Here is a 141,158-nt window from a genome sequence, read left to right on the forward strand (position 1 = left end):
GGAGAGTCGCTAGGGGGTTCCAACAAGTCTGGTATGAGCGGAAGAAATGGCTATGTGGCTGTGCAGAGACCAATCGCCTCTTTTGCTACTCCTGTACACTGTTTTCTACAGGTTATAGTGTGTGGATTCAGAAAGGCTACGAGGACCTTAACAATCTTACCAACGCGCTCAATAAACACGAGAAGACGGCAACACACATCAGAAGCCAAGTAGCCCTGAAAACCTTTGGCACCACGACGCGCATCGACTCAGCTCTGGATGAGCAGACGAGACTGGCCACAGAAATTCACAACCAAAAGGTAAAAGAGAATAGAGATATTCTAAACAAATGAATAGATGCCACCTGCTTCCTAGCTAAGCAAGAGGTATCATTTCGGGGAAATGAGGAAGGCAAGGAATCTCTGAACCGTGGGAACTACGTGGAACTGCTACATCTCATTGCCAATTATGATTCGAATTTAGCCACCCATTTAAGATCATCCACTGTTTTCTCTGGTCTTTCAAATAAGATCCAGAATGATCTGATTGAGGCAATCGGAGACGTTATCATCGACAACATCAAAAATGAGATTTCTGAAGCCCCATTTGTTGCTGTCGAGGTCGATGAATCGACTGATGTAACCAACAGAGCCCAGATCTCAGTCATTCTGCGCTACGTGCTCAATCAAGAGGTGAAAGAAGCCTTTTTAGGTTTCGATGATGTGAGTAATGATAGAACTGCCGGGGCTGTCGCTGATTATGTTTTGAGCGCTTTGGATAAATTTAACTGCTTTGGAAAATTAGTTGCCCAAACATACGACGGAGCAGCCGTTATGGCGTCTAGTTTAAATGGGGTTCAGGCCAAGATTAGAGAAAAGATCCCAGAGGCTATTTTTACGCACTGTTATGCTCATAAATTGAATCTCGTATTATCGCAATCGGCGAGGTCTATTCCAGAATGCCAGGTATTTTTCAAAACAGTGGAAGGCCTTTCATCATTTTTCAACAAATCGACAAAGCGCACAAAACTCCTGGATGAGGTCGTCAAACGCCGGTTACCAAGAGCAGCACCGACACGGTGGTCTTCACACTCACGCCTCGTTCAGACAATCAACCATCAATATTTGGATTTGCGGACCATGTTTCAGTCGATAATCGATAATCCTACAAACTGGGATAATGAAACCCTAGTGATGGCTACAGGCTATGATGCATGGCTGGCAAAGGCCTCGACGTGCTTTCTCCTAGACATTTATGAGGAGATTTTCAACATCACTGATGTGCTGTTTAATGTGCTGCAAAAGAAGGGAATGGACATTGGTTATTGTTGTTCTAGGATCCAAGATACAATGACCGCTTTGGAAAACAAACTTCAGGACTTCGATGCGCGCTACGCTCAATTTGACCAGAAACGCAGCCAGCTAAATCTCACTGAGGGGCGAGCGAAACCCAACCAACCCATCAAAGACCAGAGGAAGATACTTTATAACAGGATTTTTTTTGACACGCTCACACAGATGAAGGCTAGATTTAGCAACTTCGAATGTTTGAATTTCATTGGCCTTATTGACTGCAAGCAATTTAACCAAATGTCAAAAGAATTTGACAAAGCCAAATTTGAGAGCCTGGCTTTGTATCATAAATATTTCGATTTCGTTAGACTTAAGGCAGATTTAGTTGGACTTTACCAAATCCAAGAGGTGAGGGAGAAAACACCTGAGGAGATGCTTGGATGGATCATTCAGCATGACTTGGCTGAAACAGTTCCAGAGGCAACAAATTTGATTAAACTAGTTGTTGTGTCCTGGTTATACCGCCAGTGGGCGCTAGTATGCAAGTGATGTATGCAGTGACGGAAGTGATGTATGCACTTCCGGAGGTGAAGAACGGGAGTTGAATAAATGGCGAATTGAACAGCAGCTGCGTGGATCCCGGTCTCATTCTTTTACGAACTACTTTCTTACTACAGAATACCACATTTTTGGCGACGAGGATGGCTATTTCCGTACCCTTACCTACACCGTTCATGCCTGTGCCAGGCGAACCTGCTATTTCTTTTCCTACTTGGTTGAGAATGTTTGAAAATTACATGCTAGTAATTGATGCTACCGGAGAAAAATGGCCGGAGGAAAGAAAGCGCGCGATTCTTCTACATGCACTTGGGACCGAAGGACAAAGACTGTTCTACACTCTAAAGGATACGGGTGTTACCTACACTTCTGCCGTGGATGGACTGAAAAAGTACTTTGTTCCTAAGGTGAATGTGATTGCTGAACGTCACAAATTTCGACAGAGAGCTCAGGGTCCTGACGAGACGGTTAATCAGTTCCTTGCTTCATTACGCGAGCTAGCTGCAGCTTGTGAATTTGGTGCCATGGAGGAACAAATGATTCGTGATCAACTGATTGAGCGTGTTGCTAATACACGCATACGAGACAGACTTTTGCTTGAATCGGACTTGTCTCTGGACAAAGCTACTTCAATGGCCTTACAAATCGAGGCTGGACTACGGAACTCCAACGTTCTCTCTGGAGCTACAGCTTCGGTGAGAGCCATCGAGAAACAGCCGACGAGGAGGAGGTTCGACAAGGGCAAGAAGAAAGCTCCGATGACGACTGCACCTGCCACGGTCTACAGCCAGCCAGCTACAACTGGGAATCAGCGCGCCTGCTTCCGATGCGGATCCACAGGACACTTAGCTAACAAGCCTACATGCCCGGCGGTTAAGGTGACTTGCAATACATGCGGAAAAGTTGGACATTTTTCCAAGGTGTGTAGATCGGCTCAAAAAGAGGTGCGTGAGGTAATGGTGAATGACGTTACTGTGCTTTACATGCAGGGGGCCGTCGTGAATGATAAAATTATGTGTACTGTACGAATTGATGCAAATTATCATTCCCATGATGTTGAGCTGATAGTGGATACAGGCTCATCTGTTTCTATTATTCCAGAGAGTACTTACCAGACACTTTTCCATACATGTGTCCTTGCTGAGCCTACAGTGAATCTGCTTACTTACTCCAGAGAGAAAATTCCTGTTAAAGGTTGCATGCATGCTACAGTTGTTCATAATGGACATTCAGTTACAGGTTCATTGATAGTGGTTGAATCAGGAAATGCATTGCTGGGACTAGATTTATTTGTAGCATTGCAGATGTGCATTGAGGGTAACAAAATTATTACTGTTAGCTCTGCTAGCTCTCCTACTGTGCTCCGAGCACCTACTGTACAGAGTACCACTCCACAGACCGAACCAGAGGTTTTAGTACAGGAGTTAGGGTGTGCAAAAGGTTTTATGCACAAAATACAGGTTAAACCAGATGCTGTGCCAGTGCAGCAGAAACTGAGGAGGCTTCCGTTCTCAGTGAGGCAGGCTGTGACCGATGAGCTCGCAGATCTACAGGAAAAAGGCGTTATAGAACGTATAGACGCATCTCCATGGGTTTCCCCTATAGTTGTGACCCAGAGAAAGGGGGGAGGAAAGCCTCGCCTGTGTGTTGACCTCAGAGAACCTAATAAGGCAATCATCAGTGACTGTCATCCCTTACCGCACATGGATGAACTGTTCGCTGAGCTCCGTGGAGCCACAGTCTTTTCTACTATAGACTTAGCCTCTGCTTATCACCAGTTGCCATTGCATCCAGATAGCCGTGATTTAACTGCGTTTATCACGCATGAGGGTCTCTTTCATTTCTGCCGAGTGCCATTTGGCCTCGCTTCTGCTCCTTCAGCTTTTCAGAAAATGATGTCGACTGTACTGACAGGCCTGCCAGGCGTACAGGCCTACCTGGATGATGTGATTTGCTACGGCATCACACAGCAGGATCACGATGTCAGCCTACGGAGAGTGCTACATGCTCTAAATGAAGTGGGACTTAAACTGAACATGCACAAGTGTAAGTTCAACCAGAAAGCTCTGCGCTTCCTGGGCCACACTGTGTCCAAAGATGGTCTTCATCCTGACCAAGACGGGGTCAGTGCTGTGGCGAACGCGCCTGCCCCGCACGACACATCCTCCCTGCGGTCCTTCCTAGGACTTGCATCGTGGTATAGTAAATTCATACCTGACTTCTCTACTGTGGTGGAACCGCTACGTGCTACACTCAGGGAATCTACTGACACTAAGTTTGAATGGACAGCGGATGCAGAGTCCAGTTTTACTGAGGTTAAGAGACTGATTACTGAGAGTCCTACCTTAGCATTATATGATCCTGAGTTACCTACTTATGTCACTACCGATGCTTCTAACTATGGATTGGGGGCTGTAATGAGCCAGATTCACCCAGACAATACAGAGAGAACCATAGCTTTTGCGTCCAGGACACTTTCTCCTGCAGAGAGAAAGTACTCTACCGTCGAGCGTGAGGCGCTGGCATGCGTTTGGGCGGTGGAAAGGTGGAGAACCTACCTGTGGGGACATCGTTTTGTCCTACGCACAGATCACCAAGCGTTGACAACCCTACTCACTTCCAGGGGTACGGGTCGCGCAGGTCTGAGAATAGCGAGATCGTCTGCACGTCTACTATGCTTTACTTATGATGTCACTTACCATCCAGGGAAACGTAATGTGACTGCTGACTGCTTGTCCAGACTCCCTCTGCCTTCGACAGGAGAGGTGGAGGAGGAGCCAGACATGGTGGCTACTGTGTTCACAGGTTCCTCACATGCCATATCTGTGACCGAGTTCACTGCTGCCTGTGAGGCCTGTCCTGAACTGACTCAACTGAGACAGCAGATACAGAAAGGTTGGCCAAAATGCAGTAAGAATGTGACAAAGGAACTTGCTCCATATTTTAGAGTGAGAGATGAACTGGCTGTGGATGAACTACTTGTCATGAGAGGCCCCGACCGTGTGGTGGTTCCTACTACACTACGGTCTAAAGTTGTAAATTTAGCTCATGAAGCGCATCAGGGAATAGTGCGTACTAAACAGAGACTACGAGAGCTATATTGGTGGCCGCAAATGGACAGATGTGTCCAGACATTAGTAGGCTCATGTGTACCTTGTCAATACAATGACAAAACAGCCAAAACTGCGCCTGCACCACTTACCCCAGTGGAACTGCCAGGTGGACCATGGGAGAAGGTGGCCATTGACATTGTTGGTCCCTTTGACTGTGCGACATGGGACTGCCGTTATGCTATTACACTCACAGACTATTACAGTAAGTGGCCAGAGGTGGCGTTTGTCTCTACTGTAACTACAGAGGCGGTTATTAGCTTCTTGACTACAGTGTTTAGTCGTGAAGGTAACCCTTCCTTCCTGGTCTCTGACAACGGATGTCAGTTTACTTCCCATGCTTTTGCAAGCTTTCTGGGAGAGAGAGAGATAAAGCACCTGCGTTCCAGTGTTTATTATCCAAGAGCCAACGGGGCTATTGAGAGATTTAATCGAGTTCTCAAAGAGTGTATTCAGACGGCTGAGAGAATGCACAAGCCATGGAAACATGCAGTAACAGAGTTCTTACTGAACTATCGCGCTACGCCGCATGCTACTACAGGAGCTACTCCCTTTGAGTTGCTGAGGAACAGAAAGATGCGTACAAAACTAAATGTCCTCCCTGTCTCACACCAAATTAAGTCACATGAGAAAGTGCAGGAGACAGTGAGACGCAAGCAACAGGAGAGTAAGGAGTACACAGACAGAATGAGGGGAGCGAAAGTGCCCATGTTCCAAGTGAATGACACCGTACGTGTCCGCAGACCGGAGCATGTAAAAAAGGGATCATCAAGATTCACAGAACCGCTGACAGTAGTTAGTAAAGCAGGACAGAATACATACCTGCTCAGTGATGGTCGAAAATGGAATGCATCCAAGCTTACACGCTTCCCCAAGGATGCTCTGTCTGGCACCAGTGGTGAAAAGGAGATTGAGCTAGAGGAGTTCACGGTGCCCGACAGAGAATGTGTTTAATGAACCAGGTCCAAGAAGGAACCTGAGAGTCAGAAACCCACCTAGGTGGCTGGTAGACTTTGTGCCGTAGAGAACGTACTAAAAGGGTAGGATAGAACACGGTTCTAACTTAGTACAAAAAGGTCCTACAATGCAATGACAAAAGTGAATGTTCATTTCATGTTTCACTGTCATAAACTGTTTATTGTTGTTATTCATTATGCTGATTCATTCATTTTCATTTCCTTCGTTTTCATTTTATTTCAATTGTACTGACACCAGTCTACAGAATATTGCATTCGTTGAGGACTGTAATCCCTTTAAGAAAGGGGGAAATGTTGTGTCCTGGTTATACCGCCAGTGGGCGCTAGTATGCAAGTGATGTATGCAGTGACGGAAGTGATGTATGCACTTCCGGAGGTGAAGAACGGGAGTTGAATAAATGGCGAATTGAACAGCAGCTGCGTGGATCCCGGTCTCATTCTTTTACGAACTACTTTCTTACTACAGAATACCACACTAGTCCTAACCATACCAGCAACAACGGCATCTGTTGAGAGGTCATTTTCAACTTTGAAGAGAGTGAAGACCCTCACTCGAAATCGCACTGGACAAGGACGCCTTTCATCACTGGCCCTGATCTCAATTGAAAAAGAGAGACTTTCAAAACTGCAACAGGCGAGTGACTTCTACACTAAAGTGACAGAGGTGTTCCTTCGCAAGGAGAGGCGAATGGACCTCGTTTTCAAGTAAAGGTAAGATATCATTTTTAAATTTACTTTGCTGGTTTATATGATTTATATGATTCGCGAGGCTGGTGGCGATCTTTAGCAGGCTGGCTACTTGAAAATATCTTGGTTCAAAAAAGATTGAACAATGAGCACCCCTGATATAGTCGAAACTGGCAACTGTTTTTTTTGTTTTTGGTAATCTGATCACAAAGTGACACTACCGTTTATTAGCGGGTTCTAGGGCATCAAAATTGCATTTCCTTGAAACTGCGTTCACTGTATGTGTAATTACGTGTATTTCTATATTTTATGCTTACCCAATCTAAAAGCTCACGGCACGTGCCTGCAACACACTCGTTCGCTGTGTATGAGACCGATACGAGCGAGTGCAAGGTAAACTCGCTTTTCGATCACTAAGAATGTGTCACTAAAGTCACTAGTTGTAACAATTAGCTGTAGGCAATAATAATAATAATAAATTATATTTATATAACGCTTTATTAATGCAAGTGCAATCGGGCTAACGTTACTCATTCTCGCAGTTCCAAATGAATGAACGTTGAAGCGCTTGTATCTCAAAATGTGGCGAAACTAATTAATGCAAGTGCAGCCCAGCCCGGCCCGAGCACATAACAGGCGCACCCCTGCGCTTTCAGAGCTCGTTTTCTCGTCGGAATTCGACGTTTGGAGACGAACGACAGACGTCGAATACTGACGGCTTCCGTGTGAGACCAGGTTGGTATGTGAGCAGGTGTTCTCCAACATGAACTTTATTAAAAGCAAACATCGCGCACGCCTCACAGATGACAGCTTACGATCCAAGATGAAGGTGACGGCCTACAGCCCTGATGTGCAGACGCTGTGCGCTGAGGTTCAGGAGCAGAAATCACATTAACCACGTAAGATACATATTTTAATTGCCTATTATTTTGCATATATTTATATTTTTTCATTGTTCAGTGAAAGCGGACTGCACGCAAAAGGATGACGGCACACAGAGAGAGGACGGCGTTTTTGGTTTGCTGCCGGTGGATAATTTAAGTTCATAAATACAAGAAGGACTCAAATAGACATTGAGTATTTTACTTGAAAGTAACCGTCAACCCAACGTCTTTTTTTCGGAGTTCAAAATGTTTTTGTTGCATGCAGAAATGTAATTTCGTTTTCTCTGCAGTCGTTCATTGATTTCATAAATGCAACACGTTATAGTTTGTTTACATAGCATAAAGGCAAAAAGAGCGAATTTTAGAACCCAGCCATTGTGATTGTCATGAATCATCTATTACGTCACAGTAGAATTCTATTCTATAAAAACCAAGAACGACGAGTCATGCGTTCATAAAGGGCTCTGCACACAGCGTGCGATTTCTGTTGCGCGTCAACGTTCCATTTTGAAGTTTGAATGGAAGTCTATGAGAACATCGCATCGCAATGCACAGGCCCTGCACGGCGAAAATTCGATTCCATTCATAACAACAATGGAAATTATGGAATGTTGACGCGCAACAGAAATCGCACGCTGTGTGCAGAGCCCTTAAGACACATGTTGCTGATCAAGAACAGACTGTGACAATTAACCTTGCCAAGCTGTTCAATAGCAAGCTTAGCGTAGAAATAGGTAAGGGTCTATTTATTTACTCCAACTGCATACTGTTTGTGGTCTATAGCGTTTGTAATTCCCTCGATTGATTCAATTAATGCCAGTGATGTTGAACTGTTTGATCTGAATCCGTATTGACTGTCAGAAAGTAATTTATGTTTATCTATGAATTTGTCTAATCTGTTATTTAATAGTTTTTCTAGAATTTTGGAGAATTGTGGAAGTAAAGAAACAGCGGTACAACTTTAGCTATTTTCATTTTGTTAGGAAATGTACTCTTTTGGAACGATAAGTTACAGATATATGTCAGTGGTTCTGAAATCCCCTCAATTACCTTTTTCACAATTTTCATATCAATTTCATTGCAATCACTAGATGTGTTGTATTTACATTTATTAACAATATCTATTATTTCCTTTTCTTCTACTGGTGTAAGGAACATTGAGCTAGGATTCCTATCTATAAGGTTGTCATCCCTATCCTCAGATGACAATGGATCAGGATTTTTTTCTGCCAGGTTTGGTCCAACACTTACAAAAAAATTATTAAAGCTATTAACCACATCATGCATATTATCCTTTATAATGTTGTTATCAATATGTAGGATACTATAACTAGATACTTCATACTATAACTGTACTATAACTGCTATAAATGTACTATGTACTATAACTGTACTATAACTGCAAATGAAATTATCTTATTTGAAGTATTGAGTTGGGAGTGAACCATTTTGGTCGTCTCTTGGTGCAAAATTCTGCTTGACTACATGGAAGGGGCAAGCCATGCGATAACAACAATCTCTCTCCCTCTCTCAATCATGTTACGCCGTAGTTCTCGCTTGAACGACCAGACGGACGAGGACGGTAACGTCAGCAGGATCTCGTACAAAGAGAGCCCTTGGAGGTGTGTGTGTGTGTGTGTGTGTGTGTGTGTGTGTCAGTGTCACACTTGATGTAGAGGCATTAGCAAGGTATGCAAATCCTTGTGTACTAATGTTCTCTGTCCCCCCATCCACTCTCTCTCTCTCTCTCTCTCTCTCTCTCTCTCTCTCTCTCTCTCTCTCTCTCTCTCTCTCTCTCTCTCTCTCTCTCTCTCTCTCTCTCTCTCTCTCTCTCTCTCTCTCTCTCTCTCTCTCTCTCTCTCTCTCTCTCTCTCTCTCTCTCTCTCTCTCTCTCTCTCTCTCTCTCTCTCTCTCTCTCTCTCTCTCTCTCTCTCTCTCTCTCTCTCTCTCTCTCTCTCTCTCTCTAGATACAATAAGAGGAGAACAGGTGCGCATAAGGCAGCTTCCCCAGCACCTGCTACTGTTCTGGCCCCAGCCCCGGCCGTGCCCCCCAGGGTGAGTATGGCCCCAGCCGTGCCCCCCAGGGTGAGTATTCCTCCCCCAAGCCTGCACACGTCCAGTGAGGGCCTCTCCAGTCAGGTAAGCCACCGAGCCCAAAGCCAGAGTAGCACTGACACCTCTGGGGACTCTTCCTCTGATGGCTCCCAGAGTGCCAGGACTACCACTGCCAGCTGTGGTAAGTACAGTGACACATTGAATTTAGTTTAAATTAGTTTAGACTGAATTTTGCATACTTTCAGAACTTTCTTATTCCTGTATACACAAAATGCCTACTTAATGGTAGGCAGTATGAGTATTCGTACACAGGACATTGGCCCACAGTTTTTTGTACTTCCTTGGCCAGGCTTGGCCTCATCTCAGGCAGCAACACAGAGGGGCACAATGGATGTGATCTGCTCTTGTGGTAAATGATGGATGGATGGATGGATGGATGGATAGATGGATGGATCTTTTTTCATTTGTATGCCTCTTTCAGACCTGAACATGCCATTGCTGAATACACCCAAAATATATTTTAAACAATTATAATAATTAAACAAATGTACAATGTCTGTTTTTACCAACAATCTTACAATTAGCACAAAATCTTGCTTCCGCAAACCATTTCACAAACACTTCCGCAAACGTTGATCCCATTGTTTGTGTGTGCGTGTGTGTGTGTGTGTACGTGTGTGTGTGTGTGTACGTGCGTGTTTATTGCAGTGTGCATGTGCATGTTGTGGTGTGTATGCAGATGTGTTGCGTTGCAGTGTGTATGCGCACGTTGGTCGTGTGTGTGTATGTGTGTTTGTGCATGTGTGTGTGTGTGTTTGCGTGCGTGCGTGCATGTGTTTAATCAAGTAATGTATACTTAACAATTCGCATTATCTCTCTCCTGTAGATCATTTGTTAGCATTACTTGTTTGTTTGTTGACATTAGCCTTTTTCTCTCTCCCTGTAGCTGGTGCATTGTTCAACATTGATGTGAGGAAGGCCATCCAGCTTCTTCTCCTCTTGACTTTCGGTGAGTGTCACTTCACATCCATTTCATTCTAGATTCATAAGTCCTACTTGTGTGGTGTTACTAGCCCACCAGCAAGCTATTCACAGTGATATATATGATGTGACCTCTTTGGCCCTATTAGTACATTTTCCACAAAAGATTTTTAGTGCCTTTTGAAGTACATATGTTCTGACCACCTGACCTACCACATCATTAACATGTAGGGTTAGGTTATCCTAAAGACATTTCCAAGACATAAATAGACTTGACAAACAAATGAATAAAAAATGTGTTTAAACTACAGACCCGCGATTGTGCTGCTAGCAACAGATTTCCACGTTGTTTAATTTCAATTTGCATATCTGATTGCCCTCTTTCCATGGACGTTATTAAAAGAGAAGTTTCTATAAATCACGGTTATAGTATTGTGATTATTACAGAGTTTGACGTCATGACTCATTAGTTTTTGCAACGCAAAACTGTAAGAAAAATATGGCAGCATCAATAAAAGGAATCGATATCCTTGGAGGCGTACGATTCCGATTGATCGAACAATTTGAAACCGGTTCTCAACTGGAACCAGTTCTCGATTCCCATCCCTACCAATAATTAATTTCACCAGTTAACATGGCAAGCTAATATCATGAATTTCAGAGACAGACATTGTAGCTTTGTCACTAGCAACTTGGGTGTTGTTTCAATCAACCGACAGCATGGAGCATGTTGCAGATTTGTTGAGGATAGTGGAGCATACCACTTGATAACGTATTCAGTCCTATTTTCGATTTCTGATTCTCCCTTCTCCCTCTGGCTCTCAGGCGTTTGGTACTTGTACCCCAGCACGTTTGTCATCACCCTGCCTTCCAAGGAAACGGTAAGGCAAACTTCATTCATTGTTTAACAGATTTAATTGTCAGAAAAGTGAGGCGAGCGAGGGAAGAAAAAAATAAAGAAAAAACTATCAGAATGTAGAGTGTACGAAGATCCAGCTTAGATGGAAAAGTATGAGAAATATTATGCTACACGATTATTAAACACATTAACATTAATGAATTTGGTGTCTGTAGGCTTGATCTTATCTTAAGTTATTGGTGTTTTGGTTATAGAAAGGTGAAACAGTTGTAATTAAGTCAAGTAATATTTATCCAAATCCAGGGGGAGGGGTATACAGTATACATTATTTGTAATGTTTGAGCTTTATTGACAATGTTGTGATTATTGGCCATGTTTGACCTAAAACCTATAAAGCATATTCAATTGTAGCCTAATGAATGAATGATGAAATAACAGCTGTTTTAAGACCTCAGTCAGACCTCAGCCAGCCAGTGTGTCTATCTTGCATTGAATAGCACTAAACACAGCTGTAATATGAAATCTGTAGTAGAAATCTTCTCGTTTTGTTAATCAGGTCTTGCCTAAAGCCTGGTACCCACATAAAGATTTTCAGATTTTTTATCTGAGAGAGACCCCACACATGAAGATAAAAAATCATGGATTGAACAGTTTTGATCGTATTGTGTGTGGTGTGTTCCGATATTCTCAATACAGCACACAACATACATAAAGATCTGTCCTACGGCAGTCTAGAGTCTAGTCACTCAAGCCAGAAATCTCGAAAATCTCGAAAGAAGTCAGCTCGCTTCTTGATTGGCTACATTCCATCAACGTCACAATCGGACTCGGGAGCAGGGTTGCCAGATGGGATTGACACTTTCCAGCCTAACCACAGTCTAAAAACCGCTAATTCCACCAAAAAAACTGCCCATCTGGCAACCCTGCTCGAGAGTTGTTGGGACTCGGGAGTTGCCCACACACAAGAGGACTTTTGATCGTAAATATTGAACACGTTTAATATTTAAGATCGTCGGCCCGACCATTTTCCGAGCAGATTGTCAGGAGAAATTGACTCTTAACACACCTCACACAACAGGATAATCTTGTAGGATAATCTTTAGAGCCATCCGATAATCAGGCGTTTGCTGTCCTTGGTCAGAAGGGGAGAAATCGGGCCAAAATCGTCCAGATTACCTTTATGTGTGTACCAGGCTTTATATACAAATCTGAAGTAACTGAGAATCCTAACTTGGAGTTCTCTCTCTTGCTCCGCTGTCAGCTTTAATGTTTCAGCTGCTGTGCTGCTAATTGCACCTACTGCTTGCGCTGAACCTAGAAAATACATAATTTAATTTGGGGGCCATATGCTATCGCCTACTTCATCCCATGCTTTGTGCCATTTTTCTAAGTGATGCAGGGCATCTGTTAAACCATTACTGAAGTTTGTACAGCATAAGGCATAATTGTAGTGTATCGCTGGGCCCTCCAGGTTTTCCTGGTTCATGTGGTAGAGAAAATAGATGAGGGTAGAACATTCCTCCCTTTGCCATCTACCTCTTAACTTTTTGTCTTAATTTGTGTGATATATTGGTTCTCTGCCATAAAGGTGTGTCAAAAGAGCTACACATAAAATGTTCATTGTATGTTACATACAACATATAAAGGTACGGCCACTTTGTTGTCAAATCGTAACTCTTTACAGAAAGTAGGCAAATAAAAACTATTGTTGTGTCCAAGCAAATATTTATTATGACCTGTTCACTTGACATGTCGGGATCTTATCTCAGTGGTCTGGGTACTTGCAGGAGATGGCAGACCTCAGAGCAGACCTCAGAGCAGAACTCACTGTGGAACAAGCCGGGATCCGCTCCGTCACTACCGTGCTGAGCCAGGAGATGAGGGACCTCAAAAGAGTCACCACTTTCCTCAGACAGAGGGTAGCGTCCCAGGAGGGCCAGACTGCCATGGTAATGCCCGTTTCTCATTCCTGTTTGTCTCTTACCATTTAATTTTCTCCAAAATACAGCTATTTCAACAACTGCTTAATAGGTCAGGTCATGCTCAGTGAATACAGTGCTGACATTTTTATGACTGCCAGAGTTGCAAGATTGGCAGTTTGCTGCTGCATGTCTACAAGCATCTTAACTCTTTGTGTGTGTGTGTGTGCCCTCATTCTGACCCAGGAAAAACCCTGGTATGTACTGTATAACATGATAGCCATCTATGAGCAATGCACTGTATATAAGATGATGACCACGGGTCTTTCTGCTGCTGACCAAGGGGCTGAGTCCTGTTGATGGGGCCAATTTTTCTTTTAGAGTCTGTAGGCTACTGTATTTGTGTATTAAGATTTCATAAATATGATATATTGTCTGAATTTTTTTCTTGTTTTATAAATTGTTATTATTTATTATTTATTATTTTCAATAAAATTATTTTCAAGCAAATATTTATTATGACCTGTTCACTTGACATGTCGGGATCTTATCTCAGTGGTCTGGGTACTTGATTTCGAGATGCAAGTTAGCTATTAGTAGTAGTAGTACTCGAAGACTTGTACACAAACCACTCATGTGTCGTCTCAAAACCACACAAACCACTCCTTTAAATCTCCAATCTCTTTCTACAGGATGTTACTGCTGTCATAAATGCAGCTCTGGAAGACAACACCAATAACATACTGAGAGAGATTGACATTCTGAAGGATAAGCAGATACCTGTCTCAGAGGTGAGAAGTCTGACCCGACAACAGCTCCTCGGTCTGCTACAACAGCTCCTCGGTCTGCTACAACAGCTCCTAGGTCTGCTACAACAGCTCCTCGGTCTGCTACAACAGCTCCTCGGTCTGCTACAACAACTCCTAGGTCTGCTACAACAACTCCTAGGTCGGTTACAACAGCTCCTAGGTCTGCTACAACAGCTCCTAATAGGTCTGCTACAACAACTCCTAGGTCTGCTACAACAACTCCTAGGTCTGCTACAACAGCTCCTAGGTCTGCTACAACAACTCCTAGGTCTGCTACAACAACTCCTAGGTCTGCTACAACAGCTCCTATGTCTGCTAAAACAGCTCCTAGGTCTGCTACAACAGCTCCTAGGTCTGCTACAACAACTCCTAGGTCTGTTACAACAGCACCTAGGTCTGCTACAACAGCTCCTAGGTCTGCTACAACAACTCCTAGGTCTGTTACAACAGCTCCTAGGTCTGCTACAACAACTCCTAGGTCTGTTACAACAGCTCCTAGGTCCGTTACAACAACTCCTAGGTCTGCTACAACCGACCTACGTATGAAGGTACAACAGACCTACGTATGCACCTCACTCAAAGCAATAAATGGTTTTCTTTCAAAGAAGTAGCTGTGTGACAGTGTGATTGATTCTATCACTTCCACCCAGGATACTGTGACACATGAACATCAGATAGATAGATTTGATTAACCCCGGTAAGAGTCACACTACGGCAGTGGTGTGCCGTCAGGGCCAGCAAGGCCTTCTCTGCTGGCCTAAACATCATCAGAATATACATTTTATTTTAATATATTTTTTCCACAAATATGTATTAATGATTCCCCATAGTCTATTCTCTTCATTTCATAGCTTTCCTCTTGGTTGCGCTGCTTCCAGTCTCCGATTGAGATTTGGAGGGCTGGCCTTTATGTTAGAGCTTTTATCCAATCAAAATGTGTTGCCAGGGGGCTCCGAAATCTGCCCGCCTGCACAAAAAACCGTGCCGCGGATACGACCTGTAACTTAACGTTGAACGAGTAAACCTCTGGCGTTCCTAGTGGAAACCTACGTAGATTTCGAGTCGGCGAGCAATAGCAACAACGGCGCCTGCTGTAAGGCTCAATGATGTCAGCACCCAGCACGTCTTTTGATTGGATACGCACTATTGATACTAGTGTTGTTCCGATACTATTTTTTGATCCCGATACCGATACCGATACCTGACCGTGCAGTACTTGCCGATACCGAGTACCGATCCGATACCACGGCGTTTGAAAAAACAAAACAAAAAAACATGTTTTTTGAGCCGCATACTCACCTCGATGTAAAATTATTGCTAACACTTAGTCTGGCACTGCTCAAAACCTTTGTAAAACAGGAAAAAATGCTATAGAACTTTTTTTTATTGTCTACCTGGTATGGTGACAAGAAAATCAACCCCTTATAAAACCTGAAATGTGGCTCTCACAGATGCCAATCAGTGCAATATCCATTTAAGATATAAAACAGTCGTAGTAGTAGTGCAACTGCAAGTGAACATTTACAAACAAAATAACTTTAGTACTTAAAAAAAAAATAAAAAAAATAATAATGTGTTAGTACTCGCCGATACCGATACCAGCATTTTTGTGCGTATCGGTGGCCATGCCACCTGTCCACAAACAAAGTGTTTACTGGGACGTCAGGCAAAATACAAAACAACCAGATTTTTGCTATTGCTGAAGTGATGGGAGAAGAAATCAAAATGGAGATTAAAAAGGCACCCTTTGTCGCTATTATGGTGGACGAGACGACAGACGTGGGTAATGTAGCGATGTTAAAGATGTTAGTTTAACACTCTTCATTGTAAATGCGGATTTATTGATTAAAAATGCTTCGGAAATATTAATATAACTCTGTTGTACTTGTCTGACTATGTTAAGGTGATGCAACGCCCGGTTATACTGTGTTTCTGTCTAGTTTCTAGAGCCATGGCGTCATAACGATGGTATTAAGAGGTAGAATAATTCAGGTAGGAAGGTGTCGGACATCACTGAAGGCCTAGGTGTGAAATGCACCGCCCGCCTCTGCACTACGGGAAGTATAACACTGGCTATGAAGGGAGTAGAAACACAAGACTATGCTGAATAAGTTCATTAGGTCTACACGGTAACAGAAGAGAGAGAGAACAGAAGAGAGAGAGAGAGAACAGGAGAGAGAGAGAGAGAGAGAACAGGAGAGAGAGAACAGGAGAGAGAGAGAGAGAGAGAGAGAGAGAGAGAGAGAGAGAGAGAGAGAGAGAGAGAGAGAGAGAGAGAGAGAGAGAGAGAGAGAGAGAGAGAGAGAGAGAGAGAGAGAGAGAGAGAGAGAGAGAGAGAGAGCTGTGGGCAAGATTAGTGCCTGCTTTATACCGGGTGGTAAAATAACTTATACCGACTTTTGAGATTCAGCCATCAGTCTCAGACCAATCGGGAATAAGGCTGTGATTTCCTCCTGAGACATCTACTACCCCCCTGTACTGTCCCTCCTGAGACATCTACTACCCCCCTGTACTGTTTCTCCTGAGACATCTACTACCCCCCCGTACTGTCCCTCCTGAGACATCTACTACCCCCCTGTACTGTCCCTCCTGAGACATCTACTACCCCCCTGTACTGTCCCTCCTGAGACATCTACTACCGCCCTGTACTGTCCCTCCTGAGACATCTACTACCCCCCTGTACTGTTTCTCCTGAGACATCTACTACCCCCCTGTACTGTTTCTCCTGAGACATCTACTACCCCCCTGTACTGTTTCTCCTGTGACATCTACTACCCCCTTGTACTGTTTCTCCTGAGACATCTACTACCCCCCTGTACTGTTCCTCGTGAGACATCTACTACCCCCAACTGTTTCTCCTGAGACATCTACTACCCCCTACTGTTTCCCCTATGTCTAGCACAGTGGTTCTCAACCTTTTTTGGGCCAGCGCCCCCCTGTCCATTATCCAGGTCTCTCCATCAAAAAAAGTAGGCTTATTTTCTTCCCTGAATATTAATGTTGACTAATATTCTGTGTTATATCACAGAACAACAATAACACAGCAGCGATTTCACACATGTCCGGTGCAGAACAAACAGTAGGCTACAAAACTGTATATTACAACTAACATTGTTTGTTTTTTAAGTGTGCTGGTGTTGCATTTCGCCAAATTGCTGTTTTATGATGCTAATATTTATTCATTTTTGATTGGACTTTGGGGGGTGGGGGGGTGGTGTCACAATATGGCGGCAAACGCTAGGGGGCTATTATTTAAATATTTTATTTAGTATTCTATGGTATTATTTTCATAAACTGACCACTTAGTTCGAATTTCTCATATCAAAACATAACAAAGTTCCAAAGTTCAGAGCTCTGCGCTCTGGGAGCGCTCAGAGATGGGTGCTCTGACTGAAAACACGGTTTTGCCCGAGCGAACTGACCGTTCGTGCATTTACGAACGTACCCGTAATAACACTGCTGACAGCTGATCAATCGCAAGCAGAGTAGTGGTTTCCTATAGCAACAAAAGACGCTGACAGCTGTTCGGAGTGCTTATGTGTTCGTTTCCAGGACATCAGAGGAGCAACATATCACAAAAAAGCGATCGTATATTTTAGTTTGTAAACGTTAAGACGAACACATCGCAATGCTAACCTCAGAATGGCACTAGGGATAACATCCACAACAACACTTAACAGTAATACATTTATGCAATATACTGTAATGAACCTGCGAGGGGAGGGGACATTCGTAGCTGATTTCTCTAGGTTCGATTATTGGTAAGCGACAGAGAGCTTTCCGGACTGGTTACAATACGATCGCTTTTTTGAGATAGGTTGTTCCTGCTGTGATGTTCTGGTATGGTGGTATGGTATAAGGCAGGGGTGCCCACACTTTTTTGAACCAAGATCTACTTTTTAAGTAGCCAGTATAGCGAAAACAAAAGATGAGCAAACAAGGCTCCGTTTACTAAAAGCAAACTTCACTTAAACACAAACAAATCAAAACACACATATAGTCAATAATACCTGGAAGTAGCGACAGGTAAGGTAAAGTCCTCCAGGACCGAAAGGACAGGGACAAGTATCATGCACAATATTCTTAAGGGAAAGACGAGGGTTCACAAGACGCTAACAAGTACGAACAACTGACAAGGGAACAGGGAAATGGGACACACCTAAATACACATACAAACACTCACAGGTGACAATAATCACGTAATTAGTCCAGGGCTGGAGTGATGCTGCTCTTCAACCAGCAGAGGCATCGGGGAGTCATCCTCGCTGACCCCCCTCGTAACAAACGTGCTCTAAAAACCATTCTAAAAACGTTTGCTTATAACCTTCTTAAAATGTTTACTGAAAACCCTGTTAAAACATTATGCCCAAACATTCTTAAAATGTTTTTAGCTAAACACATGTCAAAGTTTGATAACATCAATATTCAAGTCTTTCAACATAATGTATCATTATTTATTAACATTAACAACAGAGGTGAGACAGGGAGAGGCAGCCACAGCTTCATTTGAGAACATAAAAAAAAAAAAAAAAAACATCATATACTGTACATACTGAAAACATGGAAGTCAGAACCTATCATCACTGCAACAGTACATATCTCTGACAGTACATATCCTCATGACAGACAGGCATTCCCAAAGTGTTGATTGCTTGATTTAGTCCTCGAACAGTGTGGGGCTTCTTCTCCCCTCAAGTGCTGCTGCTGCACCTGGACACATTCTTAAACATCATCCCTGGACACATCCTTAAGGGCTCTGCACACAGCGTGCGATTTCTGTTGCGCGTCAACGTTCCATTTTGAAGTTTGAATGGAAGTCTATGAGAACATCGCATCGCAATGCACACAGCCCCGCACGGCGAAAATTCGATTCCATTCATAACAACAATGGAAATTATGGAACGTTGACGCGCAACAGAAATCGCACGCTGTGTGCAGAGCCCTTTACTCTGAACTCTGTCCTCCGTCACAGATGGTCCACCTGTATCACTGTCCTCAGTCATGGATGGTCCACCTGTATTATCCACCTGCATTATAACAAAAATTGTATTTAAAATCAGAATAGTGTCTGATTCATCAGAAGTCTTTTTGGTAGCCCTTTAAATTACAGGCCGTTAATTATGCAGTAATTACTGTAAATAACCAAGTAATATCCATGTAAAATAGACATGTAGAATGCTAGTAATTGTGCTAGCTAGATTGCTAGCTAGCTAGCTCCCAAACCTGGCCCAAACTTTTGGGCTGGTAGATTTGCTTCACTCACCAGCCAAAAAACCAACAACAATGACGTTAATCTATTGAGTGGCTGGTAAAATCTGAACGTTCACCAATTTGTCGATTTGGACGGTGGATAAAAGTTAATTTTGCGCCCAGCTTCCTAGCAATTTCTGACAACACACGCTCGACGTTATTCGCATTAACGGTTAGTTTGTGGTCAAGAAAGTAAATGTATCCATACAAAGTAACGTTAATCAATTAAAAACAGTTATTGTAACCTTACCGTTTAATCCACAGTGTCCCGTTCCCTTGTGCTGTCTTCAACTAAAACTGTCTACCTGTGCCCGACCACTGAACATCTCAGTCAGGCGTGAAATCTAATCAGAGTCGTTTGATTGGTCTGCCACGTCCTCAGCCTCCTCGGTTATTGGTGCAAGTCTGAAACTTTTTTGTTTTTGTTTTTTTGATTTAGATACACAATACATATAACACTACATTGAATCAACAAAACAAACCTCCACAATACCCACATACAAGAGACAAACAAACATAAATTACACATTATATATATACTCATACACATACATACATACGCGTACACATATATACACTATATATGCATATTAATGCACTTACTGTAACGCCAAAGCAAATTCCTATATGTGTATGCATAATGGCAATAAACGTTATCTGAATCTGAATATATACATACATATACACAAAATAAAAAAAAAGATAAAAGAAAAAAAAGAAATGGGGGTCAATATGCACCTTTCGCAAGCTCATCAGTCAGCACAACACACTAATCTATACACAGACTCGCAACGTCACGTGGCAGGTGGTCAAATAAGGGTTTCCATATTCTAATAAAGAGCTGTTCGTTGCCCTTTACTCTAGCACTCAGTCTTTCCATCGGTAAGATTTTGAAGATCTCACGATACCATTGAGTGATTGTTGGGGGCTTTTCCATAATCCAGTTGAATAGAATACATCTCCTAGCCAGAACTAGCAATTTCTGGAGAAGCAGAACATTAGACTGATTCAATGGCATATTTCGTTCAGGGAGACTCAGTAGGAAGAGGCCTGGTTTCATTTCAATGCTGCATTTAAAGATGTTATTCAATTCTTTGGCGACCAGTGACCAGAATTTTGAAATGGTAGAACATCGCCAGAAGCAGTGGATATAAGTGCCATTTTTCTCCTTACACTTGGAGCAAAGTGGTGATCTGGACGGGTCAAATTTATTAAGGATATATGGAGTTCTATGTTGTCTATGCAAAATTTTGTACTGAGTCTCCTTAAATTTATTACAGCAAAAAGTGCTACTGCAAGAAGTAATACATGTAGTCCAGTCTGCCCCTTCATACTTAGATTCCAAGTCCCTCTCCCAAGTAGCTATTACATGGTCTATATTATGTTTGTTGCAAGTGTCTAAAAAGTTATAAAAATAAGAAATAAACCCTCTAGGTTGTGAGAACCGGGTAAGACATTCATCTAAAGAGCTCCTTACTGGCCCCCCTAGAGACAGTTTAATATTGGTATCTATGAAATGGCGTACTTGTAAATAAGCAAATAAATGTTTATTAGGTATAGCAAACTGAGACTGAACTTGGGTAAATGACATGAGAACCTCGTCCGTGAATAAATCACCTATGACCCTAACTCCCTTCCTATACCATTCATTGAAAACACTACTATTAATACCTGGAGGGAAGGTCTTATTACCAATTATTGGAGTCAGGGAAGAGAAACATCCCTTCGTACCAGTATGGCTTGTAATTTCTCCCCACGCTCTTACTGTGCTATAGATAATGGAATTCTTAATGCTTGATGGTATTTGTTTTCTGTCACCAGTTAGCAAACTTAACAGAGTTACAGGTGAACAACAACATTCATCAATGTGTTTACCCACTCCATTAAGGTAATCTTTTAACCATTCCAACATGATCCCAGCATGACAGGCCAAATTGTAATTGAAAATATTGGGGAGTGCTAAGCCCCCTCTTTCTACAGGTAGCTGGAGTGTTTTCATCTTTAGTCTGGGTTTCTTCCCCTGCCAAATGAACTTGGAGAGGTCCCTTTCAAAGTTCTTGACTGTCTTTTTTGTTATCCATAGTGGAAGCATTTGCATAGGGTACAGCAGGCGTGGGAGGATATTCATTTTAATTAGATTAACTCTACCAATCCATGATATAGGGAGATGTAGCCATCTCTGCATGTCCAATTTTACTTTTTTCAGTACTGTACTTAGATTGTTTTTAAATAGATCCTGTGGATTTGGAGACACTGTAATGCCTAGATAAGTAAATCCTTGAGTGGACCACTGAAAAGGAAAATTTGGAATAGTAGGTTGATCAGTAGCTCCCCCTAGTGGCATTGCTACAGATTTATTTAAATTGACCTTGTACCCTGACTCAGGACTGAAAGAATCAATTACTGACAGGATGGCAGGAACTGATATTTCCGGACTAGAGACATAAAGCAGGATGTCATCAGCAAATAGATTAATCTTGAGTACATGCTTTCCCAGCTGAGTACCAGATATGTCACAATGATTTCTTATTGCCTCTGCAAGAGGTTCTATAGCAATAGCAAACAGAAGGGGTGAAAGTGGGTCTCCCTGGCGGGTAGACCTACCTAACTTAAAGGATGATGAACGCATGCCATTTACTACCACACTAGCACTTGGTGAGTGATAGAGAAGCCTCACCCATTTTATAAAGATCTCCCCTATTCCAAACTTCTCCAGGGTTTTAAACAAGTAAGGCCACTCTATCCTGTCAAATGCCTTTTCAGCATCAAGTGAAATAACCATACCACTGTTTTGTGTCTCTCTTGTATGTTGAATAACATTTAACAGTTTACGCATGTTGGTGTAGCCATGCCTGTTTTTTATAAATCCACATTGATCTGTATTAATTATCTTAGGTAGTAGTCCCTCAAGTCTCCTCGCAAGAAGCTTGGAGAGTAATTTACAATCTACATTAATTAAACTAATTGGTCTATAGGACTCACAACGGTCAGGTGGTTTATTTATCTTTAGAATTAAAGATATATTTGCATCATAAAGAGTAGGGGGAAGGAACCCTTTTTCAAATGATTCATTATACATATTTACAAGTGGATCTGCTACCAGTTCGGAGAATGTTTTATAGAATTCCGGGCCGAAGCCGTCAGGTCCTGGTGCTTTACCACACTGAAGGGTTTGTATTGTTTCACGTATTTCTATTTTGGTAATAGGTCTGCACAACATGTCTTTATATTCCTCTGTCAGGGATGGAAGACTAATCTGTTCGATAAAGCTACCATGATCTTCTGGGGAGTTTAACTCGGAACTATATAGCTTTTGATAGAATTCCTTCATAATTGTAGTCAGTTTCTTTGTTTCGTGTTGTTTCTCTCCAAAACTGTCAATCAGGGAGGAGATGGTATTAGATTCACGTCTCCCAGCAGCCAAACGTGCCAATAGTCGACCTGGTTTATCTCCCATCTCATAAAGCCTATGTCTAGCATAAAGTAGAGCTGATTCTGCCTTCCGTGTTAGTAATTCGTCTAAGGCTGATTTAGCAGCCGCTACTTTGTTAGACAGGTTTCTAGAGGGGTGGTTCTTATATTCTGTCTCTAGTTCACCTAGTTCCTTCTCCAACCTTAACTGTTCCTTAATAGAGTCTCTTTTCTTAGCTGCACAATATGAGATAACTACCCCTCTAAGGTAGGCTTTTGCAGCCTCCCATAAGGTTGATGGATTCACCTCTTCTGTATTGTTGATTGACATGTATAAATTAAACTGCTCCTTCATAAACGTTACAAAATCAGGGTTACTGAGAAGGGTAGGGTTAAGGCGCCACTGATATGAATATGAATCACGGTGAGGTGGGGCCAGGGACAGGGCTGGACTGGCCATCTGGCATACCGGGCATTTGCCCGGTGGGCCGCGGTAGTTTTGGGCCGAGCCGACCGGCAAAATAAAAAATAAAAAATAAATTTTTTTTATTTTTTTTTTTTTATTTTACCAGCCGGCCCGGCCGAAAGCTACCATCGAACGGCCCATAAATTGAAAGCTACCATTGAACGGCCCATAAATCAGGGACAGCGGCCCATTGTTCAATGACACTGGGCTGGCCCAATCAACAGAGAGAAGGGGGGGGGGGGGTCAGGGGTCACGCACGCACGCAGCACAAGACCTCCGTCTCAGTTTCGCGGTAGTTTTGGGCCGAGCCGGCCGGCAAAATAAATGTAGTTAGCCTGGATAGTTACTAGATAGATACTGAGAGAGATGGAGCGCAAAAGCACACTAAAACGGAAGGGAGGCTGGGAAAAACTCGAGGCAGATGCTGCCAAATGTGTAAACATTAGGGACATGTTTGCTGCAGGGGCTGCTGCACCCTCAAGTTTACCACAGCAGCAACAGGTTGAAGAGGAGGCTAGCAGGGAGGAGCGGGAGCAGGGTACAGATACAGAGGATAGAGAGGATACAGAAGAAGCGGGGCCGAGTCAGCCTGTAACCGTTGACCCGGTAAGGAAAATAATAGGTAGCTGTAACGGATCGCCCCCCACGGTTCGGCACGCATGTGTACCGCGGATCAATTGCAAAATGTAACCAAGTAATAATATTACTTAATATTAGTTAATATCCCTTGTAAATCACAATGTAGAGTTGCCATGAAAAGATAGACGCGACAGTTGCGTGCTTTGTTTTACTCTAAAGCGCAATGATAGGTTGATAATGGGGGAAAAAAATCTAGAACAACAAGGCTGCGTTCGTAAATTCGCTCTGGAATCTGATCACTGAGTACACTGGTCTACTTGCACTGGTACCATTGCTTACTGTATGTAGTCGTCTTTGTAGTGGTTTGGGGGAATACTACAGTTTGTCATATGACTGTACAGCACAGTATATAAGACGAGTATATAAGGCAAGTATTTTTGTGCTGGTGGGTGTGGTCCGACCGATTGGGGTGGGCCTGTCTGGGCCAAAAATACCAGGGCCTAATTTTTGTCCCAGTCCAGCCCTGGCCAGGGATATGTGTACGGGGGAGTGGTCAGAGAGGGTCTGAATCCCAATAGCACTATCTTTTATTCTATCTAAGGCCTGTCTAGAAACAAAAAAATAATCAATACGAGACAGACTCTGGTGGGGATTTGAAAAAAAAGTAAAATCTCTCTGTTCTGGATGTAACACTCTCCATGCATCAAATAGATTAAGATCTGTACAGATCTCTATGGTTGTCAGAGCTTTCTTAGAGGGGGATTCCTTTAGTGGTGGATTATGATCCGCCTCTGGATCCAACACACAATTAAAGTCACCACCTAAAATGGTGAGTGGAGTTAGTATAGACTAATCATTGTCGTCAGAGGATCACAGACCTGCATTGTAGGGTCCCCAACTTGAATTTTTAATAACATCCCAAAAACATTTTAAGAATGTTTGGGCATAATGTTTTAACAGGGTTTTCAGTAAAAAATTTAAGAAGGTTATAAGCAAACGTTTTTAGAATGGTTTTTAGAGCATGTTATCCTAAAACATTCTGGGAACAAACAAAAAACTTATGTTTGAGAACATAAGGTGTAATGTTCTAGCAATATTGTCAACTCACATTTTAAGAAGGTTATTACCAAACATTTGTAGAATGTTTTTTGAGAACATTATCCTAAAACATTCTGGGAACTTAAAGAAAACTTCCTGCTGAAAACATTTTCAAGAACATTAGGGCATAATGTTCTAGCAATGTTGTCACTTAACATTTTAAGAAGGTTATCACACAACATTTTAAAAATGTTTTTAGAGAACATTATCCTAGAACATTCTGGGAACTTAAAGAAAACTTCCCGCTGAAAACATTACAAGAACATTCTAGGTAACATTCTTTGAACATTTTTAGAACAAAAAATTGCTAGCTGGGAATGTTCTTCCTTTGTTATCGTGTAACATTGTGGGAACATTTTATAAAAGAACATTCTATAATCTGTTACCTAAACAATGTCCCCAAAACATCCTTGGAATGTTGCAGGTAAAACGTTCTTCCTTTGTTTACATATCACATTACAGGAACATTCTAGAAAAAACGTTTTGTGATCTGAGGCATCAATAACATCCTGAAAACATTATCGAATGTTGCTTTGAAAATGTCCTTCCTTTGTTATCATGTAACATTGTGGGAACATTTTATAAAAGAACATTCTATAATCTGTTACCTAAACAATGTCCCCAAAACATCCTTGGAATGTTGCAGGTAAAACGTTCTTCCTTTGTTTACATATCACATTACAGGAACATTCTAGAAAAAACGTTTTGTGATCTGAGGCATCAATAACATCCTGAAAACATTATCTGAATGTTGCTTTGAAAATGTCCCTTCTTTGTTATCATGTAACATTGTGGGAACATTGTATAAAAGAACATTCTATAATCTGTTACCTAAACAATGTCCCCAAAACATCCTCAGAATGTTGCACCTAAAACGTTCTTACTTTGTTAACATTTAACGTTATAGGAACATTATTTGAAATGGTAAACATCCTTAAAATGCTCTTTGAACATTAGATGAAAACGTTTTCTTTAAAACATTAGCAGAACTTGTAGGGAATGTTAGCCAATGTTGTGGGAACATTCCCTGCTAGCTGGGTCCTCAGTTTGAGGAATCTGTCACGTGTCATCTTGTCGCTAATGGCAGGGATTCGTAAGGCATTGGACCAAAACATCCTGGTTTGAGGGTAATGCATGAAAGACATCAAGATTGCTGCTCCAAAATAATGATACATCTCATCAACTGAAGTGTTAAGAGATATACCACTGTTTGCTAGTGACATGGCATTTGTGCAGTCAGCAAGGAGTTTCATCAGCTCTGTGTCAATGTACTGCTCCACATAATCTAGTGGCTGCCAATCTGCTCTCACATCTTGCCTTTCATTATCTTCACCCTCAAACTGTAGTACAACAAGTAAATGGACCAGACTTCCAGCGCTCTCCATGTCCATCTTTACTAGGTCCTGGCCTGGGCTCTCCACGTCCTAACTCATCATTGTCAGGTTCTGGCTCACCATCGTTGTCAGCACGCGGTTACGACGGTTACGTGGACGTTGTGACTCACTCTTATTCTCGCTTTCACTACCATCACTGCTGTGGTGATCATCATCTGGTGAATTAGGTGGAATATAATCTTAATCGGAATCATCAGATTGTTCTTCCACAGGTGGAATATCATCCTCCACACCAGGATCGTCACCATCGCCGTCTGACAAATCCTCCACCTCAGAGTTGTCTGCTACTATTGCATTGAACAATTGTTCTGCCCTTGACAGAGATACTTTTCCTATAAATGGTCAAATAATGATCAATTATCAAAATCAAGGTAGACAAATGTGTACCACATGCAATAACTATTTGTGTTCTTGAAAACTGTTGGATTCCTCCCAAATCTTCCCAAGTTTACTTAATTTTTTTATGGTCTGTCCTCAGCAGGAACTCAATTCCATACAGGTAGGGTTTGAAGTGCTTGGTGGCCTGCACCACTGCCAGGAGTTCTCTCCGAGTCACACAGTAGTTCCTCTCCTCCCGGCTCCTCACTTGACCGTAGAAGGCCACCACTCTTTCTCCCTCCTCACTGGGCTGTGACAGGACAGCTGCTACCCATTTGTTACTGGCGTCAGTGTCCAAGATGAATGGCCGCTGCATGTCTGGGAGGGCTAGCACCGGTGTTTGCGTCAAAGCCCTTCATCAGGGATGCAAACAACTTGCTTTTCGCTTTTTTCACGTCAATTTGGGTGAAAATCGTGGAGAATCGTGGAGATCCATGACAGACGAATATCCTTAACTATTCCTACAGTATACTGTATTCCTGGGTCATCCCTATGTTCCCATAACCCAATGGTCCCACAGCCCAATGGTCCCACATTTCTAATATTTCATAGGTGGGCTAGGAATAGAGTTAGGGTTAGGGTCAGTGTTAGGATTAGGACTAGGGTTAGGGTTAGGGCTAGGGTTAGGATTAGGGTTGGGGTTAGGGTCAGTGTTAGGGTTAGAGTCAGTGTTAGGGTTAGGGTTAGGGTTAGTTAGATTAATGAGTGGTACTCAAATTAGTAGGTAAGGCTGGAAGATCCCTCCTTGTTAGTATATAAAGGGCCACAAATTATCTATATCATGATTATAGGTTATTTTGTAGGATTAGGAAGGTAAGACCAAACATTTTATTTTCATTAAATCTGTTCTACTCATTACTGTATACTTGTGTTAGGCAAATAACATTGTGCTGGGGCCTAAATAGATGTTAGCTATAGAGGTGTTGAACGTATTATGACCATTGCTTATCATTTGCTTGTGTATGTGATATATTGAAATAACTGGGACTACTCTGCCTGTTTCAGTGGTGGAGTGGTGTCAAATGGGTTTTACTTTTGCACTCTTAAAGTGTCAGATATAAAAGAACATACAGTATGCCTGAAATAGTTAATGTTATTGTTTTAAACTGGATGATTCCCCAGATGCCACCACTGGAGCTGGGTATCGATCCCGTTCCCATCCCGAAGAACCCCATCAAAGCTAAAGCCGGTGTCGTGCACTGCAGCCAGCAGCCAGGACTGAGCAGGTAGAGAGGAAAGGGTTGGGGTGAGGGTTGGGGTGAGGCAATGGAGAGGCTATTCTTTTTAAATTATTATTATTTTTAAAAAAATCTCATTGTTGTTAATATTTTCTTTCTTTCTATTCAATCTTTGCAGATTTAAAATGTTCCCCCTCTGCTTTTATTTCCTTTAAATAATATTTGATTGTGTCTGTCTGTTTATTGTTTACGTTATCCCCATGTACCGTACAGGGCTCTTCTGTGAAAGAGACTCAGGTTATTTTAGCTCATTTTACTACACTTGAGCCACTTTTATCTTTCGCCTTGCATTAATACTTATGTATTCCATCCATGTACAAAAGGTGTTATACAGTGGCTTCGGTATGTATTCAGACCCCTTCACCTTTTCCACATTGTATTGTGTTATAGACTCAATTGAAAATTTATGAAAAAATCCACACACAATGCTCCATAATGACATAATAAGATTTTGGTGCAAATGTGATGAATAGAATAGTCTCAATTTAAAATAGATTTTAAAACTGTACACAGAATACCCCATAATGACAAAGCGAAAACAGGTTTTTAGAAATGTTTGCAAATTTATTAAAATTATAATACAGAAATACCTCATGTACATAAGTATTCAGACCCTGTATACTCTTAAAATTAGCTCAAATGCAAAAATGTCAACAACAAGTCAATCAATCAATAAGTTGAATTCAGTCCATCATTTTTGCATTTGAGCTAATTTTAAGAATATCATAGCAAAGGGTCTGAATACTTAAGTACATGAGTTATTTATGTATTTAGATTGTAATAAATGTGCAAACATGACTAAAACATTACTTAAATTAAGTCTATAACGCAACAAAATGTGGAGAAAGTGAAGGAGTCTGAAAAGTGAAGAAGTCTGGGGCAGAGGGAACAACTATTTAGAATGGGAATACAGCCCTTCTGGTCAGAGTGCATGGAGTTGGAGTTGATGCAGTCTATATACTCTGTATAGAGGTGAAATGTAAAGTGTGACCTATTTTCATAAATCTGCCATTTGAAATGTGTTAGAGCCCATCATTATATAAAACAAATAAGAGTGTTAATTACATACAGGCCTATAAAGTTATGTGCCTACTGTTATGCCACGGTGGTGAGGGGGCTCAAGGACACGACAACGGAGGCAGAATACTGTGAAGCCCCGTAGGGTATTTATTTACAGTGGAAAAACTGAAAGGATGAGTCCGGGGGTTTCAACCTGGCGGGCTGGCGGTAGTGGTTGGCGTGGGCTGTGGAGGAACAGAAAAACAGGGTAAGTCTCCACGGTAGGCCAGTACATAAGATATAAACGAATCACAAAATTAGGCACGAGAGCAAAGTTCACGACTAGTCACAGAGGATACTTGCCAGGTCATTCTTAGGGAAGAACTGACGATGAATGAAGGGAGTCCAGGGTAGATGTAGCCAGAGGGTTGATTGGGAGTGGAGACAGGTGTGCTGGTTTGGCTGTGGCTGGATAACCATCCAATTACCGGGAACGAGCTTCACCTGCGGCGGAGAGCACGCTGTGCTCGAGTTGTGGGGGCGGGTGCTCGAGCTGTGGGGGCGGGGGAGGGCGTGTGTGAAGGCCCAGCCGTAACACCTACTTGATGAATAAAATCTGTAAACACTGTGATGAAGGTTTTACATTAATTCTTGACTTTTTCAGTTCAATACTAAATTCAGTTCTGAAAAACATCACACAAAAAATATCCATGACCTGAAAAGGGATGTGAAGGATTTAGCAAATAAAACTAAACCCATGTTTAAGGGAGACAGTCATGTGATTGATGAGTGCAGCACAAAATGCACAAGCTCCTATCAGACAGGTCTTATTCTGCTGGATTATATTCAGATGGAAGAGATGGAAGGATGAGGTTACAGATAGGGTACTCAGAACTATTGAACATTAATGTACTGCCATCCCATGGATCCCTAAGGTGGAGCAAACCATGCCCCATATCCCTGCTAAGGATTGTACTGTACTGTGTGGAGTAGAAAACATGTCCTCAAACCAAAACTGAGCCCAAAGTTCCCAAAATATAAGCTTGTTTTACTCCATTGTTTGTATACAATGCACATGCACACACACGCACACACACACACACACACACACACACACACACACACACACACGCACAGACAAACAGAGTAAGTAAAGTGTAAGTAACAAGTAAACAAGTGTAAACAAAGCATGGTTAAAACTATAATTGTAATCTCATAGATGGTCAGTCCTTGCATCCATAGCTCTGTCTACGAAATTGAGAGCTGCCATTTCTCCAACCTTATCCCTCAGCTGTTTACCTAACAAAACGGTTTGAATAACCTTTGTCTATTTGTGGAAACACATTTGGTAATATTTGCAATGAAACATGACTTATTGTGTTACTAAAGCCTTCACCAGTAATCATAAACGCTATAGGTAACCTGACTTTTATCGTGTGAAAAAGTGGAAACTAGCTAATTTACATATGAAAAGAGACCAAACTCATTGAAATTCTGTACATGTTTTAAGAGAATGCAATTCACTCATACCTTCTGTTTTTCTTCTATTTTTTCATAATATATCTTCAGCCAATTTTTTTGTATATTGAAATGTTTCTATTTTGTCAAGCATTACAGTTTATGGCAAATATTTGGTCCCTTTAAGAAGTTTCTAGTGTGCCCATGGTGCCTCTTGTCCCGACGCCTCCCGGAGGGGCTATTCGTTTTCTTCAACGCATTGTGCCAAGTTTTGGAGGGTATTTCTTTTAAGCAGATGCACTCCACAGCCAGCATGATCTGCAACAAGGAGACAAGTAGATCTACAAACAACGAAAAGCAAAGTGATCAAAGTGATGCTGATGAGAAGTTTGGGAATAGGTAAGGTATTGGAGTTAAGAACGGAGATGAAGGTGATTGGTGTAGCGCATGACCGGTAAAGCAAACTTCCCCTCTATTTAAAGTTATTCTGCGTTATTAATCGCTATAAATTTCTAGGGCATGCCGCATGCCGCAAACATTGTAGATTTAGGCATTATTGTAAATTAAAATTACAATATTGTCCTATGAAGTAACTTACTTACTTACTGTCATACTGTTGAAACTAAATTAATGAAAGATAAAAGAAAAAAGAAAACTGTAAAGTAAAACAAATCTGACTTTGCGACCAGGAATGTATTGACTCGGCATAGAATTGAAACACTTAAACAAATAATACATTATTGCAATACCAACATTTTGGGGTGTGTTGGGTAATATCTGAAAGGTAATAATGATCTTATGTTCCATAAACGTTTACATTGTGTGTATTGTTTCATCAACATTATGACATTTAACCCAACACCGCTGAAACCGGTAGTGTATGTACGTCTCAGTGTCAAACATTTTTGTGTGTGTGTGTGTGTGTGTGTGTGTGTGTGTGTGTGTGTGTGTGTCTGCACCTGCATCACCTGCATCTATTACAATAAGGAACTGTAAAACATAGATAGAGGTGTAATTCTGAAGCTACTGAAGCTCTAATAAAACTTGGCTCCTCCTGAGTGGATATTTATTCTGACTTTGAGGCTGTGAGAAAGCACTGGCACTTTGCATCATCAGCCTGAAATGCAAAGGACCAGCTGTTTGAACAGTGTGTTCAGCTTCTTTATGTGGAATGAAAGAACCTGTCCTCTTGGTGTTTCATTAGCCTGCCTCCACACTTTGAATTTAAAAGAGAAACGGAAGCACAAGTCAATCGAGATGCCAGGTTTGGCAGTCCTGCCAAGTTAAAGGATGGATTTGGGTCAAAGTAAATTCAGAATTTCTATGAGTAGATATAAACAGTGCAGCATTAAAAAAAAAAGTTTCCACGACTGGTGGGAACGAAATGCTTTTTTCTTTAGAGAACTCCTCTCTCTAACAAAGCCAGTGGGCTTTAGCAGTGACTAACTAAAGCCTGACATTGTGTTGGGTAAACAAAGCCGCTGAAAATCAGTGCCATGTGATCCAGTGAGAGCAGCAGCTCGCTCTGCAGGCTAAATGATAGGTGGAGCACATTGTCCTCTCAGGAACCTGTTTCTTCTCTCTGTGTTTCAGCCTGGAGTCCTCAGATCAGGGGTCCATGGCAGACCAGCAGGAGGAGGGTGGGGAGCAGGCGTCTGTGGGTGAGTCACATGAGTAGGCATCCTGGGAGAGATTATGCACCCTAGCATCGGACCCAAGCATGTCCCTTCATCAAAAGGGCATTGTTTACAATGTAACAACCTAACATTTCAAAGAAAATGTGAGAGAAAGTGAGAGATTCTGGTGTTGTGCAGTGAAACAGGTGGTTTTCAATTTGGCAATGTATTGTTTAAAGCCGTCTCCCCCCCCCCCCCCCCCTTGTGCAGAAGTAGAGAGGAAAACCATTGAGGAGGTTCTTGCCAGTGCGTCCCTCGCTCCAGCACAATCTCTGTGGATAACTGAAGCCAGTGGTTCAGTAACACTGAGGATAGATGAAACATGTCCAGAGGAGCCTATCACCGTTCATCAGATGTTCATGGCCTCTGTTGAGAGGTATGGAGACATGTATGCCCTTGCCAGCAAGAAACAAGACCAATGGGAAATGATCACCTTCACTGAGTACTATCAGTGCTGTCGGAAAGCAGCCAAGAGTTTTTTAAAGGTACTGACCCATTAAATACACTCTAATATTTCCCAAAATGTAAAGTGGCATGTATGGGACAATAAATGATGTAAAGTCATTTTGGGGAGGGCATTTATTGTATCTGTCAATGTTTGCAGCTTGGTTTAGAGCGTTTCCATGGAGTGGCAATCCTAGGATTCAATTCAGCTGAATGGTTCTTCTCTGCCATCGGCGCCATCATTGCAGGGTAAGATGGTGACAACATACAGTAGCAGCTCGAATGACATTAAGTGGGTTTCATCAGCTTGACCTTTTTACAAACTATGCTTTCTTTCTTTCTGACTCTCCCCTCCAGAGGAATAATGACAGGGATCTATGCCACCAACTCTCCAGAAGCCTGCTACTATGTGGCCAGTGATTCCAAAGCAAATGTCATAGTGGTGGAAAACCAAAAGCAGTTGGACAAGATTTTGCAGGTAATGTTTTTTTTCTATTTTCTGAAATATAAACCATTGGTCCTCTAACAAGTCTGTGGTCATTTTGACTCTTCTTTTTCTTTCCATAGATAAGAGACAATCTGCCCCATTTGAAAGCCATAGTGCAGTACAGCGGACCTCTCCAACAGAAGCTTCCCAATCTATATTCGGTAAGACCCCCTGACACACAACAGATATTATTGATGGTGACCAAAGGTCACTGGTGATCTCAAAGTATGACACAGATGGTCCTGTTTTTGGATAGTGGGACGAGTTCATGGAGCTGGGTCTGGAAGTTTCTGAGAATGAACTGGAGGACATCATCAGCAGTCAGCGAGCCAATCAATGCTGTGCTTTGATTTACACTTCTGGTACCACCGGCAAACCAAAAGGAGTCATGCTGAGCCATGACAATGTAATTTCCGTTTAGGATGAACATTACAAATGGCTGATTAATCCTCAGTGTTAAGATTGTGGCATATTTGGGTAACACTTAACAAGCTACCACTATACCATTGTAGTAACAGTTTAATTACTGCAGTAACAACATTATATTATAGGTTGTTGCAGTACATAGTCATTAGGTAACTCCATGGGATATGGAGTTGAGCAATTTGATGATAGTCCTTGTTCCACGTGTCTAATATACCTACTGTAGATAACTATAATATCTTTTAGATCACATGGACTGCCCATCACGCCAGCAGGGCTGGGGACTTGCAACCTGCCGACACCAAGCAGGAGTCTCTGGTGAGCTACCTGCCTCTCAGTCACATCGCCGCTCAGATCTATGACCTCTGGACAGGCATCCAGTGGGGAGAGCTGGTGTATTTCGCGCAGCCAGATGCTTTAAAGGTACAGAGTTGAAATAAGTAAAAATAAATAAATTATAATAATAATAATTATGCAAAAGGGAAATAATTGTATTGTCGAAATAAAGGTTCTAAGTCTGTGTGTGTGCGTGTGTGTGTGTGTGTGTGTGTGTGTGTGTGTGTGTGTGTGGCCGTGTATGCATGCATGCATTTAGGGGAGTTTGATAACGACCCTAAGAGAGGTCCACCCTTCATCCCACATGGGGGTCCCTCGGGTGTGGGAGAAGATGATGGAGAAAATCAAAGAAGGGATCAGTCAGTGTGGATATATGAAGAAGAAACTGGTGACATGGGCTATGTCTGTCAGCCTCGTGGCCAATCAAAAATGGGACAAGTACGCTGTTTAATGAGGGCTCTGATTAATTAACTTTCTTGGAATGACATAGAATGTATTGCCATTACATTCACATAAATACCTAAAGTAGATCCTTTTGGGTGTTTTTTCTAGAAATGAGGAGAGGCCATTTCTCTTCACCATAGCAGACAGCCTTGTGTTGGAGAAGCTTCGTGCTGAGCTGGGTTTCTCTTGCTGTCAAAAGTTCTTCTCTGGGGCAGCACCCATTGGCAATGAAACTGTGCAGTTCTTCCTTGGCCTAAATATCCGACTGTATGAGGCCTATGGCATGAGTGAGAGCACAGGACCTCACTTTATGTCAGGCCCGAATGCCTACAAACTACCAAGGTAGGCCTAAAGTTGGCCTGTTGGTGTCAAAACAAGTCAAATTTCAACAATGACAGTCCTTGATTTTCTCTCACTCTCCTTACTTTTCTGATTACCTATCCCTTTAATACAATCTACATTCATTTAAAATGGATAAAGAAAGAGTTTGGTCAACTATAATGCTGATTTCTATTTGTCTGTATGTTATAGCTGTGGCAAAGTGGTCCCTGGCTGCAGGTTCAAACTAGCCAACATGGACTCTGAGGGGACTGGTGAGATGTGCTTCTGGGGCCGCAACGTTTTCATGGGTTTCCTCAATATGGAGGACAAAACAAGGGAGGCATTGGACGAAGAAGGCTGGCTACGCTCAGGGGACTTGGGAAAAATAGATGAGGATGGTTTTCTGTTCATCACAGGAAGGATAAAAGGTACAACACACGTACTACTCATTAGTATTACCCATTTAAGGTCATCAAGTTTCATTCACGTCACAGAACATTCACATTGCCTTTGTACTGTTCATGACAAGTTGTTCTGACTCTAGAGTAACAAGTTTCAAGGAGTGTGCTACAGTTCTGCATTATGTTCTGAGGTGCGGCAGAGATGTCATCATGTTCTCTCTCCATTCAGAGTTGATAATCACTGCAGGGGGAGAGAATATTCCTCCTGTTCCCATAGAGGATGCTGTTAAAAAGGAGCTGCCCATTGTCAGCAGTGCCATGTTGATAGGGGACAAGAGGAAGTTCCTATCAATGCTGCTCACTTTGAAGGTCATCTTGCTTTAAATGTGGCAGACTCATTTGATTGCACAGTCCTCACTGTATTTGTTTAATAATGTGATGTTCCTGATGAATACAATATGAATGGTATCATTTTGGTGTCTGTTAGTGCACTAGTAATGTGGAGACTATGGAGCCCTCGGACGAGCTGACCCTGGAGGCTGTGGAGTACTGCCAACAGCTTGGGAGCCAGGCAACGAAGGTCTCAGAAATTATAGGAGGAAGAGACAAGGAGATATACCAGTCCATTCAGGAAGGAATCAATAGAGTGAACGCCATGGCCACCTCCAATGCCCAGTGCATACAGAAGTGGACTATATTGACAAGGGACTTCTCAATCTCTGGAGGGGAGCTGGGTATGCATGAAAATACACAATGCATAGTGTTTATAGAGTATTTACTGTGAGAAGGATATGTGAATCATGATCCAATGTTACACTTATCTGAATAAGCTAGCTAGTTGGTAAAATAATCTTCTGATCAAGTTTTGCATAGTGTCTTCATTTTATGAATACTTTTTATAAGTTGTCAAGTGGGGGTGGGGAATCTTTTGGATCAGAAATTAATTCTTATGATTTGCAACAAAATGATATCACCAATACTATTAGAGACACTTTGTGGGCCCCTTAATTCATCAATAGCCTACTACATTATGACAACTTTTCTCATTCCAGGTCCAACAATGAAACTTCGTCGTCCAGTCGTCCTGGAGATGTACGACAGTGAAATAGAGACCTTCTACCAAGAATAGGTGGGATTGAGAGCTCTGTTCACAATGTTGTCCATGGGGTTCTGTCCTGTTTGTATATGAACAGTGGTATATTTCTAAACATGCTCTAAAACTTTATACTATATAGTATTTCTTTTAATAGCATACTGATACTCTACTTGGTGCATTCCAAATCCCCTGTTGATCTTTCTAGTTGTGATATAGTCATACCATTCTTGTTACTAATCATGAGTAACTGCCTTTGTATGACACTATTCTATATATAACTAATACTGATTTAGGGGGGCATTCATAATACATATGTGATGTTACTTAACTCTTGTGTGAGTGTTGTTTCTATCCTAAAATGATAGCAAGTGGCACACTACTTTTATATGGAAGGTTGTCATCTGATCACTCAGCTCAATACTAAAAATGGAGTCCTCCCAAGAGAGCAGGGGTTACCAGCATGTTCCCCATTCAAGTGGTTCATCTCTCAATATAGGCAGTGCCTCTGCCTTTAGAACGGAGGAACAGCGAACCTTTGTGGGAGTGTCAGATGACAAATAACATCTGATGTACGAGGACTGATGTGCAATTCTGATATTCCCAGCGGTGAGTCATACAATCAGAAACAAAAAAGAGACTTCACTCAAAATAAATGTAACTTTTATGTGATTGAACTCTGAATCCGGACAAGGTTACAGTACGTCTGCCAAGGATCAAATGGCAAATTAACACAGTATGATAAATTGTGGCCAGAGCCCAGTACCAGTCAATAAATAGATAGCATCTTAGCTAAAGCAGTTCTTTGAGAACACATCTCACAAATACAATAACCATTTGACAATAATTTAAGACAGTGCCTTGACTTTTGCAGGAAGAAAAAAAAACATTCTGGAGGTTAAACTCCAGAGGTATGTGTTTTCATTGGTACATATATATTTATAGTTTAATTGTGCGCATATACTGCATGAGAATGATGCAAAGTTGGGTTCGATTTTGTGTTCACTGGAACACTTCCAAACACAGATGATGTCACAAGAAAGTAGTATCCCCCATTACATGTCTTGTACTCTTCTGCATATCTCAGCTGTAAACTCAGAACATTTGGAGTTTCCACCCAGGTCTCCAGTCAGAACCTGAAAAAAGGGGATATAAACACATGACACAGGGAACTTTATTACATAGATGGTATCCATATACATTTCAGAGTAAGAGTGGAGTAGCAGGAACAAAGGAAGTTACCTTCTTATCTCTGATGGTGTCGAAGCAGGCTGCCTCTATGTTTTTGGCATAGCCGTGCAGACCCATGTGCCTTAGCATCATCACAGCACTGAGGAGCAGTGCGGTAGGGTTGGCCAAGTCCAGTCCTGCGATGTCTGGAGCAGTCCCATGAACCTGACGTGACAAAAGGGACCACAGTCATTATACATTATGTCCATGATGTCGTAAAACTTCCATTACCAGCATCTCGAGAAGTAACTCAAACCAGGTTTAACTTCAGATGATAGACTTAATTATGAGGGGATAACAGAAGGTATTGAGAGGTCAGTATCTCTTAACTTACCGATTCAAAAATGGCAACACCATTGGCGCCAATGTTCCCACTGGGAGTCACACCAAGACCTCCAATCAATCCAGCACACAGGTCACTGAAAGAATCACACGCACACCACACACACATTGTAGCCTACCATGTTACAAAACACATAGCTATGGCCCTGCTTGAATACTTTCAAATGCATTGTTCCTTTTGTGTCTGTGCTTTTGGGTGATGCGATTATCTCAAAGCATCACTCACCTTTACCTCTGTTGGTCAATGACCTGTGCAGCCCTGTCTTTTTAATGACAAAGACGATTTTGTGACTGTTTAGGGTTTGTTAAAGGGGGTGCCAGGTAGGTGCCTTTCATGACCTTTCACCTCTTGTCACAACTGCTCATTGATTACCATGTATTTATAAGCGAGTATCCATAAGACTTTTTAAGGGCCTACAATTACCTGGTTTGGTATAGGCAGTAAGGAAGGACCTGCTGCTAGTTTGGGTCAAGGCACCAAGGGTTGCATGACTACTATATCATATCTGTCAGGGCTCAACATTATGCCTTGTCCGCTTGTCCAGGACAAGTACATTTTATGTTTGGACAAGTGGACTTCCTCCTGCACTTCAAAACAAAGAGAAAAATAAATAATATGTATTAATATCCACAAAAAAATAATTCCTCCTTCAGTTGTCCGATCGGAAAAGTAATAAATGTATTAACAAGCTATGCCGCACCTTATTCTCGCTGCCTATGAGGTAGCTTGTCTCAGACATTCTAATACTATTGCGTGCGTGTGACCGCTATTAACCCCACTTCCCGCGAAAGTATGGAGCTGTAGACCGTTAAATAGACAGCATTTGTGACAATTTGTCCCATCAGCGGATAAATTGTTACACTACGTCAGGAAAGGTGTCACATTGGATTATCAACAAATAAGAACACAACTAAATAATTGTTAATATTGATTAGAATTTCAAATTCCAAAACCAAATTCAACTTATTATTTCATTAAATAACTAAAAATTAAAACAATCATGCATAGAGAATCTGGCAAATCATGCCTTTGAATCAAAACATTAATGCTGGGAAAGCACAATTAATTAAGTGGCATGACCTACTCTGCACAGTAATTGTTGGAATTGGAATGGAATGTATTACTGGCTTGTAGTGTTTTAGTAGACAGACAGACACACACGCGCTGTCATGTTTGGACAAGTAACTTGAGCTCTCAGACAAGTAAAAGATAAGTTCACTTGTCTGAAGGACAAGTACCTGAAAAATCTTAATGTGAAGCCCTGTCTGTACTTGAACTCACCTCAAAATGTCACCATACAAGTTGGGCATCACCAGCACATCAAACTGAGTAGGATCCTGAACCATCTGCAAAAAAGTATATGTTTTTGCATGCGATATACACATCTCTCACAGTAATATAACCCTGAGGTGCAAGAGATTAATCAAATCAGTCTAATTTGGTATGTTAAATTAGATGGAGAATGTTAAACAAAACATACATTCCTAATAACACCGTGGTGATAAAAGGCCTGTAACAATTCCACATTTTGCTGTACAATTAATTGTCTCAGAAATAATTGCGCTTAAAAATATAATTGTTCACTGTTCACTGTTCACTGTTATGTGACCCAGATAATATAATAACAAAACAACCTATGAAGTAAACCATGCCTCTTTATTATCATAAAACATATTTTTGAACATTTCAACATGTACAATTCAACATGTATCCTCATCAATAAAAAAGGGACTGCTTGTCATGTAGTTATGTGTAGTTATAAGCATGTTGTGATGTAGTTAACATGCAGAGCAGCTATCTTGTTAAGGCCATGTTCTTTGTTGTTAGCCAGCTAGCTAGCTAGCGTGTTGGAGCACAGTCAAGATTGCCATTAGATAATTTAATTGCCATTAGACAATTAAATTGCCATAAGACAATTATTTCATAATTGTTACAGGCCTACTTGAGACATGTTTATACATACATTCAGGCATACTGTGTCCAGGTACATCTCTGTGAATTTTATATCCTTGAAGTTCTCAGCCACCTCTCTGCATTTTCGGAGGAACAGTCCATCAGACATACGCCTAAAGGGAAAAGTGGAAAAAGGGAGACATTTATCAGCCACAACCAAGAGCTCTACACTGGCACATACTGACACATACAGACACACATGGACAAAAAACAACACTTAAAACTTGATCAATGGTTAAACAAACACATACAATTATTAAGTTTTTTGTTTTTGAATACTTCCCTTTACAGACGAAGAAAATCAAACTTACATGATATTGGCTTTATGAACAGCAGTGACACTGGTCCTTTGATTATTTCTGGCATATTCAAAAGCATACTCAGCGATCCGTCTGCTGGCGTCCTCTGTGATGAGCTTAATACTCTGTACTACTCCATCCACAATCTGAAACACACAAGTCAGGGCCATATATATTACTCTGAAACATACCCTTTGAGCCTATTTCGGACAAATTACCAAACGTCAAGAGATTTTGGCAAAAAACAACAGAGGGAAAGTGACTGAAGGACAACAACCAAAACAAGTCCACTCCCTATAACGATAGACCATAGACGGGAGACATTTTATTCACTTTATGGGAAAATAAAATGGGTGCAGTAGATGCAAAAATAAAAACGGAAAGGGGCCCACATGGTAAAGGGCTAAAGAATGTGTACTGACGTTACATGAGAAGGAAGAAAAAAAGACAGCTTACATGGAGGAATGTCATGACCATGGGTACATTACATGACTTTGGATACAATGGATAGGACATCAAAATCTGTTTAGGAATGCAGCATTATGTCTACCTACCTAGAGAAAATCAATCAGCACTGATAAACAAGTTGTGTGCCCCCTCAAAGCCTGCTAGCACTGTGTGAGAAACTGTTCAAGAGAGAATGAGATGGACAGGTGCAAGGAGAGCCCCTCATACAGTACAGGGGTATGGTGACAGAGCTGACTGTTGCGGGAAATGGGGCCTTGGGGTCAGGGTCACCAACTGTAAATCTGAGAACCTATCACTGCTAGTAGGCAAGGGTGCTTACATAACATGGTCTGGGGCCTACTTCTTAAGACTTCTGAGTAAGAATCAAAAGTGTTAAGAGAGCTTAATGTGTGGGAGTGTAATGTGAAACTAAAGATGGTATCAAGACATTTGTCATAGCTTTCTTCGGGCTTAAAATACTATATATAAAATAATAAAAACACCTCTTCATCCAACATTCATCTAATGAGGGATATTTAGACACTTTTGAATATAAATGATTTCACAACTTTGGATGCTGATGAAAAAATGATGTAAAAGAACAGCGAAGAAAACACATGTCTACTTACCAAATGCTCAATGCCACTGTACTCTCCTTCAGTGTTCTCGCGAATGGTGACCAGATTCACATCAGTGTAGGGGGTCTTGTAGCCCTCAATGGACACACAGGGTCGTACGTTGGCATAAAGGTCAAAGGTCTTTCTCAGCAGCAGGTTCATGGAGGGGTGGCCAGCAGCTATGGGCGTCTTCAGAGGTCCTGCACATTGAGTGTTTGTTAAGGAGCAGCTTACTAGATATGGCAGATAACAGTATGATGCCTTTTGAAGTAAAGATGCATGCTGGTACCTTTCAGGCCAATTTTGCTCTTATCCATGGATTCTTTTGCTTCAAGTGGAATCATCCATCTTCCTCCTGGTCCCTTAATGGCTGTGACGTTTCTCTCTTCCCACTGAATAGGTGCCTAGAAAGAAAAAGAAAAAAGGACAAACAAAAGGGTAGGCCGAGACATAACCTCACACTGCATCCACTCAGAGCATATTGAATATAAGTAAAGTATAAGTCATGATGAGACTGATATGAAGAATGCAAGAATTAGCCTACTTGAATAAAATGATGGCATAATCACATTCATGCCAAAATGTAATAGGTCTAATCATAAAGGCAGGGTTTGACATTAAGGCGTGTCCGCTTGTCCGGGACAAGTACATTTTATGTTCGGAAAAGTGGACTTCCTCCTGCAGTTGTCCGACGGACAAGTAAAAACAAAAAAAGAAATCAATATGTATTAATATCCACAAAAAAAAAAGATTCCTCTGTCAGTTCGGAAAAGTAAAAAATGTATTAGCTTATCAAGCAATGCCGCGCCTCATTCTCACTGCCTACTGCAGGCATCAGATATTCTAAAATGCTATTGCATGCGGCGTGGCCGTTATTAAACCCACTGCCTGCGAAAGTGCCAACCTCCTTGACTCCGAAGTCTGTGGTGAGAGAAACCGACAACGTTACTCAAACCAGCAAGCAAGACGTTCCTTCAAGCACTTAAAACTGGCCAGGTGCCAGGAAAAGCAGTGGGGAAAAAAAACAAGAAAAAAACCTGTTGTATTTGGACAAGTAACTTGAGCTCTCAGACTCAGAAGTAAAAGATAAGTTCACTTGTCCGAAGGACAAGTCCCTGAAAAAGCTTAATGTCAAGCCCTGATAAAGGTGTACCTTTTCCCTATGCATTTCAAAATCAACCTGTGGCTGACGTTGGTTAATTTAAAACTGAGTCAATGGTTCCTCCAGCATAGTACCAGTCTAGGCAGTACTAGGTAAATATTAGCTTACTTTAGCTGCTTCAAAAATCTTCACAATAGCACTGGAGATCTCTGGACCAATTCCATCTCCAGGGATTAAAGTAACAGTCTGCATCTATGGGGCAAAACAAATAAACATTAGATCAGAGGATATCAGAAGCCAGTACCATTGTACCATTGGCCATTATTTAAAAACACAGGCCTTCACCATAACTTTGGCAAGGCAAATATAGAACAAGAGCTGTGTGGAAAAGAGACTTACTCCCCTACTGAACATCTTGGGTTGCGGGGTCTGGGTCTTCATTGCCCCCATGACCCTGGACACCTAGAAGGGGAGACTCAGGGTTAAATGGGTTCCATCTCAGATAGTACAGTTGCTTGATGGGCTGAATCAATCCTTCATATTTCCAAAAGCATGGAATAAATGTAAATGTATAAATGTATAGAAAATCTAACCTCTGCTTGTGTATTACAGTAAGCCTGCCCTGCATACAGGTAGCCTAATATTGACCTTATAGCCTAATAGGCATATCAATCTATAAATGTGGGTCTATATGAAGAAGGCTTTGTAACTCAAATATCAAAATAACTTTTTATGAGTCAACTAACTGGAAGCTATGAAACTACCTAGGCAAAACACACATTCAAAACAAACAAACAAACCAAAACAAGCTTGTGTGACAAATTGGGCTAATTGCATAGTTTACTTACAATACAACTAATCTGATAAAGGATATGTCATCTAAGGAATGTACACATTTTAATTGATTATACTGTGTACATTGACTGTCATTGTAATTAATAATTTAATAATAATTTTGCCATTTAGCAGACGCTTTTATCCAAAGCGACTTACAATTACGAATTACAGGGACATTCCCCCTGGAGTAACTGAGGGCTAAGTGCCTTACCCAAGGGCACACTAGTAGTGGTGTGGCTTCAGGCGGGATTTGAACTCACAACCTTCCGATCCCAAGTCCAACTCACTATCCACTACTAGACCACCACTAACCCCCCACTACTAATTAATTAACCATAGTATGCTTGTCATTTTGAATGTACTTTTATGAATGTTTTATGTTATGTAAACAGGGCAAAAGGCAAAAGAGACCTCTGTCACAACCACACACAACTTCCTACATAAAGGGAACATGCAGATAGGGGGTGAGGCAAGGATTAATCTGCAAAATCTCTGCGCAATCTTCAAGTCTTGTACACTCATTGTACACATTATAGGTTATACGCTCATCGTAAACATGAAGATACCACAAATGATTGTTTGGGGGTTCTAAATTAAGTGTTGCTGTTTTAGCCTAATTGATTTCCTACTTGTTTAATATGGCTACTGCCACTATCAATCAGACACTGACATTGAGGATTAATCCTTGCTCAGTCTCTACATAGGAGGGAGTGTGTAAGTAGGTAACACCACTGCATGCCAAATGCCACAATTTTGATTTAGCTGAGACAAAAGCAACATGAGAAAATAAACCAATTTCAAAAGAGGAGAATGGAGGCTCTGTGAAACTTCCATATATCGATCAGGATCTATGGAAGCTCCTTGGAGTAAAAAGGCAGACAATCTGTGAAGGACATTTTGAGGTTAAGAAAAAAAGAGGGGCCCAAAGAGTCATGTACAAGAAGGGTACACATTTTCCCGAAATACATATACATAATTTGTAATTAAACGGTTCTTAGGGGGAAGATCAGATTTTGCCCTTACAAATGAGCTTTTCACATCTCAGACCTTACTACATAGTCGACTCCAGTTAGTTCGTTGACTAAAACATCTCTACAGAGGGGCTGGTAGACATAAGTTGACAGGTCACCTTGTGGCCGGGTTTGGCGTGGGACCAAGCATCCCCCTACCCTTGCTCAAGTACTTCTAGCAGCAGTTCTCCTACAGCAAAATGTCGAATTTGTAGGTTACAAATACAAAAATGTCCATTGCAGATTCGCCCTAACTTGCCAGTACATTGCAGGGGATATAGCAGCTTTGGTGTTGTCAAAATGTAGCGAGCCAGCTAGCTAGAAAAATATCAAGCTTACTTCCTGTGTCTTGATTTTATTCTTCTCACTGATCCGTAAACCATATTTTTCCAGAAGGTTTAGAATCTGCAAATGTTGCAAGTAAATATGAATATTAAATCGAAAATGTTCTTTACGTAGAGGTCTAATTGGCACAAATAGCGACATTGGCACATTCAGCTGGCAGGTTCGCTTGACACCGACGACTGTCACTGTTGTGTGTTGGCTAGCTACATGTACTACTTGATTACCCAACATATCTGTTGTTTTTATCTGTTTGTTAGCAACATTACTGTTAGTTCTTCAGTCCAGAAAGCAAGCAGTTAGCTTTACAACAGGAGTCAAGACATTCCTCAATGTGTAGTAGAACAGGTAGCTAACTAGCCAGCTAGCCAGCCAGTTACTGATGGAGGCTAACAGCGTTAGCTGGCACTGGGTGTGAAGGGCATTTCATCCATAGCGAGCTATTTAAGGCCGCTACCTTCAGCCAAGCATTCATTCATTGCTTTCAACACCACCACTAAAATCTGTTTTATGTCTAGTTGATCCATCAATGAGCGCTGTGGTTGGCACGACTCCCTGCTTCTCATTGACCACCCTTACCGTTGACCTCCAAGCGTTCCCAGCCATCCTGCTTAGATCCGTGCGACTCTTGACTACAGGGGAAACACAGAGGCGCATCAGTTGTCAGAGCAGCGCTTGTCGACAAGGTTGCCAGATTACTGCATTCGTTTGCGATTGGCACAGTGGATTTGCGTTACACCTTGAGACAAAACAAAACAATTTGAATATGTGTACACAAATCTATATTAAAGACAGAATGGTGAAGTAAGTGTTAATTGGTCGCGTAGACAATTGATAAATTAATTACCAAAAACGACGCTTTTAGTGAGAAGTTATGGCTCGTCAAATTAAGTATACCTCAGCCCAAAAATATTTTTTTCCAATCGTGTAGGTTCGTCTTCTCCGGGCTTTGATAAAAACTGGCTACCAATCTGGCAACCTCGTTCACCGTGCTGTTTTTTTTAACAACCTCATTCATCAGAGCAATTGCGCGTCATCTCCCTGTCATCAAAACGAACACGCCCCTTTTTGGGTGATAGAAGAGTAGAAGTTTGACTGGCGGTCAATGGGAATTTCTGGTCTTTGCTACTTTAATCCGATACAATAAAAAAACCGTATTGCTTTTTAGATATTAGATGCACAAATCCTCTTAAATTTTCCCGGAAGTAATTGCTCGCATACTCAAATCTCGCATACTGTAGTGTGAACGCACTACTCAAAATCTACGTCATATCTAGTATGAGTAGTATGCTAGTATGCTATGCCGAACACAGTTGATCTCCTTTCCTTCATCTGCGTAATCTGAAAGAACCGGATGGTAACAGTTTAACAATATGTATGTTAGTCCACAACATCACTTTCAACAATGTTGCGTTCTCAAATCAGGGCAGCTGAATGAGGAAGGAGAGGAAGCCACAATAGATGCATTCCATTTCAGGAGTGCCTTAATATTGTTAAATTGCTTCATTTTCTGGTCTCCCCATTACCATTATTTAATGGTATGCACCCGATATATAATTAGCAAAGTGAGAACAGTATGCCTATGTATCCTAGGCGAGCAAGTTCTACTACAGAATCAATACCTTTTCTGAAGACCGAGCAGCAAATGGAAAAATAATCAGATATGTTTTGTAAATTAAGTATTCTCAAAAAAGGAGTGCGGTTTACAGTATTGAGCAACACATGATGGAACTACACCATTTATGCCACAAGAGGGCCCCCTTTAAGAACAAAACTGACGATAGATGAAAAGGGAGGAACATATGGAATGCACCTGCAATAAGAAACAAAAACTAAGTAGGTTGAATTGCTCAATACTGATACTAAGAATATACGTGAGAAAGTACCTATTCATTTAGTTAATGAAAGTTAATGTAATCTTTGGCTAGTGTGTCTATGTTCACATTTGACTCTGAAATGGTTTGCAAAAGTTTAGACAGAAAAAAGTTTTATTCGACTATAAATTAAACATTCAGTTCCTGACAGCTAACTGATTAGTAGAAGACATTAATGGTCTGCAACAAAAACAGCAAATGAGCCTCTATGTTTTATTTGCCATTTCAATATCACATTGTATTTTCCACATTCTGCAGTTGCTGACCACATCAATGATAAATTACTGTATCAAAACAAGTAGAAACAATTCAAACAAACCCTTCAAAGCCATCCATGGTGCATACAATGTTAAATAGGTAGCACTCAGTGCAGGCATACAACACAGGATAAAAACATTTCCTGATAAATATTCAAGCAGTACAATATGGAAAAGCTTTGATAATGTTGGTAAATAAATACAAATATTACCAAAAAAAGCTATACTAACTCCAAATGATAATTGTATAGCAGCATAGCTCTCAGCATCACACATGTACAGCACTGTGTACAATGTGCAAAGTAAACACCTTTTTGCATCCTGAGGTGGTGTCAGTTTGAATCAACCACAGCAAATGAATCTTTCCTAAAGCCTGTTACACAGGAGTTAGCTGGTCTCACACTGCAGGCAACACTGAGCATGTAAGGATTATGGTACTGGGTCAAGCATTCGGATATAAAATGTAATTCAAAAGAACGACATTAAGCCATGACATCCTGTAGTTTCATACAGAGGAGTAACAAATATCACAAATGCGCGTCACAATCGTGGGTAAATTGCCCTTTTTATACGGCATACTGCTTTGGTTGGTTTTTGAGGCTCAGAGATCTCTCCGTTTGTGAGATCACATGCGTTGCTCTATTATTGAGGAGTCTGCATTCATGAAGAACATCTGTTGAAAGAATTTGATCAGGGTAGTGATTAAGTTTTCCCGACAATGAGAAGCAACAGAAAACACTCAAAATTAATCAACCCTAGTTATGCATTAGGCAGTTTGTAAGCTTTCAAACCTTAGTAACCCGAGTATCTGTCATATTTAATGAAGATAACATATGAATTCTTACCATTAAACTGTTTGTAGGCTTCCTCAATAATAGCATTATTTGATCTTTTAATCTCCCAAAAACCATCTTCCACCCATGGCTTGCAATCGGGCAGCTCTGGCAGTTGTCCATTTTTGTATAAACCAGCTGCATATTGTAAGGATAACATATAGAGATGAATCAAAATCATTTCCATACTTTTGGCTTCTCAATCAATTAAACTTCAAGATGAAATATAATGGAAATTAGAACATATTCATAGGGATATCTTACATTATTCTGTTGCACAAATTGTTGTTACAAAACAGCAAGTTGCTTGAAAGAAATACCTTTAATAGTATCATCAATGTCTTTGCATAATTGATATAAGTCACTCCCACGTCCAACTACTCTCTCCCCTACAAGTGAGTGAACAGAGAACAAAAAAGACCATGTTGGGATTGTCTAACAAGTCTTTGGTAGATTATGCACATGTTTTTCTTTATTATTATTTATAATGATATTTATTATTATAATGTAGTTATTATGGATGTTACCCAATAAGCATGTATGAATGAATGGTCTTTATTGTAATATTATGTAATAAACATATGCACAATAAAATATATTTCACAAATATATCTCACCATCCAACACCCTGATGTTCGGGAACATCTCAAGTAGTATGTTCCTGTATGACATATTCTTACAAACTGAAAAAGAAACAACAATTTAATTGTTTACAGTTCAACTATGAATACTGTAAAAGCAACTTAAATGTTGTGAAATTATTCACCTGGATTGGTGTAATTATAGGTGTTGTCTTTCAGCCGGATATTCTCAAGTTTTCTCAAAGACTGAAGGCAGTGGAGGTTCTCAATACTGTAATAAAAAACAACGCCTATTATACAGAGTATCTGTACCAAGAAGTGACTATATTCCTATTACAGAAAATCTACAGAAGAGTGTTGTCTGTGACTTGGAAGCATTAAGGATACACTTTATCAAGAAGGGCTTGATAAGGGCTGCCTGATACACTACAATTTAAAATCCAGACCATTTCATATCATTAAAGAACCAGGTCAAATACTAGACAATACCTGGCTAAGAGATTACCAGACACATTTAGGCTCTGTAAACTGTCACAGCTGGATATGGCTTCTGAAAGAAGAAAAACATGGAACAGGTTTGATATTCAATCAGCAGAGTTGAATGCTAAACGCAATCATTGAAAAACCTCAGTATGTAAATACAAAACATAATTTTGACTAGGTGGAAACCAAAAATGACCTAAATCAACACGATCAGATTTAGCAAATGATAAGTGCTAACTTAGCATAAATATAAATACTTACCTAAATTAGAAATCCTGTTGGCAGACACATTGAGAACAATAAGAAGCCGAAGGGATGAGAGAGGCGCTAAATTTGTGATGTTATTACCAGAAAGGTCAAGTCTCTCCAAGTTCATGCATTCTCCAACACATCCAAGATCATATATTCCTGTAAAACAGATGTAGCCTTGTCACCCCAAATAAAAGACATGGCAAGCATCAAGGCAAACATCAAGTATTTATGACAATGATTTAATCTTACCATGACCTCTAAGCTTAAGAAACAAAATTGACTCCAAATCAAATTCTCCTGTCCGAGACTTAAGCAGTGAAGCAGTTATCTTGGCAAAGTCTTGTTCTGAGGGAGAATAAGAGTGTAAGACAGCAGGGGAACAAAGCACAACTTCACCTCTATTCTTATTCAAAGTCATGAGTCATTATTGCAGCTAAGGCAGGGAACACTCCTGTCTCCTCTGCTTAACTGAGGGATGGGGAGATAAGCCACATCCATCTATAAATAGTATACTTATACTGATTTAAATAACATTTCACAGCACTCCACTTCTGTGCTGACTCCTCGAATTAAAGGGGTGTTTTTAGACTGGGTCACAACCAGCCAATGCACTCTTTCTCCAGAGGTCTGTGCCTGTTTTTGAGATGCCTTCCCTGTCACAGTATATTGTCTTTAGTGAATCAACTCGGGAGAGACATAGGGTTGAGGGATTCTAGCTCTCCTGGGAGTCATAGAGACAGTGGCATCTGCATTCATTAATCCTCAGAGGGGTATTTCATTTCATCTATTGACATAATGTGATACATATTTACTTTTATATGAATGGATAATAGTGTTAAAGTTATGCCTTTCATACATAGACCTACGTAGCTAAGTGTCTACATGTATGGCTGGTCTTGTTGTTGATATTCTTCGATTCATACATCAACAAGTGAGCAAGTAGCTGTCTAGCTAGCTGACTGGGAAGCACATCTCTTAAAAAGTGAGTGGATGACTGTCTCGGTGGTCATATATTGTTACTGTAAACTAACACTACACCTTGTATAAGTTAGCTAGATGTGACATTTAGCTGACAAGCTGACAAGCACTGACTAGACAAAGTGCAACAATGCCAAATGATGTGCCTACTAGTGCAATGATTGAGGGATTTAAATGGATGCTTTTTGCTTTGTGCATTAGCTAACGGTTAGCATTAATAAATGCATGGAAATAGTGTTGACCAAGCTGCAAACACAGCGTATTTGATCTTCGTGATCGGTTAAACAAATTCAGAGTCGAATGAAGACAAAAGCAATGAATAGCCAATCATACTGGATGGCCATACTGGTCTGGATGATTCTAGCTAGCCTAGTTCGCTAACTAATGCTAGCTTCTTGGCGACTGGATGGACAGCAGCTTGCTACTGTTGCTGCTAACACATCCATGTAAACTTACCCTGGTCTTTGTCTCGCTTAGAATCCATCCTTATATCGGTTATTAAAGCTAGCTACAATGTACTGAACATAGGACTGGATCGTGATACTTGGGTAATTTGTGTGAAATGGTCATCTGTCCTGGTTGTACGGGACAGACTGGAGAGGAGAGTGCTGTCAGCGCAGTGCTGCACACAGGTAATGTTGATGATGGCTTGTGCTGCTACGCCACGTTACTGCCGTCCTGTGGCCGTGGCTCGTGTGGTATTGGTGGTGGCGTGGACAATTCAATCCATTTGAGCCCAGTGGTGGACACACTTCGTGACGTTAGAATTATATGGTTCTATCTCCATTTTTGGTCAACATTGTTTTGTTTTTTACATAATCTGATCCATTAGGTGTTTATTAATGCCTGTGTGGTGTTATTGTTTAAAATGTTGACACTTTTGAGTTAGTAATTCATAAAATACAAAGGTTCCATCTCACAAAACATAATGGAATGTAAACACTTTGACGCTCAATATCTCTGAGAGATAGAACCTTATAATTCTAATCTCACGACTTGTTTGTCATTTCGTTGTCCTCTGCAATTACTGTAGTATAGTCGGATACAGCTTCAAAGAAAATAAGTTAGGAAAAAAAAATCATGTCATTCCTGAATTCCTAGAGTCAGCGTGACGCCGCCTGGTGGCAGCAGGCTGCTGCAGCAGGTATGCCAGCAGTGGACAGCAGCCCGGTGCTGAAACACGACCTCAAGCGACAGCAGCTCAACTGCTCAACCCTTGCCTTGGACCCCTTAAAAACAATTAAGCATACTTTTCTCCTTTTCTTTTGCGATTTCAGTTGAGATATTTATGGAGAACATCACACTTGAACGAACCAACTGTTTGAGGGCTTGCAAATCAGTCGACACTGAAATTCTATGCGGAGTCGTAATTTTCTTGCCTGACCACGTCGTATACATGCCCTAAATGCCGACAATTGAGAAAACGCATCGAACTTCCAATGTGATGAATCTGTACAAAAGGAAAATTACTCGACTAAGATGGGTAATAAGCAAACGATATTTACTGATGAACAGCTAGATGCTTACCAGGTAAGAGCCGCACATTTATGATTTATTTTCTTAGTTGTATGATTGCATCTTTGGTATCCAAAAGTGTTGTTCCGATTGTTTGTGTGAACGAGCAAACTGAAGTAATAATCCTTAGCAATTATTGTTAAATAATAAATAAATATCTAAAATAACACAATTTAGGAAATTCTCTACACAGAGATGCAAGGGTTAATGTATCTTAGTTGTTGTAGTTCTTTTTAGAATACACATTTCGAATAGTATTAATAATAAAAGGGTAGGAAACTAGTTCAGTCTCAACATTAGGCTATACAATATCATTAATAATTTCCTTGAAAAGCTATGTTTTACATTAGCTGTTTTACCATGCATGAGAAAACATCAGGTCACCCACCAGTATTCTGATCCAGAGCTGGAGCATTATGAGTCATTGTTTGGTGAGTTTTAGATCTATATTGGGCCCACCACCGCATCGATTAGATAACTCTGTACCCCTGAAGTGTTTGCAGGGAACAGAACAAGGATACCATTTTACAGGAATAATTACAGACTGGTCTGATTTACTGAAACCATCTCAAGTTATTCTTTAATGGGTGTTAAGCTTTTTCTACTTTCTTTCAAAAGGGAATATATACAAACACTTTACAAAAATGTTTTTTTCTGCTGGAGGGTGATAGTTCCCCTTCTGAATTGTGGAATATGAAGTCTGCGTGAGGTGAATATTACTGTACCACTAGCAATTTTTATTTCTTAACCAGAAATCTTTGTTGTGGTAACTTAGTAGTAGTAGGCTAAGTCTTAATCACTGACCATACTATGGCCATGAGAATATCAAGTTATGCATTTATACCCATGGACAGGGGCCAGCTCTGTGTTTGCCTTTTGACATAATAAACTCAAGGATCATGTCCTCTTTGTGTGAACATTTAAGAAGAATGTTGTGCTGCATAGAAAATCCATATTATTTGTCACAGGTTTACCATTAGGTGTAAGTTAATAATTGATGTCAAGCCAGTCTGATAGCATGCCTTGAAACGTTATCCTCAGGAGATAATTCAGCACTCAAGAGCTTCTCTAGTTACATCTGCAGGTCTCACCAGTCTTTTCTTATGTTCAGCTAACCTGCTCCCCAGGTGAATGTGATGCCCAATCTTATAATCATTAGAAGCAGCAAGTTTCAGTAGTGTAATTGAGAAAAAGAAGGCATATATCTTGCAGTGATAATGATCAGTGCAGTGATCATATATTTTGATCACCATTTTAAGAATTCAACCAGCAATTATTCAGACACATTTAACACCATGTAATGTATGGTGTCAAATGTGTCTGAATAATTGCTGGTTGAATTCTGCAAATGTTGATCAAAGTATATGCTATAAGACTGCAAATAGACAAGGATTGACATCATAAATAACTTGTCTTAGTGTAGGGTGCAATGTGGAATGTTGTACTGTGCAGTGATCATCTAATAAAGAAGTATCCGACCATGTAGTGTATAGATGTGGTTCCAGTACAGTCATCTCTTTTGTTCAACTCAACAGTTAGTTGAGCCAACAATGTTTACAACAACAAGAACTTTGTTGAATACACAGTAATCAAAAGGCATCAGATTCTGGACCAATGAAGCTTGACTGTTTGGCTGGTTGATGCAGTTTCCAGTTCACAGTAGACCTAGGACTGTGTTGTTAATCAGATAGCCTAGAATCAACATCTCTCTCTTAATCATTTTTTAACAAAATGATCGAAGGAAATATCGTAACTGAATTCAGTGCTCTCTATCTACAAATAACTCTTAGCTTAGTAGCTTGGCTATCACACAGAATAATAATGGCCTAATATTTCAAATTAAGGAGAAATTAACAATACTCTTAAGATAATACCCATAAATACTAAAGCTGTTTCATGGGCCTCACCAGAGATCCCTATGTCGGTTTTACATAAGCTGGCATGCGACAGTGAAGAGGGTAAACAGGGGAACTAAATCTCAGGCTAATAAAGCTGTCACCAGAGGCTGGCTTGGCTGTTCCCCTCACTGTGTGTGTGTGTTGTGTGTTGTGTGTGTGTGTGTGTGGGGGGGGGGGGTGTACTCATACTGCATGGCTCATACTGGACTCACATGTACCCTGTGGGAGAGTGTGTGCTGAACAAGTAGGCAATGGTGCAGACAGCCACAGACAATGACTGATTATGTTCCCTGGCCTCAACATTTCGTCTGGTGAGTGACCGATGACAACACTCATACACAGCACCATCGCTTCAGGGAAACAGGAGTCTTGGATTGAGGTCACTGTGAGGGGGGTATAGCATGTACTGGATAATAACTTAATAGCTGACATTCTTTCAAGAGTAAACAACATCCCTCTCAATAACCACACTGGGTTGCAACTGGTCAAATATACAGGTATGTATGCTTTAACAGCCAGAAACGTGAGAGTATATGCAATTGTAGTAAATTGACAATAGTGCACCTCAATGTGAGTATGAAGTAAAGTGATATGATCACCCATTTTCCCTTGCCAGCTTCTTTTTGTATTGACCAATATTATACACATTTATTTGACACATTCTGTTTTCTTTTTCTCACAGGACTGCACGTTCTTCACGCGCAAAGAAATTCTTCGGTAAGTGGCGCCTGTCTTTTGACTGAATTTTGCACATCAATCCTATCACACATAGTGTATCAAGGAAATAGGTCAATGATTTGGCATAGGTTTAGGTCCCTTAATTACTGATGTTTTGATGGTGTACAGCAAACTAATGAAGCACAGCATGGCAGATTGTTTATGAATCACTTTGTGTCTCACCAGCTCTCTGCTCACCTCTCTCTCCTACTCCACATAGTCCCACATCGCCCACATGTCCACATATAATCATTATTTCTCTCTCCTACAGTATGCCTCAATTCACTTCCCTATGCAGTTCTATTCCAATGGTGTTCCTCACTGCTTATTCAGACAGACATTGTCTTCATGATTGTGTTTTTAGAGGGTGCTGTGAGCATTTCCAGTACCAGTTACCACCAAGCCATATATCATTAATACTTTTCATCATGTCATATTTTCATTTTCAATATCTTCTTACTTACTCCATGAGTAAATGCACTAAAGGAATACCAAGTGTTCAGATGATGACTGCCTCTCTCAGTTTACCACATAGCCATCAGAGTATTGATAATCAACCTGGTAAATTGTCCTTTCGATCATGTCGTTGGTCCATCAGCAACCAACTTCTTGTTTGAAGGTGGGCAGAGCAAACAGAAGGACCATCACACTTTTGGTTTCCAGGCCCTGGAAATGTGAGCTTAGGCAAACAAAGAGATTTCATCCTAGGCAGAAGCAATTTATAGCCACACGCTTTCTGCAAGAGGCAGATTTTTCATGTGGCTCTATCAAAATCTCCCCGTAGAGAGGACCGACAGCAGGCAGCAAAGCGTGTAATTGGCTGAACTGCCAACATGACATTGCCTCTGTTACAAGGGACTGTGTCATTGAGGAAGCACAAACATACCTCCACAGTCTTTATACAGCACAGCACACATTCCTGTTTTTCGGATCTTATTCGGAAGGACACACTGTATTGTATTGCACCTCCTATTCAGGAATGTTCAGAAAGAACAATGAAATCCAGAGATAAAACTAGATGCAGTAAGTCAGTTTTACTGACAGCATCAGTTGTGCTATGTACTCTAGATGCCCTCCAAAAGGGTTTTACTGCATATGGGGATCTTTTAATGTAGGACTTTTTCAGTTTTGTAGTATTATGAATTAAACTTATTTTCGGTAACTAAAAGTAACATATCCACATAATATTTCATAACATTCTTCATGAACTGTATTGATATTTCATTAGGGCCATTTTTACTGTGGTTAGCAATACTTGATATAACAGCCAGGACAAACTGAACAGCTGCACGGTATGTGGTTGTGTCGTACACAAGAGATTGAGATAGAATGCTATCTGTTACAGCACAGTGAGACACAGGGACAGTTGTGATTGAATTAGAAATGGAAGCAGATCAAATATGATAATGAAATTCACCACTACTGAGAAAATAATTAATAATAATAATAATTCATTGAATTTATATAGCGCTTTTCCGAGGCTCAAAGACGCTGACAATATAGGGGATACGGAAAACACAAAAACAACAATTAACATGGAACACAGAGTCAGCGAACGGGGAGGGGGGGGGGGGAACAACTTCAACAAATGAGAAACCAATGTCCATGAAAACATTTAGATTCAAGTTGACATAATTACTGTAGCTAGTGGAAATATGCCTTTTCCAATATATCTTTTTTACAATACTAATAGAGCGTAATCACACTTTTTATGAGCTTCTGTTTCATTTAATCAGCTCATGCATGAGGTTCCATTTGATCTAATGTTGTCTCTAATGGAATTATTGGTCATAAAATGTGGCAAGCGTTTACACACGTCATCAGCATTTCAGTCAGGAGGTCAAAACAATAAAGATGTGTTTATTGTGTTTTATGTGTTTATTGTGCTCAATCTTTTTTCAATGACAGCCTGAATTACTTCAATGTGCTGAACTGTCAAATATTACAAAGGCTATGCATCTTAGACTGAGGTTAAAATGACTTCTATATAATCAGCCATGATTATATGATGAATTACACATGAATCCTGAACTAGGCCTACTTCATTAATATTCTTAAATTGTTTACCCTTATGAAGAAAATGTAAGATTTAGAATAATACAAGATGTACCTATACAGTTGACAGCAGTTTAAGCTGAAGTCTTCCTTACTACTGTTCTCTTCTACCGCCCATTATCGACCTTGAGGCCCTCCCCTCTTCTTTCCCCTATCAGTCCAGTAAATACAAATAGGCTCTGTCAGTGATATTGATTCAGACATATTTTATGGGCTTGACTTAAACAAGGCAGCCATTAGTTATAGCTATCCTATGGAACAGCAGAAGAGACTGGTATTTATTTCCCATTTCTGGTCATAATGAGTATGTGTTATTGCTTTTCGGTGGGATTGCTCTATAATATTTAATGTTGCTAACAAGGCTTGAAATGTTGAAGATCTGGAATTCTATTGTATCTTGTTCTGGGCAGGACATCTCACCCAGGTTATTCTAGAACACATCATATCCCACTCTGACCTTCTGACCTCATGGTTGCTCTCATTGTCTCCTGGTGAGGGATCACATTCCAAACCTCCCTGAAGATGTGTAACCCTGTGTAATGGATCCAGGCACAGAGGGAGTCGGCACAACGCTTGGTGAGGGTTTTGGGCACAGCCCGTTTATTCAGCACCTCAACGAAAACAGTCCTCAGCCGCACCACTCTGGGTGTGCTGGCAAGAAGGGTCCGTATAAATAATAATAATAATAATAATAACACTCGGCAGTCGCTCACTCCACAGCCCACCCTTTCGCCGCGCTGGCTCTGCTGCTGCTCCTACTGCCCCTGGGGGCTATTCCACGAAGCTCGATAAAGTTCTAAGCCTCGATAAAGTTCTAAGCCTCGATAATGTTAGCTTGCGTTCGGTTCCATCAATGTGGCTCAAATAATTCGCTGCTTGGTTGAGCTCCTTCTGAGTCAGATATAATTAGCCTGGTCGCGACCAGGCTAAAACACTGGCTATAGTAATACGTGCGTCAAAAAAGGCTCACAGGCGGAAACTAAACCCCGAACGACAGTTCCTCATGTGTCTTTTAGGAAATATTAGTTCCCACTTCACACGAGATAGATAGATTAGATAGTTTGACTGTGTGATAGATAGATAATTTGATAATTTGAAAGTGTGATCGATCGATAGATAGTTTGATTGTGTGATAGAGTACTAGATATTTTGAAAGTGTGATAGATAGATAGATCGATGGATACATAAATTAAAAAGTGTAAAAAATTAAATAAAATGAATAGGTATGTCTATCAACTTGCATTGCTGTTATCACAGCGGTCTGGTTGGCGCAGTGGTTAAGGCAGCCAGCTGGAGTTCCAAAGGTTGCGAGTTCGAGACTTGACTAAGTGATTTTTTAAATTTATTTTTTACATTTAACCGAAGATTTCATGCAAAGGCTTCAAACACCATTGTAATCGTGTCAGTTCTTGTAAATTAGCCTGCACCATAATTGTATAGCCTACATACTTTTTTAGATGAGATTTTAGATTAGATTCAGACAACGAAATGCAGTAAAAAGTGTGTCCGAAGAGGGATTCGAACCACGTCTAAAAATTATGAATAAATCCTGTGGCAGCGGTCGATACCACTAGGCCATTGTGGCGATATGACGGTTTGTAGCCTGCTGCTGATATCACCACAGTAGTAATATTCATTTATTAAAATATGAACTTATAACAATAACTGGGGCTAGTATGACCTACGCATTTAATCGGTCAGCAATTTCTTGCCAAACCATTTCCCTCGCCTTGTTAATTGCGGCAGTATTGCACTATTTTACATCTTATTTTTCCGTCTTCATAAAGATCAATAATTCGGGAATGCTGCGCAAATGTAGTACCCCTGCAGAGTGGAGTATCTTCATTTCGACAGATCGACTCTTCTGGGCTCTTTATGTCTGCGTGCACGCGCCCATATCGAAGATTTGTAAGCCTGTCTTCTGTGAACACTGATGACACAAGGCTGATCCTCGTTCGAGGAATCACCTGAGGCTTGAATTCCAATCCCGAGTTGCCTGATCGCCTGATTTCTTTCAATCGCCGATATACTAAGCCACCTTTAGTGGAATGGCCCCCTGGTCACCAACTCTCACACCCGGTTTCACTTCAAACAAACACACAGGTTAAAGCCAACTGATGAGGTCCTAATTGGCATCAGCCGATATCAATCAGGACCCCATCCACACTCCACCAACAGTCCCACAGCCCCCTCTGCAGGCTGGACGCGGCATGCTCCCCACACCCTGACTAATTAATTGAAACCCATAGGTATACTAGATGGTCTTTAGGCACATGAAATTCTAACTTCATACCATCAATGTAGATGAATTCACGCTACAGTAACATGGCGCAGAGAGGTAACCTCAGCTATGAGGAGCTCATGGTTTCTCTCTACCTGGCTGTCATCCATCTCCATAGATGTACTGGAGACGTATAAATAAAACAAATTGCTTGGCTTCTTTTCTAATGAGATTGACAGATCACTCTCAGGTTTCAGGATCTGCTGTTAATCGCTGTTGTTTGAAGATTGAATGACTACTTTAAGAAATTAAAAGTAGATACAGGAGAACAGAGCGGAGGATTGTGTTACAGTCAAATGACCTAATTATCGGGTATCGCCACCAGCTCTGGGCTCTGATTTGCTGACCTGTGCTGTGCGTCCTCTCATCTGAGTCGTTGGCAGGAAGTTTCCAGTTTCATCGTTAGGTCATTTTACATAGCACCCTCTCTGGCACTATGACTTGACTATGAGTGTGAGGAATGTCACCCTGTTACCGGTTGTGTCGTCTCGTATATTCCACAGTAGCACATTTTTGTAATTTTTGTTGAAAATCTCAATTTCTGCAGATCTGTTGATGAACCTCCTCCAAATGTAATCTTTCAGTGTCAGAGGAGGGAAATGCACTAGTCTTGTTTTGTCAGGGTGTCAGAGTTAGCTTTGTCGCTCTGGATCTTTCTCATTCATCTACCAAAGCGTCTTATTGCCCTGCTTTTTCAAGTTTCAACCTCCATTTATCACTTTCAACTCGGCTACACCTTTGGGGAGTTGTTCAAAGGCATATGAAACCTAAGGCATCCATGACAGATTGGCATTGCTGCCCCCTTGTTGGCACCTGTGTTACACAATAGTGATCTTGAGTTTTAAGCTTGGTGTTGTGCAGTAACCGGCAAATTGAGGGTTTATCTTTGTATAGAAGCACTATATCAACAAGCGGTCAAGGACTTGCAGAGGTCTGCTTTGGTTTCTAATGGGAATGTGGCTGTAGCATGATATGGCCATGGTATTCTCAGAGCTGGCCACAACCCCAGCTCCTGCCCCTGCCAGTAGAGACTGCAGCATTTGTAGCATAAACATGGGGTTAATGAGATGTCTAATATATTGGTTTCTAATGGCCACTGAAGCCTCAGCTTATTCGTCAGCAATGACCCATTACAGGCTTTTATCTCCTGTCCTCAGAGCGCTGCGTCACCCACTGGCTTCAGGATTTGTCAAATGGACCCACATGTATTTGTGGAGCACTGTCATGCACCAGGGCACTCTAGGTGAGCGTCATCTATCAGCCCTGCTGTGCTCGCGTTTTACACCCAGCTCTGCTCTGGGAGATACTAGATGGTTTTGAAGATACAGGAAAGAAGTGTACTGTATATATGGGGTTTATGACACGTCTCTATCTTTTTTACCCTTTGCTTTAGCTTCAAGTGCATTAACTGCATTTGTTGAAATAGGACCAAATTCACGTTGTCCAGTGCACATGGTTGAATTGAAATGTTTTGTTTGCTTCATTGTCTATGCCCTGTGAGAAAGCTAAGCCCCTGCATGCAGTGCTGTGTTTACATTGTTTCTATTCAATAGCTGAAGCCTATAGAGGAGGACATGATGACTTTAGCTACCGTGAGCCATTTTTACCTCTCCGTTAATTCAATGGTTATTTCCCGGGGAAGAGGTGACTTGAATCATAATATGATCCTGCTCAATGATTTACATGTGGCCATCAGAAAAAGTAATGATGCGCTCTTTTTCTACTTTGTGATGCTTAGCAATCATTTAGTATTCTCCCTGTACAGTGTTATGTAACAAATAGGTAACACTTATAGAGCCATGTGGATGAATCGTTCCTCCACAATGACATTGAGATTGGCTTTGATAACAAGGCCAGCAGTGCACTGGAAACAAAATGGACAATCACTAATGGAGTCTTACATTTTATGACCTTCATAAAACAATCCAAGCTTATGTCCCGAGCTGCACAAGCATACTTTGTGAAACTGTTATGCAAGGTTAGAGGAGCAATGATTATGAGGTAACTGATATAAGTACATAGTTTGTCCATTTCTTTTACAATTTGATACCAGTTCTAAATAATGGCGATATAATTAGAAATTGTATTAATGTATTACAATATATCAAATACATTTCACTAATTGAGTTGACCAATTGTACCCCTTTACTTATGGGAATACTTATGACATAGAATAGTCATATAGTATATATATATAATAGTCAATAGCTTGTTGAAGTATTCAACAAGCCATTACAGTATATGCATGACATAAAAAAGTAATAATGCCCAACATAGGTTTATATTCTCTTTCATAGGTGCTTTTATGTAGTCTTATGCAGCGTTGACAATAATTGTTATTATAACAACCTCTCGATAAAAACTGTCAGAAACAAAATGTCTTTGTTTCATTATGGAAGATGAAAAATAAGAGAAAAGCCTTTGTCAAGCTCATCCTTCACGTAAATTAGAGCAAGTTTGAAATGAAGGGGTCAAAAAACAGTAAGTCTATAATTTGTTTCTGTATTTGACAGGAGCTCAATAACACTGCTTCATTTTGACAGTTTTATTTGGTGCTATGGTACTTTAGTGGGGTCATCCTCAAAGACCAATGTCCTTGTAGACGAATAATGCTTAATAATAGCACATTATATGGTTTTTACAGGGTCATGGGGTAACAAGGTTATAGGATAGTTCTGACCTCCCTGACAGTGTGCAGGAGAACAGTACTTACACTACTGCTCACACGCCATCTGCCTGCTAACAACTCCAGATACATTAGAGTGTAATGGTCTCCATGCTTTATAAAGGATAGCCATGTTACTCCTTAATGCATTTCTTGGAGGAGAGAGAGAGAGAGAGAGAGAGAGAGAGAGAGAGAGAGAGAGAGAGAGAGAGAGAGAGAGATAGAAAGAGAGATAGAAAGACATCCATGTGCTCATAATAGTTTCCTTGCAGTGATTCTAATTCTAATGTAGCATCTGGTGTCTCATCCCTGTACTGGTGTGTTCCTGGATTGCCAGACTACAGAGTGTGGGGCCAGGTAGTTGCCATGCTCAGAGTGAGTCATCATCCTACAGTACATTGTCCTGGCATAGCTCCAGGTCTCTCTGAGGAGATAGACACACAGCACAATATCAGAGAGCACGGATCAGTAGATTTTCTGGCAATATCTAATCCATCAACGATATCAATCAGAACCATTTTTGCACCGACATGAATTGGAATCTCAGTTGGTGTCGGGGTTTCTTCCCTCATGTTGGTTCTGTCTCTATGAATCTATGGCCTGATGTGTGATGTGAAGTTGAAGAGTGATTGCTCAATTATAATTAGCACAATAAATGTTAGGGGTTGGCGTCTTTTTCTCTCCGAATTCTGCCTATTCTAAAACGTGTTTATACCCTGGCGACTCCGTGTTGTCTGTAAACATTCTGTCATGAATGTTGTCGGTATACCTCTCATAAATCTCTACGTTATTGCCAACATGCGTAGGCCATGCACCGCTCGGGATTCCTCCATATCTCAGGGTTTATGGTCATTTTAGTTACTCCTGCACAGAGAGATAAGGAGGCCAAGTGAATGTAGCAGTCTCTGGTAACTGAGGTCGGCAGTTCATATTACACTGTATTATGACTGGCCAATATAAAGAGGTCCTGTTTGCTCGTCTTAACACGGCTATCTCCTAACATTCTCACCATAGATGGAATCTTATCATACATTGACAGATGGCTTGTGTTTGATATCATTCAGTATCTTGTGAAGTATTTCTTTTCTGACAGGCATTGAATTAAAAGAATGATAGTAGATGTGTTGATACAAAATGTAATAATCTGTTGTTTTCTCTCTTTCCAGGTTACATGGAAGATACCATGAACTGGCACCACATCTAGTACCAATGGACTACACCAATGAGCCTGACTGTAAAATCCCTTTAGCGCTGATAGTCGCCATGCCGGAGTTAAATGTAATGCATGCATATTCATCTTTCAGCAACTAAAAACAGGACTCAAACTATTTACTATATTCTACCCTCACCTACATATTTTGCAAATGCATAATCTCAGATGCCATTCAAGATACTTGTGTTTTTTTGGCTTGTACTTGTAGTTTTTAAGGCTACAATCAAATTCCTGAGTGATCACTCTTGTTAGTGACAAATAAACAACAATACTATGGCAGTGCTGTTACCGTCATTACAGACATGGAGGTGGCTAATACTCCAAACCGATTATAACAATAAATGGAACACTATCCTATAGGATGAAATTGGTTTTTAATGGCTAACATCACTGTTGTGTTTATATGACATGCACCTGTGGGGTAGTGGATTACACTACTAAACCCCATTTGGTTTCACAATTATAGTTTAGTAATCGAGAGGTATACAATTATATCCTCTCTAGAGAAGTGTTGGAATTTAGGAAGAGAGAATATTTGTATCATATGGCTCAAGAGCAGGCTCTGGTAGACAGCATATTAGGCAGTTATGTCTGTATCCTGAATCCTAGCTGCACGCATTTGTGCCATGCTTTATGAAAGCTACATTGAAGCTGAGGCCAATACTGACTTGATTTTCTACTTTTTCATTATTAGTGAAATGGCTCAGTGCAAACTCCAGAGGGACACATCAGGTCAAGTTGACCATTCTCAACATGGAAACATACAAACAGCTATTCTCATGCAGCTGTTTATATTCAAATAAATTTCACAAGATCACCAAGCCGTCTGTCACGACAGTGCCCTCCTTTATGGGTGGTGGCTTTTGCACAGGGTCTAATGTGATAATGTGCCCTTGGGGATGGTGGTGGGGGGGAAGATTATTGCCTGTAAAATGTCACATGGATCCAGGGCCTATAAAGGCTGTGTGAGGAGGATAGAGGAAGATGGAGACCGCTCAGAGCAGGATTGATGAGGCTCTGACAGCACACCGTATTCCAAAGTCGTGATGGGCTTCATAACCATAAATCCGCTCCTCTCCTGCCCGGGCATCTGTGTTAATTAGCTTCCTTGAGCAGGCTGGAGTGATTTACAGCACACTGAAGTGTCACAGGCTGTTTACCTGACTTTGGCCTGGATTCTGTAACGTCCAGCCCAGGAGGGGTTGGTGGAGGTAGAAATCAGAGGACGGGCCCATTCTAATGCATGGAATGGAATGAGGAATGGTGTCATTGTCTTTGATACTATTCCTCATTCCATTCTGTGCATTACAATGGGCCCATCCTCTGATTTCTACCTCCACCAGCCTCCCCTGGTCCATGTGGCCATTTATGTAGATGACTATATATGGCTGCTCCTTCTTGTTGTGCTGTATTGGAAGGGAAAGCATGCTGCAATCATAGTCACTGGATAGATTCCACGATTCAACCCTCTTGTCTGGAGTCCTCTCTGTGTATCTCCTTTTTTTGCATTGGCATTGAGATGAGTCTTATGAGTATCAGAGTGAGCTGTTTGGAGGTTTGCTCACGAACAGGCTTCAGTACTGTAGGCTCCATTTGTAGAGAGCAGTCACATAGAAGAATTATACCTGAGGACTCATTACTGTTGACCCCCTCTCTGTACTCTGGCCATTATGGGCTGTGTTGACTCAGCTGATTTCCTGGGGATATAAAACCCCAGCAGCTATATGGGTGAGTGTACCACAGGGAGAAATATTGGCACCAGCATACCAGCATAGAGACAAGAGTCAGCCTTTCTCTGTTTACTACTGCAATGCAAGCAGAACACATTCATATTTAAACACACCCACATACTTCCAGCTGTAACCACATCTTGCAGCATATTGTACTGGCTGAGACTATGCATGTACAGAATATGCAGGCTATATGTAGGTGTTAATGTATGTAGGCTATATGTAGAATTCAGGGAGGCTGGTAGAGGATAGGCTCATTGTAATGCATGAAGTGAGGAATGCTACAGTATCAAACATGTCTGTTTTATACCATTCCTCATTCCATTCCATGCATGACAATGAGCCCGTCCTCCGATGTCTACCTCCACCAGCCTCAGTGATTCTCTTTTGTTTGAGATCATTAACAAGTGTACTGTTCCAGCCATGGTAAATCTATCATTCTGTGACTCAAGAAATGTTAAGTCTAAATTGCCCCTGTCCCATGTCCGTGTCCTGCAGGAAAACCCCTTCCGAGTCAGGATTGTGGAGGCGTTCTCAGAGGACGGCGCGGGGAATCTCAGCTTCAACGACTTTGTGGATATGTTTTCTGTCCTCAGTGAAACGGCCCCAAGAGAGCTAAAGGCCATATATGCTTTTAAAATATATGGTAAGGAATAATGAAAAATAATGCAATAATTGCAATGCAGGTGCAAACAGAGTATAAAAAACATCTGTAAAGTGTAAAGAAAATCTCCATGCAACACTGTTGTACTTGCAAAAGCCACCATGTTTAATGATCACTGAAAGAGACCAAGAGACCTCTGAAGAAGCTCACAAACGTCAGTGATCCTTAAACGCAGTGACTATTGCAAGTAAGCAATATCGCATTTAGTTTTTCTTAAACATTTTGACATTTTTTGCAATAAAAAACAATTCTCAATGAATCCCTGCTATAGCTCTGAGCTAATGGAACTGAAAGTTAACTAACTTGATTCGTGATCCTTATTCGTCCTCATTGCTTGCAGATTTCAATGTGGACAATTTCCTGTGTAAGGAGGATTTGGAGAAGACGCTGAACAGGCTGACGAAGGAGGAGCTGACCCCTGAGGAGGTCAACCTGGTGTGTGAGAAGACCATCGAGGAGGCTGATCTGGATGGGGACAACAAGCTCTCCTTCGCTGACTTTGAGAACATGATCACCAGGGCTCCAGACTTTTTAAGGTATTCATATAGTGGAAACCAAATGTCAGCTAATTATAGAGATTGCATGAATATCGTACACTCTAAAGTGCCTAGTCAAAGTACTGTACTTCGTTTTTTGGCATTACTGAATTGTATATAAATCAATATCGATACATATCGATATAAATCAAATAGCAACACGGCTGTATACAGTTCTTATTCAGCATCTATCCCTACTGCTGTGGGATGGATAGTAGGGTGTGTTACCCTGGTTACTACAGTAATTCAGCCCAGACTGCTGTTCATAATTTTAGTGGCTCTGCCCTCATCATTGTCATCCTGAGCCCCTTATTTGTATGCTAACAGGTTGCTCTGCATCTCTGGCGAGCCTTTATTCATCCCCAGTGTTGGTGAAATCCTGGACTCATAATATATTCACACAATTACCACTGCCCAACGTTCAAGGACCCCAATTGAAATAAGCCAGTGGCTTTCTTGGGTTTTTATCCTGTTAGTTGACCTTGTATGTAATATGTACTTTCATGTACCTACTTCTGCAAATCTTCTAATAAAGTTTTCAATCAATCAATCAATCAATCAAAAAACGTTATGATGTGGTACTGGTACGCTATGATGCCGTGATAACTCAATCGGTGAATACTGTTCCGAATCATGTTTCTAAAAGTCCGATTTTTGTTCTTTGTTGTTATTGCAGTACCTTCCATATACGAATCTGAGTTGGCTCCATGGAGAGGTTCAGAGGGCGGTATCGTGGTGGATATTTTGAATTCAACCTGGCCCGCGTTCTGACCACACCCTGACCAAGTCCTGACCACAGCATAGTGCCTGTCTCCCACACGTCTCATCACCCTCCTTAGGACCTTTCTCATGGTCCTTAGTGATGTCGGTTCAACTAGGAAAAGACCAGCTGGGTTCTCAGGATCCCGTCTCTCTTTGTATTGTCTTGACTCTTTTGTTTTCCCCTTCTATGAAGCACAGGTTGTTTCATATTTTTAATCGACGGATCACAAAGGAAACGAGCCTGACATGGGTAACTTCACAACGGCTGATGGGACGAAAAGGCTTTTTACGTTTTCTAAAAAGAACGAGAAACAGGATGGTGAACTGGGACCTTTTAGATACTGTACCTCCCTCGCCAAGACACTGTCTTTGAGGATTACTGAAGTATTGGTAGATCAGAGACTGCACATAAATGGCCCACCTTCTCTCCTCTTTATCTCAAGGGAGTCTGTTGCACATTGGAAACCTACATAATGAACTCTCTCTCCGCTGATAGATTTCCAGCCCTTAAGAGGGGAGAGGACAAGACGTGAAACATGCCTAGGGTGTATTAAGATGAGGCTAGAGGACGCAGAGAGGAGAGAAAGCACATCGAGGGCATCAAGGTCACACAGACAGTGTTTTTTAACAGCTATGCAATATTTCTTCATCAAATGCATGAACTGTATTCTGTTTCTCTTGCGATTAATTCCTTTGGTTTCTTTAGGTTGTGTTATTGCTTAAAGAACTGGAGCATGGCGACAATCATATCTTACTGTTCTCCAGTTGAATGAAGGGCTCTGTCATCTCTACTGCATTCTTATAGCCTCAGCCGTTTCATCTTTCACATCTTTATACAGTGCTCTAAAACACCTTTCCTGTCTTTAAAATGAGATGTTAGCATTAATTGTCTCTTTAATAAACATTTTTTTCAGTATTTGATGTGAATTATTAGGGCATTTGGCTTCACTTTGAATAAAGACATTTTCTGTGGGATGTTGACTGAATTAATTTACTTCTAAAAGCATTGGTTTCTCTTGGCTCTTGCTCTTTTTGAGAGAAATATGTTTCTTACTGAAGTAAACATAGAAAATTATGTATGCAGTACATTAGGAAACAGCCCTTCAAATGCACATTATAATTCACAGGATACCAAGCAATCTCATTCAGGTTCACCCATACATTTTGGCAGTGATGTTTCGTGTTTTCGAAACATGGTCATCCATACAGTATATGGAAGACTTATTGTTTGTAAAGCCCAAAACACATTTATCCCAGTGAGAGGACTGAGTTGAATCGCTCTGTGATCCTGGTCTATCCCACAACATCCCCCTGTGCTAACAGCAGCGGAGGTCTTCCCAATAAAGATCAGAAAGTGATTATGCCTGTGCACATCCTGCTGTATAACCCCTAATGACTTTTTAAGCAGAATGAGATCGTTAGGAGCAAGCTGCCTCAGCATTCACGAGCATGATTACACTCTGCACACATAGACCTCAGTAAATCTGACACTGAGCTGCTGGGGGAAGTGTCCTTGGCCACATTAGTTGATAGATGATTTACAGGTCACCCTCCTCTGTGCTTGAAGGGGCTGAGCAGAAATTGGTTTATTAAAGCACTGTATTGTCTTGTTATGATCCAGGTGCAGGTTAGATTGGTGCTAAATGTGCACTTGTAAATCTCTCATAACTATAAATGAGGCATGTGTGTTTTTATTTGCAATGGCAACAAAATACATGTTCTTTATATTTGACATCAAATGAAATGCAAGTTATGACAATAAGTTTTGCTGAAACACTGAAAGAGGGTTAGATCATGAGCGCCTACATTGTAGGCTTATGTAACCACAGATCTGGTTATCAGGCTTACAATAGTGGAAAGAAGAGTTGAAACATTTGCGGTAAGCTGTGTGTGTGCAGTCATTAGGGAACAGCAGCCCATGCTACTGTAATATGCAGTTAATTCCTCATCCTGTTACCTCCAGCTCCCTTTATGAGAGCAGTATTAAATATTCAGGGCAATATAGTGCTGATGGTGCGGCTCCATTAATTACTAGCTTCACAGAGAGCATCTGCTGATTTAGATTCCAATAGGGCATGTCCTGGTGGAGTGTGATACTGGAGCTCACCGCAGCTGTAAAGCAGCCATTAGAGCATCGATTCTGCTCCTCGGGTGGAGGCTGGCTCCGGTAACGTCAGTGTTGAACACACACACACACACACACACACACACACACACACACACACACACAGGCCTGGGACACTGGCTGGCTTCCCTCTCATTTCATCAGTGCAGTCCAGTTGGTTGATGGTTGTTGTGTCTCTCATAACAGGTTACGTAACATGGAGACCATGGAGATTTTAGACAATGGCTCAATAACACTTGCGCTTCACTGCCCTGCCTGGACAGACCCTCACAAGGGAAGGCAGTCATGTGCAACAGGCGATGCGTTATTGAGCCGTTGTCTAAAATCTCCATGGTCTCTATGTTATGTAACCTTGTTGGAGACACAACAACCATCATGCTGGACTGCACTGATTAAATGTTTGTACAATTTATTTTTGATTTGACAGCTGACAGGATTGAGCCAAGGCATTCTCATCTGCTTGGCTATTGCTTTTATTCTCATGCTTTTAAGAGAATAGACTGTATTTGCCACTGTAGACGATGGAGAAAAACGAATACAGGGCTCTCTCTCTCTCTCCAACACATATTGTCCAGTGTTAGTTGTGACAAAGCTGGCTACGTTTTTTATTAAGGGCACAGTTTCACTGCTCTGCAATGAGGAAGGGCAGTGATGTTACACAACAGCTCTCCTATGTGCTTAAATCTGCCATCTCAGATGTCCGTGTGATATCTGTCTTATTTATGTGTGCACCATCCCACAAATAAAGAATCAGTCAGCGGTGACATCTTTATGGTTTCGCTTTATGTGAGGATGTTGTTTGACAACATTTTGTCTCTTGAGTTTGTGCATAAGTATGCAAATCATAAACTATTGCCTGTCTCTGGAGAGAGAAGATGCCATCAATTTTCCAGGGCAGATCAATTATGTGCTCAATCATCAATATGTAAGATTTCCTCTTGGCTTCAGATGTGATGGAGATCAGTATTTGAATGACATGTGTATCATATCACACCATACTAAGATATACTACATATTTGGCCAAACAGCAACAAAAACTAAATTACCTTCAAGCCATGATTTGACTCTATTGCATTGATTTATGTTGTGCTCTGCTGATGTATTCTCCAGTGACCATATAATCCATATAGTCTATCTTGCTACTAGCAAGTATGAGCTAAGGCTGAGTCTCACAATACATCCCAACATTAAGGGAGGAGGAAAGAGATATTAGGTACAATAGGCAAACATCGTTGGTTGACCATGGTTCCCATTGTCCTCCTTTCTCAATGAGGTCAAGGTTGAGCATTGATTCTACAATCTGTAATTTAGTATTTCCATTATTCCTCCCAGCGTCTCACCTGATCTGTCCCACAGCCTCTGTCCCTGGAGGTCATGAGAACATTGCACCCCGGGACAGTCCTGTCACTCCCCTGAGTTACACTACTGACTGGCAGGCTGTGGCTGGGCCCACAAGAGCCCTTTGTGCCAATGTGGATGACAGTAAAGAGACTCCTCTCGAACACTAGAAAAGGAGCAGTACTACTGTACTTGGTGCCACATCCAATGCTGTATGAGAAAATAACTTCCTCTGTTGAGATGTCAAAAAAAGTGTCTAAATGTGCAATTTTGGTCACAGACATAGCCTATTATAAATGTATGTGTACATGTTCATCTGATCTTGTGTAGGCCTACCATAACCTACTAAATCCTATAGGTGGAGCTACTCCTTGAACTGCCAGGAAATAAACATGGTACTGCTGTGTTGCTTTGTAGATCAATCAATATTATGGGATCTAGAGAAAAACATGACATACCTTATTCATACCTCTTCAAATTCAGTTTTATCCTTATCTAATCTCACCCATGTGCATACATGATGTGCCATGTTTTGTCTTCCTAAACGTTAAAACGTTTTTTTTTAAACACGCACACCACCATGCTTTGTCTTTGTGGTGTTGGGAATACAGGCCTCACAGATAAAAAATGCAGAGGTAACAATCGTGTGCAGAAGTATTCATTTTTTACATACATGTCCTTCCTAAACTGGTTATCCCTCAACATAGTTTACAGCTATGCAACTTGTAGAATACCGCATTTCAAACATGACACACACTTTGCCTTTGAATATAACTTTAATTAAATATGTAATTAAAATGAGTGAATTAATAATTGTGCATACTTGTGTAAGTGTTACTTAATTGCAGTGATTGGGGTAATTATGGTGTTAATTAAGTAGTAGATGAAGCTTGGTGGGGTAGTTGGAGTGTGTGTGGTTACTCTGAGGGTAGTTGTGGGTTAGTTAGTTGTAGTGAACAGGGTAGAGGGGTGTTTATAGCCTATTGAGTGTGGAGCAGTAGTGAGTATCGGGTATAAGTAAAGAGAGAACTGGGATTAGAGAGTATGTCAGTGAGTATGAAGGTTTTACTGGGGTAGTTAGTGGATGAATGGGGGTAGTTATGGATAGTTGTTGTCTTTATTTGCACTTGACACCACGGACCTCATTGTCTCTTAGCTTGTTTTATAGCATTTTCGCTTTTTAATTGTCTAGTGTGTAATATTTGTGATATGTTATATGTGTATATGTTTGTGTTTGTGAATATGTTTTCTGTTTTTGCACCTTCAGAACAACCACTACAATTTCATTGTATAGGCAACTGTACAACGACAATAAAGTCTATTCTATTCTATTCTATCTATTCTAGTTGTGGATTTCCAGAATTGTCTCTGCATTGAAATATCTGAAAGAGTCTGTCTTATCATCAAATGTCTTATCATTTGTGTAGATAAAATATAAACTACTTTGAGGTAATTTGAGAAGCCAATAGAATCATGCTAGCCGAAAATAGAGGGCATACCGGTATTTTGTTTCCCTTTATGGAAAGCCCTCTCCAGGATTTTCTCCCTCTCTCTCAACTTCTAACCTCTTCATCTCTTCCATCCCCTCTTTCACTTGTTTCACCTCCATTTCTTTCTCCTCCAGGATTCTCTCTCTTTCTCTCTCACTACCTCATGGGTCACCAACAGGCCGTTGAATGTATATATATATATATATATATATATATATATATATATACACAGTTCTTTGGTGGAAAGGCATTTTTTGGGGGGCATTTTTAACGAACTCCCAGCAAAGTCAAAACACGAAAATCTGCACTCACTACCTTTTCCAGTTCAATATAAACTAAACTATTTAAATGCTGCTATTGTTTGCGAAGTTACAAGATCCTTACATCCCACCATTTTTTTTCAAAGGATGCAAAGTTCTAATGTAGCCTGGGGAGACGTTGTAGTCGATCCCAAAGTCTGTTCAAACCCAGGCAGCGAGACCAGCAGGAAAACAAATCTTCAGCCTTGTTTCTCTCTGTAGTATCACACACAAACAAACATAGTCCACAATACAAACAAAACAACAGTCCAGTACAAGGTGCTTAGTGCAGGGTGTAAAGTGCCAAGTACAGTGCACATGGTTCAGCTGTTCAGCAACTTAACTGCTTGTGGGAAGAAACTATTTCTGAGGCGGGTGGTGTGTGAATTGATACTTCTATAGCGTTTTTGGGATGGGAGGAGTGTGAATAGTGCATAGGCAGGGTGGCTGGTGTCTTTAACCCTAACCCTAACCCTAACCCTAAACATTTCTTTATACAGCGGGTGTTGTAGATGTTATTGAGTTGTGGCAGTTCTGTGTTGATTATTTTGGCTGCAGTCTTCACTGTCCTGTAAGCGTCTACAGTCCTGGGCAGTCAGGTTGCCGAACCACACTGTGATGCATCCTGTCAGAACAGCTTCTATGATGCTGCGATAGAAGTTCACAAGAGATTTGGTGCTCGGGCCAAATCTCTTGAGGTGCCTCAGAAAGTATAGTCTCTGCTGAGCTTTCTTGAGGATATGTTTGGTGTTCATACACATCACACAGACACACTGTCATGGTCCCTGAACACTGCAAATGTTATGATTACGTTATTTTCATGTTTGGCAGTACAGTCATAAGTGAACAGACTGTACAATAGAGGACTGAGGCAGCAGCCTTGGGGCGCGCCAGTCCTGGTGGTTAATTTGGAGGAGTGTGTTTCTCCTATACGCACAGACTGGGGCCTGCTTGTTAGAAAATCAAACAGCCAGTTGCAGATGGAATTGCCCAGACCAAGACCCCTGAGTTTCAACACCAGTTTAGATGGTACAATTGTATTGAAGGCAGAGCTATAATCAATGAACAACAATCTGACATAAATGTTTCTTATCAAGGTGTACTAGGGCAGTATGCAGAGCAAGTGAGATGGCATCATCAACAGATCTATTTGAACAGTATGCAAACTGTAATGGGCCAATGGTAACAGGGATATTACGTTTTATTAATAATATAAACTGTTTTTCCAGGCATCATTTAGGCATGAGTCAAGTGTTTTCTTGGCAATGGGCACAATAAAGGTCTCTTTAAAGCACAATGGGACCACACACAATGACAGTCTTAAGGACACTGGAAGGGCTGCAATCTGGGCCAGCAGCTTTATGAGCCTTGACACTTTTAAAGATTTTACTCTTACTTGGGATTCCATGGAAATTACAGGGAACTATGTGTGAAAGAGGCTTATGTAGCTAAAGCTACCACTAGCACTAGCTAGCTTGGGGAAAATGAATTGTGTAAGAAATGAATACCGTATAACTACTTGTGTGTTATTTCTGAAAACACTTGGGTCAGAATTGACACAACGAACTGTGCTGTGTAACGTTAAGAATGCAAAAGACGAGAGTTTAAACCGACTAATGTTAACATGTAGCCCAATGCTAGCAACCTGTTAGCTTGGTAGATGACAACTGGAAAGATGTTTAATTCTCAAAGTATGTCGTGATTGCCCAAGCAAAGATGTTATAAAGACGTTGTGATGACGTCTTTCAGAGACGTCTACAATTAGGCCAGATCACATGTTGTTTGGAGGATTTTTATGAGTCACCAAAACGTCGTTGAGATGACGTCCTGGAAAAGACGTCATAAAAATCCCCTAAACGACATGTGATCTGGCCTAGTTAGGAGTTTGACTGGCGGTCAATGCAAATTTGTGGTCTATCATTGCCTATTTAATACATTTTCTCCATATAACGACGTCGATCATTGATCGTCAACAACACTACAATTGTTTGCCTTACTGGCCATCGGATTTGAGATCCTAATATCTAAAAAGCAATACTGTTTAAAGACCACAAATTTACATTGACTGCCAGTCAAACTGTGAACACTTTTACCACCCAAAAGGGGGCATGATCGTTCTGATGACAAGGAGATGACGTCTGACTGCTCTGAAGAATATGCCTGTTTGAATCGGAATATTGTAATCGGAATATGACCCTTTTCTGAATATTCAGTTACGACTGCGCATGCTCGATTCGCAGAGAATCCTGGGTTTTGTTGTTTTGGAAGGCTATACACTCTTTCGCCATTTCTTCTCACTCTTGTCTTCCAAAGTTGAGGACAAAGTGGATCAGAGTGTTGCAGTTAAATTGTGGTTCAAAAGCGCAAGTAGGAGAACACAATAACCGAGGACTATGTTGGAAACAAGCATTATGGCCTAGCTGTGGGTTAACGCCCGCTCAACGACCACACCCAAGCTACCAATACTAACGTTACTATAGTAACAATTATTTCCGGACAAATTCATCTGATTGTCCCGAACATGTAAACGAAATATTCCAGTTGCTACAGCGCATGTAAACACCTTATTCGGAATATTACAATAACCCGAATATTGGCCTTAATTGGAATATGGTGTGCATGTATGAATGAATGAATGAATGAATGAATGAATGAATGAATGAATGAATGAATGAATGGTCTTTATTGTCATTGCTATAGTACAGGTACCAAACAACGAAATTTGGGAGGGGTGGCTCCCCTGGTGCTAGGAAAGAAAAAAAAACTAAAAAAACAAGAAGGGAAAGGAGGTGGTTTACATAAATAAAGGCTATGTACACTATCCACTATACTATACTGTACAGATAAAACGACTAGGGTTGTCATATTGCACATAGTGTTATTGCACATTCATTTAAAGTGTCGCAGTTTGCAGGCTTGAAATGTACACATTTGTGCCTCAGCACTACACCTGATTTTTCAATCCAGCAGCTGCCATCATTCCGTCCAGACTGTCCAGGGCCCAGAACCTAGGTCTTTGCTGTGTTCAGGGCCTGGATGTAAACGCAGTCATTGGCATTGCAGTAGAATACAAAATCAATAATAAATATTTGTTTGATTACAAAAAGTGAATCATTACAATGACCACGGTTTATTGACTGGTTTATTAACTGGTCCTCTCACAACAAAGGAAAGACCCATACAATTTTTCTGACAAACAAAACAACCTATGTTCATGAATGTTTCATCTCAATAAATATACTCGTTCTAGAAATAGTCATAGGCAGCTTTGCTTTTCTCACTCTGATGGTACCTTAGGTATGCTCATGCTGTTTCTTGGCAAATATAGACGGTTTGGACTTCTACGGATAGGGGATTAATATTAGGCTACTGTTAGCATGAGTACTTGAGAGCCCAATGGACCTCGATCATTGACATTGTACTTGACATAGAAAGCAACAGAATAAGCATTTCTCCCTCTTCAACTTTCTTGACTAGTTTGTCTTCCTGCTGTCCGTTGTGATTAACTGACTAGTCAAATGTATGTTTTAGGTTTCTCTTCCCAAAACAAATGAATACATCTACTAATAGATCACATTTTGTAGACAAATACTGTAGATTAAACAGCACAATCAAAGTAGCCTGACTGGTCTGTTCATGAATAAAGTAAGGAAATTATTAATTGAGCTTAACATTGTTCTTTTAAAAGTTGCACTATTCTAATATGCATAGAAAAGACACCTCTGTGGGGGTGACAACTACATGACATCCTGTTACTCTTACCTCAACAAGGGGAGAGGGTCGAGCCTTGGGTCTGTACATGAGGGTGTAAAGTAGGAAATAATTCAGATAGAAATGTAACAACAGGCCCTGTCCAGAAACAGTCTCTTCAGAGGGCCTGATTGTGTATTAACTATATAGCTATAACAGGAAATGCAGGGGTCATGCACAACAGGATTCATTGAATAATGGTGTATCTGTAGCTGGCAAGAGGAAGTGTGGCTTAGAAAGCCATACCTTCAGAAGAGGAAGAGGAAGGAGATAACAATATGATATTGTGAGAATGTCTAGAATGAATCATCCCCGACCACAGCATCCCGTTGGTGCTACTGCGCAGGTGCATTAGATATTTATGCAAATATTAGTACAGACACCTCCTGTTACATGAAGCACAGTCTATGGGAAAGGTTGATTATATTATATGATTTATTTTGTGGAATTAAAAATAAACATAAATCAAATAATATTTATAAATATGCCCCATAACTAAGATGAACTATACCTCATCAAGGTTATCCCTGTGATGTGTATTATTATAATCTAAGGGTAATCTAAGCTGACATACAATGTCAAACAGGAGGGGTTGATGTGAAATGACTTGATTGCGGTAGACTGTGCATGAGAAGTAAGTACTCTATTCTCAACTAGGCAGCTCTGCTGTCATCTGTCATCCACAGTGGCTTGTTTATGATGTCCCCGCTCTTGTGTTATAAGTCATATGGTATTCTCTCTTGACAGCTCTTCATCCAGTATGCCAGGGGGATATTTGCGAACAGAGCGCATTGAGGCTTTCATGAATTGCTGTACTGCTGACAGATGGGATCATATTCTCAATAAAAATCATTAGGACAGGACAGCCTCTCAACAGCCCCATTGGGCGAGTCTGCGAATGAGGAAGAATTTCATGGGTGCACCTGGATCAACTTACCTCCAATTAGAACTTAATACAAACACCTGTGCAAGACGTCCTTCTACCACCTGAGGTACATCGCCTAACTCCGTCCTGCACTCACTCTGGCAGATGCAGAGAAGCTTGTCCATGCCTTTGTCTCCTCCAGGCTGGACTACTGCAATGCACTCCTCATCGGGATTCCTAGTAACTGCCTCCAGAAACCTCAATGCATCCAGAACAGCGCTGCTAGGATCCTGATGAGGGTGCGCAAATATGATCACATCACCCCCATCCTCAAATCACTTAACTGGCTCCCCGTCTCCCTCAGAATAGGCTAGGTGCACGATCTCCACTACTTCCTGAAAGGCAACTGGTATGAACATATCCTGTCTCACTCTATTGGTTTAATTGATTAATCAGCTGTGCACTGTGTGTTCCAACAGTTTACTGCACAGCTGATTAATCAATTAAACCAATAGAGTGAGACAGGATATGTTCATACCAGTTGCCTTTCAGGAAGTAGTGGAGATCGTGCACCTAGCCTATTGAATTCAAGGTCTCCCTCCTCACCCACCAGTGCATTCACGGAACTGCCCCCCCGCCTACCTCAAGGAACTCCTCCATATGCCTCAGACCTCCTCACGCACCCTTCGTTCTACTGCCACCAACCTCCTCAAGACCCCCAGGACCAAGCTCCGCACCATGGGGGATCGGGCTTTCTGCTCGGCTGCTCCCAGGCTGTGGAATGCTCTCCCTGACCACCTAAGGGCACCACAGTCTGTGGATGCTTTTAAACAAGGCCTTAAAACTTTTTAATAGAGCCTTTTATTAGCCTATTGAAAATGTTTCCTTTTTTTTTTTAGCACTTTGAGATTTCTTTATGTAAAGTGCATTACAAATAAAATGTATTATTATTAAGGTCCTAGCAAATGCATTACAAAAAGTTGTCATGTTTAACATGAAACCTGTCTGATGTCATGAACACTTGTAACTTTTGCATATCCTTGCTGTAAAATACAGCCTGTGGTTTTTAAACTCCTCCACTGCACTGTATGACTGTACACTAAGAAGGTCTACAGATTAGGATGACAGTTATCCGTTATCCCTGAATCATTTCACCCACTCTGAGTTAAAGTGCAGTTGAGCATGATATTTTTCCACTCAAAGAAGCACATAGAAGACAGCTGACAGCTCAATTTGGAGGATTCAACTGTGTTCAACTGTTCGCGTGACACCCATATCAGAGAGACAGACAGACGTGGGGGAACCGCATTACTCTAGTCTAGAGAGAACACCACAGATGGTCTCTGTAATATTCAGGTGAGACAATTTAGAGGGCCGTAAAAACATTAACTGTTTCCCATTTACACTCAGAGGATTAATAAAAATGTAGGTCTACATGGTTTACAGGGTTTCTCATGAATTGGTCACTTCTGACATATCTGATATTTACTGTAGAGTAACTGCCAATATTTCTGTATTGTGTCACAGCTTGCATAAAGGTCCCATATTAGTACATACATTTGGGTCATACTGATGGGCCTACTAACACACGAACTGCGAAATAAAACAACCCAGTCAGTTTTTTGTGTCAGAAAACATGCGATTCAACAAGCCATTCAGATTTGCCTCCCTCAACAGAGGGGTCTCATTAGAATTATACTTCCCCCCATCTGAGTATCTCTGCCCATGGCTGCAGGATCCACTAATGTTTACGGTATTAGTTTAACGATACACGTGTGAAAAATAAATGGTCAAACTGCAGGAATTCCTTTGCTTGGCAATGTTGTGCTTCTTTGATTATCACCCAGAAGCTAATTTGCTCAGACTATAAAGTTGTAGTAGCCAGGCAGTGTGTGTGTAGTGATGCTCAGGCTAATACGACCACTCTGATCCACAGATACACTAGTGCTAATACTAGTAGCCTATTAGTTACGCTACTGCAGCTCTGCATTGTATTATGAACATTGAGACTCACTAGGTAAATTTCACTTTTTGCTGTATTTACCTTATACTGTATTTACAAGCTTTTGGTATGTCACAACACAAGTTACACTTGAAGTAAAATGTTCTGTGTAATGAGTTTCTTCTTTAATAATTGAATAAATTAACTGTAACCAAGGTATCAAGAAGGCACGTCCGAAAAGTTCCTGCAGCTAATTTGCATAAAGCTACAGGCAAACAGCCCATCGAGAACAGGACTGAAAAAAAGGCTATAGGCATACTAGAATCTGAGTGGTATTTTCAGCAAAAAATACATGTGTTGGGGACTCCGGAGATCTATATTAACTTGTTGAGAGGATGGGACCTTCTAACAAAACAAATTGATGGGGTGTGGTGCAATTGCCACTTTCCAATGCAGTTGCACAATCCTAGACCAGTTGGAGCAGTTGATGTGCATAATACTTAAAAAGACTTTGGTTTCCACAGTCCTGTTCAGGGCTGGACTGGGACAAAAATTAGGCCCTGCCATGTGGCTCAGACCGGCCCAACACAATCGGTCCGACACCGCCGATCAACATGCTGGCAGTCTGTTGAATATACCATTTGTAAAAAAATAACTATAGAGCGGAGTAAGTGACATGGACAGCAAGTATACCAATGCAAGTGTGAACCAGTGTACTCACTCACTGTTGACGTACTCCACGGTGATGAGACATGGCTGCTGTATCTGTAGTAGGCCTAGCCCCCACAGTCGATCCAGAGAACACTCTGTCAGTTTCTGACATTTTGAGGCATTCTCTGCTAGCTTCTTACTTTTTTTCTCCCTAATTTTCTGGGCACCCCCTTTCACTATCTTATCTACGAACATGACACTGCACTTGGGTTGTGGGCCGAGGGATCAGAGTGGGGGAGGGGGCCGATGGACAGCAGGGCCTAAGCATGTGATTGGGCCAGCCCATGTGTTAGTATAAACGGGGGCCGCCGCTTGATTCAGCGCTAGTTGATGCCGCGCTATTTTGGGCCGCGCTAGTTTGGGGTCTGCCGCACTCGTTTTTTTTTTGTTTTTTTTGCTAGCGGGCAGGTAGATTGTATGGCCAGTCCAGCGGTGGTCCTGTTTGCGCAAATGTTCTCACATACAAACAAATCATATCCTAAGGTCAGTATCCTAAGATTCTGTCTGGAAAACATCTGTCTGGTAATAACCATCTATCACAGATATGAGAAGAGGGAAGACTGACTGTGAAGACAGACTGACACGGTCTGGTAAAAAGGGCTGCATGTCAGCAATTTTCAAGTCGCGCAAATGAGCAAAAAGCTTCTTCTTGGTTTCTTCTCTGCATATTACGAAGGTTTAAGTATATAACAAACAACAGTTGTAGGATCACTAAATACTTATAATTTGTGAATTGGATTCACTTTATCATCTGCCATAGGCTACTGGGTAAGTGATACATGGCTTGTAAACAAACGTACGTTTTAGGACGTGTTCAAAAGCAATGACTGTGTGATCATCTAATTATGTCTATGTGTTTTTAGCATGTTGATGTTCTATCAGCATGTTGTGATGTGCTAAACATGCAGTTAGATGTTTGTAGCGATGTTCCTTTTTAGCACTAGCCGACTAGCAGCTGTTTTGCGTGTGATTTGTAAGTAAGTAAAACTTCATTTATTGATTGATTGATTGATTGAAAACTTTATTAGAAGATTTGCAGAAGTAGGTACATGAAAGTACATATTACATACAAGGTCAACTAACAGGATAAAAACCCAAGAAAGCCACTGGCTTATTTCAATTGGGGTCCTTGATTCTCAATTCATCGTTACATGTAAGACAGACAAAAAAGCTAGTACTATCTACAAGATAATACAGACAAATAACTATTACTATCTACAAGATAAACACACATCCATCATGGGAAGAACAATACAACGAAACATAAGGTATGTACAGCGGGTAGGACAGGTGGGGACATACACCACAGGTGGGGGCGGGGGACAAAACACAAATTATGTACAGTGGGTAGTTCGGGTCTTTTAATCTGATTTTTGATTTAGAGGGTCCAGTTACGGATTGCAGCCTCCTGTAAATGTTTTTTGAGAGTGGTTTTGAAGGTGGGCAGTGTTTTGCACTCCTTTAAGATTATAGGAAGGGCGTTCCACATTTTTACTGCATAGTTTGCAAACGAGTTTAACCCCTTGTTTGTGGTGCAACGCGGTTGAACGTGGTTCGTGGAGCTTCCTCTGGTGTTGTATGTGTGGACGTTGTTCACTTTTTGGAAGTATGTTGACAGGTACTTGGGTGTCTTTGTGGTGTAGCGTATCTTGAAGACCAGGCCCAGTGCAAGCTGCTGCACTCTGTCAACTACTCGTAGCCAATCAAGGCTCAAAAAATGAGCAGCGGTTAGATGTGTCCTAGGGTTGAGGCCTAGCAGAAGCCTAACCAGTTTATTTTGGGCTGTCTGGAGTCTTGTTTTATGGGCCTTTGTGGTTCTATAGTACCATGATGTTACGGCATAGTCGAAGTGACATTGAATGAGAGCTCCTGATAGGGTCCTCAGTGTGTTTTTACTGACAAGTGAGGATATCCTGTACAAGAATCTAGTTCTATGGTTCACTTTTTTGATTACTTTTGCTGCCATTTTATCTCCGGAAAGATTTGCCTCTAAGATGGAGCCCAGGTATGTAATATCCTCTTTTCTTGTGATATTAATGTTACCCACTTTTATTTTAAAATTTTCAGCCTTTCTGAGTTTAGATGGGGATCCGTATAGGATGGTTTCAGTTTTACCTAGGTGTATTGATAGTTTATTGTCAGCTAGCCAGATGCAGATTCCGCTCAGTTCAGTGCTTAGCGCTTTTTCCACCTGCAATATGTCCCTGTCAGAGACCAGCAGAGCCGAGTCATCCGCGAACAGGAACAAATTGCAATCACATGCTGATGACATGTCATTCACATATATTAGGAACAGTAAAGGTCCCAAAATGCTTCCTTGTGGAACGCCGCAGGTCACTGGGAGGGGGGGGGACAGTGTTCCGTTCACACTAACCACCTGTTCCCTCCCCTCTAAGTAGGATTGCATCCAGCTCACCGATGTTCTATCGAACCCAATTGCTTTCAGTTTATCTAACAATATGTGGTGATCTACTGTGTCGAAGGCCTTCTGGAGGTCCAGCATGACCATGCCGCAGTACTTGCCCGAGTCCACCTCATGGTTGATGTGGTCGTTCAAATAGAGAAGGCATGTGTCAGTGGAATGGGATGTTCTGAATCCTGATTGAAATTCATACATCAGCTTTTTTTCGGTAAGGTACCTATCGACCTGTTCATAAACTATTTTTTCCATAAGTTTCGAGATGGAATTAAGAATAGAAACAGGTCGGTAGTTGCCTGGGTCTAATTTGCTTCCTTTTTTATACAGTGGGGTTACCCTTGCTATTTTAAAGTCAAGGGGGACGTGTCCCTGTTTGATGGAGAGGTTTATTATGTGGGTGATGATTGGGGTAATGGAGGCAGCTGAGTCTTTTAGAAATCTGGCTGGAATATTGTCATGGCCCGTGGCCTTTTCTGAGTGTAGAGCGCCTAGCTTTTTAATCACCTCATCGTTTGACACCATGGAGAGTTTAAAATCATCATTGCGTACACCCAGTTTATTGTAGAACTCACGGATGTGTTCTACACCATAACGCCCTGAGTGGGGTGGTAGATTGTTAACTAATTTAGTGGCTATGGTTGTAAAGAAAGTGTTTAAGCACTTAGCCACATCCAGCTTGTCTGTAAGGAGAGAATCACCAGATTTTATGCTGATGTTTGTAGACCTGGTTTTGAGTTTTTGACTGCAACCTAGTTGGCTATTAAGTAGCTTCCAAAGGTCACGTGGTTTGTTTAAGTTTTCTTCGATTTTGTTATCGAGGTATTCTTTCTTAGCAGATTTGGTCATGGTAATTACCTGATTGCATAGTTTGTTGCATTGTTTTTTAATTTTCTCAAAGTGGGTTTTGTGATCTTCGTTTAAGTGTTTCACTAATTTTGATTTGCATTTTTGAACTTCAGAGCATTTTAGGTCTCTGACTTTCATAGCATTTAGAATGTCCGAATTCATCCATGGTTCCGATCGGGTTTTAACCCTGGTGGTTCTCATGGGGGCTATACTGTCAATAATATTTAGGAATTTGGTTTTGAAACCTAGCCATGCCTCTTCAACCTGTGTGCATTTTAGTTCATCAAACCAGTCTTGTCCTACAGCACCCTTCTCAGCACGAATGCACAGGGTGCTTTACATATCATTTGAAACATCAATGATTAGACAACATAAACAGAGCAAATTTGAAACATCAATGATTAGACAGTGACAAACAGAAAGGAGAGCCAAGGCGACTAAGCTGCCGAACAGAGGCACGGGCATCTTGCATTTGCGCTCCTCCACCTCGGCTGGCCGACTGGCCCCACCTCCTCTACACAGCAGTCGGGCTGCCCGATCACGTCTCTTCACAACACTGGCTCCCCGCTGGTGGAATGAGCTCCCAACGGCTGTCAGAACGGCAGAGTCACTACCCATCTTCCGTCGTAGACTGAAGACCCATCTCTTCAGGTTACATCTTAACTGCTCCTCCTGAGACATCTTCTGACCCTCACCACTACGTCTCCTAAAGACACCCGCTTTCCCCTCTACTGTGTCCCTAAGAACTTCTATTGCCCCCCTTGTACTGGTTCTCAGTTTCTCCAGTAAAAAAGTTTTAGTAGAAGGCGATAATAGGGAGAAGGTTTTTCCTTCTATCAGTGGCCCCGGGCCGAGCTAGAGTACTCTTCCTGCAACGAATGGTGGACTGCTGATTCACATGCTTAGTATTCAAATGTATTGATTGTAAATCGCTTTGGAATAAGGCGTCTGCTAAATGCCAAAAATGTAAAAAATGTAAATGCATCTTGCTCTCATCATAGAATGGAGGAACAGAGAGGAAACAGCTGTGAGTCTTGAAACTTCTTCTTGGGGGAGTTTACTGAGTTTACTGCAGACGCCCTTGCATTCCGCAGAGTGTCATCGAGATAACACAGCGGGCCGAGCAGGACCGGGGGAGCCCGAATGTAGATGCTTGGGTTAGCGAGGGTAAACAGATTATTCCCTAGTCTGTGCTGGCTCTTAACCTTTCTTGCAAAGCAGTGAGTTTCTCCAAAACGTTATCCATCTTGCGATATAGTTCAAATATCACACCAGTCTGAGTACTTACTACTCTGCCCATCTCGTTTAGCATGACGGGCAACTTAAGGGTTGTTTGGGTGGCTGCCGTCTTTCATAAATCCAAATAGGTAGGGTTAGGGTTAGGGTTAGGGTTATGTCTTCGATGTCCTCTAGGGAGAGAATCGCAAGGCACACGACCCTCCATTTCTCCCACGACTCCACCATGTAGCCCACGGCGAAAGTGCCATCTGGGCAAGCAGGTTCCCCCGAGCCTGCGGTTCTTGTAGATTTTTTTTTTGTCAATTGCGTTGAGAGACCAGCTTATCAATTCCATGTTTGCTCAGATAGTTTCAAAAAAGACAATGCAAGGATGAGCTCTGAGGCAGACAAGACAAGACAGTGTGGTGGGAGAGAGAGAAAAATGTGACCGCCTTCGCCGAGAGCGAGGCCAAATCAATAATAAATTGTACAAACAAATGATTAATCAGTCCAGCATGATGGTTGTTATGTCTCCAACAAGGTTACATAACATAGAGACCATGGAGATTTTAGACAATGGCTCAATAACGCAACGCCTGTTGCACATGACTGCCACTTTCATAATCTGGAATAAAACTGAAAAATGACATTGCCCTACTTGAAGATGTTTTTTTACCAGACCCTATCACAAATGCAATGTGTTGTGTGGGAATCCCCTCCCAGTGGTGCAGAGGATTGACTGCAGAGTGAAAAGACATTTGTTTCTCACTACAGCCATTCAGGTTTGCTGTGGCACCTGGAACTCGCCTCTTATTTCAGGGGTCTGATGGATTTCTCCACATCCCATCTTGACTGATAGTATCATCTGCTGTGGAACCCCCCCTGACACACACACACACACACACACACACACACACACACACACACCAACACCACCACCACCACCACCACCCCTCTCTGCCCTAGCAGCTACACAGCTAATGGAAGTGAGGCAGGAGGCAGTGAACAAACTGCAGTCTCTGTCTGTCACTAATCCCCTACATGACTCTCGCCCACTCCTGTCTGAAGCTGCACAACCACAGGTTTCCCATCCGTATGAGTGTTCCTGGCTGCTCTGGCTGTAGAACTACTCCACCAGAGCAGCCATTATGACAATTCAACCAGTCTGTATGTTCTGTATGAGTATCGAAAGATAAGATTTTCTTAATGAGGAATAGTAATAAATAGTTTTTATTTAACAATGTACTATAGTTTTATGTTTTCTGAACAGTGCCCAGCACATTTGAAAAAGAAAACAATAATTAAACATCTTAATTTTTCATCTTCCTTAATCGTCCTTCCCAAAATGGTCTCAGGTAATGAGCAAAAACAATCTCAGGTAATGAGCAAAAAAATAATCTCAGTTTGAATTCTGAAATACAGAGTAAGGCTTGCATAGTGTTATCGCCGTGGTAGTTTCCGTGGTTTCCAGTAGTTTTGTTAAGGTTGTTCCCCAATCACTTTTTCTTGTTCTCCGGGAACAGCCATCGCCACTTGTCATTCTGCAGGAAGCAAGCAGGTCAATCATTAGTTACACAGCCCAGTATAAATCAAACATCACATAGAGCAGTTTGTTATTTGCTAATATTATGGTCCTGTTTGGCAGCAGTACCTACCTTTAATCCCCAGGATGAGAAAGCGTGTCTGGGCTTGAGTACCTCCAGCGTCTCATAGGTGTTGTTGTTTTCTAAAGGCCTGGTTACTCCACCTAGGAGCCCAAGTTCAGGGATCTGCTCATAAGTGTTGTCCAGGAGGAAGTTTCTAGGGAGGGTTTCACAGGGGACCTCAGCATATGTACAATCATGCTCCTGTGCTGTCGCCTTAGATCCAGTCTCCTCTGCTGGGTGACTGGGACCAGCTCTCCCTGCCAAGTGGTACACTGGGCACAGCTGATCCAGTCTGTGGCTGCTGGTGCTGGTGGGCCCTCTGGGGGGGTCCTCCTCCTGTTCCAGGAGAGACAGGGTATGGCCAGTGGCTAGTCTGGGTGGGTTGGGAGAGAGTCTTGGTGGGGTAAACGATGGTGCACTGAGCCTGTAGGAGTGTTCCTCATCCTCTGAGTTATTGTCCAGCAGGGGCAGAGACTTGCTCCTGCAGTCCAGCAGGTTGAGATCTGAGTAGATGGTGCCTGGCCCTGGGGCAGGAATTCTCCTGTTCATGTGACCATGTTGGGATATGGCTCCCTCTGCGCCCTTTACTGGGCCTTTGTGTAAACTCTCTAGGCTGCTCTGCTGGGCCCTGTGTCTGGCTCTCTCCCTGGCTCTGTGTTTCTCTAGCTGAGCATACAACCCCTTGCTCTGGGTCCTGCTGTGGGCATCCAGTGAGTCACTCTCCAGAGGACCGCCCCTTCTTGGCACAGGAGGCACTTCCTGTTTGCAGGGACACAAGGAAGCACTTTAGTTGGACTCGGATCAATGTCACATTTTACTAAGAGGTGGAATTAAATCCAGCTAATAAAATCTGTCGTGGTGTATCTGTTTCCTAAGAACTTTACCTCTGGTTTCCTGCTGCTTTTTGGTGGCAACGTGGGAAGCTGCTCCACGGCTCTGGCACTCTGCTGGTCCCACATGCTCCTTACAGCTTTCACACTGACCACCGGCTTCTCTCTTGGGTTTACCTGGATGATGTCATAGAGCTCAGCTGTGGATGACTGAAAGAACATAATCAATCAGTTAGGCTTTCATCACCATAATACCTCATGGCATACATTATTCAATACCTTATAGCAATAACATACAGTAAGTGTTGTTTTCTCACCTCCAAGCATGAATATGTCAAATACTCTCCAAATGGTTCGATGGGGCTCGTCTTGTAGTACTCTATTAAGTCTGTGAGAGTGTCATGGACTTCTGTGTCTCCAGTGACAATAAACTGTCCTGATTTGCTCTGGTTGATGACAAAATGTCGACATCGATCACGACCTCTGAGAAATAAAAAAGTAATGGTAAACTGAGGGTGTTCTACTGTAGTTCATTTTTGTCTAACAGGCTTTCCAGCATCATGTGTGAGTGGATATTTAATGGAACACTTACAGTAGTAGGTAGACAAACCATTACTCACTTGTATGAGAGGATGTATCCGATGGCTTTGTCACTGAGACGAATCAAGAAGCAGCCCAATTCCTTGGCTCGTAGAGTTTCCTCAGCATCCCTATAGAAAGACAACAAAGTCTCTTTTGAAGCATAATTCCCAATGGCAATTGGGAATCATGGGTTTACAAAAGCACAAAGGCATAAGGCTAGCCTTTAATTTCACAATGGGTATAATATTGCTATAAAAAGAAAATCCACTTTGCTAAAAGCCCTTCTCAAGAGCCTGCTGCGAATGCTCAGTTTACAGTACACATTCTTTAAATCATTCTAACACATAACACATGTTCATTACTATGCCTACTCGAGACACTAATCAGAAGCCTCTATTCTATCGATTCTTCCATGATTCATTTTCGCTGAGATATATAGCATGCTATTGTTGTGGTTCATTCAAACTGAGACACACAATATACATTTCAGCAACACAATGAGCAAGTTACCCATAATTGATGCTGAAAGAGAAGGAATACACCCCTTAAAACCTTTTTTTACAATTTAAAAAAAATGTAAACATTTTTTTACAATTACAGTACATTTAGTTAAGCCTCTCCCTAAGTTCCCTAGTTCATTAACACATCAGTGAGACAGTACTCTAAAAACATCACCCATCACAATATTACACCACAAATCATCCATCACAGCATGTCCATTTACAGTCTCTAAACGTATCTTCCTTTAGTTCTTACTTTCTGGCAATGAACCCTTGGAACCAGTCTGGGAAGTTGCCGTTGTGTAGGATCAGGGGGGCTTGGGTCTCTGTAAACCACTTCAGGGCCAATTCTCTCAGTCTCCCCTCTGTCCCCTCAGCCTGAGAGTCTGTGGATGCCCGCCTCTGGTCCATCCTCACCCGGTCCTAACCAAGCCCAGAGCAACAGCAGTCCACACAGATGAGCACGACTCCCAAACTACAGTAGACAGTTTTTCTCTCACAGATGGGTGAGGCTACTGGTCGCCAACCTGATTTGCCTATTTTCCAACAGACGTCACCCAGAGAGCAAAGCCATTTCAACGTGCCCATTGTTCAAGTTTATCTTCCATTACCTCTCCCATGACCGTTGATAATACTACTGAAGTGCATGTCAACCTTATCAAGGTTTAATAAACATTTTGAGATACAGTTTTGTTTTATTAGATAAACTATATATTACTGCAAGAACAAGTGACACTCTTATACTGTGTGTCTTACAGTTGTGTCAAGTACCAAAAAGTAGGATCAAGAGCTTGTTACTGTACGTGATCCTACTATGTGAACTATGAACTGTACCTTGAGGCGAAACATCAGACACCTTTTGAACCGATGGGCTTTTGGATGCCTCTGTTCCATAGACCTTGTCCCTGAGTGGTAGCCCGGTTGAGATCTGGGGTTCAGCTTTCTAAAGTGCAGAACGCTGTTCGATGTAGTCTCTATAAACATAATCAACATGGAAATCCATAAGAAAACCTTCAGTAACAACAATTGAGTAGCAGGTATAACACATTATAATGCTGGTCAAAATGAATCTGTAATGAGCATGTACTGTATGTCTCAGTTACAATGTCATAGTAACATCTCATAATTAACCATAGATTGTTTTGTGTAAATTTAAAAATGTCCACACAGAAAGACATAACATATTCAATATTAAACACATTTTAAATCTGAAAAGGATTACAGTTTATACAGCCTAGGGTAACCATGAGAAACATTAGACATACCTGTAGGTGATCTTGGCAGCGTGTTCTTCGAGCCTAGTGTCATTTCAGAAACAGATGAAGTAATTATCTTATCTGTAGTGTCTCGGACCTCAGAGGGAAGGCGTTCTGAGGGGGTACAGCTCTGAACATGTATGATATACACAGATGACATTTACTAACACTGTTCCATGGGCTTGGAAAGTGACTGTGTTGTGCAATGGTTTTATATTTGCGAGAGAGAGAGAGAGAGAGAGTGAGTAAGGCTTCCATCAAGCAAGAGTTTCCTGAAGATCAATGGAAAGTAATGAGCACAGGAACAAATGTGGTGTATGTGCACATGTGTACCACTTGGTAACAGAAGATGATTTAGCCGTGTCTGATTACCGTAACTATGGGAGGTTGACTTCTTTCAACACTTTTGCTTTTGTTTGTTGCAAATTGTAACTCTCTCAGGTTTTGTTGTGAATCATAACACAGTGAGTCATATGTCTAACATCGGGGCAAGCCTAGCTGTGTGTCAATATACTGTAATGTAACCAGAACCAAAGATATTATTAATACGTGCTTGGTCATTAACTACTTTCAACAACCAATCAATCTACACATATCTGGCCACAAATGTGTTTCTATATGTGGCAGTAACCATTTCTGTTGGTTATAGTTATGTTGCCCGTATGTCTGCCCTACAGTAGACCTGTTACAGTTTTTCTCTATCGCTTTAACACTAACATCTGAACCTCAAACACAATGGCCAAAAACTGAAACGTTTTTTTTTTTACACCAATTCTTCACAATGACAAACACATTTCTTGCTTATTACTCATTTTGCAGCTTTAAACCACACATTTAACAAAACACTAAATACAATTCTCTACATTTGGCACAATATTCCTTGATAAAATCTCTTGTGTTCACAACACTACCATTCAGAATGCTAAACTCAAACCACCAATCACACAATCACACTCCTCATATGGGCAAACACCTATTTCTTTTCAATTAGCAATCATAGCTTTAGCAATAAAAGGTTAAAAACGTTCTATTCTTGTATTTGTGTGTTTTATATTTGAGTATGAAAACATAACAGTTTATAACAGGCTACTGTATGTATGTATTATAACGTTGAAAATGCAAAAGGCCTACTGATAATCTTATCATAGTACTGTTTTCCGCTGATCATAGTGTTTTCCATTGTGCACATCAGGGTTCAATTGGTTCTTACAAGTGTCTATTCATTTGATGGTGCATGTGTGTACAAAATTAAATTTTGAGAAGACAACATTATTTTGAATGCAGTGTTTGCTTTTGCAAGAGATTTGGAGAGTTTAGGGTTTTGTGTGTGAGTTTTTGGAGTTCAGAGAAAATTAGCTATGCTTTGAACGTGTTAAAGCGATAGAGAAAAACTGTAATCCCATAACCACTCCTCATGAGTCAACTCTATGTGTCTGTGGTCAGCAGAGTCTCCCTGTTTCCCCTGTGAGTGGGACAACAGCCCATCAGACTGTGTGACACTGTACATGGTGTGATGGGGTTTTACCACTCCTCCATGTCTGTTATGGGCCTTTGATCTCAGGTGCCTACTTATTTACAGTATTGTCTCCACAGCTGACTGATTATTTCCTCTGTGAGTCAGAGATGCTAATGACTTTGTGTACATATTCAATTGAGCTGTAGGTTATTTCACAATATAATGTAATAATAAAACAAACCACAAGCTATCGATTGAAATTAGTCAAAAGTGAATTTCCACAAACACTCGGAAGTACTCCATCACATGGTGCCGTACATGGATTTGTCTGCCAGGAAATGTAGTGTTGAGAGCCTGACAACTTTCTCAAACAGTATGATGATGTAAGGTGACTGTCTACTATTTACAACAATTGTCCCATAAATGTGGGTAATTGAAAAGCCTAGATGGGTGGAGCTGCCTTTTGTCTCAATGAAGTACATTAATTACATTCAACCCTTACAGCAGCAATTGATATTTCAGCTGTCATTGACAGACATGATGTGGGGGACTTGACCCGATTTTCACCTGACAGTATCTGTCTTCTTGATAATGCCAGTGTAGGAGGTTGATACTTGGAAAACTGTTGATACTTGGAAAATGCAAGTACCACAAGCCACATGGCTATCACTGATTCCACAATAAATCATTTCCAACATTAAATGAAAAAACGAATCTGAATTTCACCAAAAGCTGATTACAGTAAATTAAGTCAGTATGTGGACTCTACAGTAACTCCTTTCAGCCATTGGCAATTGTAACGGAACCGGTTCAATAAGTTAATGGAGTGATCATTATTCTGAGACACTGTGTGGGGGAACATGTCTGGGCTTCTAAGGCTGACATTTCACAAAGGTCATGTCAGTTGACTAGTGAAATGTCAGTGCCAGAGACACCAGGTTGGAACTTTTGTGGCAAAGTAGCTCAGATCTGGCAACGATTTTGCCCTGGTTGTTCACATTACTTTGAAGCCAAATGGAAAAAAATCTAAATAACATCATCACTGTTCTACTGAAATACTGGAACTGCCTCATTATGTCTTAATAAACAGTGAGACTGCTTTTCTATGGCATGTCAGGTTAACAGATGGCAGAATGTGAAATAGTTTTCATCATAGCCTACTTATTCATGAACATGTTAACCATAATGTTGATTTACTATGTCTGAAATTGCTCATCAGTGTACTTTATGGCATCTTTAGCAAGCCTGATTGTAAGATCAGATGCCATCAACCAGGTGTTGTATTGACATACAGATAACACAGCACAGCAGTACAGGAAACCAGATTGTTCCCTTCCTTAGGGTTTCCTTTCTGAAACATGCAACATTCAGCAGTTGCTATAGCCGAAAGAAAATATCACAACAGCTAAGCAAAACTTATGTGGAAAATGGTTGCATCTTTTTCTGGTAATGCTTCGGGTGTTACAGTTGACATTCTGATAATTATCTAGCATAATGTCACTTGAGCCCTACCATGTATTCTGAGACAAGTGATCATTGGCAGTGATACTGTATTAGATATGGTTGCAGTCAGATGCAATGCAAAAGGGCTTTGGAACTATGGAACTGAGCTTTGGAAAGGCCTCCACCCTCAACGACTGTCAGTCTTCAGTGTATTTTGCCACTTAGGCTTTTATTCATTGTACCATCATTTGAGTCAAATTAACCTGCATATGAAATATCATAACATGATACAATCTCCTTTTCCCTCAGAAGGGACATAATGTTACCACCTCACAATAAGAATAAAATATTAGATGAATTAACATCAAACAAACATAAAAAATTGTCCAGACGTTTGGAGGAACATAACATTTCAGGAAAACAAAAAGAAACTACTACTGAGATTCCTTGAGTCCTGTCGTATATCGCCACCTTGTGGTGCCATATGGGGTGGCACTCATGAAGACGATCCCTTTCCTACAGCCTACCGTAAAAACTACAACTACCATCACACCTTGTAACGCCCAAGAAGCAAGAAAGAAGTCATGCGGAGAGAAACCTAACTGGGCATCCGCTGTGGTGCAAGAAGAAGAAAGTTGGAGGAAAGATGCATGAAGAGGATGGCTGCGAAACAAAGTCCAGCAGAGATTCGCCTCTTTTGGCCTCCAAGTCAGTGGAGGATGCAGAACCCGAAGCAGCGAAGGAGCAGACATCGAAGTTATGCGGATACTTGACCAAACTCACTGGAAAGGGGCCGCTTAGGGGGTTTAAACCCAGGTGGTGCGTCTATGACCCGAGGAAATGTTATTTGTATTACTTCAAGACTCCCCAAGACGCCCTGCCGCTGGGACACATTGAGATAGCCGATGCCTGCTTCAGCTACGATGTGGAGGGGGAGGAGGGCCAGTTTGAGATCCGGACATCGGGAAAGGAATTTCTACTCAAGGTATAAACATGTATCCTACAATAACTGTCCATATACTGTACCGTAGGCATACTCTTATGGTCTGCCACTTTGATATTATGTGAATCTTAAGGGAGTTTACTGTTATTTTGATGCAGGACAATCTGTCACTTTCATTGACTTGTGACACACATTGCCACCATGATTGCCACCATGATTGCAACTAGACACAGAAGTGTGACCTGAATAGTGTTCTGTTAGCCTGGTAACTTATTCATATGTATTTTGCATGCCCTGAATGTAACTTGTAACTAATCACGTGACATAGTGTAGCCAAACATTGTATCTTGATAGCTGCCTGCCTCTCCAATAGCAGAGCTATTTATGATGCTCATTTAGTATTGTCTCTACCAAAATACCAGACCAACTACCCACTTTAATAGAACTATTGATTGTGTGTTAAGCTTGATGGCCTACAGTACGTTTCAGGACAGAGACGTGTAAGGGCTCTTGTAAGCACTGTCTTGTACCTGTGACGGTGCCTATCCCAACAGTAATGATCACTGCCCTGAACGTGAACAGATGTGATCATGTGTTCTCTTCTCAGCCACCTCAGCAACATGTGACAGTGTGGTAATGGTCTCTGTCAGGCACTCTCTGTCAGGCACTCTCTGTCAGGCACTCTCTGTCAGGCACTCTCTGTCAGGTGGCTGTACTGTATAGATTCACCTCACCCTTCCTCTTCTGAAATGTTCCCATCTCTTACAGTACAACAGATGTTTGAGTGGTTAGCGTGTTACTCTGTCAAAGTTAACCAGGTCTAAGATTGGCATTACTGGAGCTGAGACTGAAACTAGCATCTGTCGTTTATCACAAGTGATTTCGACTCGTAGTTTATCATACCCAGACCAGACATGCTTTGTCCTTCTTGATGGCAATGATGGAGCTGAAAGATGTCTACATTTAAATAGCCTCATTCCCAGACACCATGATGTGATTGTCGAAGTAGACATTGGCTTTACTTTACTCAATGATCTCCCACAGCACTTCTCCCCAGTGTTTACACAACACACGTTCTTGATTCAGAGCAACGCCTCGCAGCCATGTGATTCACTGACATCAAAAAAGAATACTTTACTCAGTACATTTACTCCCACTAAGTCCAAGTCCTAAGTGTGCTGTGTGACCTGGGGGACATGGTTAATGTTTAAATTAATGTTTTTGATACTGGCAGTGATAATGCCAGGCAGTAACTCTGTGTGTTTATCTCCAGGCCCCCAACAGGCAGGTGATGCACTACTGGCTCCAGCAGTTGCAGCAGAAGCGCTGGGAGTTCAGTAACACACGTGGGTCTGGCCAGAGAGACAGCTGGAGCTCTCCAACCCTGCCTTACCCACACTCAGGCCTGGTAGCCAAAGACAATGGTAGGTAGACAAGATGCCTATCTTTCCATGTTATGTTATGTTATGTTAATTTTATTTATAATGCGCCCCCCATCCAACTTTTACATCGGCCCGGGGCGCAGCCCGGGTAAAGGAACAGATAAAGACAAGGACAAGGACAAGGAACACAGAAAGCAAACAGACACAGACGACTTAAACGAACATCTCAAGGGATACAATTCACAACAAATAGGGAGTAGACTTAGGGAACATCATTGACGAAGAGGTGGGATTTTAACTTGGCTCTAAAGGAGTCCAGAGTGGGGGCAGACTTGATGGCGGAAGGGAGCGCGTTCCACAGGGTCGGTGCTATCACCGCAAAGGCACGGTCACCCTTCCTCTTGAGGTTGGCGCGGGGGACCCTCAGGCTGAGTTGGGCGTCAGACCTGAGCCTGGGCCTTGAGGTGGAAGACAGGTCCAGGAGGTCCATGTATCCCCCTGTCTCCCTGTCCCTCTGTCTGTATGTATGTATGTATGTATGTATGTATGTATGTATGTATGTATGTCTGTCTGTCTCTGCCTGCCTGTGTGCCTGTGCATGTGCGTGTGCGTGCGTGTGCGTGTGCGTGTGCGTGTGTGTGTGTGTGTGTGTGTGTGTGGGTGTGTGTGTGGGTGTGTGTGTGTGTGTGTGTGTGTGTGAAGCTAAACAAACACCTGGGACTGTTTGAGTAAGGTTCAATGTTCACTCAAGGTGTTGGAAATACAGTATTGATTATTCTGTTTGATTATTCGTTCTATACTGTTGATCTCCCCACCGTGTCAAATGAGAAATTCCTTTAGTATTTGTGTAAGAATAGAATTACAGAAGTATTCACTTTCATATCAGCACCTGGATGTATACCAAACAATATGACTGACACTTTTCTATTTTATTACATTGATCACACAATGTGACCATTGCCCATACAGTACATTTTCAGTGTGTGTTTTTTTAACACTGCTTTAGGGTATGAATTTACAGGTTTACAAGCTGCTACAGTATACTGCATATTCATGGTTTATGTACCTTTATACAGCACTCAACATGCAATGCATATAGGCCCAGATGTTGAGGTTGTCTTGTCAAAAGTGTCTAAATTCGTCACATTTCCTCTTTTGTACAGAACATTGGACTCATCAAAACATTTGAAACTATTTAAATTGTGTCATATATTGGGTTAGTATCCGTTACCATTTGGTTTGTTTATAAATGATATAATACACCCAGCAGTTCCAGACTCCACTGAGGACCCATGTCCTTTTAAAACAGCTGTGGGGAAACATGTGGTAAAACTGCTGTTTACTCTGAATAAAGGCTTACTTAGAAGTAAGTACTCTAGAAGGGTGCAGTTCAGTCCTATAGGTTATTTCAAATGCCAGTAACAGGTTGAGCTAGCTAGTGTAATTAATCATCCTATCCACATGACAGTTTACTCTAATTATTATCCAAACAACACACTGGTTGCCATTTTGTTATTAGGAAGTACTGTAATGGGGTACATGTTTGTCTACGTTTATTTGGTTGAAGCCCTTCCTTATCCCATGTGCTGTTTGATTTCTCCCTGCTGTTCTGTCCTGCACAGTGATTCAGGGTCACATTTGCTTTCAATTTCGTCCTCTGCCAGATTTTCTGCAGAGCTAGTAATGTCTGCTGCTTCTTTCTTCTGCCTGGCTGAGGGAGTTAACAGGTTTTATGATAGAGTTAGGTTGGAATTTGCCATGTTGAAACTCTGGTTGCTCCAGCAGTTGACAGATAGAGTTAGAGCGTATGCTGGAGGAGACCAAGACTAAACTCTGTCATAATATTATTTTTAATCTCTCATTAAAACAGTTGGTGAGCATGCCAGTTGTGGTCTGGCTCGACAACTAACATCTTCTTCTCCTTGCTGGACAGGTATTTGTAGGTGCAGTCAGGCCCATTAGGAAGGGTGTAAACAAAGTATGACAAGTATGTCAGCCTCACGTAGGCCTATTGTTGGCATGGTTCCATTTTACACTTGAACAATTTGTCACAGTAACAATGTCCAGCCACAACTCTGAATCACTCCCTTGTAAACACATCCTTGCCAGCTGAACTTCCAGATGAGGGGAATAGACCAGTTATGTCTACTCAGCTGACCCATTCCTCTCCAACGACATCAACACAACATGTTCATTTTGGATGCGGTAGAGTAGCCTGACCAATGATGTTCCCACACTATTCCTGATACAGCACTCCACACTTTTATATTTAGCATGCTGACCTCAGATTAGCTGTAGTCAGTCTGCTGCAGGTAAGAGAGCAGCAGAGGGCAGGACATACCCAGGTTGGAGTGATCTGGGGAACTTAGACATGGCTATGCTTTGTAAACAGAGCTACTGCTCTCTCATGCCGTCTAGGTTTCCATTGACTGGTTGTGCTGCTGTGTAAATGGTGGGCCTACTGTATGCAATAGCAGTGTTTTTGTCTCCATGCTGCCATCTGCCCATGCCGGTGGGGAGAGTGATATAATGTTGCTCCAGGCCTGTAACACTGCCTCTGTCTGTGACTGCTTTCAGACGCCTTCCTCTTTGAGAAGCCAAGCGAGAGCATGGAGAGGGTCCGCAGCGACTTTACCATGGACATGGAGACGGACACGGACGGCATGGTGGGGGTCCAGTCTGCCCGAGGCCCCGCCAACCCACTCAACTTCTGGGGGAAAAACTGGGGGACAGAGCTCAGGTAAGGCCTGGGGGCAGAGACTAATAATAACACTGCCAAATAATACAAACCCAGGAGAGGTGAAAGGTGCCTATGGGAATTCACCACACAGTTAGGGAAAGGTCATGTTTAGTGACTGTGAAACTGGCTTGACTAGTGGTTCACAATCACCTGCCTATCAGGAGTTCCTCATGCAACATTATTGAGGAAACACTTTTTACAGTCTCTCTTGAGTATGACCAGAGGAAAATAGTTAGGAGTCCATATTTAGTCTTTGTTTGTAACAGACTGTGCAGCTTTACCTCACAGCCTTAAGAGAGTTTGGCCTGGAAGACGCTTGAATGATGTAATGTTCTAGAAGGCCAAGATTTGAAGTTTGGATTCAAGCTTAGTACAGACAGTGAAAATGGAAATAAAGATCCCAAGTAACATTCCAAATGAGATTTTAACAAACCGTAAAGGGGAATTTTCCAACCTTCTGTGCTATGAAGCTGTTCACAGCTGAGAAAACTCACTCTTCATAGCATGCAAGAAACTGCAGTGGTACAACCTCTGTTTCAACCGTTTCAAATGCAGAACTCACTAAGAGGAAATGGTTGAACACCATGCCGACGAAATAACATTTATTATATTGGTGTTAGTTGGAGGTATAGATAAAAATCTACCCTATCACCCTGACTGTATCCTAGAATATACTATGTATGTTTTATTTCTCGAGTTATGTAGCAGAAGACTGCAAACAAGGGCACAGTGTGCTAATATCACTCCTGTCTGGGACAACCTCAGGAAAGGACAACCTCATATGTTTCAAATTTTATCAGTGAAAAACCAAAGACAGCTGCATTTTCAGCCCACATGATTTCCTTGCCCCCATTTCTTTCCTCAGAAATGGTTTAACAAATCTGGATGGGTTATATTAGGGTTCTATCGCTAGAAGAAGCAGAAACACTGTTCATATCTTTTGAAATGATCAGTCAGCGATTTGCTGAGGATTTGTTCCCTCATTGACCCTTTTGCCCTCTGGCAGGAACTCCATGTCCCACCTGCGCCCAGGGCGGGGAGGGGAGAACCGGCGCAGTGTGTTCTACACAGCCAGCAGCACGGAGGAGTGGGAGATGGTGGATCCTCCCACTAAGGACATCCCAGAGCAGAAACCTCCCCCAGTCCCAGACGTGCACACCCACAGACGTGAGAGTCCTCCTCAGCCCAACCATCTCTGTCTGGCCTGGTCGTTGTTAAACTCGTAACAGCCTTTGCTCTACTTCACATTCTTCAGCGTGTCAACAGAGATGACATGCATGACACTAGATGCTGTCTGCACTAGCATTTTTCCCTCATGAACGCAGACGTTGAATGTTCTGTATGAAATCAGTTCGTAATCTAACAGCTCCTTCTGACTTTGCCTGAACAAATTGAACTAAACTATCAACCTTTTGATAAGAGCCGTACTCGTCTAGGTGTTTCATACAGGTGTTTAAACGCCTCCGTCTTTCCCTCCCAGATTCCATCGGGTCTGCGTTCACCTTTGACTTTGGTCGCAACTCGTCACGCCCTAAGAGGCTCTTTCTGCGGGACAAGGTGGGCACAGGGAAGTTGGGGCGCAGCGCTGAGAGCCGCAGCAACGAGAGCTTCCCGGTGGAGTGTAACGGCAGCAAGCCCAACGAGCTGCAGCTCCGCCTGCAGAGCCAGCAAGAAGAACTGGGCCTCCTGCACCAAGAACAGGCCAGACTCAGAGAGGAGCTGGCCAGCCAGAAGGTAATTAAGCATTGTGGAACGAGAAGCCATGGTATATCGTGGATATCGGCACAGCTAGCGGGGTGGTTAGGCATGACGCGAAGCGGTGTGCCGTTACAGCTCCTAGCTGTGCCGATATCCACAATATACCACGGCTTCGAGCTTTTATACAACGGTTACCACATTTATCTATCAATATTTCACAGAAGGAAGACAAGACAAACTTTTCATTAATGTATTTTAATGGAACTATGTTTTATTGTAAGTGTATTCATCAGTTTTCATATTCAACATATATAACATATTCAACAGTTTTCATGACTGTTTCAGTTGCTAAGCAACGGTAATAATGTAACTTTGATAACGGTAATATATACAAACGCACAGTAATATGAAAAGATGTGTCAACATTCCATTTAGCCGTGCGTATATCATGGATATCAGCACTGCTGGAACGCAAACTGACCAATAGAGACAATGGACCGGATCTATCCGTTGTACACAGGCTGAGGAGAAGTCTGAGTTATGTTGACTGTAAACATACTGTAAACCGTTCCTTACACGTTTCCTTAACCGTTCCTTACACGTTTGCTTTTTTAATTTTGTGTGCATGTCGGCAAACCGCTTTCAATGAGGGGGGCAGAGGGCAATCATTTGTTTCCTCAATTCAACTTCTTGACTTAATTTGGCCATGATGGATCTGATGCGATTAGATTTCATGCATCACCAATTGGATTAGAGGTGATAGCAGCAGGCAGCCAGCCTGTACATTAAGAGAGCTGACCTCTGAATGCGGAAATGTTCTGGATTATCTCGTCAGTTTTGAGCACATCTCTAGCAATTTTGTCCTATTCTCAGGGAGGGAAACGCGATTGGTTTCAGGATGATACTGTGTCTGTCCACTGAAATGGATGAACCATTACAACCAAATTGAGATAGTTGGCAAAAATGGGAAATCAGTTCATCAGGAGAGGGTTAATCTTCTTCCTACATTTTGTAAATCAATAAATCAATAGTCCACATTACAATGCCCACTGTGTTATTTAATCTAATCAGTCAATTGCTAGAGACCAACCTTCAGGGATGAGAGGGATGTGGACACGGAGTATAGGGCTGTTCGGTAGGTAGTGTCAGGTCTCTGTATGGGCTAGGCCTTCCCCTGACGAAGGCAGAAAACACAACACTGACTGTACTCTCAGGTTGGATGCAGGATGTTGGGCCCATCTGTGTCATACTCTTTAACAGGCCTGTGTTTGACGTTGCTAGTCGTCTTCTTCCTTGTTCTCCAGGAGCTGGTGAGGCTGCTGCAGCAGACCCTGAGGAGTTCCCAAAGTGAGAGATGCCCCGGGAGCAGCCCAGCTTTAGCCTTAGGCCCAACTCCACCTCTTGGTCAAACCCTAGGCCCAGACCCAGGGGGACCGCAGGACGGGCCCCAGGCAGAGGCTCTGCTCATGGAGAGGGAGGGCCAGATCCAGGCCCTGTGTGGCCACATGGAGAGGCTGGCCCTGGAGAAGGACAGCCTGCAGCAGGAGCTGAAGGGCCTGAAGATCAAGGTGGGCGAGATCAACGACCAGATGGGCATGCTGATGGAAACGATCCAGGCCAAGGACGAGGTCATCATCAAGCTGTCCCAGGGCTCTGAGGGGAACGCCCCCCCGCCCCATGAAGGCGGCTCACCACCCCCCAACAAGGAGCAGCAGGAGTTGGATAACCTCAAGGTAAGAGACACACAGGGATAAGCTGTTAATGAGATCATGGTTTTTCAATCCATTTGTAGCAATATGTTCAGAATGCATACCCCAAAGCTGGCTACTTTGAACAAGTTTACCTGAACTGCCACACACACATACAATCGGGTACTCTATTGTGGAACGTTTAGAAAGCTTTCGTTTTCTTTTCTTCTTTTTTTTTAGATGTAGTAAAACAGGTTGAGGTTTTCTGAAGAGAAGGAAGTCTTTTTGACCCTGTAAAACAATAGCTTTCCTCATTCCGTTGTGCGACTGTGTCTATGTCCCATGTCAGGACAGTCTTCAAGGCTACAAATCACAGAACAAGTTCCTGAACAAAGAGATTCTGGAGCTGACCGTGCTGCGCAGGAACGCAGAGAGCAGGGAGAAGTTTGTGGAGGCTAAGGTAGGCCTATACCCTGCTTGTGTTTGTGTTATCTGTACAGTATGTGTTAATAGAAACAGGAAGCTAAAGCAGCTTTAAAGGGAAGTTCGGCTGGAACCTCAGCTGCTGCTTTATCAAGATTACTCATTTGAGAATGCCAACTCCCATCTTTGCCCCAGCTCACTCAAACAAAAGAATAAGAATACTGACTGTCTCCCTCGCATTCCAGGCTCACACTAGTCCCGAACCTGCCTCCTCTGTATTGCCGACACACGTCGCCGTCACTAAAATACCCAATATAAACCAGCTACGCCACCGAAAAGCTAGCAATTTGATGGTGCATGTGGGGGGGGGGGGGTATTTCAACTTGTGTGGAGTAAGTTGACTACCTTGTGTGTTCCATGTGTTCTAGTACATAGCACTGGAGGCCAAGCTGTGTCAGGTGGAGAGTAAGTACCTGGTACTACTCCAGGAGGTGAAGAACCCAGTGTGTTCGTCGTCAGAGCAGAATCCAGCCCGTGAGGTCATCTCTAGATTGCTGGAAGAAGCTCTACAGGTGGAAAGCACCGACCCTGAACAGGGTCCCCACACTGTTTTAAAACCACACCCTGTCAGGTAGGAAATATTACAATAGTACAGGGGAGGCTGATAGTGATTAATCGGAGGACGGGCTCATTGTAATTCATGGAACAGAATGAAGAATAGTATCAAACCGTTCCATGCATTACCATGAGCCCGTCTTCCGATTTCTTCCTCCACCAGCCTCTCCTATACCTACCCTAGTCATACTAGGGCTTAAGACCATGCTGGTTAAAGTGTTGAACAATGTTGTTCATTGTATGGCCCAATTCCATTTCTTATTTTTACCCCTACCCCTCTTTTTCGAGTGCCCCTCGCTTTTCATCACAGAATAGCAGTACTCTGTAGGCTAGCAACCCATGCTCCTACCCTGCCGGTCTGCACTGATCTTAGAGAAGTGGTAACAACAACAAGTGCAACAACTTCGCTGCTAGACTTTAGTTTAGTTTTTTTTGGTGTCATATGGCATCAAATTGGTGAAATGCGACATGGAAATATGTCAAAATGCAGGACTGTCATACACAAATCAGCCTTAAAACAATGTTGTAACGCTAGCTAGCTAGGGACATCAGCATACTAGCGACTATACTTTTTGTTATACCTGCTATAAAGAAAAGGTCTGTAATACATTGAAATTACATTAAACTAAGATAATATGGTTCTTAGAATTTTTAAATCTTTATTGTGTTTTTCTTTTGTTGCTTGTGCCTTCGCCACTATCTTGCAGATGATTCACAAGGCAATCTGGGAGATTTCTCATAACACTTGGTTTGGTGTGCCTCTGAAAAAACTCAGTTTGGAGGGCCACTTCGCCCTACCCCTTTATCCCAAAAATAATCGGGACACCCTACCCCTACGTGTGAATGCACAAAACAGAGGGGTAGGGCTAAATTGTAGGGGCAAGGGGTTGTAATGGGATTGGGCCTATATGTTTCTATTCAATGTTCGTTTGTCCATGTCTGAGGATACTGTGAGTGTTCATAGACCCTCTTCTCTGTTCCCTACCCCTCCTCGCCTTCCCTCCCTCATGCAGTGAGTATGACGTGTTTGGCTTTAAGACAGTCCCAGAGGAGGACGATGAGGAAGAGAAGCTGGTGGCCAAGGTGAGGGCTTTGGACCTGAGGTCCTTCTCCCTAACAGACCAGGAGGTGTCAGTAGGGGTGAAATGGGAGAACTACCTGGCCGGCACCATGAACAGGGAGATGGTGCGCTCCCCGGAGCTCAAGGCGCTGATGCGCAGCGGCGTGCCCCACGTGCACCGCTCCAAGGTGTGGAAATGGTGCGTGGCCTTCCACGTCAGGAAGTTCAGGGACTGCCTGGCGCCCGACTACTACGAGACACTCCTGGGCGTGGCCCGGGAGAAGCAGAACCCGGCCTCCAAGCAGATCGAGCTGGACCTCCTGCGCACACTGCCCAACAACAAGCACTACACTTCACCGGGCGCCGACGGCGTCCAGAAACTCAGGAACGTGCTGCTGGCCTTCTCCTGGAGGAACCCTGACATCGGCTACTGCCAAGGCCTCAACAGGTATAGGAACTGTCTGCAATACTGAAGTACAGGTTATCTATGCTACACTTGATGAAGGTGCGAACTCTTTATTTTTGAACTGTGTGTTCATTAGTGTTTTTTCCTCTATCAGGCTGGTAGCCATCGCCCTGCTCTACCTGGACCAGGAGGAAGCGTTCTGGTGCCTCATAGCCATCGTGGAGGTGTTTATGCCCCGGGATTACTACACCAAGACACTGCTGGGCTCCCAGGTGAACCGTCCGCCTTATATGGTCATGCAACTGCTGTGAAAAGCCAGTGTCAGAACATTTTCTCCAGTCAACACACACCTACAGACACCACCGGAAAAGCATTGCAGGAGAATATGGAAGGGGAGGAACCTCGACCTTCTCCTCCAATGCGTTTTCAGGCCAGAGTCTTCATGTGGCTCTGTGGAAGCTGCAGAATATGAATATGTCATATTCATGTGACAGAGGGTGCTGCTCATGACTCACCAGTACAAGCATGTGTAGCAGTTATCATCATTGTGTTCTGTGGCTTCGCCCCATTGGATATGATCCCATCTTAACTCCAACTGCAGTCACAACAACCCTCTCCTCACAGAACTACCTACATTTCTAGCCTCCTTTTCAGTTTAGCATTGTCACATCCGTTTCAACTATTATTGATGTACATACTCTATGTATCTAGATACTGCTAACTACTGACTGCCCTATTGATTCCAATGAGAGATGAGATGAATGGCGCAGTGAATCCGGGAAATGCTGTTAAAGCGACATTTGATTGGTGGCACCAAGTGGGGGAAAAAAAGTTCATTTTTTTCTTTTTTTACCTGCATCAGGTTCACAAACACACATGCCTTGGATGTGCCTATATAATTTTTCAATTGGGTGAAAACAATGATAAGAAATGAATGCTCTTCTGCCGTGGCTATGCAACCAGGGACAAAACGACATATAATAGTAGGAAATACTAGCAACCGAAATTGCAGTCCAAAACCGTCATATTTGGTTAGTTGGAATACAAAGTTTAACATTGGTTTCAACAGGGATACATGCTTTTTGGCACCAGCCAATGCGGTGCCCTGCAGTTTCCCACATGGCAGTTTCCGACATGATATAGCCGGCTTCATATCTGTCAGCAGAATTGCTCCCCTGTTAACTATCCATAAATGACTAGTGGTTCCACCTCTCCCTTTCTTCCCCTGTCCTGTTGCTGCAGGTGGACCAGCGAGTCTTTAAGGACCTGATGAGTGAGAAGCTGCCCAGACTCCATGCCCACTTTGAGGCATACAAGGTGGACTACTCCCTCATCACCTTCAACTGGTTCCTGGTAGTGTTTGTGGACAGCGTGGTCAGTGACATCCTCTTCAAGATCTGGGATGCTTTCCTCTACGAGGGGCCCAAGGTAAACTGGCCTCTGTCGGCCAAGACAGGTCAGGAGTGTGTGTGCATGAAACCCCAGCCAGGTGGAGAGGGCCCCTTTTAACACTAGAACAGCCGTGCCTTTTTTACCTACTAAAAGAGCCGCCTCGGGGGTCAAATGACCATAGTCTTTACAATGCCAAGCTGCGATTTACACACAACGACCAATAGTTGGCCGCTTGTAAATTAGCCTGCTTCCTATACAGAAAACGGCAAAATAACTTTATACTAGCTTATCCTGATGTGATTTGAAAATGTAAGGATACTGGGTGGTAGAACGCACATATCTAGGAAAAGTCATGAAAGAAGGGTCTTGAAATTTGATCGAGTGCAAAGATATTAAATGTTTCTTTACTCACAGGCTGTTCTAGTGTTAACTGAGACACTATAAACTGTAGGCTGAAAGGACCACTCCACCTTGTGGCTCTGTTCAGAGGCCTTGGCTCCAAAGCGAGTGGCACTCCAAAACGAGCTGTAGGGGTAGGGAAGGGAATCGGGATTGGGCCTCATGCAAATCAGTTACATCAACTGCCTAGGCGTCAGACAACACAGTGATACTGGCCCCAGTATGAGCTGTACACTAGTAGTATGAGCTGTACACTAGTAGTATGAGCTGTACACTAGTAGGATGAGCTGTACACTAGTAGTATGCAGTTGTTGTGAAAAATGATATTGACCCTCTTGATTATCTCTGTATAAACTACATACCGCACATGGAAATCCATTCAGAACATCAATAGAATAATAAGTCTTCAGAAGCAGCTTTACATTTCAGGGTGATGATATTTCATAGGTGGATGTCCAGGGAGACGTCATGCGGTGAATTTGAAGGCTGTTATTCTGTGTTCTCCTCAGATCATATTTCGCTTCGCCCTTGCTCTCTTCAAGTACAAAGAGGAGGAGTTTCTGAAACTGCAGGACTCAATGGCTATATTCAAGTACCTCCGCTATTTCACACGCACAATCATAGACTCAAGGTAAAGTAGCCCTGTTGTGTTTCACATTTCCACATGTGTTTTGAGGGATGGATGGCTATTGACAAAGCCCAAAGATTGGGTGCGAGTGAGTGACCATAAGGAAAAAACATTCACCTGTTTTGTTGTTCCATGGAGTAGGTTACCGTATGCAAGGGCTTTCATCCTGTGAATCTCTGGTACTATGACTCTATTGTTAGCAAGTCAAGTCGGAGATGCAGGCTAACCTGAGGACTGTCTTGTGTGTGTTTGTCTGCATCTCCCTGCAGGAAGCTGATGAACGTGGCCTTTGTGGACATGAACCCCTTTCCCCTGAGGCAGATCCAGAACCGCCGCACCATCCACCTGGAGAAGGTTCGCCTGGAGCTGACGGAGCTGGAGGCCATCAGACAGACCTTCCTGAGGGAGAGGGAGACCACACCTGACGGCAGGACCCTCATCAGCGATGACGAGGAGGACAACTAGCCTTTAGTCTGTCAGGGCTGAGGCCTCTGTGGCTCACCTGCATATCAAGCCTATCAGAGCTCAGACGGTCTTCCATGCTAGTGAGCAGCTCCTCTGCCAAGCTGGCTTCGTTTCTTTGTGCATTTATCCATCTGAGCGTGAACCGTCACCCCTGTTCTCTCTGGGTCAAATGGGCTTTCCTACCAGTATTCCTGCCAATCTTTTGTACATGCCATAATTGCTTGTTTGTCTGTTTGTCTGTTTGTCTGTTTGTCTGTTTGTTTTGGCCAAGGGACACTGAGCTGAGAGGTTGACGTGAGAACCAGAATTTTAATTTGGTCCCATAGCCATTCTACCATGATTGCAAATCTAGACAGTTGCAAGCTGAATCAGTATTTTTCAAGGTCTTTGTTATTTTTGGCCAGAGAAGGGAGAGTCATTGTAATTTTATTGATGGAACTGTATGTTTTTTTTACCTATGTTCATGATCTGCCATAGCCCGTGCTCTATAGCCTTTTCAAATTATTATATTATTATTATTATTATTATTATTATTATAAGTTGGTTTCTTCTTATTGTTTACTGACTCCTTAAGTAATTAATTAATGGGCCAGTTCCATAGACAAGGCTTAAGCCTAATCCTATAGACTAAAAAGCATCAATGGTGATTTTACATTGAAAGTGTGATTTAGTTCAGGACTAGTCTTAAGACTTGTCTTTGAAACCGGCCCATAATGTTTTAGGAGTTTCCTATTCTGCATTCCTACCATGTAATCCCTTGAATATAATCCATATGTTGATTGAGGCACTTAAATCACTTTGACGGAAATATTGCATCAGTAGTTCATTCCAGACTCCAGGAATGCTGTCCCTCTGATGGATAAAAAAAAAAAACCTGGAGCAGCCAAGTCTATCATGAGACAGGACTAATGATGACAAAAGATGCTTGAAGATGATGTTTATATACCATCATTGAACTGTCAGACAGGACTGCTCTCCTCGTGCCACAATGGAATGTCAGAGAGGACAGTGTATCTTTGTCTCAGAATTCAGGTCATGCACTCATACACACACACACACACACACACACACACACACACACACACACACACACACACACACACACACACACACACACACACACAGACCTGTCTATCCCAACATCTGACTGTTTTACATGTATCAAGTGCCCTTGATTTTTTTTTTTTTTTTTTTGCTTTTAAGCAATAGACCTACTTCCAGCTGCAACTCTCATCACCATCACACAATGCTCCATTGTGTTTTTCTTTGTTGTTCAGTATTGAAAGAGTTGACATTCTTTTTCCCTTCTCCCAGTTCAAAACATTGTTAACCGTTGTAATGTGTCCCTCACACTTTACAGTATCTGAACTATAGATCTAAAGCCCAATGTATACTTCTGCGTTGAATTTACGCGCGGCTACGCCGTAGCCTACGCAAGGGCTCTCCCAATTTATACTTCTGCGTTGGTCGGTCGCGTTGGTCGGTGTACTCATAGCGGCATAATAGCGATAAAAAAACTGCCCTCTTACAGGGTCCAACACACTATTGTTCATGTTAGGTTTGTCCTGTAATTGCAGTTGCTCACCTCATGGGGGCAGTATGACACATGGCTCTCCATCTAAGGATGTTTACAGTGGTGCACAATGAGGGTACCTACAGTAGGCTACCTCTCAATACTGTTAAATGGTTTCCTTTTCTTGTGTTCTTTCCTTCACTATCAGTGAAAGATGACAGGACTGGATAGGTAGTAACCTTGCCTCCTTCACCTGTCACCTCTGGTCAGATTAGTGGTCATAGGGGAAAGGCTATGAGGAGACGATATTATTTAGAAAAGGTGGAGTGACTGATCCTTTTCATATTATCATACTGTAATTGTTGACTTTTGGAGCAAAAATTACACAAATCTTTTTACAGCTTATATATAGCTGCATACCTGACAGTGAGCTAATTGATATGGAGATTTGATTTTTTTGTTTTAAGGGCACAGCATTTTTATGAGGGAATTCTTCTGTATTCTCTGTATTCCATGTGTTTTTCTCTCTTCCATATTGTTTACAATCTCACAACTTTTTTTTTTAAGTTACACATTTGCTTAGGTCAAATACTTCCCATCTCACACATTCCAATCAAATGTTTAATTTCTTAGTTTCTTAGTTCGTAGTTTGCAAATGACAGCTTCTGTGTAGAACATGTATGTCTTCATGTTAGATTTTTTACATCAGCAATTTCATTGCTGAGTGGCCTACATGGCTACTTTTTGACAAATGGACAATTACAGAGAAATATAAAATGTTTTGTAGCACTATTACAATGGTGTGTAAACAGAGAGTTGTCTTCTAGTTGTGTGAAAAGTTCTGTGTTTTCATTGAGAGCGGGTCTCTCTAGTAACCACACTTTTCAAGCTTTAGTTGACAATGCTGTACCAATATCTTATTAGTGATCAGGGTTTTACTGTTTGTCTTTCACACAAATATCCCTCACATTGTTAAAACAGAAGATGGACACAAATAAAATGGGTATTTCTGATTCACTCTTTCAAGGTGAAATTCACACCACACCATGTTTAAGCCCAAGTTATTATGCATGTTGACTATGATTGTAATTAATCAAGTATTGTATCACATATCTTAGCTTGTTTATGTTCTGGATTGAATAAGCTATTGTTTCAAGTTCCCTTGTGTTCACTCTTCAATGCAACACATGGCACAGGCCTGTAAGTATATTGCGATGATGACTTTCCAGAATATAAATAGGGCACTTTTTTCAATGCTACACTTATCAACGATGATGATTTGTATTGTAGCATGATCACCCAATAAACAATGTTATTGCTTATTGTGTGTATTACTCTTCATTATATTTGATGCTTATTGACACTTTATTATAACTATTAATTCGATTAGATGCGTCGGCAGGAGATTAATGCAGTGCAATGTAAGAAAGGGCTTTGAATTCCATAGCCTACTGATACTCAGGACGACACTTTTTATTGGACATGCCTTTCAAGTGACCTCTTAAGAATATTTGCTTAGCAATATAAAGTGTAAGGGTGGAGGAGGATGGGAGTTACATTTGGGGTGTCAAAAGACAATGACCTCCTCCTTTGGCCCTTTGCACAGGAAGCACTGTTGAGAAATGAGATTGTGCTGCAGCAGTCTTCTTTCAACACTGAGGTTCACAGGTTACAACTAGTTTGCTTTATTTTTCCTGCCAGGTGGTGTCATGCATTTACTTGTTTTGAAATGTTTTGAGTGCAGTAGTACAGACATCTGAAGCACTGGACAGAAATGTCAGAGGTCTGTGGTACGTGAGAATACGGTGGGGGTGGGGTAAGAGATAGGGTCAGTCACTTAAAGCAACCACACATTCTCTAAACGCACAAGTCAGCAGGATATATTGTCACTTGATAATTACCATGATTTTGAGTGTCACCTCTATCAATCAGTGATCAATCAGTGATCAATCATTGATTGATTGATTGATTGATAGATAGATAGATTGATTGATTGTCACCACACATTCTCTAAACGCACAAGTCAGCAGGATATATTGTCACTTGATAATTACCATGATTTTGAGTGTCACCTCTATCAATCAGTGATCAATCATTGATTGATTGATTGATTGATAGATAGATAGATAGATAGATAGATTGATTGATTGATTGTCACCTCTATGATCTCTCAAGCCTAAAATGACAAATGTTTCAGCGTAGTTTCAAATAGAACCACCAGATGGCGTAGGTTTCAGAGCTGCTTTAGAAACATAAGCACACGCATTACTGCTGCGCTGAGAAACAACTTGGGGACAGACGAGCCATCAGTTCACTTCAGCCTTCTACATGAGTATGACACATTACGACAAGCTCTGCAATTTGCTTTGATACGGTAAGAACAAAACGGACTATTATATTATAGGCTACCGTGTCTTTTTTCTTTTTTACAGTCCAATGTCGCAAGAAATGTCTTGTCACTTGTTGCCTGAACAGAGATGGTGAATAGTTCCTTCGTTCAACAAATGATGCCCTGTTGTATGTATTCTATTCCATTTGTTATTATTATTATTAGTAGTAGTATTAATATTATTATATACGTATATACATTATAAGAATGTTCACATCTCAGACTGTCTTCAGAATGGACATCCATTGTGTTGATGTACATATGGAGAGGAGATGCAGTATATGCGCCAGTAAAGGATTTTTATATGATAAAAATATGATAAAATACTTTTATACTAAAATAAACAAAATGATGATTTCGCCTAGTTATGATCCATGTCAACTCTGTAATCAGCTATGTAGGCCTACAGCTACACTAACCAGCTTATCTTAGTGTTCCTCATTGAATAATGAAGCCCACTGGAACATCAACAGTCTGATTGCTGCTTAGGATTTGTGCCGCCTAATTGGTCTTTAGACTGAAAGGCAGACTAAGTGGCCTATTTGTTACCTATTTTCTTACCATTGCCATTGTCTAGAATCAGCCCATAGGGCTTGTTTCTGGGTTATCCAAACAGTGTGGGGACCCTGTTCAGGGTCGGTGCTTTCCACCTGTAGAGCTTCTTCCAGCAATCTAGAGATGACCTCACGGGCTGGATTCTGCTCTGACGACGAACACACTGGGTTCTTCACCTCCTGGAGTAGTACCAGGTACTTACTCTCCACCTGACACAGCTTGGCCTCCAGTGCTATGTACTAGAACACATGGAACACACAAGGTAGTCAATGTTGTAACGCTAGCTAGCTAGGGACATCAGCATACTAGCGACTATACTTTTTGTTATACCTGCTATAAAGAAAAGGTCTGTAATACATTGAAATTACATTAAACTAAGATAATATGGTTCTTAGAATTTTTAAATCTTTATTGTGTTTTTCTTTTGTTGCTTGTGCCTTCGCCACTATCTTGCAGATGATTCACAAGGCAATCTGGGAGATTTCTCATAACACTTGGTTTGGTGTGCCTCTGAAAAAACTCAGTTTGGAGGGCCACTTCGCCCTACCCCTTTATCCCAAAAATAATCGGGACACCCTACCCCTACGTGTGAATGCACAAAACAGAGGGGTAGGGCTAAATTGTAGGGGCAAGGGGTTGTAATGGGATTGGGCCTATATGTTTCTATTCAATGTTCGTTTGTCCATGTCTGAGGATACTGTGAGTGTTCATAGACCCTCTTCTCTGTTCCCTACCCCTCCTCGCCTTCCCTCCCTCATGCAGTGAGTATGACGTGTTTGGCTTTAAGACAGTCCCAGAGGAGGACGATGAGGAAGAGAAGCTGGTGGCCAAGGTGAGGGCTTTGGACCTGAGGTCCTTCTCCCTAACAGACCAGGAGGTGTCAGTAGGGGTGAAATGGGAGAACTACCTGGCCGGCACCATGAACAGGGAGATGGTGCGCTCCCCGGAGCTCAAGGCGCTGATGCGCAGCGGCGTGCCCCACGTGCACCGCTCCAAGGTGTGGAAATGGTGCGTGGCCTTCCACGTCAGGAAGTTCAGGGACTGCCTGGCGCCCGACTACTACGAGACACTCCTGGGCGTGGCCCGGGAGAAGCAGAACCCGGCCTCCAAGCAGATCGAGCTGGACCTCCTGCGCACACTGCCCAACAACAAGCACTACACTTCACCGGGCGCCGACGGCGTCCAGAAACTCAGGAACGTGCTGCTGGCCTTCTCCTGGAGGAACCCTGACATCGGCTACTGCCAAGGCCTCAACAGGTATAGGAACTGTCTGCAATACTGAAGTACAGGTTATCTATGCTACACTTGATGAAGGTGCGAACTCTTTATTTTTGAACTGTGTGTTCATTAGTGTTTTTTCCTCTATCAGGCTGGTAGCCATCGCCCTGCTCTACCTGGACCAGGAGGAAGCGTTCTGGTGCCTCATAGCCATCGTGGAGGTGTTTATGCCCCGGGATTACTACACCAAGACACTGCTGGGCTCCCAGGTGAACCGTCCGCCTTATATGGTCATGCAACTGCTGTGAAAAGCCAGTGTCAGAACATTTTCTCCAGTCAACACACACCTACAGACACCACCGGAAAAGCATTGCAGGAGAATATGGAAGGGGAGGAACCTCGACCTTCTCCTCCAATGCGTTTTCAGGCCAGAGTCTTCATGTGGCTCTGTGGAAGCTGCAGAATATGAATATGTCATATTCATGTGACAGAGGGTGCTGCTCATGACTCACCAGTACAAGCATGTGTAGCAGTTATCATCATTGTGTTCTGTGGCTTCGCCCCATTGGATATGATCCCATCTTAACTCCAACTGCAGTCACAACAACCCTCTCCTCACAGAACTACCTACATTTCTAGCCTCCTTTTCAGTTTAGCATTGTCACATCCGTTTCAACTATTATTGATGTACATACTCTATGTATCTAGATACTGCTAACTACTGACTGCCCTATTGATTCCAATGAGAGATGAGATGAATGGCGCAGTGAATCCGGGAAATGCTGTTAAAGCGACATTTGATTGGTGGCACCAAGTGGGGGAAAAAAAGTTCATTTTTTTCTTTTTTTACCTGCATCAGGTTCACAAACACACATGCCTTGGATGTGCCTATATAATTTTTCAATTGGGTGAAAACAATGATAAGAAATGAATGCTCTTCTGCCGTGGCTATGCAACCAGGGACAAAACGACATATAATAGTAGGAAATACTAGCAACCGAAATTGCAGTCCAAAACCGTCATATTTGGTTAGTTGGAATACAAAGTTTAACATTGGTTTCAACAGGGATACATGCTTTTTGGCACCAGCCAATGCGGTGCCCTGCAGTTTCCCACATGGCAGTTTCCGACATGATATAGCCGGCTTCATATCTGTCAGCAGAATTGCTCCCCTGTTAACTATCCATAAATGACTAGTGGTTCCACCTCTCCCTTTCTTCCCCTGTCCTGTTGCTGCAGGTGGACCAGCGAGTCTTTAAGGACCTGATGAGTGAGAAGCTGCCCAGACTCCATGCCCACTTTGAGGCATACAAGGTGGACTACTCCCTCATCACCTTCAACTGGTTCCTGGTAGTGTTTGTGGACAGCGTGGTCAGTGACATCCTCTTCAAGATCTGGGATGCTTTCCTCTACGAGGGGCCCAAGGTAAACTGGCCTCTGTCGGCCAAGACAGGTCAGGAGTGTGTGTGCATGAAACCCCAGCCAGGTGGAGAGGGCCCCTTTTAACACTAGAACAGCCGTGCCTTTTTTACCTACTAAAAGAGCCGCCTCGGGGGTCAAATGACCATAGTCTTTACAATGCCAAGCTGCGATTTACACACAACGACCAATAGTTGGCCGCTTGTAAATTAGCCTGCTTCCTATACAGAAAACGGCAAAATAACTTTATACTAGCTTATCCTGATGTGATTTGAAAATGTAAGGATACTGGGTGGTAGAACGCACATATCTAGGAAAAGTCATGAAAGAAGGGTCTTGAAATTTGATCGAGTGCAAAGATATTAAATGTTTCTTTACTCACAGGCTGTTCTAGTGTTAACTGAGACACTATAAACTGTAGGCTGAAAGGACCACTCCACCTTGTGGCTCTGTTCAGAGGCCTTGGCTCCAAAGCGAGTGGCACTCCAAAACGAGCTGTAGGGGTAGGGAAGGGAATCGGGATTGGGCCTCATGCAAATCAGTTACATCAACTGCCTAGGCGTCAGACAACACAGTGATACTGGCCCCAGTATGAGCTGTACACTAGTAGTATGAGCTGTACACTAGTAGTATGAGCTGTACACTAGTAGGATGAGCTGTACACTAGTAGTATGCAGTTGTTGTGAAAAATGATATTGACCCTCTTGATTATCTCTGTATAAACTACATACCGCACATGGAAATCCATTCAGAACATCAATAGAATAATAAGTCTTCAGAAGCAGCTTTACATTTCAGGGTGATGATATTTCATAGGTGGATGTCCAGGGAGACGTCATGCGGTGAATTTGAAGGCTGTTATTCTGTGTTCTCCTCAGATCATATTTCGCTTCGCCCTTGCTCTCTTCAAGTACAAAGAGGAGGAGTTTCTGAAACTGCAGGACTCAATGGCTATATTCAAGTACCTCCGCTATTTCACACGCACAATCATAGACTCAAGGTAAAGTAGCCCTGTTGTGTTTCACATTTCCACATGTGTTTTGAGGGATGGATGGCTATTGACAAAGCCCAAAGATTGGGTGCGAGTGAGTGACCATAAGGAAAAAACATTCACCTGTTTTGTTGTTCCATGGAGTAGGTTACCGTATGCAAGGGCTTTCATCCTGTGAATCTCTGGTACTATGACTCTATTGTTAGCAAGTCAAGTCGGAGATGCAGGCTAACCTGAGGACTGTCTTGTGTGTGTTTGTCTGCATCTCCCTGCAGGAAGCTGATGAACGTGGCCTTTGTGGACATGAACCCCTTTCCCCTGAGGCAGATCCAGAACCGCCGCACCATCCACCTGGAGAAGGTTCGCCTGGAGCTGACGGAGCTGGAGGCCATCAGACAGACCTTCCTGAGGGAGAGGGAGACCACACCTGACGGCAGGACCCTCATCAGCGATGACGAGGAGGACAACTAGCCTTTAGTCTGTCAGGGCTGAGGCCTCTGTGGCTCACCTGCATATCAAGCCTATCAGAGCTCAGACGGTCTTCCATGCTAGTGAGCAGCTCCTCTGCCAAGCTGGCTTCGTTTCTTTGTGCATTTATCCATCTGAGCGTGAACCGTCACCCCTGTTCTCTCTGGGTCAAATGGGCTTTCCTACCAGTATTCCTGCCAATCTTTTGTACATGCCATAATTGCTTGTTTGTCTGTTTGTCTGTTTGTCTGTTTGTCTGTTTGTTTTGGCCAAGGGACACTGAGCTGAGAGGTTGACGTGAGAACCAGAATTTTAATTTGGTCCCATAGCCATTCTACCATGATTGCAAATCTAGACAGTTGCAAGCTGAATCAGTATTTTTCAAGGTCTTTGTTATTTTTGGCCAGAGAAGGGAGAGTCATTGTAATTTTATTGATGGAACTGTATGTTTTTTTTACCTATGTTCATGATCTGCCATAGCCCGTGCTCTATAGCCTTTTCAAATTATTATATTATTATTATTATTATTATTATTATTATAAGTTGGTTTCTTCTTATTGTTTACTGACTCCTTAAGTAATTAATTAATGGGCCAGTTCCATAGACAAGGCTTAAGCCTAATCCTATAGACTAAAAAGCATCAATGGTGATTTTACATTGAAAGTGTGATTTAGTTCAGGACTAGTCTTAAGACTTGTCTTTGAAACCGGCCCATAATGTTTTAGGAGTTTCCTATTCTGCATTCCTACCATGTAATCCCTTGAATATAATCCATATGTTGATTGAGGCACTTAAATCACTTTGACGGAAATATTGCATCAGTAGTTCATTCCAGACTCCAGGAATGCTGTCCCTCTGATGGATAAAAAAAAAAAACCTGGAGCAGCCAAGTCTATCATGAGACAGGACTAATGATGACAAAAGATGCTTGAAGATGATGTTTATATACCATCATTGAACTGTCAGACAGGACTGCTCTCCTCGTGCCACAATGGAATGTCAGAGAGGACAGTGTATCTTTGTCTCAGAATTCAGGTCATGCACTCATACACACACACACACACACACACACACACACACACACACACACACACACACACACACACACACACACACACACACACACACACACACACAGACCTGTCTATCCCAACATCTGACTGTTTTACATGTATCAAGTGCCCTTGATTTTTTTTTTTTTTTTTTTGCTTTTAAGCAATAGACCTACTTCCAGCTGCAACTCTCATCACCATCACACAATGCTCCATTGTGTTTTTCTTTGTTGTTCAGTATTGAAAGAGTTGACATTCTTTTTCCCTTCTCCCAGTTCAAAACATTGTTAACCGTTGTAATGTGTCCCTCACACTTTACAGTATCTGAACTATAGATCTAAAGCCCAATGTATACTTCTGCGTTGAATTTACGCGCGGCTACGCCGTAGCCTACGCAAGGGCTCTCCCAATTTATACTTCTGCGTTGGTCGGTCGCGTTGGTCGGTGTACTCATAGCGGCATAATAGCGATAAAAAAACTGCCCTCTTACAGGGTCCAACACACTATTGTTCATGTTAGGTTTGTCCTGTAATTGCAGTTGCTCACCTCATGGGGGCAGTATGACACATGGCTCTCCATCTAAGGATGTTTACAGTGGTGCACAATGAGGGTACCTACAGTAGGCTACCTCTCAATACTGTTAAATGGTTTCCTTTTCTTGTGTTCTTTCCTTCACTATCAGTGAAAGATGACAGGACTGGATAGGTAGTAACCTTGCCTCCTTCACCTGTCACCTCTGGTCAGATTAGTGGTCATAGGGGAAAGGCTATGAGGAGACGATATTATTTAGAAAAGGTGGAGTGACTGATCCTTTTCATATTATCATACTGTAATTGTTGACTTTTGGAGCAAAAATTACACAAATCTTTTTACAGCTTATATATAGCTGCATACCTGACAGTGAGCTAATTGATATGGAGATTTGATTTTTTTGTTTTAAGGGCACAGCATTTTTATGAGGGAATTCTTCTGTATTCTCTGTATTCCATGTGTTTTTCTCTCTTCCATATTGTTTACAATCTCACAACTTTTTTTTTTAAGTTACACATTTGCTTAGGTCAAATACTTCCCATCTCACACATTCCAATCAAATGTTTAATTTCTTAGTTTCTTAGTTCGTAGTTTGCAAATGACAGCTTCTGTGTAGAACATGTATGTCTTCATGTTAGATTTTTTACATCAGCAATTTCATTGCTGAGTGGCCTACATGGCTACTTTTTGACAAATGGACAATTACAGAGAAATATAAAATGTTTTGTAGCACTATTACAATGGTGTGTAAACAGAGAGTTGTCTTCTAGTTGTGTGAAAAGTTCTGTGTTTTCATTGAGAGCGGGTCTCTCTAGTAACCACACTTTTCAAGCTTTAGTTGACAATGCTGTACCAATATCTTATTAGTGATCAGGGTTTTACTGTTTGTCTTTCACACAAATATCCCTCACATTGTTAAAACAGAAGATGGACACAAATAAAATGGGTATTTCTGATTCACTCTTTCAAGGTGAAATTCACACCACACCATGTTTAAGCCCAAGTTATTATGCATGTTGACTATGATTGTAATTAATCAAGTATTGTATCACATATCTTAGCTTGTTTATGTTCTGGATTGAATAAGCTATTGTTTCAAGTTCCCTTGTGTTCACTCTTCAATGCAACACATGGCACAGGCCTGTAAGTATATTGCGATGATGACTTTCCAGAATATAAATAGGGCACTTTTTTCAATGCTACACTTATCAACGATGATGATTTGTATTGTAGCATGATCACCCAATAAACAATGTTATTGCTTATTGTGTGTATTACTCTTCATTATATTTGATGCTTATTGACACTTTATTATAACTATTAATTCGATTAGATGCGTCGGCAGGAGATTAATGCAGTGCAATGTAAGAAAGGGCTTTGAATTCCATAGCCTACTGATACTCAGGACGACACTTTTTATTGGACATGCCTTTCAAGTGACCTCTTAAGAATATTTGCTTAGCAATATAAAGTGTAAGGGTGGAGGAGGATGGGAGTTACATTTGGGGTGTCAAAAGACAATGACCTCCTCCTTTGGCCCTTTGCACAGGAAGCACTGTTGAGAAATGAGATTGTGCTGCAGCAGTCTTCTTTCAACACTGAGGTTCACAGGTTACAACTAGTTTGCTTTATTTTTCCTGCCAGGTGGTGTCATGCATTTACTTGTTTTGAAATGTTTTGAGTGCAGTAGTACAGACATCTGAAGCACTGGACAGAAATGTCAGAGGTCTGTGGTACGTGAGAATACGGTGGGGGTGGGGTAAGAGATAGGGTCAGTCACTTAAAGCAACCACACATTCTCTAAACGCACAAGTCAGCAGGATATATTGTCACTTGATAATTACCATGATTTTGAGTGTCACCTCTATCAATCAGTGATCAATCAGTGATCAATCATTGATTGATTGATTGATTGATAGATAGATAGATAGATTGATTGATTGTCACCACACATTCTCTAAACGCACAAGTCAGCAGGATATATTGTCACTTGATAATTACCATGATTTTGAGTGTCACCTCTATCAATCAGTGATCAATCATTGATTGATTGATTGATTGATAGATAGATAGATAGATAGATAGATAGATTGATTGATTGATTGTCACCTCTATGATCTCTCAAGCCTAAAATGACAAATGTTTCAGCGTAGTTTCAAATAGAACCACCAGATGGCGTAGGTTTCAGAGCTGCTTTAGAAACATAAGCACACGCATTACTGCTGCGCTGAGAAACAACTTGGGGACAGACGAGCCATCAGTTCACTTCAGCCTTCTACATGAGTATGACACATTACGACAAGCTCTGCAATTTGCTTTGATACGGTAAGAACAAAACGGACTATTATATTATAGGCTACCGTGTCTTTTTTCTTTTTTACAGTCCAATGTCGCAAGAAATGTCTTGTCACTTGTTGCCTGAACAGAGATGGTGAATAGTTCCTTCGTTCAACAAATGATGCCCTGTTGTATGTATTCTATTCCATTTGTTATTATTATTATTAGTAGTAGTATTAATATTATTATATACGTATATACATTATAAGAATGTTCACATCTCAGACTGTCTTCAGAATGGACATCCATTGTGTTGATGTACATATGGAGAGGAGATGCAGTATATGCGCCAGTAAAGGATTTTTATATGATAAAAATATGATAAAATACTTTTATACTAAAATAAACAAAATGATGATTTCGCCTAGTTATGATCCATGTCAACTCTGTAATCAGCTATGTAGGCCTACAGCTACACTAACCAGCTTATCTTAGTGTTCCTCATTGAATAATGAAGCCCACTGGAACATCAACAGTCTGATTGCTGCTTAGGATTTGTGCCGCCTAATTGGTCTTTAGACTGAAAGGCAGACTAAGTGGCCTATTTGTTACCTATTTTCTTACCATTGCCATTGTCTAGAATCAGCCCATAGGGCTTGTTTCTGGGTTATCCAAACTTCCAGTCTAGGACCTGACCCATGTGCAGGTAGTTACACCACTTTCGTTCTGGAATGCTACACAGCAAGCTGAAACATGTGGTTAAGGTTGATTCAGTGTTCACTCTCTCTCCAGTGTCACAACAGAACACGGAACATCTCTGAACGGTTCTCCTCTGCTTTCAAAGGGCTGAGCTTGTGAAGAAAACGACAGGAGTGAGATTGACGGACAGACAGACACAGGACATATGGACTTTAGGGTTACATATTTTATAAGAACATAAACAACATCAATGAGGACATTGGGCATGGCTGTATTCAAGCAACAGAAAGTGGATGACTTCTATGAAATTGGTGAAGAGCTGGGAAGGTGAGTCTTGAACAAATATTTTGAATCATGAGGATTTACAGTATAGTTCTATTGCATCTTGGATTGTATGTAGCACATCATTTCTAACTCCTCAAGTGCTTTTCACACTCCCACATGCGTTCTGCCCTGAGGGGTCCTCATGAGTGTACTAAGGGATCAGAGATATGCAAACAGTTGCCTTGTTGAGGTTTGTGAAGGGCAGGCGCATGGGCGGAAAGTACCGTAGGTTTTACACCAACAGATTTAGGTATCAATGATAAAGGAATTACAAGTAAAAAAATGCCAAACATGGAGAATAGATAGTACAAGCTCCCTTGCTGCATCTCATCATCTTTTTAGACTTTGTTGTAGAAATCCATTTTGTATGTCTTTTCTGTTTTGTAAATCCCCTCAAAAGTCCCTGTAGGCAGACTAGGGTAGACATCAAGGAACAAATGTTCTAGGGGTAAATAGTAAGGTAGTTGCTATAATATCACTAAGAATAAGTTATAAATGATTTGCAAGGAAAACATGTAATTCACACTTCTATTGAACGGATGTCGTTTCTCAGGAAAAGGTATATCTGTTGTTTTTACATGACTTCCAGTCTTGCACTGTTTTTTATTCACATACATTTACATTTACTTTTTTGGCATTTAGCAGACGTCTTTATCCAAAGCGACTTACAACAAATACATACAGTATGTCTAAGTAAGTGAATCGTCTATCCATCAGTCATCGCAAGATACATACAGTTCTAAGACACACCCCTGGCATCGTATAGGATAATGTCCTCTTCAATAGACCTCACTTGGTCTCCGCAGCTGTATTTGTAGATTGTTGGAGCAATCATACTGTATTGTGTGTCCTGTCCACACAGGTCAACATAGTTTCTCTGATGCAGATTATTTGTCTCACACAAATGCCATGTATCCTTACAGAAATGTTGGTATTGTAGAAACCTATGTTGGATTAGATAAAGCAGTGTATTCAACATGTATATTCAAGGACAGTTGAAACTCTTCCTCTTGTTGAGGAAATTACTCAGTTCACTAGGGACTTGTGGTTTGACTGGCATGTGTCGGCGTTATTGTGGTGGAAAGCCACAGACATCTGACAATCAAAGGGGAAGGACTCTCACTCTGTTCTCACAGGGGTGTCTGTGAACACCTCAGCAGCTGCGTCACAAAGTCGTGCTTGTTGCTCTCCCCTCATGTCTGACGATGATGAGTGTTCCATAGGTGGCTGCCTCCACCCTGCCCACACATCACCTGCCCACCCGTGTGTCTGCTCTGTAATGGGAGTCATACTCAGTCATTCCCAGGGGGTGGAGGAAAGGTGAGATTAGGGGTCATGAACAGACCTTTATGGAATTCTTGAGATAAGTGTGCTGTAGGCTTACTGTGTGGCACCGCACTAATAGTACCCCATTTGAAAGATGTTTCCTCTACTCCCACTTAATGTCAAACCTCTGATGTGTTTTGTGAGTTTCTTATCAAGCACAAAAACGTCCACACATATATATTGTAACGTCCCAACTTGGACAGTGGTGAAATAATAAGAGATAGATTGTCTTACAATCTGTGCGTTTAATTGCAACCTTCCACATACAAAAGTCAGTTCACCGGAGCTCTCCTCCCTTCTACGGTAACAACAACAACACAACACCCGCCCCCTCTGTGACCTCCACCAATCACAGGAATGCAACACAGCACACAGTAACAGTGCTAACATTGAATTTCTGAACTCAAGCATTAATTGCAACTTTAATGAACAGATTATTACAGGGTTGCTACAGTATCATTGTTTCGTTTGAATGGTTCTGACCGTAGTTTCAACTGTGTTGAACAATAATCAGGTAATTGCTCACCAGTTCAGCCAATCTGTAAAACAACACTAGTTTTAGGTCGGACACAAATGTTGGTTTAGAGCTCATCTCACAACCTGTCTTACCATGAGCCTAATTGGTCACATTGAGGATATTGGGGTGTCATCATGTCAGTCCTCACCTCCCGCTAGTCTTCTCAGAGACAGGTGGAACCTGGGATGAGCTGTTATGTAACAGAACATCGAGCAAGGATGAGGAGAGGGGCTCTTCTGGAGCCCTGGGAACAGAGAAACATTGCAAATGTTTCACAAACACATAAGCACGCGCAAGCACACACACACACACACACACACACACACACACACACACACACACACACACAGACACTTATACTGGTGTCACATAACAACCCAAAAACTGAACTCAATTATTCATGTAATTGAAATTGTGTGACTGATGTTAGGCACCAAGGCTTTCTTCCCTCATCAGCGAACATCTGCAGTATATTTGGATTCACAGGACCTACTGATGGTGGGTATTATTGTAGGCCTACTCGTAGAGCACCATAAACGTCTTCGACACAACTTTTCTCACACATCAGTGTGTTTAAAAGAGGAAGTGTGATGATGCACTACACCCGTCTCTAAGTGGGGAAGTCTGGACTGTGGGTTTACAGAGAGCATTGTCATAACGAGACCTGCGTATTCTCTACTACGTGACAGTGACTGTACCTCATTTTTTCTGGTGGTTCAATATCACCTCATTGAAAAGGTCACTTGGGATCTTAAATGCTTTTGAAACCAAAAATCGTTTGTGAACATTTGAATTAGGTGTGGCATTTTAGAGAAGCCATGCAGTAACATGGATGCAAAACATGTGAAAAGAGGAAATGAAATAGGAAATGACAGAGAGGTTCCATGTGTGTATTCTCTCAGTGTGTTCAGTACTTGGCTACATGCAGGCCATGCAGTCAGGAGGATGGATAGATATGCCTCCCACTCTACAGACTTCACACAGTGGATGTGTTGAAGTGAAAGAAATGATGATTGCAAGACAAACAGGTGCCACTGATCCCTGACATAGAGTGCTAACATTTCTATCCAGGGTTTTCGTGGACTTCTATGATGTATTTATAGTATAGCAGACAGCAACCAACATATGCAGTTAGGGAGAATCAGTGGACTCAGCTCTGTGTTCAAAAACGAGCGTTCCTGCTGTGGAGTGGGTGAACAATGTGTTTGTTCAGGGCAGTCCAGCCCAGGGAACTCCGTCCAGAACCCCCTGAACATTCCTGGAGTTCCAGCCCTGACACCGAGGAGCAGAGGATTGGGCCGCTCTCAGACGGCTGTCTCCATAAATATTTGTCTTACATAAAACCATTACACACACAGCCTGCTGCATATCAAACAGTGTTTGAGGAGTTGTGATTGAGCTTTCTGACTGAGCTTTATGATTGAGATGTCCAACAGCTGGAGGAAGGAATGAGAGATATGTCCAGTTTTCCATAATAATGGTGTACTTGTGCTCCCCTTGAAGACACGTCTTCAAAAGATTTACTGTAATGTTAATGTAGTTACAGTCTACATAATGATAAAGCTCAGTAATGAGTAATGTAATGAATTACTAAGCTTGTAGATGTATTTTACAGTATTTTGCAATCTCACACTTACATATAATGGAGATTTTAGTGGAAGACGCAGGGATGGGTTTTTGGGGCTAGGTCAGATATGAACCTGGCTCTGTCATGCCGTCCCAGAGGTTGTTTTGTTGAGAGTATTGGGCTGGCGCCACAGTGCTGCGCTGTCCGAGCGCTCCGCCAACCTTGGCTGTGGCTAATAACCTTCAGCTGTTGGAAGTGGAAACTCCACCGAGACCATGTGCTGTCAGCCCCACTGGCCGGGCTTAGAGCTAAGACAGCCGGCACGCCCGCTATGGAAACATACTCCTCCTCCCTCAGCCTGCTGCACCACAAACTAGAAACGCTCACTCTAAACCTGTAATACTGACACTTCCTGACAGTTTCCATTAGTTGCTGCTGACATTTACTGTACATCAATTTGTTATCTTTTTTTTTGCAGTGTGTGAAATTGATTCCAATATTTTAGATCTTGAGTTGTACCACCGATTCATCAGCTGTAATGCGTTGTGGCTTGCCTTGCCGTAGTCAGTGTGATCTAGGACACAGTATCCTGTGACTATACCTCCCCTCAGGCTACTTGAAAGCCTTTTGAAAGTTCAAAGCGGTTCATTCACTCGTTCGTTCATTCACAACCCCTCTTCAATGACAGTAGATTCACACAATATTATAGTCATTTCAGTCAGGGTCAGCTGTTTCAGAGATGTCCCTTGGGGTGATATGTCCTGCAGATATAATAGATGGAAAGAACATTTGGGTTGCCATGCTGCTCCACACTGCCCAGCTCCTCTCAGGCCCCCCCCCCCCGGCGGGGACCTCCCCCCTGGTGTTTACCCCTGGCTGCTCAGGGGGTACGAGAGAGGGCCAGCCATAGGGGCTGCATTCCACCCCTGCCTCTTTTGGTTTGTGTTGATAGTCCAAGCCTCTCATCTTATCTCTAAGGGAGGTCTCTCTCGCTCTCCCTTCTCTCTCTCTCTCTCTCTCTCTCTCTCTCTCTCTCTCTCTCTCTCTCTCTCTCTCGCTCTCCCTTCTCTCTCTCTCTCTCTCTCTCTCTCTCTCTCTCTCTCTCTCTCTCTCTCTCTCTCTCTCTCTCTCTCTCTCTCTCTCTCTCTCTCTCTCTCTCTCTCTGAGTTTCCAGGTGGAGACACCACATGGTGTGTTTGTTGTTCTGCCCTTCTGTAGATGGCCATGATAGTGGCGAGGATGAAGTGGATAGACACACGGTAGAGGGGAAGTCGGGTTAGCCAGGCCAGACTTATTGTTCACAGATAGATTTTTGTATCATAGGAGCAAATTGATAATATTATTAGATTGGCTGAGAGTCAGGGACTTTAGGGAGTGGATTGGACATTTTTGTCCCAAATTGCTTCACCACTGAACAAAAATGTAATTCATTATCCCAAGTCATACAAAGGTCCAATCGAGGAGCTTTTGTCGTATTCCAAAGCGAAAGCACACTGTACTGTAAGCCGTGCCAACAGCCGTGCAGTTTGACAAGAGCAAATGGGAGTTGGTTAGGATGCTTTGTGCCCCTGGAATCTGTCTGAATGTGTCCCAGTATCAAGAGACAGGCTTAATCCTGGTCCCTTCCACCATCCACATCAATACCCTCTCTCCCCTTGGCCTGCATTCAAGTCCCAGCCCCAGCCCCAGCCCCAGCCCCAGCCCCAGCCCCAGCCCCAGGCCCAGCCCCAGCCCCAGCCCCAGTCCCAGTCCAAACCCCAGTCCAAACCCCAGGCCCAGCCCCAGCCCCAGCCCCAGCCCCAGCCCCAGCCCCAGCCCCAGCCCCAGCCCCAGCCCCAGCCCCAGGCCCAGCCCCAGCCCCAGCCCCAGGCCCAGCCCCAGCCCTAGTCCCAGTCCCAGCCCAGCCCCAGCCCCAGCCCTAGTCCCAGTCCCAGCCCCAGCCCCAGTCCCAGTCCAATCCCCAGCCCCAGTCCCAGTCCAAACCCCAGTCCAAACCCCAGGCCCAGCCCAGCCCCAGTCCCAGCCCAGCCCCAGCCCCAGCCCCAGCCCCAGCCCCAGCCCCAGTCCAATCCCCAGCCCCAGCCCCAGTCCAAACCCCAGTCCAAACCCCAGGCCCAGCCCAGCCCCAGTCCCAGCCCAGCCCATCCCCAGTCCCAGTCCAAACCAAATGAGCATGCAGGCCTGGCCCTATAATTATCCCTGTTCTCCTTATACCACTGGACATAGCCTATCAGGACCACCCTGGAATCTCTCTGATGGGATTCATGCAAAACTCAGGAAATAGCCTCATAATCATCTGTTCCCATTGGACTGTACGTCCACTCAAAAACAGTTACTTCTCTCTTGCTTTTCGATGTATTTCTTTTTCGTATTATTTCCATTTTCTACAAAACAATTTAGGTTGTTTATGCTTCACATGTATCTGTACATTCCGGTTAAGGGCTGCTCTCATGTCAAGTTAAAGATAACATCCTTCCATATCCGCCTGCTCTGAGAGCCTCTGTACTAGTACCACTTGTCCCACTGCCTCGTCTCTGTGTGGTCCTGACCCTGTGAGAGGAGGGGGCGGGTGATGGGGCTCTCAGTCTGCCAGACGCCCAGTTACAGCTGAGCAACAGTCGGGCACCCAGAGTCAGAGCATACTGACGCACTGACGCAGGTCAGCCATGATGCAACTGACAGGACAGGAGTGGCAGACTTAGTCACCTCTGATAGTGAACAACCTGCCCATCAGAGTCAATGTTTGGCTGATAACACAACACATCAGAATGCAGATTGAGGCTCATACCCTGTATTTAACTGGATGACAGTCTCTTCAACCAACTTGTCTAGTCAGTATGGGTTTCATGAACAACTTTGAAGCAGCTGCCAGTTGCTATCTGATGAAACATGAGTGATTCAGTGAGAGTGTAAAAGGCAGTAGTCTTTCCTTGAGGCTTTGTTGGTTGCTACACTATGCTAGTTGGGAGTATTCACACTTTCTGTTTTAACATTTCTCTTGGCCTGACATGTCTGTGTAGGGTAAACAGATAAATGAAACATTTACAAATATATTTACTCCAAAAACAGGGACAATGGCAATACGAACAATGCTCTATTGAGTGGTCTGTGGGACCCACCCCTGTTGTGAAATATTGGGGAGATTGGGGAGTTCTGCTGAAGGATCGCATGAGGGATTTCTCAGATATTTGGCAGCATTGTTATTGGGGAGTGGGAGGTTAGCATAGTTCACTGCCTCTGTGTGCCTGTGCTCTGGCTGGCTGAGAAACAGGACATTATGCTCCATCCCACACAAACTCACACCAAACAGACAGATAGACAGACAGACAGACAGACAGACAGACATACTGAGACAGATGATTTCCCCCTCAGGGTTTTATTTCCTTAGCCGTACAAAATATGCTGGAGAAAGTTGTCAGGTGAAATCCCCCCCTAAAAAAGCCTGCAGTGTCGCTAATCAAAAACCCAGCCAGTTAGTACTGCGTTAGGACTTAGCTGGAGGGTTTGAGATGCAAGACACCGCTCACTGCCAGTTACTTAGTTGCGTAACATTGGAAAGTAGATTGGAATGGAGCAGCCCTGTCACACGTTGCCGCAGCACTGTTCCGCCTTTTCAGAGTCCCCCTTCCTAACCCGTTGTCATGGATGAGGTCAGAGCTTGACGTCATTGTTTTTTGTGCGGTCTTTTGCGTCTGCAGTGGGCAGTTTGCCATCGTGAAGCGCTGCAGGGAGAAGAGCACAGGCCTGGAGTACGCAGCCAAGTTCATTAAGAAGAGGCAGAGCCGGGCGAGCAGACGGGGTGTGAGGAGGGAGGAGATCGAGCGAGAGGTCGACATCCTACAGCAGATACAGCACTCCAACATCGTCACCCTGCATGATGTGTACGAGAACCGCACGGACGTGGTGCTCATCCTGGAGCTGTAAGTCACCGGCACAAAATGGTACTGTAGCCACTGCATCCTGTAGCCAGTGCTGTCGGCAGTATCCCCCATCAACACACATCTGCAGTCACCACTCTCAGTATGACCCCCCCCTGGTCAATGTGAACACCCAATTACACTACTGCTGTTCACAAATACTACATTTGCACATACCAGATTGTTGCACATTGCACATACCTCCTTTGGTATAGCCTATATTTATACATCTGTACATACCATACTATACATAGCTACCTTAACTGTACATAGCTCATAACTATATATACCTCTAACTACCATACTTGCCATACTGTACCTATGACTATCACTGTCATGTTTTTATATAATGTTTTATATCACTATTTGCACTTCTGGTTAGATGCTAAACTGCATTTCGTTGCCTAGTACTTGTACTCTGCGATGACAATAAAGTTGAATCTAATCTAATCACAGGGAAGTAGAAATCAAAAGATACACTCCTTGTAATCTATGGAATGGAACAAGGAACAGTAACAGTGTTTGTTCTATGCAGTAGGCTAAATACTGGAGATCATTAGCCAGCCATAATGTATTACAGTTTCTTTAAAGAGGCAATCTGGGATTCAAACAACAACAAAATGGTCTCCTCTCCACTTGTTTTGGTAAACAGCTGAAGGAGTGCTGGAGAAATGTAGCCACTCTCAAATTCATAGATTGAGCTATGGATGCAAAGACTGACCATCCATGAGATGACACATATGTTTAATATACAGTACAGTGTTTGTTTACAAACAATGGAGTAAAACAAGCTTATTTGGTCCTGATGGGGTAAGAGTTGAATTAATCTCATGAGGCATTAATGAGTTACATTCTTCAAGAATCAATTGCTATATACTGTATCATTAATTTAGTTAGGATGTTCCGATCCCATATTGCCCTTTAAAGAGTGGAAACTGGTTTTCATATTAATTTGAGATTAATTTCTATGTCATAGATCAATAAGAGTCGTGTGGTGGAGGGAAGGGTCCAGGGAACAGTCTGGTCTGTGTCTGTGTCAGTGTGTGTGTAAGTGTTTGTGTGTGTGTAATGATGTGTGTGTGTGTGTGTGTGTGTGTGTGTGTGTGTGTGTGTGTGTGTGTGTGTGTGTGTGTGTGTTTGTGTGTGTGTATGTGTGTGTGTGTGTGTGTGTGTGTGTGTGTGTGTGTGTGTGTGTGTGTGTGTGTGTGTGTCTGTGTGTCCATGTCTGTCTTTGTGTACAGCCAGGTATTTTGGTCACCCTGTGTTTGCCCTGCCAGGGTCATGCAGGCGAAACTGAACTAAATGTCACTTTCTGAGTCAATAGCTATTTTGACAGAGGCCCACAGACAGTTGTCCTTGGCTCCAGTGTGTGCATGGGAACAGGGAGGCCCAATGAGGACTAATTGAGGCCTCAATCCAATCAAAGCAGGGGCTGAATGGTAGCGACTGAATGGAAGCCACTGTGTAGCTGCAGTATAGCTGGGACTACAGTATGTAAAGTATGTAAAGAGGGGGGGGGGAGAAAGAGGGAGAGGGAAAGAGAAAGAGAGTCAAAAAAGAAAAGAAAAACAGTGACACGGCCAGGATGCCACACATTGATGATCACTTTATTCAATTCTTCTTGAGTTAAACCTGTGTTTATGCTGTAGGAGAGAGAGAGAGAGAGAGAGAGAGAGAGAGAGAGAGAGAGAGAGAGAGAGAGAGAGAGAGAGAGAGAGAGAGAGAGAGAGAGAGAGAGAGAGAGAGAGAGGGAGAGGGAGAGAGAGGGAGTGTGTGCGTATGTGCATGTGTGTGTGAGTATGATTGCGGCTGTGTGTCCTATCAGCTGGCCCTGTCTTAAAGAGGATCTGAAAGTGTGAAATAAGAGTGAGGAGGAGTGTGTTACAAATTGAATGTTAAATTGATTGCTCCAGTAAGGAAAAAAAGAAAAACCTTAAAGTTTACTGCATGTAAAACATCTATGGCTATGTTCTTAGGACCCCCATGGGTCCCACAGTATGTGGAGTTGATGGTGAAGGGGTATGCGTGTGTGTGTTGCAGGGTGTCTGGAGGAGAGCTCTTTGACTTCCTGGCTCAGAAGGAGTCCCTGAGTGAAGAGGAGGCCACCCAGTTCATTAAACAGATTCTAGATGGAGTCCTGTACCTCCACTCTAAAAGGATCGCACACTTTGATCTCAAGGTACTGTATGCGTTTAAATCTCACACCAGAATAATGCCCATGCAAGGTCTTCTTTGGGTCTGCTGAAGATGACTGGAAAGGGTAGTCATGGTTTCCATGGTTCCACAGATATGTGGGTACGTGCTCTGACTTTTACGCGTACATAGGGCCATTGTGATGAGGCGCTATTGTTGCATGGCAACCCTTGCAGTTCGAACGATAGACTACAGTATATATCCATTTACTACATTCACCTTTGAAAACACTATTTATAGACTACTGTACTCAGCAGACATGGATTGTAGTCATTTCACCACAATAACAAACAGAAAGTATGCAGTCAAGTTGAGCTACAGTAGCAGCGTATTTCTATTCTGTGGAGATACACATCCCTATTATGTCTAGTCAATAGTAGAAGGTGTCTTACCATGTCTATATGATTCGCACATCCTCCCTCGCTGTAGTGACTGGCCCAGACCCAAGCCTTCACACAAACCATAGCAGACACTGCAAGGTTATCTCCTCCACGGTACAGAGAGGTCACCCACCCACTCTGCTCACTGATAATCTCCATCCTGTTTTTCTACTGCTGTGTCTTCTGCACTCCCTCAGGTGGCCTGTTGGCCTTTAGTATGGCATGGCAAGCCAGAGGCTGTCAGCGCTTGCAAAGCATGTAAACAAACATTCTCCCCCACTCAAAACGTCACACACAATTTCTCTGAAATTCGAAAGTCAGGAACCAGAGAGGGAATACCTGGAAGCTATGGACCCAGAAGAGAGCTTTTGTATATGTTGGTGTAATAGCTCTTCTGACAGTCTCTTGATAGCATTAGGCTACAGTACAGTACCATACCCTAGGTCAGTTTTAAAGTTTGAGAATCCATTAGGCACGAGTTAAAATATCTTTAACCAAAGCTCTTTTAAAAAAGCTTTTAGGCCTAAAGAGCAAAACACAAGAAGCTTATTATCCCCCGGACTTCATTTGATCTGACACTTTCACCATTTTAAATGCACATGTGTTTACACTTTGATATACAGTTTAACCAATGGAATGTTCCTCTTTTAATGCCTACGCAATAAGATGTACCACTATTACCAGGTAACTTGAAATATTTCATGTTGCATGTTGTCCACTTTTTAAAAATGTGTATATGTTTTTAGGGCATTTCTGCTACATTGGGATAGAAACAGTAGAGATTGACAAGAAAGATGGGTGAGAGAGTGGAGGGATGACATGCAGGATATGTCGAAGGCTGGAATCTGACCAGGGACCCTGTAATTACATGGCTGACACCTTACTTACACTCAACTATAATAGCTGTAGAGGTCTTATGACTAAAAATGCAATTTTCTGGTTTGCAGCCTGAAAATATCATGCTGTTGGATAAGGATGCAACTCTGCCACGGATCAAATTGATTGACTTTGGTTTGGCACATAAAATTGAAGCAGGTGTGGACTTTAAAAACATTTTTGGGACGCCTGAATTTGTTGGTAAGTATTTTCTAGGAACTATTTAAGCTCCTGTAATTATACTTGACTCCCATGACTCCCTTTATGTGTGTTTATGTATATACGGTAGTAGTGAGATGGGAGGACCTGGTCACCATGTTTACTACTCTCTAAATAGTAGTTTGTTTCTGCCAGGCCCAGTTGTTATGTGAGTGTGTTTGTGTGTATATGTGTGTGTGTGTGTGTGTGTGTGTGTGTGTGTGTGTGTGTGTGTTCTTATGTGTGTGTCTTTGTGTGTATGGGTGTGTTTGTCTGTTGTGATGCTCATGGCCATGTCTATTTTCAGCTCCAGAGATAGTTAACTATGAGCAACTGGGCTTAGAGGCAGATATGTGGTAAGAGCCCCTAATTACTTGACACCATGGGTTTTACATACAGTAAACAGCAGTGCATTGCTATGTGCTAACCTTGTGTTCATCTCCCCCTTCCCAGGAGCATCGGAGTCATCACATACATCCTGTAAGTAGGGATTCACAAAACTGTATATTCTGCTAATTGTAACTGCTAACTTGAGAGTGTTGACAGCATCATGAATGACCGTTGTTATTTATCTGTTTTTTTGTTGGTTTTTCAGTTTGAGTGGGGCTTCACCTTTTCTTGGTGATTCGAAGCAGGAGACGCTAGGGAACATCTCAGCCTTGAGCTATGAGTTTGATGAGGAGTTCTTCAGCAGTACGAGTGAGCTGGCTAAGAGCTTCATCAGACAGCTTCTGGAGAAGAACACAAGGTGAGGGGATGAGTCACTGAGCACCTGGAGAAAGACGGAAGGTCAGAGGTCAAATCAGATAGTTACGAGGGAAAAGCCCTAGAGTACAGATCTGAGTGGAACAGCTTGACCTTGTCTGGGTTAAGACCTAAGATTGTGTGTGTGTGTGTGTGTGTGTGTGTGTGTGTGTGTGTGTGTGTGTGTGTGTGTGTGCGTGTGCGTGTGCGTGTGCGTGTGTGTGTGTGCGCGCGCATGTGTGTGTGTGTGTGTGTGTGTGTGTGTGCGTGCGTGTGCATGTGTGTGTGTGTGTGTGTGTGTGTGTGTGTGTGTGTGTATGTGTTTGGTCATATGTGTGCATGTCTATTTATAATTGTCTTTCTTAGACAATCTGATTCGTTTCACTTTCTGCACTTATTAGTGCATGTTGTTTTTCACAGAAATATACAGTAGGCTACCTTGGAAAAATGAAACACATCTGTGATGTTTGTTTGATGCTGCTTTGAAACCCCGGAGGTTCCCATTGTAGAGACATGATAGGACACGCTTACTGGTTTTCACTCAGTTGTTATCAGTACTCAAGTTGTAAAAGAAAATTAGGGGGGATGGTGGATTTGATCATATAGGGACAATTGTAGCATCCCCACAGCGTCAGTGACTTCAGTATCAGTGACTTGGTAAAAATGTCATTGCATGCGTGCGTGCCCCCTCGCCCACAGTATTTTACTCAATATGCGCAAAACTGTTGAAATATCAGTAATACCACGTTCATTGATAAAATGACATAAGGGATGGAAAGGGGGGATGGCAGTTTTAGAAGGGGGATGATTTTGACTGTTTTTATTTCACCTCATCCCCCCTCAACTCTAGTGCTGGTTATTATACTTCATAGGAATTAGTCCTGTTTCTGTGCTGTCTCATTTAGATTTTTGGGGGGTTATTTGCCTTTCAGAAAGAGGTTGACAATCCAAGATGCTCTTAATCATCCCTGGATAATGGTAAGTACAGTAGATGGTCTATGCTAGAATGATAATAGCATGGTGTTACAAATTGAACTACTACTTTCTGTTTGACAGAAACAACTCATACCAAGTGATTCTGAATCATTGTTTATACTGCACTGCTCAATCGCAAGTGACTGTGTGACTGTGTGCGCGTCCATACTCTCGTAAATAACAAAACATAACTTCTGGGACAACCCAAGTCTACTACTGGCTGCTGATATGCATGTTAATGGTTTTGCTGCGGAAACCTCATCCTAAAATGCATAAGTGATCAAGCATGAAGAGGAGGAACTGGCCCATTGAATGCATTGTAGATTGTTGTTTGACCCTCGCCTGCCATGGCTGTGATGTCACTAACCCCACCGTGCCAGATCTGCTGGGCTGCTCTCCATGGCTGTGATGTCACTAACCCCACCGTGCCAGATCTGCTGGGCTGCTCACCATGGTGTGTGTCAGTGTTCTACCGATGGGACAAGCTCTCACTCAGTCTTCCTCCACTCCCTCCGTCTGAAGTCCCATGGACACACAGAGGAGAACGCCACCCCTGAGGCCAAGAAGAAGGCCGAGGAGCCTAGGCAGATGAAGACCAAACGCCTGAAGGAGTACACCATCCAGTCCCACTCCAGCATGCCCCCCAACAACACGTACGCCAACTTTGAGCGCTTCGCCCAGGTGGTGGAGGACATCTCCCTGATGGAGACGGGGCTGTCGGACGTGGCGGGGGCCCACCAGACCCTGCAGGGCGACGTGGACGCCCTCCTCTCCATCTACAATGAGAAGGAGGCCTGGTACAAGAAGGAGGGCGAGAGCGTGCGCAACGAACTCTCTCAGGTGCGCTACGAGTTCCGTAAGGTGGAGGCCACCAGGAGACACCTGCAGGAGGACATGAGGGCGGTGGACACCAGCCTGGAGAGCATCAGTGGGAAGTACCTCCAAAGGCAGAGCCACCTCAGCACCCTCAGGCAGGAGCTGACAGTTGAGCTCCACTGGCTGCAGGAGGTGATGAGGAGCTCTCTCCACTCTGCAGAAGGAGGGAATGGCCAGCCCCACAGTAGCAGCAGCAGCACCAGCAGCAGCAGCAGCCTCAACAATGACTTCAACCAGGCCTTGAAGGAGCTGCTTAACAGGTCTTGTGGAGGAGAACTGTGCCCTGAAGCCAAGCAGGATATCACAGAGTCTGGCTGACTGACACAGAGGAAGGGAGAGATTTAACAGGATCTGGTTGTCTTTACTTAACTGTTCTTTACATAGTGTGATTCCAAGAGAAGCAGATATTTTACTCACATTGACTTTATTTTCTGAAAGATCTATGGCTTGGAATCAGCTTGGAGTTAACATTTAAAGCCAATTTATCCATGCTGACATTGCTTCATTGTCGTTACGATGATTCAAGTTTAACTTGTTTTTCTTTTCTTTATTTCTTTATTCTTTACATTGAGATAGAACAATGTTCTGTCTCTACGATTCTTTAGCTCATTACATCTGTTGCCTGCACGTTGATATGCTTTTGAAATGCGTTTACATCATTAGATTGTGTTGTTGGTCAGTATTACACCTAGTGAAAACAAGCACTTGTTTAACCATTATTTTCACTAGCACTTTGGGTCTGTTAAGACTGATGTTGTCATGTTGAATGTTTTGTGTTTCTCTGTCATGACCAAAGGAAACACGGTCAAACAGGAATGTCATGCATTGGAATGTAGCAGAAAGTCAACCTACGTTATGTTCAATTTATTTATTTATTTTTTCATTCCATTTTAATTTTGTATGTTTTGCATGTACTGTTATGTGACTACGTTTGTTTACAGTGGTAATTTTTTATTTCACATTTGTGCATCAGTGAATATTTCCCTCACATGTTTTTTGTTTATATTGATAAATCAATGGTGGTTGGCCACTTTGATTTGGAGCACAGTAAGTGAATGAATGAACAGTCAGTGAAATTAGCTTTTATGTAACAGTATCATATCCCTCTATTTATTTATTTTACTGAAACTTTCCGAAGGATAAGATTTTATTATGTGATTCTATCTGATTATACCATAGGTACAGTATACAGTACTTTTTGTAGAGGAGCACCAAAGAACAGTCAGTTTACTTGTCTTTTTCTGCACTTGAAAATATTCAACATGGTTTGGTTGTTTGTTGTTGTTGTGCACACAGAGAGTAATGACAATTGTATTATATCAAGTTAAGAAAAATAAATAACAGTTCATCCTTTATCTTTCTCATGCCCTTGTAACTTCAGATCTGTCCATGATTTTTTGTGGTGCCCCGAGCATTTGTTTTACTTGATAATATGCTACGTTATGTTGAGATGCACTAGTTTAGAAAGATGTCTTCAGAAACAACTAAATCCAGACAGTTACAGTCAGCAGGGCTGCCACTGATGAGCCCCTTGCCTTATCTCTCGGTCTGTTCTCCCCAGCCCTCAAACCCCAGACAGGCCCTGGTGAAGAGGCAGTCTGTGGTCAACCTGGAACACTTCAGGAGACAGTACGCCCGCCGTAGGTGGAAGGTAAAACACAATCCCAATGTCTCCTAAACAATCTCAGATGAGAAAAGTTCAACTTAAGCTTTGTTTTCTCAGAGAACATTGTGTACAGACTCACATCCATTTAGTCACTCTCGACTGTTTGATTTAATTCAACAGCTGTCCTTCAGGATTGTGGCCCTCTGCAACCACTTAACGCGTATGATGAAGAAGGGCCACCCCAAGCTGCCTGACCAGGATGAGGTGAGAGCACACACAACCCACTGTACTGTAGGTAGCGTTGGCACCAGCAGGTCTGGAGAAACACGATTGGCTAATCTGATCTAATCAATCCTATACAGTGCTGACCAAATATGTCATGGGAAGTGGCAGCATGACCATATTTCAGTCATGTTGGGAGTACTATGTGTGTTCGGTTTACTTTATAAAGTAGGGCTCTTATAAGAGGCATTAGAAACATGCAGTCCACATCATGCCAGGCAAAGGGCTATCCGCCAATCGATCAGCTTTGCATGCTTGTCTAATCAACACAAAGAGGTCATTCTGTAAGTTGCCATGCACAAATCTTTAGCCTTGCTCCAACTCAGGAATGGAATGAGGAATGGTATCAAACACGCGTCTAATACCATTCCTCATTCCATACATTCCATCCACTCATTCATAACCATATCCAATCATTAGTGTTACTATGAATGAAAGTATGGGACAGTTAACCAGTGTGACCTCAGTCAGTTCTGGGTTCCGTGTTAAGCTCTGCTTACTGTTACTGATTATTTCAGAGGGATTGTGAAAGTGACCAAGAAGAGGAAATACTGAAGAAAAGACCCAGGACCAGAAAAAGAAGCAGCACTTCCTGAAAGCCTTCAGCACACAGCTTCTTCAGTGCGGTGTGATGGCAGAGGACGTCTTCGGTCTGGAAGCAGTGACACAAATCTTCTATCATCAAACATTTCACTTTAAAACTTTCAAAGAAAATGGCCCTTTAAGTGCATTGAAACTGGACTCATGCCTTAGTAGCAGCAGTCCATGCAATATGTGCCTGTCTTTTTATGATAAAGGACATGCCACAACATATCTTTTAAATGTTGCACAGCATTCTGATCAACGAAAAAAAGAAGCATTTTCTGGTGCAATAGATGTCATTGTGACATACATTGATAGTGTTTCCTGCCTCATTTGGGAGATGGGAATGTGCTTATACCTAGAATATATAAGAGCACAGTTGACAGGATAGGGGACAGTTAATGGAGAAATAAATGCTGTTATACGAGATATAAATGTTCTCACATAAACTTCCTCGTTCAATTGTATTTCGAACTCCTTGGCAGTTTTCATAATTAATACCACTGGTATGCGTTGCAGAAGTGCCTTAAATTATCTTTGAAAATCAGGTTATTGATAACTTGAAAAACTTGCCTGTGTTTACATTATTTGATATTACTGGTAATTGTAAAAGTATTTGTGAATGTGTATTGTAGGGGATACAGTACCCACAATAACAGTGCAGTTAGCAGATCCGGAAAAACTGGTTTGTATCTTTCAGGTCATCCAGTAGTAAGCCATTATGATATGCCATGTTATGCCATGTCTTTTTATTTTACACATGTTTTTTTGTTTGTTGTTGTGGCCCTTCAGTTGACCGACCAGGGTGTGTTCATCAAGCACCTGCCCCAAAGAACCACACCTGTAAGCCCATATTGGAAAAGACATTGAATGATCACAACAGCTAATCTATACCAGGCCTATAATCATAACCATGCACCTCCTTATCTCTATACTGCATATAGTTTTGGTTCATTTTATACAGAACAAAACCCATGTACCGGTATGTGTATATGGCTGCAGATTACAGATTGTATATCCAGTATTAGTTTTGTCTTATTTTTGTTTCTTCTTTCTCTGGATGGTTTACATCTGCAACAGTTTGTTCTCAATTATTTCGAATTCGAAATAAATGAAGAGCATTTCAAAGTGATCTTCATGGTGTGATGTTTACATTTTTTTTTGGGGGGGGGGGGTTGTCAGATAATTCTACTGTCTGTCAGTGATAATGTGATAGTGATACTGTCTGTGTAACCATGCTGTTTACAGTGTCCCATGTTGGATGTTGTCTTTTTTCTGTTACTGCTTGTTTCCCATAGCCCAGTTGATATTTAAGTCCATCTCAGAAGTAAGTACACACTTAGGACACTTATAGATGTATTCTCATCTTGACATTTATTTTGGATCTATTTTAATATATTTATGAAATGTGAATTTTGTTTTGTTCACTTGGATTATGTCTTAAAAGGATTTTAATTTCTTTGCTTCATGGGTGTTGTATTGAATTAGATCAGTATTCTTCCGTTCAAGCAAATGTCTGTAAAAGAAAGAAATAAACATCATGTTAAAAATGTACCACAGTCTGTCTCAATGTGTGACATTGTTGTTTCTGGGCGTTTTAGGCTAGTGATATGCCTAGGGGAAACAATACATCACTTTGGAACTATTAAATTAGTTAAACATTGAAGACATCCAATGAGATTCCAATTTATTATTTAAAGTCACTTTGTTTTTCATCGCTGCTATTCTGAGTTCATGCCTTTGGAGGTATAGTAACCTAGTATTGTTTACAATACAATAAAACAGGTTATGCCTTTGTTAACAGTACGGTTTGTGAAAACTAGAATGGTACAAATAAGGAAAAGGAATGGTATGTCAGCCAGGAATGGTAATCTATCGTCAGTAATATTAGCATTTCATATGCTTTGTAAGCATATATTGTCACAAGCAGCTGCCCTTATTGTGGAGAATGATGTTTGCCCATTGTGGTAACTCAATTATGAAGTTTAACAACAGTAATGTTGTTTGGGCTCGGTTAAGCTGAAAGAGATTGGTAGAGAGATTTGATCCGAACTAAATACATTGTTGGCTGATCGAAAATGTAGGCCAATTCCACAAAGAAGGCGTTGATGGGGAAATAATGGACAAGCATTTTCACTTTGAATCTGTGAACTTGAAGCACTGAGCAGAGCATGGGTTATGGCAAGAGGATGAGGGAAAGTAGGGAACCAGATGATCACTGGCTATCAACACTCAATCGTAGCTGTTCAGCAGGACAAGGACTATTGTGGATGAAATGATCACTTCAATTGGAATTTTAGAATATGGGAATGTAGATTATTCTATTCTGTGCTTAGACTTACTGTAGGGTGTGACTGCTCAATTTATTGCCCAAATATATTACAGTAAATGACATTCACTTGCAGGACACAATTATACATGAGGAAATATTCACTACAAGAGAACAATGTATACATATAGGCGTACACACAACATGTTGTTAATCATAAATGTTAGCTGTGTGTGTTGACCCCTCACAATGTGTTTCATACACTTCCTGGCTTCTCACATGGCCAGATGGTAGGATGTTATGCAATCCAACTGACCCACACCACCATACTAAACCGGGCAATGTCTAATGAGCTTGGTACTGTTCTTTTTTCTTTGTATTTATAATGAGCTGAATCTTGTTCCAAGCTGAATACTATTCCAAGCTATCTGCCCCACATTTTTCATTAACCCTCTATTATACTTTGACATAAGTCCCAATTTTGACCCTCCTCAAATTACATCATTCAGTTGCAAATATGATTTCATCATAAGCCATGTTTCTACAAGCACATTATTTTCGATTATTAAGTCGCAATTCAATTTACGGCCAATAATGATGTAACATGATAACAGTGTGGTGTAACGCAAATAGTGTTGGTTGTTTTACATTGTCTGTCACTGTAGATTCAACGTAGAAAACCAGGCTTTTACAGTAGTTTGACATCATAATGGCCTACTGTTTGTCACGTTTAAACAAAGTACCCAGGAAAAAAAAACAGCTCAGAGGCCTTGCAGTTAGAGTGTCCGCCCTGAGGTTGGGAGGTCATGAGTTCGATCCCTGGCCGAGTCATCCTTACTGTCAGAGCTGTCTGAGTTGCTCACCTCCCTCTGCTCCACATCTCCATCCACACTACTGCTCTGTGATTTCAATATCCACGTGGACACCAGCAACTGCAAGTTTGCTGCTGAATTTCTATCACTCCTGGGCTGCTTCAACATCATCCAACATGTCCAAGGTCCCACACACACCAAAGGCCACACGCTGGACTTGGTGTGCTCCACTGGACCACCTCCCCCTGACCTACAGTGCCTGGACCTGGCTGTTTCTGACCACCATGCCATCCTCTTCACTTTGCAGCATCCCAAACGCACCCTCTCATTTAGGAATATCAAATCTGTGAGTGCACCGGCCCTATCCAACCTCATAGTGTCCCACATGGCCTCGGCTCCCTCCGACACCACAGTGGACGGCCTGGTAGCCCACTATAACACTGCCCTATCCCTCAGCCTCAACTCCCTCGCCCCCCTCAAAACCCGGACTGTCTCCTTCACCTGCCCTGCCCCTGGTTCACCACCGAACTCCGCACCATGAAGGCCACTGGTCGCCAGCTGGAGAGGCTGTCCAAAAAAACTGGCCTCACGGTCCATCTCCTGGCTTACAGGGACCATGTGACTGCCTACAAGGACGCTCTCTCCCACACTAAGACCCTATATTACTCCCATCTCATCGGCTCCCAGCAAAACCCCAGAACACTGTTCACCACCATCAACCGTCTACCCTGGAAAGAGCAGCCACCGGCCAATTCCATCAGTACATGTCCAACCATGACCTCTATGAGCCCCTACAATCTGGCTTCAGATCACACCACAGCACGGAAACCGCCCTCATTAATTAAAATCATCAATGATCTCCTCATTGCTGCTGACTCGGGCCGTTTCAGTGTCCTTATCCTCCTGGACCTCTCTGCGGCCTTCGACACTGTCTCCCACACCATCCTCCTCAACCGCCTCTCCACCCACCTGGGTGTCACTGGTACAGCCCTCTCCTGGTTCAAATCATACCTTTCAAACAGGGAACAGTTTGTCTCCATCAACGGCTCAAGTTCCCCCCCAGCCCCAGTCAACCAGGGCGTCCCCCAAGGCTCTGTACTCGGACCCCTCCTCTTCACCATTTACATGCTCCCCCTCGGCCAGATCCTCCGTCATCACGGCCTCAACTTCCACTGCTATGCTGACGATACCCAAATCTATCTCAACTCCACCCCATCCTCTCCACTCCCCCCCCCCCAGTCCCTTATCAACTGCCTGCATGAAATAAAAACCTGGATGACATCTAACCTTCTCAAACTCAACAGTGAGAAAACAGAGCTCATGGTTGTGGCACCCAAAACGCTGCTCCGGAAGATTGGTGACTTCATCCTTGAGGTCGATGGCTGTTCCATCTCCCCATCCCCACATAAAATCTGTCACCAAATCCGCCTTTTTTCACCTCAGAAAAATCAGCAGACTACGACCTTCCCTCACTGACTCCGTGTCCGAAACCCTCATCCACGCCTTCGTCACGCTCGTCTGGACTATTGCAATGGAGTCCTGTTCGGGATTCCCAGCAAAGCCCTGGACAGGCTTCAGTATGTGCAGAACTCAGCTGCCAGGGTCCTCACCCACACCAAGCCCTGGCAGCACATCACCCCCACCATCATTCACCTCCACTGGCTTCCGGTCAAGTCCCGCATCACCTTCAAAATCCTCCTCCTCACCTACAAATCCCTCCACGCCTGCGCCCCCCAGTACCTCACTGACCTTCTCTGTCAACACACCCCTTCCCAGAACCTGCGGTCCTCAGACATGGGTCTGCTCTCCACCCCCCGCACCAACCTACGGACCTTCGGGGGCAGAGCTTTCAGTGTGGCAGCTCCCACCCTCTGGAACTCTCTCCCCGCAGCGATCCGCAATGCCCCTACCCAGCACACATTTAAATCAGCCCTCAAAACCCACCTGTTCTCTAAGGCCTTTGGCCTCTAGTCTAGTTTTGTCACTCTTGCTGTCTTTGTTTCTTTGCTTTGTTTTTCTGTTCTGTCTGTTTGAAATAATAATAATTATTATTCTTATTCTTATTCTTATTCTTATTATACCAAAGAGTATAAAGGTACCTGATGCCTCCCTGCTTGGCACTCAGCATTAAGGGTTGGATTGGGGGTAAGGCCCTGCGACATACCAGCGTCATATCCAGGGGGTGTACTTGTACATCAAGCCACTTCACGCTACAGAAACAGGCTCCTGTCCTATGGGCCATTAGGCTCGAGAACCATCGGTTCTCAAGGCTACTTACTTACTTACAGCAGTTGACATCATAATGGCCTACAGCACATGTTTGTCACATTTAAACAAAGTACCGCCCTTATAAGTGTATGTCCAGAGACACTGCTCTCCATCTCTCTAAATATGGCAAATTTTTTTATGTTATGCCTTCTAATAACTTACTGGCATCAGATGACAGAAGAGAACAGACATAAGTATGGGTCACCTATAGCTTATGGAGCCAGACTGAATATCGTCCAGCCTTGTAGCTGTGAATAGTTAAGAGCTGTATCACTGATACATGATCTGGGCCAGGCTTTGTTATGGGTTCAGTGTGACAAGGACTGCCTTCCAGTCACCCTCTGCCCTTAATGCTGATGGCCTGTGTCACGCAGCAGATGTCCATTCTCAGCCTTACGTCTGTGCTGTACTCAGCTCTGCGGTCTGACACACATATACATACACACACATACACACACACACACACACACAAACACACACACAGAATCAGGGAATTGGGTAAAAGAATTCCACTGGACTTATGACGGGATGTTCCCTGAGGTGGCCCTGATGACAACACACAGACCTCTGGCTGGGCCGCTCCCAAAGCCTGATATGGTTTGCCATCAGCATTTGTGTGAAGAACATGTAACCCAAGATGGTGCTTGTCATTTAGAGAGAAGTTACGTCTATCCACTGGTAGCAGCTTATTCTCTGATGTGTCAGGGGTAAGGATCAGATCATCAGGGCCTCAAGCAGGGCTGCACCCAAATATGGATGAGTTTGAAGCCTACTGGCCAGTTGGCACATAGATATGATGAGTTGATGGAGTAAGAATGTAACAGTTACCTAGGTAAAACCGGATGGGCTCCAGGGTAGTGAAAGCATATCTGCGGTAACAATAAAATGTGGAAAGGGTGTCATGCTTGAGATAGTCTTTACTGCCACTGTAATACACTGAGCACCCAAGACATGGCGTTTCAGGTGAATGCTATGGCATATACAGTGATTTCCTTTAGACAGAAAGGCTGTAAATTTCAAAATAAAAGTGGGTAACATTAATATCACAAGAAAAGAGGATATTACATACCTGGGCTCCATCTTAGAGGCAAATCTTTCCGGAGATAAAATGGCAGCAAAAGTAATCAAAAAAGTGAACCATAGAACTAGATTCTTGTACAGGATATCCTCACTTGTCAGTAAAAACACACTGAGGACCCTATCAGGAGCTCTCATTCAATGTCACTTCGACTATGCCGTAACATCATGGTACTATAGAACCACAAAGGCCCAAAAAACAAGACTCCAGACAGCCCAAAATAAACTGGTTAGGCTTTTGCTAGGCCTCAACCCTAGGACACATCTAACCGCTGCTCATTTTTTGAGCCTTGATTGGCTACGAGTAGTTGACAGAGTGCAGCAGCTTGCACTGGGCCTGGTCTTCAAGATACGCTACACCACAAAGACACCCAAGTACCTGTCAACATACTTCCAAAAAGTGAACAACGTCCACACATACAATACCAGAGGAAGCTCCACGAACCACGTTCAACCGCGTTGCACCACAAACAAGGGGTTAAACTCGTTTGCAAACTATGCAGTAAAAATGTGGAACGCCCTTCCTATAATCTTAAAGGAGTGCAAAACACTGCCCACCTTCAAAACCACTCTCAAAAAACATTTACAGGAGGCTGCAATCCGTAACTGGACCCTCTAAATCAAAAATCAGATTAAAAGACCCGAACTACCCACTGTACATACTTTGTGTTTTGTCCCCCGCCCCCACCTGTGGTGTATGTCCCCACCTGTCCTACCCGCTGTACATACCTAATGTTTTGTTATATTGTTCTTCCCATGATGGATGTATGTTTATCTTGTAGATAGTACTAGTTATTTGTCTGTATTATCTTGTAGATAGTACTAGTTTTTTTTGTCTGTCTTACATGTAACGATGAATTGAGAATCAAGGACCCCAATTGAAATAAGCCAGTGGCTTTCTTGGGTTTTTATCCTGTTAGTTGACCTTGTATGTAATATGTACTTTCATGTACCTACTCCTGCAAATCTTCTAATAAAGTTTTCAATCAATCAATCAAAACATCCACTCATGTTTACTATTTGGTGTTTGAACGGTGACGGATGTGGGACAACTTTAACAATCATTATCAGATGTCCTTGAATGGTTGAACCTCAGCTAGGTGCAGAGTCCAAGGAGATTAGATCCCTATGAGTATTTCCATGGGCTGAACACCATGTTCATGATCAAACTTGCTGTGTGGTTCCTTTCTGGGCAGAGACCTTTCTCGGGTATCATAAATGG

General features: G+C 42.3%; 9 protein-coding genes across 10 annotated transcripts; 6 read left to right on the top strand and 3 right to left on the bottom strand.

Annotated features, from left to right (window-relative positions):
• Positions 1–27,808: 27,808 nt before the first annotated feature.
• acsbg1 (acyl-CoA synthetase bubblegum family member 1) lies at positions 27,809–36,042 on the top strand (the record flags this gene model as incomplete). Its single annotated transcript, XM_080539622.1, has 14 exons — positions 27,809–27,912; positions 31,975–32,042; positions 32,268–32,542; positions 32,662–32,750; positions 32,859–32,979; positions 33,069–33,149; positions 33,245–33,394; positions 33,658–33,834; positions 34,007–34,185; positions 34,300–34,533; positions 34,723–34,940; positions 35,143–35,282; positions 35,401–35,647; positions 35,966–36,042. 14 exons carry the CDS (start codon positions 27,809–27,811, stop codon positions 36,040–36,042), a joined length of 2,160 nt encoding a protein of 719 aa, XP_080395748.1.
• Positions 36,043–36,697: 655 nt separating this feature from the next.
• idh3a (isocitrate dehydrogenase (NAD(+)) 3 catalytic subunit alpha) lies at positions 36,698–44,818 on the bottom strand. The gene is made up of 11 exons (XM_080539411.1): positions 44,766–44,818; positions 42,397–42,459; positions 42,166–42,249; positions 41,185–41,299; positions 40,908–41,095; positions 39,844–39,977; positions 39,543–39,645; positions 38,861–38,925; positions 37,571–37,655; positions 37,249–37,401; positions 36,698–37,142 (listed from the first exon to the last, which is right to left on the bottom strand). Exons 1-11 carry the CDS (start codon positions 44,790–44,792, stop codon positions 37,062–37,064), a joined length of 1,098 nt encoding a protein of 365 aa, XP_080395537.1. The 5' UTR covers positions 44,793–44,818; the 3' UTR covers positions 36,698–37,061.
• Positions 44,819–46,883: 2,065 nt separating this feature from the next.
• lrrc61 (leucine rich repeat containing 61) lies at positions 46,884–49,928 on the bottom strand (the record flags this gene model as incomplete). The annotated part of the gene is made up of 9 exons (XM_080539880.1): positions 46,884–46,990; positions 47,163–47,288; positions 47,471–47,539; positions 47,768–47,833; positions 47,917–48,002; positions 48,221–48,281; positions 48,476–48,622; positions 48,716–48,811; positions 49,901–49,928. 9 exons carry the CDS (start codon positions 49,926–49,928, stop codon positions 46,884–46,886), a joined length of 786 nt encoding a protein of 261 aa, XP_080396006.1.
• A 995-nt stretch (positions 49,929–50,923) lies between these two features.
• On the top strand, positions 50,924–65,416 carry cib2 (calcium and integrin binding family member 2; the record flags this gene model as incomplete). 2 transcript variants are annotated; one of them, XM_080538895.1, is made up of 6 exons in its annotated part: positions 50,924–50,974; positions 53,540–53,574; positions 61,742–61,853; positions 64,017–64,164; positions 64,523–64,718; positions 65,395–65,416. In XM_080538895.1, 6 exons carry the CDS (start codon positions 50,924–50,926, stop codon positions 65,414–65,416), a joined length of 564 nt encoding a protein of 187 aa, XP_080395021.1. The 2 variants fall into 2 exon arrangements, with proteins under 2 accessions (XP_080395021.1, XP_080395022.1); XM_080538896.1 differs by lacking the exons at positions 53,540–53,574; positions 61,742–61,853.
• An 18,563-nt stretch (positions 65,417–83,979) lies between these two features.
• On the bottom strand, positions 83,980–86,661 carry LOC308165473 (uncharacterized protein; the record flags this gene model as incomplete). The annotated part of the gene is made up of 7 exons (XM_080539623.1): positions 83,980–84,024; positions 84,181–84,888; positions 85,014–85,169; positions 85,277–85,442; positions 85,580–85,669; positions 86,298–86,464; positions 86,653–86,661. The coding sequence occupies 7 exons, from the start codon at positions 86,659–86,661 to the stop codon at positions 83,980–83,982; spliced, it is 1,341 nt and encodes a 446-aa protein (XP_080395749.1).
• A 3,691-nt stretch (positions 86,662–90,352) lies between these two features.
• Positions 90,353–105,014, top strand: tbc1d2b (TBC1 domain family, member 2B; the record flags this gene model as incomplete). Its single annotated transcript, XM_080539624.1, has 14 exons — positions 90,353–90,403; positions 90,765–91,181; positions 92,413–92,563; positions 95,099–95,261; positions 96,268–96,428; positions 96,742–96,995; positions 98,264–98,692; positions 98,997–99,107; positions 99,499–99,701; positions 100,699–101,193; positions 101,306–101,423; positions 102,394–102,579; positions 103,452–103,573; positions 103,840–105,014. The coding sequence occupies 14 exons, from the start codon at positions 90,353–90,355 to the stop codon at positions 104,033–104,035; spliced, it is 3,057 nt and encodes a 1,018-aa protein (XP_080395750.1). The 3' UTR covers positions 104,036–105,014.
• Positions 105,015–108,571: 3,557 nt separating this feature from the next.
• On the top strand, positions 108,572–115,428 carry LOC308164856 (TBC1 domain family member 2B-like). The gene is made up of 6 exons (XM_080538907.1): positions 108,572–108,686; positions 109,255–109,749; positions 109,862–109,979; positions 110,950–111,135; positions 112,008–112,129; positions 112,396–115,428. Exons 1-6 carry the CDS (start codon positions 108,616–108,618, stop codon positions 112,589–112,591), a joined length of 1,188 nt encoding a protein of 395 aa, XP_080395033.1. The 5' UTR covers positions 108,572–108,615; the 3' UTR covers positions 112,592–115,428.
• Positions 115,429–116,409: 981 nt separating this feature from the next.
• On the top strand, positions 116,410–135,062 carry dapk2b (death-associated protein kinase 2b). Its single transcript, XM_080539877.1, has 12 exons — positions 116,410–116,496; positions 117,241–117,474; positions 124,580–124,801; positions 126,839–126,977; positions 128,319–128,448; positions 128,753–128,801; positions 128,899–128,925; positions 129,041–129,193; positions 130,122–130,167; positions 132,602–132,691; positions 132,827–132,910; positions 133,447–135,062. Exons 2-12 carry the CDS (start codon positions 117,398–117,400, stop codon positions 133,522–133,524), a joined length of 1,095 nt encoding a protein of 364 aa, XP_080396003.1. The 5' UTR covers positions 116,410–116,496; positions 117,241–117,397; the 3' UTR covers positions 133,525–135,062.
• LOC308165731 (death-associated protein kinase 3-like) lies at positions 130,561–132,673 on the top strand. Its single transcript, XM_080539878.1, has one exon. It carries the CDS (start codon positions 130,564–130,566, stop codon positions 131,356–131,358), a length of 795 nt encoding a protein of 264 aa, XP_080396004.1. The 5' UTR covers positions 130,561–130,563; the 3' UTR covers positions 131,359–132,673.
• Positions 135,063–141,158: the final 6,096 nt, after the last annotated feature.

The sequence above is a fragment of the Nansenia antarctica genome (assembly GCF_963989245.1).
Source record: "Nansenia antarctica genome assembly, chromosome: 9".
Classification (NCBI taxonomy): domain Eukaryota; kingdom Metazoa; phylum Chordata; class Actinopteri; order Argentiniformes; family Microstomatidae; genus Nansenia; species Nansenia antarctica.

Bases quoted from the DNA above. Each gene is read 5' to 3' on its own strand.
- idh3a (XM_080539411.1), bottom strand. From the start codon at position 44,792: ATGGCTGGGAACGCTTGGAGGTCAACG. The intron at 42,250-42,396 runs GTAAGTCTCTTT...TTTGCCCCATAG, and splicing joins CCAAGATGTTCAGTAGGGGA to ATGCAGACTGTTACTTTAAT. The intron at 37,143-37,248 runs GTAACTTCCTTT...CCCTTTTTTCAG, and splicing joins ACACCATCAGAGATAAGAAG to GTTCTGACTGGAGACCTGGG.
- LOC308164856 (XM_080538907.1), top strand. From the start codon at position 108,616: ATGACCTCACGGGCTGGATTCTGCTCTGACGACGAACACACTGGGTTC. The intron at 109,980-110,949 runs GTGAACCGTCCG...CTGTTGCTGCAG, and splicing joins AGACACTGCTGGGCTCCCAG to GTGGACCAGCGAGTCTTTAA. The intron at 112,130-112,395 runs GTAAAGTAGCCC...ATCTCCCTGCAG, and splicing joins CGCACAATCATAGACTCAAG to GAAGCTGATGAACGTGGCCT.
- dapk2b (XM_080539877.1), top strand. From the start codon at position 117,398: ATGAGGACATTGGGCATGGCTGTATTCAAGCAACAGAAAGTGGATGAC. The intron at 128,449-128,752 runs GTAAGTATTTTC...GTCTATTTTCAG, and splicing joins TGGGACGCCTGAATTTGTTG to CTCCAGAGATAGTTAACTAT. The intron at 132,911-133,446 runs GTGAGAGCACAC...TGATTATTTCAG, and splicing joins AGCTGCCTGACCAGGATGAG to AGGGATTGTGAAAGTGACCA.
- LOC308165731 (XM_080539878.1), top strand. From the start codon at position 130,564: ATGGCTGTGATGTCACTAACCCCACCGTGCCAGATCTGCTGGGCTGCT.